Below are 144,179 nucleotides of genomic sequence, written 5' to 3' on the forward strand. Positions count from 1 at the left end.
TCTTAAACTTTGGAGACATGCCTCACTGCAGTCTCCCGAATCATAAATTCTGCCTCACAGGTTTTGAGGCAGCCACCTGGCAACCACCTTCTGGATGTATAACAGTTCACATCATACCAGAACTACACAGCCACTGCTGGATGGGTCAGAAGACTTCTGTACTTCTTTGCTGTTCAGTTTAAATAGCAGAGACGGCCCCAGAGTTGCATCAATCAAATTGGCAGCAGCTAAAAGAGCATTCCTCCTGCTCCACTGTAGCATTCTCAAGCTCTACCTCATCACTGTACTTATTACAACAAGGTGGTTTGAAATTCTACAAGAACACATCGTTTCAGATATGATCTTATGTGTAGAAGATATGGGTATTAACTTCAGCCTGCGGGTTTTGGTTTAAAGGGGCTGTGTGTCCCACTCGTGTCCTTATCCCCCAGAGGGGAGTTCCTCTCCATGAGATCCTCTATCATGTTACCACCCCTAGGGGACTATCGGTTTGCAGCTTCCCCTCCTTAGCCTCTTGTAAAGATGCTCCCCTCTGGGGAGAAATGGCACAATATGAAGGATCGTCACAGTACTCACTCTACTATGACCAGACATATGTCTGGGGGAGTAAACCATCCTTCCTGGTACCACAAAACATACCTCAGAAATGTAATATGATGGCTTTACCCAATTACCAGAAGGGAGTGATTATATAATGTTCAATGCTCCATTCTCATCTGCTCATGATCTAAACATCTAAAACATGAAACATGGGCTGCCCGAATATTAACCAGGTGCCCATTTTTCATGTTTTAGATTTTTAGTTCATGAGCAGATGAGAATGGAGCATTGCAAATTATTTAATCACTTCCTTCTGTGCTCACTAATTTAGTCTCTGTTTCCAAATGTTTAACCTATTATTGGTACATAATTGTGTTTGTATTGTGGCAGGGTCAGTGCCTCGACCCTATCTTCCACCCTAGACAAGCAGCCCACCAGCGTCCCCTGGGAAAATAGAAATAAAAAAGAAGTTAATTCTAACAATATGTACCGATATACATTCTGTTGTGTAATGTATACGATTTAGCTACCTATTTGTGGTCCCCTTTTGTGGATATATTCACCCAATTCCCTTCACACCTTCACTAGGAACCAAATGGGTTTCAGAGTTTTTCCCATTTTTAATTGCTCATTGCTACGTTCCACTAGCAGCACTTCTCTCTGCTTGACCAGAAGACGTTAAAAGAAAGCCTTAAAAGTTCCATTTTCCACAAAAATTCTCACTTGCGTATATATCAGCAGATAGGATGCAAATGCCAAAGCTATCTGTGTACCCTCAAAAAAGAGGCTGCCTACACCATCCTTGACTATGGTGCCTCGCCTATCTGTCTCATACCTCTCTGCTAGTAAAGCTAGTAATTTTGCTCGTTGATCCTATTTTCCACAAATCCTTTCCTGGCTTAACCAATTAAGATGTCTGACATCATCCAAAGAAAGAGATCAGTTTACATTTGTCCCTTTGCTCCCTCACTAACACCTCCTTGCCCTTTCCTTTTCCGGTCATATTATTGGATTCTCATAAAGTGAGCTTGCTATCACCCAGTTCCTCATTATTATCAAAATAGGACACTGTGACCTCCCTCCTTCATCTAGCACTTCCTGGTTTCCTAAGCCATATGAATTGAATCTCCATATGTCAGAGCGAATCGCTCTGATTCTGGTTAGCTTGACTGATTGTGGGGAATTATATGAAATCCCTCTTGTCAAATGTGAGATTTTCTTATGTCTAGATGTGTCATCCTTGGGGTGAAAAATGTAAGTCTATTTGGGAGAGCATTACAGTAGCCCCCAAAAGAAAATTGCATGCATTATCAAAAGGATGGAGGGCTCTGCAAACATCCAAAAGACCTAAGGATAAGGCCCAGTGTATAGTCTGATGGGTTCTGAATCGGTCCTTTTTCCACCACCCACCTTGTCCAAGGTGAGATTCAACACATCATTAAAGTCTCCAGTTACTATTTTCAGACTATCCACAGCTCTTACCAACACATTTCTAACTGTCGTAGTTAGGTGCAGTGGTCTCCTGCGAGCGTGACCACAAGGGTGCTGGCGTATGGAGTGTTGATGTGCTGGTGTTCTCAAAATGGCGGTTGGAAGCTTAGCCCGCCGGATGGGATGCCGGTCTGTTTCTTGCCCAGGACTTAGCTGTACCCTGAATAAAGATATATGTTATACTATATCTATGCCTGTAGTACTCATTGAACCCAGGGAACCATTGTTGTGTCACTGGTGATGAGGATTTGAGTCGCTGAGGAGGGGGCAATGGAACGTGCAAGGAAGCCGCCTTCCAGTCTTGTACCATCCGGCGGGGCTGCCAGCGACAGTGGGCACTTGAGGGCTGGAAATTGTCGCACGTCATGTGGGCTGGCTGGGTCACTATGACTGGGCGCTGAAGGTACATTGTACCTGTCAGCGCGGAGGCCAGTGTGGTACCCACTCTCTGGGTGAGCGCAACAACAAGGCAGTGTGTGCTGTATCCTGTCAGCGAGGCGGCTCACGGCGTCGGAGGAGGTGACAGCTGCCCATCAATCAACAGCTGGCGGGTATAGTTTCTGGACTCGGGGCTCACATTTAAGACCATTTTAGGTCTGTTCAACGGTTCTAGCAGTGTCGGGGGCGATATGGAGAGAAGCAAGTGTGTGCCGATAGACGGTGTCTTGGCGGAGTCCAGGAGCACCCCTTCTCCCAGCGTTTTGCTGCGTGCCACGTCCGCCTTTCCAAGGAGTTTGCAAGAGCGGGTGGGACAGTGTTAGTGTCTGGAACATGGTCATGGTTGCGTGGTGGTGCCAGAGGCTCAGGTGATCACACTTCTGCCACAGGCGGAGGTTGGGCCTCCACGTGACTGGTCTGCATGCTCCGTGGGGACTCTTAACTTGCAACGCGGTGCACCTCCTGAAGCTCTGTCATTTGTCCTGCATGGCGTCACTGAGGTAATGAGTGGTGCTGGGGCGCCATCCATGGGCACTGGGTATGCACCTACCGTATAGGAAAGAAGGCGGAAGATGAGGAAGAGGAGTCTAGGAGATCCTCAGGAAGGAACAGTTTACCCTCCACCTGTCAGGTGCAAGTGGGCGTGTTTGTCCGTGTGTGTCCTCTGCGACGTGGATCATGGTGCTCCCAGGAATTGTTGTGATGGTTGCTGGACAATTCTACTAAACTTGCAGGACTTCGACCCAGACCTTGTTAACTTTGTGGAGTGGATGGTCGAGCTTACCTTGGCAGAATTTTAGTAAAGTTTTGTTGTTTGAAGCCGGTGTGCGTGTTTAGTTGAGAGTATGTGGTGGCCTCGGGTTTTGTTTGCGTTGGGCCTGTGCTGTGTGTTTGCTAGGGAAAGTTTTCATGTTGTGGCCCTGTGTCTATTCGTGTTAGCATTTTGTGTTCTTGATGCATTTACAATGATCATTGCATTTTTACTTTGCAGGTGACAGTGGACTTGCGGGTGGGGGCAGGCAGAACTTTGTTTGTTCTTCATATTATGAATTTGACTTGGATTAGTGGGCGCAGGTCCCATGTTTTCTGTGACTCTCTCTCCCTTACCTTTTCTTGTGGGATCTGTGGGGGAGGGGCGGGGTTGCAAGTTCCAGATTCTGCTATTGTTTCCCATTTCCGGGTTGAGACATAGGGTTCTCTGTGTGGGGTTCTCTGTGTGGTCAACACATGGCAGTGTTGGTGGCTGAGCATGCATGAAGCAGTGTGCATGCAGGCCTGTCAGGGGGTGGGGGTTGGAGATCTCTAGTCTCGAGCTGTATTACAAACTGGTCTATTAAGAGTGTTTGGCAGGATGCCGGCCGGGTCTTGCCTGTGTCAACGTTTGGTGTTTCTACGGGTCGTTGATACTGGTGCCCATTTCGCATGTTTGCATGGGGTGAGTGGTGGGTTTGGGGTTATCCACTTTTGGGGTGCAGTTGAGGTGTGCACTTCTGGCAATGGCTTGGGGCCATAGTGGTATGGGGGTGGCCTAGGGCCACATGTGTGTGCGGGTTGTAGGGAGTTAGTTGGATATCCTTGTTCCTGTGTTCGGGGGGGGGGCTTACCAGCAGGTTTAGTTCTGTTGTGGGTTTATGGTTCGGTTGATTTTTCAGATCTTTCGGTTCTTCCTTGGGTCTGGCATTTCATCTTCGGAGCAGATTTCCGTCAGTTTAGTTGCTTGGGGTTGGTTGCCCTGGGGATGTATGTGGGTGTGCTGGGGGACCCATTGTGTTAGCGTGCATGGAGTTGCTCAGGTTGGAAGCCGGCTCGTGCTCAAGTGTGGCAGGCTTGAGGCCCTGGGGGGCAGCCTGGGGGGGAAGGAGGTAGTGCACTTAGGGTTTGGCAGGGTAGTTTGTGTTCTATGATCGGACAGGTGTGGCAGACCTATGTTCCATGGGGCAGCTTGGAACTGGTGGTAGTTTGTTTTTTTGGCATTTGGTTGGTTGAGGTGAGAAGGGTAAGAGGCAGGTTGATCAGGGAACAGAAGGGTAGGGTGCAGGTTGGTTAGGATTTCTTTTGTTTGGTTAGGAGTTGGTTTCTTGATCATTGATGTTATTATGGGTCAGCTTTTAGAGTTTTTGTGTCTGGTAGTAGTTTCTGGCCGCAGTTGAGTGTGGTATGTCGGCATCATTGCTTCGGGTTGTCGGATGTTTTGGGTGTTGTTGGTCATGGACGTGCTGGTCACATGTTCCATGGTGGGGTATTTGGGGAAGTTGGTTTCGGATTAGTTGGTGGGTGTATGTAGTGAGCCTAACGGGAGGAGAAGTATTGTAGTTAGGTGCAGTGGTCTTGTTCGAGCGTGACAGCGTGGGTGCTGGCGTATGGAGTGTTGATGTGATGGTGTTCTCAGAGTGGCGTTTGGAAGCTTAGCCCGCCGGATGGGACGCCGGTTTGTTCGTTGCCCATGACTTAGCTGTAACCTGAATAAAGATATATGTTACACTATAACTATGCCTGCGGTACTCATTGAACCCGGAACCACTGTTGTGTTACTAATCAGGGATGCCACTCAATATGCAGCAGACCTATCATGGATAACTAAGGAAGAATTTGAATATCTAAATTACTCAGAAAAAAGGACCCCTTCTTTTTACAGTCTTCCTAAGATCCACAAGGACCAAATACATTCACCGGGTAGGCCAATTGTATCTGGCTGTGGTTCCCTTTTGGAACCTCTGTGCAAGTTCATTGATCTATTTTTGCAACCGATCAGCCAACAAACAGATACATATTTGAAAGATACTACAGCAACCATAAAAATCTTTGAGAGAGAACCTTTTGATGGGGATCAGGACTTTTTAGTCACGATGGACATTACATCACTCTACACTAACATCCCTCAAGAAGAGGCAATAGAGATAGTCCACATTTTTCTTACCCATCAGGCGCCCCAACATAGGGTTCCAGCGGCTTTCATAGTCGAACTGATGACTATTGCACTACAAAGGAACTTCTTCATCTATTCAGGTCAGTTCTATCTACAAACAATGGGCACGGGTGTGGGAGCAGCATTTGCTCCCAGTCTTGCGATCTTGTTTATGGCTGCTTTTGAGGGGAGATATGTCTTCTCAGAAAACAACATCTATAAACCATACATTAGAAAATGATATTGGTATATTGAGGATGTGATTTTTCTTTGGAGGGGCAATATTGAGTCTCTACAGGAATTTTTTGTCTATTTAAATGGTCAACATAATACCATCAAATTTACAATTTTACATTCTAAATCGACAATCAATTTTCTGGATTTATGCATTCATGTTAAAGTAGGACATCTAGCTTGTTCTTTGCATAAAAAAACCACTGACAGAAACACCTTTTTACACTTTAAGAGCTTCCATCCCAGATCTTTCAAAGAGAATTTGCTGTTTAGTCAATTTCTCAGACTTCACAGAAATAGCACAGACTGCTGATTATTATACACATGCTAACAAACTTGCCAGCGACCTTAAAGAACGAGGCTACCTGAAAAAACTGGTATCTCACTCCCTTAAAAGAGCGAGATTTACCCCCCGGGAAAATTTGCGGGAGCCCAGCCTGAGGGAACAAAACCAGAATCGCATAACATGTGTTACAACCTATAGCACACGATCCTTTGCGATCAAGAAGAAGAAACCATTGTTTGGGTTTAAAAGATCGAGAAATTTGAGAGACAAACTGGTGCACTCAACGAGCCACGGCAAGCCTAACACAAGTCATAGAACCCTCAGACCATTGTTGGGTCATTATCCCTGTGGCAATTGCTGTGCTTGCAAATTCACAATGAAAATGTTCAATTTCAAAATCCAGGAAAGAACATGGGACATACGTTTCTTATCTAATTGCAAAACATCGAATGTAATATACTGTATCCAATGTCCATGTGGACTGAGGTATGTGGGCCAAACCACAAGACCAGTGCACACAAGGATCAATGAACATCGATCTAGGATTAGATGTAAGAACCACCAAGCACCAATGGTGTCCCATTTTGTTGCCTTTGCCCACACTCCTGATGACATCCAATGGTGGGTGTTAGATGTTGTGAAAAACAGCTCCAACCCGAAGAGAGCTTTGAATAACAAAGAATCCAGGTGGATCCATTGTTTGCAAACTCTTGACAAACTGAGAGGACTCAATGAAGAATCTCCCTCTTATGAATTCCCACAATGATCTTGGGTATATTTAATTTAGCTTTTTCTTTATGCTGCCAGTTATTCCTGAACGCTATGCTAATTTCATCACACCCATATAGGGCTTTGGTATTGCCCTTTCAGCAGATTGCTCCGCCCAACAAGGCTTCAGAATTTAATCTGTCCTTATGTGGTTTCACACAGCGCTTTCCTACTTTCACTGAATAGACGGCCATTTAGCCACATTTTTCAAGCCCACAAGACTCCTAGATTTAGATTAGCCTATATGGTAATTATGATAGCCTGACCACTTGAGGCTATTTGCTGTCTTCACCTCATCTACCTCTTCGGGTTGTGTTAACTTTGTAGATATTGACAGCAATTTTTTCTTCCTAAGCCAACTGAGGCACTAGCAAAACCTAGGAAACTTACTAACCGCCCCGGGCAGCAACTGTCACATACGAGGCATAGTCAACTCAAATGGACATTTGGTTGCTGAGTGCAGCCAAACAGCCATTGAGGGTCACTAGCATGCCAATACCTTGGTATATATTATCGAGACCACCTCCTTGCTAAATTTTAGATTCTGATGTTATCATTACCTAGAATCACTGGCTTCCTTTAATATAGAGAAACTACCTGTGGCAGGGTGAATTTCCCTAGTTGGCCACTACCAAAACAACGGCGCACTTCCCCAGACACGGATTGTGCAACCAGCTTTCAAACACTATGGTTACGTGGACTTTCTGCCACATGTTTTGCAGCTTTATGACCTAAAACAAACTATTCTCATGTTTTGGCACACTCTACTTATTGACAGGCTGCGCCATTTACATTGTCACACGGCAATGGTTTGGTCCTTGTGCAGTACGCTACAAAACGAGTTGATTCGTTTGGACAATCAGAGCGATTGCATGTGCCATACCCTTTGAAGACTTGCGTGCTTAATCCCAGCGGAGATAGCAACTCGCCTTTCGCCAACGGCTTGGTGAGTATGTGTCTGTTGCCTTAGAAGACATCAAAGTTTTTCCTACAATTGATGTCAGCGCTTCTGACATGCCACTCGTTTTGCTTTTTCTAGAGCCAACATGAAAAACACGGGGCCCCCTATGGCCACTATAGCCAGGTACTTGCCTTTATTTATATACTGTACCTCTTACATTAATATGATATATATACCCCCTAGACTCGTTGGAGACTAGAGAAAATATCCATACATTGTGGCTTGGTTTCTGTTTGTTTTTTCTCAGACACGTTGGAGTAGACACAGACTACACCTGGTGTAGTGTACTCTGGTGTCGTTCAGTGAGCGACACTTTTGCATTTGTACTTGGGGTTGCTGGACTTGAGCCCACAGCGCTTTAGCCAAAACCCCATTTGAGGTAAAGTATTGCCCTTGTACCTGGGGTACACTTTTGAGAACTGCTGCCCTTTCACCACTGAGGTGCCCATGCCTTCCATGTCTTATTCCATCTAGGCGATTTAGTTCTCATATGCTTTCCTACTGAAACCACAATGTGGCTTTTCCCTTAAATTATTCACGCTTTCATTTATTTTCATTTCTTCACTTTGTTACTTCGGATAAGGAGTAATTATCCTTCTTATTCTTTCTGAGCATGATTCTTTAGTGCATGTTGAACTATTATACACTGGGTTTGGGTGTGTATTCTTGCTCCCCCTCCCTAACCTCAGCAGCTGTATTAACTACCTCCTCTGATTTTGGTCACTCTTGAATCATTTATCTTCAATAACCCTGGGATAGGAATTGGAATGCTTTTAAATCTTGTTTAGCCATCGGAGGGTGGCTTTTTACTTTTAAATCCCTCTCCTATTTTTTGTCTCTGTCCCTAGGGGTTGATGTCTTACACATCTGACCTTTGGTCCTGAGGAAGGCGTTTTCTGTTTAGATCTTCATGCTGAAACGTATTTGATTCCATCAGGCCGACCTCCTTTGGCCCATAGAGGTGCTACCTGTGCCTACACTAGCAAGGCCAGACCCTATACGTAGACCTGAGCAGTACTGTAAGAAGCGATTGGCAAGTGCGAATACATGAATTAAAGTGACACTAGCCACTTGTTTTCAAACCCTACAAGGAACAATAATTGGACATTTTCCTTTTTTGGCACCCTTGAAAAATACAGATTTGTGGATTTCCACTACTGAAATAGGGTGGTAACTGAGTAATTTTAGAATATTTCTTTAACATAGGAGAAGAATTTAATTCCTGTGACACTCAGCGTCTTTACTGAAAAGAAAGTTTCTTCTTCATATTTCTAACCGTTTGTTTTTTCTAAATTTTCAGCTTTTTTCTATTGATGCATTTATTTTTGATTATAATTGTCCCGTATGGTGTATGATTTATTCAGATACTGTTGATCTTATTGTCATATGTTTTGAGCCCGATTCAAGAAAATAGTGTTTAACAGTTTGTGAAATAGCACTGACACTGAGGCTCTTGTGTAAAAGACTGTTTTATGTTCTTTATTAAATAATGAGAAATATTCTTGATGTATATGGTGAGATTTCATATCTAGTCAAGTGACAAAATCAAAGTGAATGATTTTGATAACATCAATTGCATTAATACATATATGTGATGTTAGTGTGCACAAATAGAGATTATTAGGACACCATCTGGAGCTAAGGAGTAATATACCCAGATAGCAGTGCTCTGGTTGTAAAATAGTTCTGTGCAACAATTTCCAATCTTTGTCTTTTCCTTCTTTTGTCAGAGAAAATGAGGTGTGTATAGGTAATACATATACCGTATCACCAGTTTATAACCTGTGGGGACATATTTTGTTGGTTTTGCTGTGTGTCACTAACCATGGTCATAAACTCCTGGGTAGCCCTAGGATGGATTATATTTGTTCAAAACAGCAATATGTTTAGCTCCTAATTTGCATGTTACATACAGCAGCTTGCCTAAATCATCTGAGTGGGAACTGAAAAAAGCCCAAGGCTATGATTTATTCATCAGTATGGCCAATCCCCATGTTATGTATTTTAGAGTATAACATTCTCGCTAAAAAGGAACAATTTGAACCCACCAAATGCATTTCTTGAATTATTCCGCGGTCAGTTTTATAATGACATAACAATTAGAACACAGGTCCCCTATTTATTTTATCTCCCACACAATTAATATTCCAGTACATTTATTTGAAACTAGAACCCTTCATTGAACTCATGAATCATATTGTCCCCCTGTGTATAACATTGCTAGATACTTCCATTTTGAGCAATTCTTCTCCCTTGGTGCATTAAAAAATGTTACAAAGCAGAATTGTCATTACTGTTACCCATCTGGGTTTACAGCGAGATGATCAATCCCATGTTGTTACTCTCTTCTCTCAAAGTACCTGGGGCCAAGGTACCATAGGTGTGCACTACCATTCTGTTAATAGAATCAGGATATGATGAATTGGTCCCCTTTGGTGACAAGGCTAAATGTCCATTTACATCACTGTGGCTACCAGGTGTCTCCTTGTATCTGGCTTGTGTTCATTAACCCCTCCACCCCTTCAGAACCATTATTTGCTAACTACTCCAATATATCTCTATGGAAGACAAAAAACAGCTTTGTTTACAGTAACAATCCATCTGGATGGGAAGAAAAGCCTATAACAGAGACCTCTGATCTGAGTTCTTTTTTGTCACAATGAAAGGACTGCTGTTGTTTCTGCACCTCCTTTCTTAACTCAGAGAGCATTCTGAGCCTCGGCCCACATATGCCCTCAATGGACCTTTACGCCTGGCAAGCTGGTGAATAGTATTTTGGTCCCTGTAGTTGGAAAGATGAGGCACTGTAACTCTCAAGGAGGCACCAGGGGTCAGTGGCTGAGCTGAAGCTCTATAATATATCTCTATAGAAAAAAAGGTTGTGAACTGCTTACCTCCAACTGATCTTTGCCAGGATTTCAAAGACAACTCAATGGGCTCTCTTTCCATATGTTCAGGCAGTCACACAATCTGAATATTGATGCAGAGGGGCTGATTTTACAGTTTGTGACTCTTGAGGATTTTGCAAAATGTATTTGAGCCCTGCCATTTGTGTTTTCAGAAAGTTATACACATCATCTAGTAGATAGATTCGTTTCTAAGCCTCTGTGTTCCTGTTAGACCTGTTACACATATCTGCCCTCAGGAGTGAATGTGGATTACAAGTTTCCCTATCTTTCCGAGAGCCTGGAGTACCTATAACCATGCAGCATTTGGGTAATTGTGCGCTTCTCATTGGGCTGACCATGAGACATTCCAGATGGGCTGCCATCCTCAGACCACCTGTTCCCTTGCAATATCTACAAGTTGTCTGTGCAAGTGTAATTGTCCATTTTATGCTTCAGCATGTCCTTTTTAGTCTTGCCCCTAGTTATGGTTGTTTTTGTTACATGCTAGATGTGGGTCAAGTTCACAGTTGTTGAATCAACGTAACATCATCCTCCAGCAAAAAGTTGCTACCATGTGGGAAGAAAACCACGTGAAACCCGGGAGCTTGTGGTGAAGCCTCCCTTATGTCTCCCCACCCCCAGTAACTTGTAAGAATGTACAGAGTGTCAGTCCAGTTATTCCAGTGGAGTGGTGCTCCACTCACAGGCAATCACCCCCTCATGTGAAGCCTATATAGTCATCCGCCAATAATGGGAGCTCAAATGGTGTATGGTGAAGTGAAATGCGCTGAATAACACCCCAGATGCTCCACTCCAGCACACCAGAGTTTGTGGTTGCAGTGCATAGAGGTGCCCTGCCCAAATATGTGCCCCTTTGGAACACATTCCAATCCTCTGGTAGGCCTCACTGCTAACGAATGGGAGAACCTGGAGCCTCTCCCTGCTTCATTCCTATATCACTACTGGCACAAATCAGGCACCCTGGACTGGTTCATGTTGCTACCCTACAAGCAGCAATGCATCCCTTCAGCTCCAAGTGGCACTGGCTAGATGTGTTCTGGAGGTTCATCCACTAGTGGCAGCTCTGACTCCATCTTCTTTGAGTGCACACCCTCCCACCATCCTTAGCTCCCATGGATTTCTACATTATGTCCCTGGGGGTACATTTCTGTTGGATAGGTATTCTATTACACCCAGTGCTCAGAGTCCAAAGCTGCAGGAAACTGGGAATGAAAAGTCCCCATGGCTGCATCCCCCTTGAGGGGGACCACTCCGAACATGTCAGTACTCCAGGTCCTTTTACTAAGGATACACTTGTGCCAAACCTCAGATACTTGAAGCCACCATGGTGACTGATACTCTGGATAAAGGGCCTTTCAGGAAGGCCTCCAATGTTTGACCTGTGCTGAGGAGTTTCTGAGCCACTTTCAGATCATGTTTCCCAGCTCACAACAAGCACCATGTCTAAAAAGGAAATCTGCATATGGGACCAGTGGACCAATCAAGATGTTTGTGAAGGATATGTAGGGATGCCACCAGAGCTCACACACTTTGCTGCTTCTCCATGCAGCTGCCAATCATGCCACCAGTTGTACAAATGATTAATACATTAAACATACAATTAATTTAAATTGAGAAAAAAGCAGCATAATCAATATGATTTTGCCGAAAATCAAAAATGGTTTTAAAAATGTAATGCTTTTTAAACCATTTGTTAAGATCTTCTAGCGATTTTAAAATTGATGGTAACTTCAGTACCATGATTTTGGTGCCTCTATGCCTCCACGCTGGTGGTTTTTCCTGATTCAATAGTACAAAAGGGGAATGTTCTGGGTCATAGAGTTTTCATCAACAATTCTAGTATAGGAATGACGTTGAACCCTTCATCTGGCAAATCACTATGTACATTTTAGAAAGTAGCATCATTTGGATTCAGAGTGAGAGCTTCATTGTAACTTCAGTTTAGAACAGGATTGTATACATTCAAAGGTCTACACAATCTCGGCTCAGAATTGGCTTGACTGCTGTTTGCTTTGGACTGTCATGGGGGTTACCTCTTCCAATACCTATAATATTTCCGGGCTTGGTAACATCTCCACAACAGATTGATCTGGATATGTCTGCTTTTTGAGTTTCCTGCTCAGCACATACTCTTCTACTGACCAGATGATAAATCTGCATCAGTATATAAAAGGTGTTCCTATGGAGATGTGCAGTCGCACCAGGAGCATTCCAAGTGCTAGATGGAATTACCAATAAATGATCTCAGACCCAAATAAATGGACAGACTCAAATAATATGGCAAAATACTACTTTATTATCAGCTCAAATAAAGTAGGGAAACCTGGTGGACAAACAAATTGCAGCATACTCACTTTCATGTACATTTTGATTACACAAAGGCTTTATACTTCGATGTATGTCAGCTATGAGGTCATCCTACGTGGCAAACTATAAAAATCGTAAAAAGCAATCGAAATGAGGGATTGTTTAAGGGAACATATATACTTATACAGTGTTTAAGTGTTTGTAACATCATTGGCTGCCCCTTATCTAGAAGGCATACCTTGAACTACCTCTCACTATGTATAAATCAGATCAATAGCAGAATAACAGCAGGGGATTGTTTTCTGCAACAATGTATGGTACACTACTTTACAGGCCCAGATGATTGGTTGTAATTCTCTCTCAACCTTGGACATTCGGCTCGATAGCAGCACATAAGCAAAACGAAAGCCAGGTGCGGGGAGCAATGTCAGACCACTGTCCACTTGGTCAATTAGCCTAACATCTCTCATCAGTTAGGCCCTAAACCAAGGCTATTTCTCTGTAGTTGGCCTTGCTGACTGTCCTCTTCCTTGGGACTGCAAAGACTTAAATAACATTAAATAAGTCATTAAATTAGACATTAAATAAAATGAATAATTACGTTTTTCCCTTTAAACTAAAAAATATGCTCATCAAAATGTGTGCAAGACTTTCAAATATGAACTTGGTTTCTGTCATACTGGGATGCTGAACTGGGTTTAAACTGCTGCAGTAAAATGAAGGCCTTTCACGGCAGAAATCAATTAAAATGGCATTTCAATTTTGCCTCCAAAGTGACAAGCTACAAAGCCAGCCTTTAAAATTTTTATTATGATGCCCTTTTTTAACCGGCGTATGCAAGGAACAACTTTGCAGTAACACTTCTATATGTTACAATTGTGTGCTTCTCAAGAGTTCATTTTAAAGTGAAATGTGAGTTAAAATGCAATTTTGACTAAGTGGGGGAAGGCCATGGGTTTTTCTTTGCTTGTGATTTCTTCAAATGTGAAACTAAATTTCTTCCTTGGTTGTCCTGGGAACCTATAGATGCCTGTAACTTAAATATACAACGAATAGGGGGCTTAGAGATCAAATTCACAGTGTGCACAAGATAAGTGCAGGTCTGCTCTCCAGTTGTATGACCCAGGTCACACAAGCTGCAATAAAACGTGTATTAGCTGGCCATTAGCCCTTTGAATGTGTAAACTAATCTCAGCACAGAACCCCTCTTGATGTCACAGCCAGAAACAGGGAGTTGCAAGGGTGGGGGCCAGCGTCAGTGAGTGGTTTTTGCTGCCCATTGTGTAAAAGGGGAGAAATGCATTTTATTGTGTAACTTGGACAGGGTACATCGCAAAATAGTCATTGTAAGCTTTTATTAAAGGTGAAAGTTAACCCTTTTCTCCACATACAAAAATGTTTTTTGTGGGATAAACTTAACAGAAGTTATAAAGGAAAATGAGATTTGGGCCTTCTCGTGATTCGCAGAGTTGTGAAAATTTGTAAAAACTTGACTATCATAATTCCTATGATGCCTGTAAAATGGCATAATTTTCCCAGATATAGTTCAGGAGTAAATGGAGAAAAACAGTAGCTCTGGACAGGAATGGCCTATCGACTTCTGAATAGTTGTATGTTATTTGCTGTGAATTGTAGTTTTAAAAAATATGTTCATAAATACGTTGAGATGTCAAAATTAAGGGTACTTGCATTGTAATGAGATTTTGAGTTCAAAAACCTGCCCCAGCCCACCTGTCAAGTGAGATGATGGAGGGCTCTCCTCCCCTGGTGTCCAAAAGCACTCCCACATTTTCTGGACCTATTAGCACACAGATGGGAGTGGGGTGCTGGAGCACTAACCAATCCCTTCTGTGGGAACCATGACACATGAGGATTGTCATTTGCACTATAACAAAGTCATCCCCCCTCAGAGCAGGACCTTTTCCACTAACCCCTGAGGTGATCGACTGCCGCAATCTGGAGGAACATCCCAGCACTAGCAGTGAGGTCTAATCTTGCAGAGCAGCCAGGAGACATAGTAGCTGACTTGGGACTCCTTGGAGGAAAGAGGAAATCCTTAACTGACCCCAGTGGCTGTCCCAGCAGTGGTGCTCTGATGCTCCCCGATGTCCGGTCCAGACCTCTCCTGTAAGTAGAACTAAACCACAAAAACTATAGAGTGTGTGGGCCTGGTATTCTTGTAGCATTGCATTAGATAATTTCCCCTTTCAAAATCCCCATTTGCTTGTATTTCAGTCATTTCCCCATTGAAGAATCCTTATTTGCCTCTGTAAATCCTTAGTGTATTTTTCTAAGCAAATCAATTAATTTCCCCATTTATTTCATGGGATTTGTATTGTAAGAATTCGAAACCAACTATCTTTTCCCAGTGTATTTTGAACTGGTATAGTCATATAGTGTTTCCCAAAAGAATTAATCCAATTGTGATCTGAGAAACAAATGTGTCCCTGTGTTTAAATTGTGCCCTGCTAAATAAATTTCCATCTGCAGCTGTATTTTCCCATTGCATCTGTCATCCTAACCCAAATCCGATTTTTCTCTTGTGAGCCACCCCCTTTCCCAGAGCTTGCCTGTCATTTAAGCATCAGTAAAAATGAATTCCCATTTGCGTTTTCTTTCCCATTGAAATGGTGTTCACCATCCCCAAAATCAATTTTCCCATTCTTTTCCTCTTTCCCCATGTTGAGGTAAAAGCGTATTTCCATTTGTCTTTTCTTTCCCATTGCCCATGTGTTGAATATCCTAAAACCGATTTTCCCCTTGTGTGCTGAGTAGGATTCTCTAAAAGCCTTGACTGTCTTTCTAAGTGTAAGTAAAACAAATTCCCTGTCTTTCTATTATTTCTTATAGCAGTTGTGAGAAATAATTAAGAACCCCATTCATCCATTGTGCTGTGCCAAACAAATGTGCCCCTTTCCTTTCTGTCTGCCATATTGTTTCTGTGGGCACCACCCCAAATCCGATTGTTCCCCTGTATTTCTACTCCCTGCCACTGCCTTCCATTCAAAGGAATCAAGTCCAATTGATGTTTGGGGGGGTGAGGGTAGCAGGGGGAGTGCTTAACTGTTGTGCTATCATTGTATGTTGCATTGTTCTTCTTCTGTTTTGTAATTAAAAAGGAAGGAGTTGTGGCAGTGTATCTTAACCTGGTCATGTTACACAAGTCATTACGTTTGTGTTGATGGCTGTTGTAATTTATGGTTCTAATTTGATATTAAATAATAACTTAATTGATATCGTACTGATACACAGTGGCCTGGTTCTTAGTCCATAGTGACACGGGGTGTTTGTGGAGGTTGGATACAAGACAGGTTGTAGGCCTTCTCAAAAAGATCCGTAGTATAAAAAAATCAAAGCGTTTTTATTGTGCACACACTCATTGTTGGGGAAGGAGATCCCTGGCTTGTGTGTGCCATGTAAAGAAGTGTGACAATATATATATGCATCATCAAACATTTGGAAGGACATGTTCTTGAGACTAAAGTGACCATGCATGGAGAACATGAAGGATTATGCCACTGTACTGTGAGGTTTAACACACAGACAGAATCTAAAGCTCTGTTCTTGGACTCCATTTATAAGGTTGAGCAAAGGGTAGGAAATGGGTTGGACAGAACAAAACTGAGCCGTGCACCTGCAAAGTTTGTCTTGCCAGTGGCATGGCAGGTAGCTCTCACTGGCACTGCAGGCTCCCCAGAGGCATCTCCCACCCATTGCAGCAGGCTACAGAAAGTGTGTGGAGCTGCAGGAATGTTTAACTTACTACGAGCTCCGTAAGAGTCCAAGCAAGCCCTCTGGATTCTGCATAAGATATCCAAAAGGGATACATGTCGTGGGATTTTCATACTTTTTTGTGAGTACTGAGACAATTGAAAAGCACAGCGAGCCCAATGGGCATTATTTGATCAGAAGGGTTTCATGGTGAATCACTACCACAGACATATTTCAAATGTAAAGTGTGTGCAAGAGATAGAGTGATGCTTGCCTTGGGTTGCTGCTCCGCCCATCAGCCCCACTCACCCCTTGACTCATGCACAAAGATGGGAGGCTTCCCATAGTACATTTTCCCCTTTCCCAGCACTGGTTGAGCATAATGCGTGTGCAAACATATACACCTTTAGAGATCACATTTAGAGAGCTAGCAACCCCTGGGTCCCTGCTTAGTGATCCTTTTAGGAGTTGGATTTAAATAATTTCTATAGAGCTGATGAACTCTTTAAGTTCAGTTTGCCTTCTTTGGGTGGCATGACAACCTAGTGTTTGTTCTTTATTTAATGCCAGGGGGGTACTCTATCCACATGCATAGTCTTCAGAGAGCGATGGAAGCCTGGTTTGCTCCAGAGCCCTTCAGGTTATTTTAGGACAACCTTCCTTCCTTTCAAAAAGCTATCACGGACTCTACAGGGACAAACAGCCTCATGACAGTAGAGGGTGAGATTACTTTGGAGACCCCTCCATCCTACACAGATGGGTCTATATCTGGTAACCTCAAGGAGTAACCTGTGGTCTGAAGTGTGGTGTAACCCATCTTTACATGGAGGAACACTGATTTCACCATTTTCAGCGTGAAAGTTTTCTCTCTGCATCTCTCCAACTCCTCTCACAGTTATTCTCTCTCCTGTTTATCACATCTCCAGGGACATCCTGTAATACCAGGTTCCAGAAAGATCTGAGGCTTGACCACCAACACATAGCAGCTCTGCGCACACGGCACTCACTAGCTAATGCAGTTAGACATGTAAAATCGCTGGGCACTATGACTCAGTGCAAAAAGAAAACACAAGAAAACACTAGTTTGACCCTCCTTTTCTACCACACCTGGGACGCTTGTTCAAATTTAATTTTCAAATTAAACTCCACACGCTTCTTGAGAGATCTTTCTAGAAAGAGATGCCAGGCCAAGTTCCCTTTTCAGGAACTTAGGCAAACCTAGTCTTTGCTGGACGGATCTCTGCTCAGGTGCAGCTCAGCTCCACTGAACCCAGAATTCCCTTCTTTGAAAGTCAGTAAGGAAAGTAAGCAATGACGGTTGGAAGCACGCAATGAACGAGGCACCTGCAAAGATGCTGTTGTGCTCTGTTTGTATTCGTCATGAATGGAAATCATGAATTTGCAAGGTTGTAAACGGTGTGTTTATTTAGAAATGCATCATTAATAAAGTTTGAGAAAACAGTGTGACATACTAAGCACCATGTCAAGACACGCATATTTGCTAAACGAGATATGATTAAAGTACAAATGCAGATAATGTGCATGCTTTGAAATCTAAACTATGAAAAGAGATTCGAAAGCTGCGTGAAATCACAAGGAAACTATTATAGTCGTGTCAACCCCGTCAATCTTCAAAGCAGAGCAAGGTAATTGTTCATAATTGTTAACAATAAGGTCTTTGGATAGAGGGAAAATGAGACCAAAACATGATTAAAAAATACGGAGCCAGAAGAGACAATATTGTGATAGACCGTGAGGGAAAACTTAAAATTCATATCTACAGTAAATGAAACGTTCATTCAAAGATATAATTAGTGACATTACCACCCACAACAAAACGGTGATAAAAAACGTAGGGGAGGTGGCATTACAGAGAAGAGCCATAGCCTCATTAGACAGATATCTCTTGCATACTCAAATAGCAAACAGCTACACCAAAGCCTGCCTTTGCATAGTAATGAGGGAATGTGTGGGTTTGCACTCATTTGCCCAGCTGCACTTTCGAGGTCAGTGAAAGAGCATTGCTGGTAGCAGAGACGCAATCTGCATGGGATGTGCAGTTAAAACGATCAATGGCTGCGGAATCTCACAGTGGGTAAAATCACAGAACATGTTATCATGCCATGTTCTTTTGAGAGAGGGGCACCGGCTACCTTTTTTGCATTTTTGTAAGGAACCTAGGGTTGGTCACACTAAGTTACCTGGGGGAACCCAGGCGTGGACCCCATGCTGACAGTGCTCAGAGAGGCACAGCTCCACCTCACTGATGAGGCCCAACAAGGCTGAAACACGTGTATGGGGTTGCTGTTGGTACTCTTGTTCAAAGCAGGTTTGCCTGTCATTTCGGTGCTGGACTGTCCTTGTGGGCGGGACAAAGACTGATATGCAAATGAATATTCCTCCTTTGTGAAAGTACAGTGAGCTAAAAGTGATGGCTGTCGACTCTCACAGTGGGTAAAACCACAGAATAGGTTATCATGCCATGTTCTTTCGAGAGAGGGGCGGATGCTACCTTTTTTGAAAGAAAAAAAATCTCATTCAATAGATCTTCTGTGGCATGAAAAATAGTACTTGCAGTCTGTAGAGCACAACGCTAGAAGCCCGGGGCACAAACGATCATGCACAAAAGAATACTGTGCTGTGCCCCAGGTTTTGGGCTACAATGCAAATAATACCCAGACTCACCATTAGTGGAAAAGGTTGCTTTAATGACCAATGCTTAGAAACTATGCTAACCTGCCCCTCATCCTTACAATTTAAACAAAATGTTAAACATGTAGACAAATGTCTTCTACACCCATCGCCACTGTTCAAATATTCCTTCCCCCGTCAACTTCCTACATCTTTCCAAATTTCACCCATGTCCTCTCTCCGAGCCACCATCCGTCTTTCTTCCCTACCTCTTCCCCTTTCTGGTACCCCCAGGCTAGCCTGTCCATCCAAACAGCACCAACCAGCCTCCTTACACGATAATAATCCTTGGGCTTTAACCAACAATCATTTAACCAACCGTGTCCCTGGCTACCTCTCTAATATCCCCAATTTCACCAATATCTTCAGACCCCCAACTCACCACCACTCTCATCTTCAATGAAATCCAGGCTGATCTACCACACCAGAAACAAAGAAACGCCACAGTACAAAAGCTCCCTTGCCCCCTGCCACCAAAAAATACTGTCTCTCCTTATGACTCCAATTACCTGCCCCGCTCACCCCCTCAAGGAAAACACTACCCTAAAGCCAAAGATAACAGGGTGGGCGGCAGGACAACAATGAACAGTGTTAACCGCCAACTGTTCCTGAACCTTCACCGGCACCCTTGGAGGCATTCCATCCCCAGTGCAGCTCGCTGGCCAGGTTGAGGACCCAAACCTCCCCGGGAGCATCATGTACTGGTGCTCCCCAGGGCTCCTATTTGGGCTAAACTTCACAAAACACCCAGACTCGCCTTTAGTGGAAAAGGCTGCTTTAATGTGACAGACTACGCTAACCAGGTCCCTCGGCCTTACAGACTAAACAAAATATTAAACATGTAGGGATACCCACTTCTCCCTCCCCAACCCCCATCTCCCCTTCACATATACCTTCCCATTTCAACTCTCCCATATCTTTCCAAACTTTATCCATGTCCTCTCCCCAAGCTACCGCTTCCCCTCTCTTGTAACCACCGGCTAGCCTGTCCTCCAAACAGCAATAACCATCCTCCTTACAGCAATAATAATCCTTCGGCTTCAACCAACTATAATTTAACCAACCGTGCCCGCAGCACTCAGAAAAACCCTCCCCAGAGGTGTTCTTTCTGTCCCACCCCGTGGCATCTTATTATTTACTCCTTTGATTAATTAATCAATCACCTTTTTTTAAACCCTCCCCACCCAGAAACCTGACACCCAAACATAAAATACCTGAAATGAAATAACCGTTCTTTTACTCCTCCTTCCCCAGTAATTTCCCCTCCATCACTTACCTCGAACCCACCCCTTCTAATAGCTCATTATGCCACTATATACATTATTATGCCCTTCCCTCTACCCGTTGATAGCATCCCTAGCCAAACCCATCCTTGAAGGTCAACCCCCCCTTACCTTCACATAAAAACCTATGTAACTTCATGTATGACAGTTGATCTATGACCACCATAGCCACCCTACCTCTATACACAATCATAATCGCCATCATCCCTTTCCGTCCCCGCTAACAAAGTTCACCTGGCAAAACCCTGTAACCAAACTGCACTTAAACCTTTAAACCACTTCATTAATAGACACCCTCAATAGATAACCAGTTCCTTATTCTCTTCTTCAGAACACCACCTCCTGCCGCATCTGTGAAAGAAAAGCCAAATGAAGCACCACAAGTAAAATGACTGAAATCACCTTACTGCACTCTGTTAATCCTCTTCTTCAATACCTAACGCTCATCAGTATAATCCTTTCACTCCCTACTCCTCGTTCTGCTTACAAAGTCCCACTCTGTCGAATTCCCCCCTCTGTAATGTAACCCCAATGAAAGACTCCCTTTTCCTGTGCCGCTCATGCTCTCACAAACCCCCTACCACATTTACCTGGTGTCCCTTTCTCCCACCCTCGACCAGATACAACCAGTACCTATTCTTAGTCTTCTGTGTCTGCACATTGTGCTCTTTATACCAGAGCACAGCACTGCCCCACCCTTTCCCCATTCATAAAACAAATACCTTCTTTCCCCTTTTTTTCTTTTTTTTTTAAACATCAACTTTAGTGTTCCACATATTCCCACAATTAAACCATTGTAAACCTGCTCCAGCACCCCTATGATGCACAGCGCCCCCCGGACTTGATGCCCTAAACCTTGTTCACCCCATTTCTTCCGACATCTCCTCCTTTCCCTGCTAATCCCCCTTCCACCATCTCCCTCTCCTCCGTTCGTCCCATCTAACCCACTCGCTCCCCCGCATAAACTCTTTCTCTGATCCATAATAGGCCCTTGCCAGTACCTTGTACCCTTTTAACAATTTCTTTTTCTTTTTTAGTGCCGCTCCCTCCTTTTCTTATTCCACATGCTCATTTACTCCTGTTTCTAATTAAGAGCCCAGGAACGTAATGTGTTGTCAATGTGCTAAGCACAATTGAAGACATCACCCCTCGCGCTACTCTTCCAGCAGTATGCTCTCCCTTTAATGACCCACAAATGTTGCCGCGACCATCCTCTGTATTTTCCCATATGCATCACTCCAACCATAACCTGTCTCCACTCTTCTCCCTTGCCAATCATTGTAATCCGTTGGGTATTACCCAAATTGACCTTTTACAATTGACCTTTTGCACAATTGACCTAATTATAGTGGTCCTAATTGACCTTCTGCACAATTGACCTTTATATTATTTTAGTTATTTTATGTATGTATTGGGTTGGTTTTGGATTATAAATAATATAAGGGGATTGGGTGGGGTGTTGCAGGGGGCTTTGGATTGGGTCAGGGTTTCCGGTGGGTTCCCCCCGCATATACGTTCTAATTGACCTTCTAAATGAGGTCAATTCTCCCAAGGTCAATTCTCCCAAGGTCAATTGTGAAAAGGTCAATTAGTTTACAACCATCCCTTGTAACCCCAGACGAATCCCAGCTGCATTTGCTTAGGGGCCAACATATTCAACAGAATCTCATGGCTAACTACCAACCAATCTACTCCTTCAGAGATACTCTCGTGTATTTACCCCAACAATACCAACTGATGCTCCGCTCCTTGCCAAGCACCCCTCAATATTGCTCCCCTACTGCACCAGGGGCCGTACCTGCACCCTCCATCCATGCAGTTCAAATCTATTTCCACACCTCATGCAGTAACTCCACCACCCTCCTCCTTTATCAATGCGCTCCCAAGTTCACCTTTATAAATACTTGTTCCCCCGCTCTTTTCCATGCACCCCAGCCTGCTGTCCCCCACCATTGCACCAGTGCCCATACCTGCTCCCTCTCTCCCTGCAGTGTAATTCTCTCTGTGCACTGCATGCTGTAACACTGCATTCCTCCTTCTTAGCCAATGTGCCCCCATGCTCATCCTTGCGAATGCTCCATGCGATCACTGTTCCCCCACTGCACCAGGGCCCCTCCTTAAAGACCAAAGACATATCGAGGCTTAGTACCACAAATGAAACATGCCAATCACGGGTTGAAAAGATACAAGTATCTTTTATTACTGTTCAAAGCAAGACAGATAGCTATCTGCCTCCCAACACCTTGCAGTGTGTACCAGCAGACACAGTGAGGGGTGAGAGTGCTGGACATATAAACACAGACATATTTATACAATTTTTGAAACATTGTCCAGCCTCTCTCCAAGCTAACTTACTGGCTAGAGTTTGTGCCCAGTTCATATGACAAACATTACAATATTATACAAGGAATAAAAACAGATTTGCATGTCCATGAAGTCACAATGATGCTGTTGTTCTCTGATCCACGGTAAGCCTTATTCCAAGAATTGCTACAATGCAGTTCATCCAGAACACATGATCTGAGTTTGTTTACCATTGTCTCTTTGTTTATATGAGGATGAGGCTGCTGAGGGCATACAACACTTGGATGGCAGTTCATTCGAGTTACAAGGTTTCTTTACATTGGTCAAACAATCTGCACTCAGTCAGCCTAATCAAAGGTCGTTCAAGCTCGATTGCAAGTTGAAAACACAGTCCACCATTTTAGAACATGGAAAAAGAGTTTGAAATCAAAATAGCGAACAATTCTTAAAATGGCAGCCACATCGATCGAAAGTCGGAACATCATGAATGCGGTTTTCTGTGTAATGCAAATGGGCGTAGGTCAATATTCATAACAAGGCGGTATTATGTGATTATGTTTTAACAAACCCTCCTTTTGGCCTAAGCCAAGAGCATTACTCAAACATTCACCTTACTCAAAACCCCACGCCTCAATGTCCGTACATCCCGAATCACATTCTTCAGAAATATCAATCGCCATGAGTTCCCTGACAGTGATATCCTTCATTACAAAAACATTAGCAGTTCGCTTGGGCGCATGTACCTTTGGTCCTAATGTACCCATACTTTGCGCACAATCTCCCCTAACATCGAACACATGGCAGGAAGACATTGTATGCAACAACAACAGAATAATAGAACACCAAGCTTGATACCTAGTATAGCTATATAAGCTGTCCACTCTGTGCCTACTGCCATACAAGCATATATCTTGCCTGTTGAACTTGCTGACATACTATCTATCCTGATGTTGGTAATGCCTTTACTATGCTAATATAATCACAAACGCCACTTGACAAGCTGTAGCAACGTAGCAACCTGCTCCATGCACACCTCTGTACTAAGTCTGCACATCTATTACGAGCGTCCTGACTTTAATCAACTGAGCCGACTACATATTTGAGCCCTAGTCGCTACCTATTCGCGGTTGCTTACCACCAAGTGATCGCACCATTTCAGCGCCTTATTTGCTTGCATTGCCTATGTCTGTTCTCATTGCCGCCCAGCCCATACCTTCGCATTGCATGACCACGGCACCGCTTTCATTTGCGGCTCTGTTCGCCTGTGCTTGCCTTGAAACTACTATGCTGTCAACCCCATGCTCGCTTTTGAAATAATTGAGCTCTTGCTCAGAACCGCAACTTGGACCCACTTGTTAGCTCCATGATATATGCTACTCTGCCTGCCTGATACGCTCATTGTGTATTCCCAATTTTGCTGCGCCACACTTTTATCTATGCCTGCATATTTTGCACCGCTCCGCGTAACACATGTCCACATGATCTAAGCTAATTCCAGGGTACCTCCCTTACTCTGCCGTGCCTTTCAACTTGACATTTACCTGATCTGCCAATACTTGCTGCCAACAATAGAATGTCTTCTCTGCCTGAATTGTTGCACCGTTACAATTAGATCATGCCTCTTGCATTCTGCATTGTTCCCTGCCTAACATGCTAATGTATATGCAAGCTTTGGTATTTGCTTTGCCTGTGTACCCTGATCTGATGCACCCCCATTGTTTGACTCTGAATAAGTAGACTTAACCTGTCTTAAACTCATTAGCCTGCATTGCTCGTACAGAGCACGCACTGCCTAGCCAAATAGTGCCTGTAACGCTTACCTATAACTGCCTCACAGACCCAGCAGCCCTTCCTCTCTAATCTCGGTAACATGCTACCACGCTGGTCCTCCCTAAGGTCACTGCTCTCCTCATTACAAGTACTACTCTCAGTGTGGTCAATTACCAGGTCATCACACCTACCACCTCCCGATTTAGCTGCACCTAGCTCCTTGCACACCTCATCCATGGCCACCTCTCACAGATCTCCTGATACCTACCAAAGTACTGCACCTCAATACCACAACATCTACCTCAATGATCCGGCCCTATGGCTTGACCATTTCGCCAAACAACCCTCACCTAACCAACCATTTCCTATCACTCTTAGAAACCTAAGATTAGGATCTAGACTTATGGGTAAGAAGGGACACCCCATGTACCTGAGTTCATACCTCAAAACTCATACGCACAGCCCGCCTCCACAAACGGCCACCTCACCCACACCCCATCACACTCAAACCATCACAGCTTCATCAAGCAACGTTGGTTTAATTAAAGCTGCCCTGATTAACGCAAGATCCCTAGCTGTGCACGCTCTGGACATTGCTGATCTTATCAAAACTCAGGAACTCGACTTCATCGCCATCACCGAGACCTGGCTGCACGCGGCTTCCGGCCCGGCACTCTCATTGGCCATCCCCACTGATTACTCCATCATCAGATGTGATCGCACCTCGAGAGGTGGAGGAATTGCTTTCATTGCTAGAAACTCATTAGGACTTAGAACCATCCCAAGTACTAAGGTGGAAACTGCAGAATTACTCTCTGTCAAGCTTGGACTCTCAGCTAACCAAATGGCTACCATCCACCTAATATACAGACCCCTGGTCCACCCACATCCTTTGTGGATGATATCTCTACGTTAGTACTCAACAATGCTAAATCCAACTCCCAAACCATCATTCTTGGCGACCTCAATCTAGGACACCAAGACCCTAATGATCCTGCGGCCCTCGACCTAGCTAATACCTTAACAGATTTAGGTTTCACTCACCACATACAGGAACCCACCCACATTAAAGGGCGATCCCTTGACTGGCTTAGTGACACCAATTGCAATATTAGCGTAATCTCCAACGCCCCTTGCTTGTGGTCTGACCACCATGTCATCACTTTCAGCATTGAAGCAGCCCCACCACCCAGGCCTTTGGTCGCCCCAGCCACCCTCACTAGAAATAAAAAGAACATTACGACAGAAAAAATACTCCCCTTATCCTTCCCACACTAAATAACGCTCCTGACACTTGCTCAGACCCCACCAACCTAGCCGACATGTATAACCAGTCACTGCTTGCAGCCATCAACTCTATCGCCCCGCTCAAACTGAGGAAACCCAAACAACGAGCACACCTTAACTCGTGGTTTACTCCCCAGCTTAGAGTGTTATGCAAAGAGAAACGCTCAGCAGAGACACGCTGGAGAAGTCACCACTCTGACGCCCACAAGGACAGTCTTCTGAAAGCCACCCTTAACTATAAAGAAGCTGTACTCCAGGCAAAAAAATATTCTTATAATAACCACATTATGTCAGCCCAGTCCAATACTAAGGAACTCTTTAATATCCTTAAGGAACTCGAGACACCTGCAGCCCCTCCTGACTCTTGCTCCAAAGACAACACTTGGTGCACCAATATTCAGTCAGCACTCCTGGGTAAAATTGCTACCCTCCAATCTAAAATCAGGGACAAACAGAAATCCCTACAGCTTGACCAATCACCGACCACACCTACACTTAATACACATTTAACCTATCCGCATAAACCTTTCTCCTTCTCCCCACTCACTACTCTCGAAGTAGAAAACATCATAAACAATTTAAAACCTTCCAATTGCCAAGGCGACCCCTGCCCAGCACCTATCATCAAAGAAGCATCTCATGAGCTAGCCCCGTTCATTACAGCATTCATAAATGCCTCTTTCAAGACGGGTATTGTCCCCGACAACCTAAAGGATGCATGGGTTATCCCACTCCTCAAAAAACCCTCCCTTGACCCTAATATCCCAACTAACTTCAGACCTATCCCTACGGTCCCATTCCTGCTCAAGATCCTGGACCGCGCAGCCTACCTGCAGATACAGGATTACTTCGAACTAAACAATCTCCTGGGCTTAAGACAATCAGGGTTCCGCCCTAAACATGGCACGGAGTCAGCTCTGATCGACTTGAAAACTCAGATGGAGTCACTGAAGGACAATGGGAAGCTAGCTCTTCTCCTTCTCCTCGATCTCTCTACGGCTTTTGATCTGGTCAATCACCAAATACTCTGCCAGCATCTCAAATCCGCAGCCCACTTCTCCGACTCTGCCAACGCCTGGATCCTGTCATTCCTGAGCAATAGATCCATGAGGGTCTTCTCACCGCTGGCATCAGCGGATCCCTCCCCCATTCACTGTGGCGTTCCTCAAGGCTCGTGTGTATCCCCTACGTTGTATAACGTATTCACCAAGCCCCTCTTCGATGTGCTTGACTATCTGGGTGTCTCCTACACTAACTACGCGGACGACACCCAGATACTCATCCCTATCACAGGAGACTACACAGCTGACACCAAAGCCCTTAACGATGTTTGCCTGGATGGCACAGCACAAACTCTGCCTTAACGATGATAAGACTGAGCTCTTACTTTTAGGATCAAATCATCGGCTCAACAAACTAGACCAAACCTACAAGTCCTTCATTATTGACGGCAATGACATTAAAGTCTCCAAAGATACTAAGACGCTAGGGGTCTATCTTGACTCCTCGCTTTCTCTGAACAGACAAATAAATGCAGTTAGGTCAGCTTCGGCCTATACCTGCAAACTTATCACTGCCTGTAGACCCTTCCTAAACTCCACCAACTGTATCACACTCGCCAGAACTCTTGTTATGGCCAAAATCGACTACTGTAGTGCTCTCTACCTAGGGACCAGTCAGTCTAACCTTAATAAATTGCAAACTGTATAAAATAATGCCTTAAGGGCAGCCTTAAACATCCCGAGACACTCTCATATCTCCTCCGTCAGATTGGATTTACGCTGGCTCCCGGTAAAACAGAGAATTGCCCTGAAAACCCTAGCTTTGACTCACAAATGTCTGAACAACAACGCCCCACCTTACCTGTCCACTCGCTTCTCACGCCACACCTCCACTCGACCTACCAGAGCAGCCCAAACTCAAAGCCTCATCGTGCCTAGATGCAAACTCCAAAAAGCTGGTGGGGTGAGCTTCCCCGTCCTGGCCTCCAAACTCTGGAACACCTTGCCCACACCTATCAGAATTGAACCATCATTCCACTCCTTCAAGAACAATGCTAAAACATGGTTGCTCTCCCATGTCTCATGAGACCTTGACACAGTCCAGACTCCATGTGGGGTACAGAACTGAATATACATTTTCTCTCTGCTCTGTCCCTGTATTATACACTGTTAATGGTACCCTTCGGTACATGTATATATGCTGTATATTTTTGTAACTCACTGTAACTACTGCTTTTTGTAACATGTTTAAGAGTATGTACATGTATATATGCTGTATATTTTTGTAACTTCTGTAACTACTGCTTTTTGTAACATGTTTAAGAGTATGCGCCCGGTTGGCCCTGGGCCTGGTTTTTTGCGCTTTATAAATAAAATAAAATCAAAAATCAAAAACCAAGAACTATCACTAAGACTGAAAAGAGCGTCCAGCCCTATGAACATAGAAAGTCCCAAAACCAAGCACTAAGATCCCAGTTTTCCTCAGGGACATGTACTTTGTACTCAAGGTATGCAGATTTTGTATTGCCTTTTATATAGTAGGGGAGGAGTCAGATACGAAAACACAGCAAGCAGAGCCCACCAATTTACATACCTCTCCACGCTCAGTTAGGATGACGTCTAACACCATCCTATTCTGAAGGGCCACCAAACTGATTGCTTTTTGTTCCAGCATCATGTTGTATAGTATATCGGTAGTCCTGTTGATGGTTTTCTCCAATACTCTCGCTAATCTCCTAATATCATTAGAGTTCATTATCTGTCACCAGAATGGTACAAAGGATTTTGCTACGTCACCCAAAACCTGCAAAGAAGTATAACCATTCTCGTCCCGCCTTGGACGAGCTCTAGAGACCTCAGAGGTGCTAGCCACATATACCCCTGGTAACAAGATACCCAAGTAACAAGTACCCTGCCAATCTCTAGGTAACCAAGGATAAGCTTCATTTCCATAGACACAATAAACAGGATCACCTACATACAAAGGTCTGTCCTCACTAGTTAGGTTTGCAATGTTGGTACAACCCACAAAAGTATGCATTGGCTGAGAACCACCCCTTTGTATAAAGAAGGAAACAGAGTTGGGGGTATGATTGATAGTGTAGGAAGGAGGCATGGCATTCGGGTTGCCTACAGGAGCCATCTTGAAATAAATTAGCAATTGGAAAGGTCTAGAAAGTCTATTGGAAGGCATAATAGAAGCAACACTGAGTTTGCTCCTATTCGCAAAAAGGCAACTTCCCAAAGGTGTCAGGACTCATCTTTCGAATTAATTCAGATTAGTCCCATCGACGTTCCCAGAAATACTGTCATTCCAACGACCAAGGAATAGTGCCCTCAGTGAGGCGTAGCATGCAGTAGACAAACCCAGGCCCCACGGGCTCAGGAAGAATCTCTGGGACACCCTTGGTGTCGATCAGAACCGACTTGCAGAGCAAAGAGTCCCCTTCTCTTCTCCTTCGTCATGTGACAGAGGAAAAGGCATCCTTTTGACGTGCGTTGTGTGTATCCAGTGTTTCTTGCCGTCTACTCGTACAGCGGTCTGTGTAGCTACAAAACTTGAAACGGTCCTCTCCAGCGTGGTGCGAGACAGGATGCTCTTTCAAAAACATTTGTAAGCACCCAGTCACTGGGTCGAAGTTGGTGACCTGGCCCCTTGTATTTTACTGGGAGGGCTTCTCGCACATGTTGATAAATCAAATACAAGTTTTGAGTTAACTGGTCACAGTATGCAGAATGGAGCAAATGTTCCACATCTTTCATTCGCTTGGGCTTGGGCATATTCCAAATATTGGCTGGCCTCCCCATTACTATTTCATAGGTGGACAGCCCAGTTTTTGTTTGTGGGGTTGTCCGCATAGACAATAGAGCTATTGGTAAGGCATCTGGCCATTTTAAGTTGCTACTAGCGCAAACTTTAGCCATCTTATTCTTCAATATACCATTATGGCGTTCTACAAGTCTGGCACTCTGAGCGTGTCTGGCTGAATGGAATTGTTTATTGATCTGTAATCCAACGCATATTTGCAGGATAACAGCAGCGATAAAATGTGGACCATTATCCGACCAAATGACCCTTGGCAACCCAAACCTAGGAAAATATTCCTTAAGCATGGTTTTCATCATCGTTATTGCTGTGGCATCTTTTACAGGGAATGCTTCAACCCATTTGCTAATGGCACACATGATTACCAGAACATTTTTGTAGTTTTGGCAGTGCTCCATTTTGATGAAGTAGAAATGTATTACCTCAAAGGGCACACAGGAGGGACCAAAACTACCGCTTGGTGTTGATGTACCGTTCCCCACATTATGCTGTAAGCATACCATGCAATTTTGGACCGAACGCTCAGCAGTTTTTGAGATGTTTACATTTACCCAGACAGGTTCGAGCAGTTTACACATTTTTCTAGCACATATATGAGTGGGACCATGAGCCATTGTAACCATAGCAGTGACATAAGCATCGGGTGGCATCCATCCTTTCTTGGCATTGTCTATCCAACAACCTTCATCATCTAAACTTGATAAACCCTCAACCCATTGCTTAAGCTCTTCTGGAGTGTCATCAGCTTGAATATTTTTTTATCAAATCAATTCCTTCATCTATTGTACAACTATTAGTGGCTTCTTTTGTTACATACATTTCTGAATACAAATCTGTTTGGCTATCCTGTCAGCAAAAGTGTTTCCTCTCCCCACCTTATCTGTTACTTTCTGGTGTGCGGTGCACTTCATTATTGCTAGCTGTCATGACCGCAGCCTCCAAGGAGTCAGGTTTAGCCCAACTGCCTCGGAAGCTGGGTCACAACTTCATTTCCAGGCACCCATCGGCTCCCATAGGGGCCTTATGGACCTTGTCCTGGCGCCAGTGGCGCCAGGCTCATAAGGGGACCCAGTCCCGGCACAGGACGTGCCGGGCTCATGATGTAAGGAATGGTGCTTGGGTGGACCTACCGGCTGCAGACCATGCTGCTCACTCACCTGCAGGATGAAATCCTCATCCATCCATGGCTGGAACTACTTTACCTTCTGGGTGTGGCCAGCACCACTCCCTGGGACTGGATACTGGAACTATTCTGGAAGCTGGGACTTCTTACCTGGGCGAGGCTGCTGTGGAAGGAGACACCTAAGCACTCCAGTAGGACTATTTAAACCACGCCCGATCAGAGCAACGTGCTTCGCGTTATTCTGCAATAGCAGCAGGACGCTCACCGTGTCAGCTCCAGAGAATCTTCAACTTCTGCATCCAGGGAAGAGAAATCCGTAATCTTACCTTCTGAAATACCATCTTCGTCTTCTGCAGCATCTGAGAAGGGAAAAGAACACCAGGTTAGCACGAGATAAAAACCAGCGCAGCACTTACCCAGTCCATCGGTGCATCTCAAGCCACGGGCTGCAGCTTTCCATTTTTCGGCACCCTGTGGAAGCAAGGACATTGGTTAGTAAACCACCGTGAAACTTTCCTTACCTGCGCTGCATTCTTCTCGCCTCCGCCGACGCTGCTACTCGCATCTGCAAAACAAAAGGACATCATTAAGAAATACAAAACTCCATCTATACGCACGTGTTTTGGGCAGCTCTCATCTTTCTCACTCCTCGGCGCATTCCTCGACATCTATTTTTTTTACCCAGCTGCTTCTGCAACCTGAAAAAAGAGAAGAGACATTAAGAAGTGCTTTTAACTTCGAATTGACATTTTCTACTTACTTGCCTGCAATACCTTCGCCATTCCATCGCTCTCCGGACCTCCATATTCAAGCAACCGCCGTTCGTGCTGCTAACGACGGCCTAGCTCCAAATCTTCATCCTCTGCAACCAAGAGGCTGGACAATTAACCAGTGAAGTAACTGGCTTCGGCGCCCCTGCACAGACGCAGGATGGAGAGCTCCGCTTTCACCTACATAAGGTGAGCACATTTAGCCTACGAACTACTTGGGGAGTACCAGGAAGGGGAGTCAGCTTGCCCAGTCAGGCTTATATATCCTTATTAACCCCTTGCTCTCATAATTGCAGACACCTCACCCTTCAGATCAAGATCTCAGTGAGGAAAGGGCCTTTCCAGGGTGGCATTCGAGGCCTGCGCGTGACCCTAGAAGACTCCGAGAACCCCCAGCCCAGACCTGCGCCTCCGAGGGATTCAGGTGAGCGTTACACTAGTTGAGTAGGAAGTGCAAGTGCTGAGAGTAGCTGAAATATCAAAGTGCCATGTTGACTCTTAGTTCTGTGTGAGGTCAAGAAACCTCTCTCTGCCCATATTCTACCAAAGGTGTGAACCGCCCCCAAAGACATAGGGGGTCATTCCGAGTCCGGCGTTAAGGGAAAATCGAGGCCGGTAAAGGAATAACGACTTCCTTTACTGTTACGGGCCATTCTGACCCGCCACACTGTTATTTATGCCACCGTAAACTACGATTGCGTAAATAGCGGACCAGTGTCGCGCGTCGACACACCATCGCGGAAATAACGGGAAGGCGTAAACCATCTCCGATTCCAAGCAAAGCGAACACGGAAATAACGACCTCCACAAGGGCGCAAAGTACCTTACCGCCATGGCGTTAATACCGGCATCGTGGGGAAGGTGTTAACAACCCTGATCAGTGTTTGGAAGAGGAACAGGTGCACCCAATCAGCACAGGTGGAGGCAATAGAGTCTGGCACAGCACAAAAGGAGCACACCCACACACCACACCCCCTCCCACACCAAGATGATACCAATTGTAGCAGCATTCCTGGAGCTGGAGGCCCTGCTTGCAAGGCAGCAACTACGACAACAGCAACAACAGCAACCACAGCAACCACAGCCCCCACCACAGAGGATACACAGGAGGAGAAGGAGGTTGAGACAGGGCCAGCATGCCCTACCGGTGCAGCCACCATTACCACGCCGGCAGCCCCCAATTCCCTGCATCAGAGCCACCCCCTTCAACCTCACACCAGAGCAGATCCACACCCTGTACCGGCTTGACTGGGACTCCATAACCACCATAGTGGCCCTGATACATACTGACATAGTGAGCCTCATAGAAATCAGCACTGCCATCCCCCCTCTACTAAAGGTAGTGTCCGTGCTCCACTTCCTTGCCACAGGCACCTACCAGCATACAGTGGGCCACATGCATGGCATTTCACAGCCAATATTTTCCCGGATACTCAACCAAGTGCTGGATGCCCTCCTCAAGCACAGAAGGGACTACATATGCCTCCCCCGGACTCCACAGGAGATATATGATACCAAAGCTGCCTTCCATGCACTTGCAGGCATGCCAAATTGCATAGGTGCCCTCGACTGCACCCACGTAGAATTGGTGGTTCCTCATGCAATGGAGGTGCCGCATCGCAACCGCAAGCAATATCACTCCATCAACGTCCAGATGGTGTGCAATGCCAGTAAAGCCATCACACAATGCAATGCTCGGTACCCCGGATCAACTCATGACTCCTTGGTCCTGCGGAACTCAACACTACCACGCTACATGGGCCGACATGCCGGACAACGTACCTGGCTGCTTGGTGAGTAACCATGATGGGCCATGGCAGTGCATTGGGGCTCTGAGTAGGTTGTCAGCATACCCCACTGCGAAAGGGGGTGGGGGGATGCATACTCCACCCGGGAGGGAAAGGGGGGGATGCATACTCCACCCGGGAGGGAAAGGGGGGGGATGCATACTCCACCCGGGAGGGAAAGGGGGGGGTGCATACTCCACCCGGGAGGGAAAGGGGGGGGATGCATACTCCACCCGGGAGGGAATGACAATGCTATTGTACGTTGTGCACCTCACAGAACACTGTGCCCCATGACAAGTGGCACGCCACATTACCACCTAACCACACAGTAGTGAATACGAGCCAACACCTAATGGTACCTGACAAACAGTTACCCTGGCCAAAGACCACGACACATGCACCACACATCGGTGGACCTTACACACCGTAAGGCCATCGTGCACCATGCAGTGCAATAGCACCATGTCGCTGACTCATGCATCTCAACACAAAGGACAGTCATCCATGGGAGTGCATAGAGGTTAGTCTGACAGGGATCCTACTGCGTGTGACTGGTTCGGCACCTCCATATGATAGCTGCCAATCACCATGATAGGGATCAGTGCTGAATGAAGGGTATGCTACCAACTACTACCAACACACCCTTACAGCAGGTCTCTTGCAAGTCATCAATTAATGCAGTCCAACACTGCTGCATGCATTAACGATGCACATGCAACAAGACATGAGTGCGCACCATGACCCATCAGGGAGAAGCTACCCCCTCCATCATTCCATTGGCCGGACCAGTAATGGGTTGACTGTATCCAGGGACATGTGTGCATGGCCAGTCATCACCCGCTGCAATGTAAGACTAGCACAGTTACCCACCATGAATGTACTAACACTTACCTTCATTCCACTTTCATGCAGTTGATGCTGGCTAGCCTTTGAAACTGTGGCTCATGACCCCGGTCCGCAACCCCCAAAACAGGCACGAGGAGGACTATAATAGATCTCATACCCGTACACAGGTGGTCATAGAGCAGGCCTTCGGCCTTCTGAAGGCACGATTCCGTTGCCTCAGCCGGTCAGGTGGGGCCCTCATCTACAGCCACGAGAAGGTGTCCAAGATCACCATGGCATGTGTAATGCTGCACAACATGTGCATCCGTCGGAACGTGCCACTGCCCCCTGACGTGGGACTGCTGCCACCAGATGAGGAGGAGGAGGAGAGGGAGGAAGGAATGGCAGAACAGCAACATGGTGCCGATGCACGGGAGGGACGTTCCGTGCGACAAGCATTGATCGAGCAATATTTCTGAATCACAAGTCAGCTGAGGGTGTGAGGATGACAGGGCATTGGGCACTGGGTGTGGGGATACATGTACTACATGCACTGTGAGACATTAAAAGGCACATGCACAATAATGAATGTCCACTCTGTATTGTAGGATAGACCAAACTGTGTATTGTATGATGATGTCCAAATGTGTACAACAGATCCTTCACCCTCAACCCCCTTACCCTCCCTCCCAACTCCCACACACACCCTCACCCACCTCCCCCTCCCCCCCAACTCCCACACACACCCTCAACCCCCTCACCTTCCCCCCCAACTCCCACACACACCCTAAACCCCCTCACCCTCTCCCCCAACTCCCACACACACCCTCAACCCCCTCACCCTCCCCCCACAACAACCCCACAATGTTCCCATCAGTGCAGCATTGGCCACATGTGTGTGGCTGCACGGTCAATGGGCACTGCCAGAGCCTGGGGCATCCCTTCCATTCCGGCGCATCGTGCGCAGTGACCTACGGACCGGGCTGGTCTGCGTGGAGGAGCTCTGGGAGGGTGGCTCCTCCTGCTGGGGCTGTGGTCTGGGGGGTGCTGCCTCCAGGGCATCAGCAATCCTGCCAAGCATCTCACAGATGCGGTTTGTGCTGGTACTGATGATCTCGCCCAGGGCCTGAAGGTCATTATGTAGCACCGACCCTGATTCCCGGTTGTCCCGGAGAAACTCCTCTATCATGGCCGTGAGGTGCTGCCAGCGCACTGTTTCTGCAGCCGATGTGGGCGATGTGGTTGGCAGGCTCCGTGTTGTTGTGCCTGCAGGACTTTCAGGACTTCCTGCAGGGGAAGTGGGCTCATGACAGACAGGTGTATCCCCTTCGCCTGTGAGCCCTGGGCCGTCACTCGACCCAGGGTCACTATGGGCAACTTGGCTGTACGAGGGAGTGTCTGGGCTCTGTACATAGTCATTGGGCTCCTCCACGTTGTCGATGGTGTTTGGTGATGTGCTGCCTGGCACATCGAGGATGCACATGGTAGCATTCTCCCCTGACGCACTCGATTCCTCATGAGTTGCGTGGGGCATGTGTCCCGCAGAACTGCAGGCATGTCCAGGGCCGCGGATGGGGGTTGTGTACCCTCCATGGGGGTCGCTGGGGCAGGTGGTGTGGCATGTGCCTTCTTCCTGCTTGCAGGTGTGTGCTGTCCCCTGCCTGTGCCCCGGGAGGTACTTGTCCGGGGGCCTTCCTGGTCCTCACTTTCATGACCGGTGCCTGTGGGGGGCAAGAGAGAGACAGCATGAGCAATGATCTGGGGGTCAGAATTACTTCCAGACAATGGTATTACGATGGGATAGCAGCGTTTTGGTGACATTTGGGTGCTGAGTGGGACTGTGATCTTTGCTTGGATGGGAAAAGCATACTGTCGGCAGGGTCACTCATGTTGGCGGAGTACTGTGGTGACTGACATTGACCAGCTTTTTGTGTGGCATGCCAAATATGGGTGTCAGCCTTGCACCTGACATCATCCTGGGTCCCAGTTGATACGGCATCATTGGAGGTGGGGGGGGGGGTTTACCCAAACATGATGTGACTGCTTGACCAGCCCTTGGCGATGACTTGCATTAGGGATGCATGTACTGTTTACACTCATGGCACTCACCTGCGTCAGCTGATGAAGGATCACCGCAATCCATATCGCCAACGCCTTCGATGGCTTCTGTGCCCATCATCTCTGCACATGTTTCCTCCCAGGGCATCATTTTTATGGGTGAGGCTGGGCCTCCTCCTGTCTCTAGGGCCAGATTGCGGTTTGCTGAGAGGATGGCCCGCACCCTCAGACGGAGGTCATCCCAGCGTTTGCGGCAATGCGCCGTGCTGTTTCCGACAGCGCTCACCCTCTGCGAGTCCAGCTCCCATTTCTCCTTCTTCCTGAGGATGGTGGGCCTGCGCATGTCACTGCAGAAAACAATCTCAGCATGTTCATGCAGAGTATCAACGAGTACCTGGAGCTCATCCTGGGAGAATTTCTCCTTCCTGATGCGCACAGCACCCTTTTTCAATGCTTTTGGCATGATGCTGGTCTCTGGAGTCTATTTTGCCTATCACAATATGCCCACGAGTCCTGTATGGGGAGGATTGCAATGGATTGTGATTTTAAAGATGGCCGCCATGATGCTTCCCATTCCTGTTCGATGACGTAATTTCCGTTTGCGGTTTTTACCGGTGCCCGTAATTTACGGTCATCGTTAATTACGGGCACCGCTATTTACGCACTAGGTGGAGGGCGATGGTGTTAGTTACGTCTCGGTTGTTGTCGGTAAGGGGTTTGACGCGCCCTTTACCGGTATGGCGCTAGGGGGTTTACCGGCATGGCGGAAAGCTTGTGCCCGCGAGGTCGGAATATGGTGCTAATTACGCCCTGCTACCAACGCGGATACGGTATTTCCGCCATGCCGGTAAAGTCAGTGATTTAACGCGAACCTCGGAATGAGGCCCATACTGGCTGTCTGTAAATATATTTATTCTAAGCCCTTCGGAAAGTTCACAAGCTTGAGTGCGATAATCTCTGCAGCCTGCGCAGTTATGCAAAATTCTTTTGGTTTCCACAATAGTGCTTAATGTAGTAATGGCATAAGTAACAGTGGATGTACCATCCGGAAGTTTGAAGCAGGAGCCATCGCAAAACAGCTCCCCTTGTGGATTTTTCAAAGGTGTGTCATTTAAATCAATTCTGCCTTTGGTTTCTTGCTCAGTGGTATAGAGGCAGTCATGTGACATCTTGTCACTGCAAGCAATGTCTTGCAGAAGAGGCAATAGTTCGGCCGATTTAATATGCTACATCTCTTAATTTGTATGTGCAGTGCAAATAAAATCAACTCGTATCTTGTTAATCGTGCTGAAGTAAGATGTTGTGTTTGCGTTCTGTTCAATAGAACATCTACGGAGTGGGGTCCCATCACTGTTAAAGAGTGACCTAAAACCATACCCTCACTTTGTTTTACGGACGCAACAGCAGCAACGACAGCTCTCAAGCATCTCGGCAAAGCGCATGCAATAGGATCAAGAGTGGAGGAAAAATAACCGCACTGTTTATTCTTCCCCCATGTTCCTGCGTTAACACAGCCAAAGCACATATATCACATTCATGCACATACAACACAAAGGCCTTGTCATAATTTGATGTGCCCAAAACTGGTGCTGAACACAACGCAGCCTTGAGCAGATCAAAATCTTTCTGGTGGTCCAAGTTCTACGGCAATGGCAAAGACATGCCCTTCTTTGTCAATGCCAACATTGGTTTTATCATTAATGAGAATTTTGGGATCCACTGTCTACAGTACAAAGTCATGCCTATCAAGGCTCTGACCTCTTGCTGTGTATTTGGAACTGACATGCTAGAGATGCTTTTTATCCATTCAGGTGTCTGTCTTCTTCCCTCCTTTGACAGGAGATCGCCTAAATAGGCAACCTCCTGTCAACAATATTGAAAGTTTTTCAAAGCAGCCTTATGCCCATGCTCTGCTAGATGGATAAGCAGCAACACAATGCCCTCCTTGCAAGCAACTTCTGAATCTGCAGCTAAAAGAAGATTGTCAACATATTGCAATAATGGCCAAGTGGGAGGCAACTCAAGTGTATTGAGCTGCTCCTTGAAAGCCTTACTGTAAATGATTGTACTCTCTGTGTACCCTTGTGGCACACAAGTGAATGTAAACGAGCGCCCCCCTAGGGTGAACGCAAACAAGTATCTATTATCAACATGTACAGGAATGCTAAAGAAGGCATTCTTAAGATCCACAACACTGAAATGAGTAGCAGAAGCTGGAATCATTGTTAATATTGTAGTCACATCAGGCGCAATCGGAAATTGTGGAGCAACAATCTTATTGATAGCACGTAAATCAATAATGAAACGGAAAGGAATCACATTATCCCCTTTCTCGTACACCGGTAAAATCGGGCTATTGCACAAACTTCCTGCAATTTCCTCAATCACTCTGCGATGAACAAAATCAGAAACTATACTTTTTAAAGCTTGCTCAACATCAACTGACATCTTATATCGTGGAATATGTGGCAACTTAACACCTAGCTCCAACACAATTTTAACAGGTTCATTTGCAAAATGCCAACATCATTGTCGTCAACTGCCCACAAACATCCCATAACTTTATCCAATTCAGTCGGTAAAGGCCTTGTCAGAAATTGTGAAGCAGAAGATTGCTGGGGTGAAATCGTCAAATTTACTCCATCCGAAGAACAATGCATTAATTCCTTCAACAGATTCAACCCCAACAAATTCTCACCACAATTTCTCATTAGAAGAAATGGACATTGATCCGTGAATGGCCCCAGTGAAATCGGTACCGGCTGAGAAACTGGACAAACCATTGGTTCGCCGGAAAACCCTACAGACATGTTATTCTGCCCTGACAGTGGAATATCTGGAACCCACAAGTGATCAATGGAACACTTGTGTGCTCCTGTATCTATCAAACTTGCTTCCTATTCCCCACATTCATTTATACGTAGGGCTGTTTCTGATAGATGGGCATAGGCAACGGTTGCAGATTCTGCTTCAGGCTTTCTTAACGGAACAATATATCATCAAATACGTGATCCTCAGAAAGATAGGCAGTTGAAGGATTATCAAAAATCTTCCTATTATTAACAATATGTTGCTTACTATCTTTTGAGAATGACTGTGGATTCTGGGCAACCTGACTTATACCAGGACCCCCTACTCCTGGGCAGCCTCTGGATCATCTACCCATGGTACCATATGTATTATTCGATCGCTGCTGAAGGATCGGGTATTGTGCTTGCCAATGATCTTCTCGTCTGCAATAAGCACATTGGTTCATGTGTACAGGTCCCATCTGCACATTACTCTGTGGAACAAACTGACCTCTAAACTGTGTACTTCCACCGCTGGTTCCTCTAACTATCTGTTGCAACAATACTTTGGTTTTCAAGTCTCCCTTCTTCTTTTCTATCCTCTCTTTTTCACTATTGACTCTATTTTCGTAATACTGAGCCATATGCAATACTTTGGACTGTGATTTAGCTTGCCAGGCGATTTATGAGGTCATAATTTGTGATTGGATATCAGGCAACAATCCACACACAAATTTGTCCACAAACAACCTTTTCCCTGACTTGATGCTTAAATCTTGACCGCTAAAATCTGAAGATAGATGTTTGAACCGTTTAAAAAATCTGGTAGCACCTTCAGATTTCCCTTGCGTACAAGCACTGAACTTGTCCCAAACTATTCTTCTCTCTGGAACTAGAGTCTTTAATTTGGTAACTAATCTGTCTGGCAGTGTCAGTATCACCTGTGGCGGTCACCAGCTTTCCTTTCTCCCTCTAACCATACCAAGTTAACCCATGTGTCACCCAGCCCTGCCTGATCATCTACAGTTCTAATCTGTTTCCATAAATCAGCAGGTAGGATCACAGGGAACAATAAGTAAATATCACCCAGAGTGAAAACTGACGAATGCAAGACAGATTCTATTTCTTTATAAAACCCTGTTGGATTTTTCCTAATATCTGTAATCGACTGTCTAATAGTATTCAGTGTGCCTGCTACGGCATCAACTGGAATTTCCACTTCAGGAACAAATGTCGGAGGAACCTCTTTCATTGGCAATTGGGAAGTAGGCAACTCCGAACGTTTGTTAATCAATAGAGCTAAATCAAGGGACAAAGTAGTCAAAGCAGTGTCAGGTGAAAATGCTCTCTTATAAATAATCATCAAATCTGTGGGGCAACAAATCTTTTTCTTCAAACACTCATCCTGCAGGTACTCTACCATTGCCTGTAACACTTTATTTTGCATTTCTGGAGTATACTGACTAAACATATCATATACTTCTATGGGAGATATCGACACATCCGAAATCCATCTAAGCGCATCCTTTGTGCAAATTTGTGTCTCTTCACTCGTTGACTTTTAAGAAGGAAGAAACTGTTTCCGCACAGAGCGTCCAATCACCATCTGTTTCATCATTCTGTAACCGATCTAACTCCCTTTTAAACTCAAAAACCCTCTCAACATGCTCATGTACTTTCTCTGCAGTGTCCCTTGAGTAAGCTAAGACATTCAAATCCCTCAACTCTTGTGGGACATCCATGTCCATTAAATCATTCCACATTTCAGCCAAGTGCATTCCCATCCCCTCAATCAAGACATTCAGTTTGGGAATACTTTCTAGCTCAAAGATTGCAGCTAACACAGCTGATTTTTCACCTTCCTCTATACATTTATTAGCCCATGTGTACAATTCTCTCTTTTTAGCTTTAGAGACTGTACTACGAGTCACTATCTTTGATTCAGCACTCGCCCCTTCAATTGTTTCAAGTAGAGCAGAACCACATGGAAAAGAAAGTTCAGACAAATTTCGCACCACCGGTAGTGCAGACGCTACCACTGGCGATAAAGACAAAACTACGGGAACAGCAATTGTCGGTAAGGGTGGAGATACAGAAGGGGGAGCAAAAACAGGAAGAGGAGCAACAACTGGAGGAGGAGCTACAACAAGAGGAACAGACTTAACAGCGGGAGGAGGAAAAACAACTGGAAGAGACACATAGCGAGGAGGTGCAGTAGATACAGTTCTACGCTAATTTAAAAGCTAATCAATTAGTTTTTCTGAGGCATGAAAGTCCTTAGACCGATATATTTTCTGTACACCAAATTGGAAAGCCCTATCCATATTTCTAGCAGACTCCGACTGTTTCTGTTGATCATACAATAATGCTTTCTCGGAGTTAGACATGTGACGAAGTGCATGCTTATCTTTAATCTTAAGTTGCTGCATAGCTTCCTTTTTCCAATTCTGAATTACATCAAATGCTGCAGGCCTAGCCTTTTTCTTTAACAATATAGACTCTATACAAGCAATCTTAACACTACCATGAACTGGCCACTGAAATTCAAAAGCATGTCTAGTTTGTCTGTGCCAAATATCGTTGAATACTATACTACCAATGCTGTACTTACAGTACATAGTACATGCCGGCGACCCCTCCTGTGGTGCCGGTCGGCCAAATTCCAAAGATTGTCTGTCCCCATGGAATAAACCCTGAAACAGGCAAACAATTTCCCAGGCATATCAGCTCACTGGTGTTACCTGGCGTTGTTCGTACTCATGAGAACAAATCTGCAACCAAATATCAGGATATTTAGGAACCGGCTCACGACTCACCAGATTACAAAGGTCTAAGGAGGTGCAATCAGATTACAAAGGATGACCCTCGTGGTTGGCGATTTCAGCAAAATAGCCCGCCTCGATATGGGGATCCTCGTCAAGATGCCCTCTCGGACCGCATGCTCACCGTTCAGGGATCGGATTGTGCAGTACTGTCGAGGTGTCACGTCTCATACAAAGGGACCCCTTTTTCTCACTCTCCAATCCCAGTTCGATAGCCGCACCTTCTCTTCTGCGAGGTGACATCAATCTTGAGGGTCGCTATTCGGGCACCATCTGAAAGACCAAATAAATATCGAGGCTTACTACCACAAATGCCAATCATACAAGTATCTTTTATTACTGTACAGTTTCAAAGCAAAACAGATAGCTATCTGGCTCCCAACACCTCACCATGTGTACCAGCAGACACAGTGAGGGGTGAGAGTGCTGGACATCTAAACACAGACATAATTATACCATTTTTGAAACATTGTCCAGCCTCTCTCCAAGCTAATAAGTCACTGGCTAGAGATTGTGCCCAGTTCATATGACAAACATTACAATATTATTCAAGGAATTAAACAGATTTGCATGTCCATAAAGTCACAATGATGCTGTTGTTCTCTGATCCACGGTAAGCCTTATTCCAAGAATTGCTACAATGTAGTTCATCCAGAACACATGATCTGAGTTTGTTTACCATTGTCTCTTTGTTTATATGAGGATGAGGCTTCTGAGCGCAGACAACACTTGGATGGCAGTTCATTCGAGTTACAAGGTTTCTTTACATTGGTCAAACAGTCTGCTCTCAGTCAGCCTAATCATTATCAGAACTCAAAGGTCGTTCAGGCTCGATTGCAAGTTGAAAACACAGTCCACCATTTTAGAACATGGAACAAGAGTTTGAAATCAAAATAGCGAACGATTCTTAAAATGGCGGCGACATCGATCGAAAGTCGGAACATTATGAATGCGGTTTTCTGTGTAATGCGAATGGGCGTAGGTCAATATTCATAACAAGGCGGTATTATGTGATTATGTTTTAACAAACCCTCCTTTTGGCCTTAGCCAAGAGCATTACTCAAACATTCACCTTACTCAAAACCCCACGCCTCAATGTCCGTACATCCCGGATCACATTCTTCAGAAATATCAATCGCCATGAGTTCCCTGACAGTGATAGCCTTCATTACAAAAACATTAGCAGTTCGCTTGGGCGCATGTACCTTTGGTCCTAATGTACCCATACTTTGCACACAATCTCCCCTAACATCGAACACATGGCAGGAAGACATTGTATGAAACAACAACAGAATAATAGAACACCAAGAACTATCACTAAGACTGAAAAGAGCGTCCAGCCCTATGAACATAGAAAGTCCCAAAACCAAGCACTAAGATCCCAGTTCATCTGACAAACATTGCAATATTATACAAGGAATTAAACAGGTGTGCATGTCCATGAAGTCACAATGATGCTGTTGGTTCTCTGAAGCCTTATTCCAAGAATCACTACAATGCAGTTCAGCCAAAACACACGATCTGAGTTTGTTTTCCATTGTCTATTTGTTTATACGAGGATGAGGCTTGTGAGCGCAGACAACACTTGCATGGCAGTTCATTCGAGTTACAAGGTTTCTTTACATTGGTCAAACAGTCTGCTCTCGGTCAGCCTAATCATTAACAGAACTCAAAGGTCGTCCGGCTCGTCTGCAAGTTGAAAACACAGTCCACCATTTTAGAACATGAAACAAGAGTTTGAAATCAAAATGGCGGATGATTCTTAAAATGGCAGTAACATTGATCGAAAGTCGGATTATTAGGAATGCGGTTTTCTATGTATTGCGAATGGGCTCAGGTCAATATTCATAACAAGGCGGTATTATGTGATTATGTTTTAACACTATGTGCACCCTCTGTCCATGTAGTTCAACCTACACATCCTACTACTGAATGTAGCACAACTGGCCTCCCCATAGCCGGTGTGCCACTCTCTTTCCACCCCTTCACCAGAGAGCACACCCTCTGGTATAGCCCCCTTTGCATCCCACCATTTTTTTTCTCCCACTAAAGATCCTTAAACCCTTGCAGCATCTCCATCCCTGTGTCAAGAAATGTATAACTCCACACATACTTGAGTCATCGACAACTGTGACTGCAGAGTCCCCCCAACAAAATCTGTCCTTAATCCCCTGACCTACTACACCAGACTCCAACTGAGTGCCACCCCTTTGCCCCCACCACCACCAGTGCACCAGGGGCCTCCTTATGCCATGTGTCCATGCACTTCCCTTTGCACTCCCTGGTAACTCATTGTTACCGAGCCATGTTGCTACAGCCCTGCTCTATTATCCCTCCTTAGCTGTCCTCTATGCCCTTTTACACCCCACATCTGACCCCCATGTACTTCCCCTTCCTGGGTGTCACCCCCTCACTCTTTTCAACCCTTCGTTGCCACATGACCTCTTTGTCACGTGCTAGCATCACCTCTTCCATAAGTTGCCCTATTGAACATCCTTTAATCCTTTTTTTTTACATTAATGCATTTATTCCCCTTCGACAACCATACCAAAAACTCCCCTTCATAACCTATACCCCTTCATTCCTTCCCCTCCCATACCCTCCTTCCAACACTGAGTGCTCTTCTGCACCCCTCATCTGTTGTCTCAAATATGCCCTCCCATTGGTACTCCTCACAAAGCTTGTCCCCTCCCATTCACCTTTCCTTCTCCATATCAAACCTTACCCAGTTAAATGACATTCTCTGCATCCCTGAACAACCGAGTGCCCCATTAATCTAAACTTCTTTGTTGACCTGTATTCACCCATCTTAACTGTCACCCACCCAAACTTTCATTTAAGCCAAATAGATATGACAAAACATATTACTTTGTTGTCGTTCACCCAACCCAACAACTTCCTGTCACGATATGTATCTATCCCCCAATATTCTTTCTTTGTTGTTGCCCCTTCCACCAGAGCACCACTACCCCTCCTGCTGCAATCCATCCCCCCGAAAATAGCTGGCTGCCCTCTGCCTCCTGTCCGGCACCAGCCCTGTACCGAGTGGAGTGACCATTGACTGGGCCAGAAAAAAGGCATGGGCTGGGCTTCCAGTGTTGATGAGCTCCTGAACCACAAGGCCCAGAAGGACCCTATAAGCACAATACGCCCCTGCCGCTCCTTGCTATATTTTGGGCCTGAACGCACTACCTCATGCCACTCAACATTAGAGCAGGCCACCCCCTATTTCACCCTAAATACTGCATGTTTCTCTCACCCACTTACCAGTCTCGGTTGTCCCCTCTTCCTTTTTAAATTTATTATTTATTTTTCTTTATTCTTTCCTTTATTTATTATATGTATATTTTGTGCACCCTTTAACCACTACGTACACCTCCAACATCACCTTTGCATCACACAACCTTAACCTTCCCCTTTCCCAAACACCAATGCACCTTGAGATCTGTCTTTGCTCACATCCTCGTCCACTGGAGCCCCTTCCCACCATTTCCTCTGTGCCACTCCTTGTCACCCTTTCATTCTCTGTCCAAACTCACTGCTGTGAAAGAAGGGAAGAACCTGTTCTCCACACCTTTGTAGCGTGGGGCACACACCCCCATCATCGCTGCACCACCCGTGCGGGGGCATCCAAACTCTCTCCCCACTCTCTGCGGACCCCATCACCAATGCACCACTGCTGGGGGAGCCATCAAAATCTCTTCCCACTCTCTGTAGGTGACTGCGTTCCAGCCATCTCCATACACTGTGATATCCAGCCCAAGGATATCCTGTTCCACTTCTGCTCCTGCTGTAGTGGGGACTGCCTTAGCCCCTCCCCAGCTGCTGCTCCTGGGATGATTGCATTCCGCCAACTCCCTTCACCCTTTTTGGAGAATCTTCAGGCCATACTGTGCCCTCCGACTCCACCCCCAAAGGTGACCCTGTTGTCCTCCTTGGGTGGTGCCCACCCCAGCATACCCCACACATTGATCCCTACACCCACTCCCCCTACTTACTCTGGCCCTCAACCCTTCTAAACTACCTGCTGGCTGCGACCCTACATATGCCTCATGGAAACCTAGCACCCATCCCAAAACCTGAGGGAGGGTGAGGGAGGGTGGTTTCCCTGATCCCCTACTGGACAAACCATGTCAAACAAACACCTGACAGGGAACAGGAGTGTCCCCTTGCTTAACAGCAAGCATGTGAGGGAAAGGAATAATGCCCAATTCTCATCAATAAGCCAATGGTGGAGGGGATCGGAAAACTGACACTGATCCTTGCCATACCTGTAAAACAAGTAGCCCAACCTTACGTAAATGCACCTCTTTCTTTTTCTTTTTCTTTTATTATGATCCCTTCGTGTGGCATTTATGGACCTCCACATGGCCTTTGATTCCATATCCAGACAGAACCTGTGGAAAAAATTAACAACATGGAAATGTCAGGCTGGAATATTGGAACCAATCAAACTGTTGTATTCTAACACTTCGATAACAATTTGACTAACAAAAAATGGCATTACCACGCCATCCATTGAGACAACCAACAGACTAAAACAAGGATGCCCATTGACAGCTACTCTGTATACTTTTTACACTGCAGATTTCGAAGACTACATGAAAAATTGTGCCTTAAACCTGTCCAAGATAAATGTGATTCCTGTTCCAGATATGGTCTATGCGGACAACATCATTTTATTAGACAAAACACTGTCTGGACTACAGAAAAGCCTACAACTTCTGGAAGAAAACATGAAAGTTAATGAACTACACATCAATAGCACTAAAACAAAAGTGATGTCCTTGACAAAACAACCCTTCAAGAAGACTAAACCGCTGAACATGATGATTGATGGGAATCGACTAGATGAAGTTACGACATTCAAATACCTGGGCATCACAATAAACCAATCAAAAGTGGAAAGGCAATGGATTACCAAGCTGTTAAGAAAAATGCAGGCATAAGCCAGACAAGGATGTGTCCTCCACTGAAAATTGGCAAATTCTGCTTCAAACCAATACTTTCATATTACAGACAAAAAGTAACTCCAACAGTAACTTATGGAAGTGAAGCAATTCCATATGAACAAACCACCAACTGGACGAGATTGGAAGCTATATTTTGGCATAAAATCCTGAGATTACCACCTTCTTATACAATGGCCCGAATACGCCATGAAATAGCCACACAGTAAATAACTTCAATAGTTAAGTGGAAACAACTGGACATCCTGCGCAAATTGCTGTCTGATGAAAAAATACCAGCAATAGAAATATTAAGAGATAAGCCGACCACAATGAACACCTCTGTATTGCAAGCATGGTAGAAAGACCTACTTCGGCTACTCATAACTGAGGACATATCAGTGGAAATGCTCATACAGGGACCACAACATGCCATGAAAAAAATGATGGAGAATGATTGGAGAAAGACCTGCACCATCAAAAAAACATATTCAAGGAACTTACAATGTCCGACTGACATACGTGCCATCAATGAGACACCAAAATACCTAATATATTTTCCTGATCCAACAATCCGTGCAACATACATGACGATGAGACTAAACATCCTGCCTACTAGAGACTATTTAGCCATGTCCCAGACAACAGCGGCCTCTGCGGGACATTGCCGCTTCTGCAAAAATCAGGAGACATTGGAAACATTATTCCATCTACAAATGATATGTCCGAACTCATGGAAAAGAGATTGACTTTTGGCTCACACTTGAACATCTCATCAAAGCAAATGGATGCTGAAACACAATGGACACTCATCATGAACGGACAAGAAAACAAACTTATATTTACAGTTGTCCAATTTTTGCAGAACATTCTAGAACTAGCTAACAGACCTGCTAGAAATGGTATAATGATAAATAGCCACACTAACACATGATAAGCAGAAAACATAGCCAGCAAGAGACAAAGAGTTGAATTACGCAATCCTCTAGTTTCGATAAATGAAAGGTTTATAATAAAAAATACCATTTTAATAATAAAAAAAAAAAAATATATATATATATACAATCCCTCATCCCCCAAATGCTGGCACCATGTTAAAAATTGCACACCACCCCCATAACCCCTGCAGGATGTCCTTTGCCATGCCCCAACACAATGACATTCCCTCCTGTTCTCCGGCCCTCCCGATGAAACGGCACCTGACTGCTCTCTCCAACAACCTTTTACATGAAACTGCCGCCCTTTTCCTGCTGGTAACTGGCATGATTTACAGCCGAGCAGGAGCGTACGGCAGTGTCAACACATAAACCAGGGGGATAAAACAGCATGCAAGGGGGCCCCTTTCACCACTTCCACCACCCTTCCTGAAGTGGCACTCAATTTCCTGCAACGAGCTGCAAAGTGGAATACTCATACTACAAGCGTGTGGTAGCACATGTGCTCGCCAGCAATCTGGCCCCGCTGACAACGGGAGGCCGTACCTTTGTTTCAACACCCCTCACCCGACAGCAAAGTAATTTCAGCCACAAGGCGGGGCAGCCATCTCCCTGTCATGCAACGCATTCCTCCTCCCCACGACGATTACACCTGCACAACCTATTTTATTATTATTTAAAAACCAGCTCTGAAACTAGACGACCGCTGAAATACTCCCTGTCCTACCCCCACTAGGACCCCTCCAGTGTGCCCCCAACGCCGCATAACACCACAGCAGCGGGCCGGCGAAGGTCCAGGCAACACTCAACAGCACAAACTGCCATAACTGCGTACTGCAGAAGCAACAGAGGAGCAAGGAGCTGGAGGCTGCACCCCACAACATGTAAGTGGGGGACAGAGCGGGAGTTGCCATGAGGGTACCACGTAACAGGCGGATGTTCAGCAGGGGGTCCCCGACAGGGACAGAGAGAGAGTTGTGCACAAAATAACAGCCTTTTGTGCTGCAATCACGAGGGAAACCTGTTGTGCACGGCCATTAGACATAGAACCGAAAAATATATATTTAAATATCCCTATTTATACCACTGAATTTGATTAATATAAATGAGAGATGGAACAGCTTTGAAACATTGTCAGCATTTGTGAGTTAAATTGGTGTTATCAGTGACAACCAGAAAAGTATGGGTTTCTGCGCCTGTATGAATGTGTATCCAACATATTCATAATGCTCGATGATTGACGCATTAACACTAGGGCTAATTGTGCTTGCAGTGGTGCAAGGTTTATGTATTACCACTGTGTTTTTTGGAAGCACTAAGACCATTTTAAGGGTACAATTTGACCGACATGGCAAATGAGGTCGAGGGAGATAGAGTAATCTGCACAACATATTACAAATAAGTCAATTTGGAAAGACCAACTCTAGAGTTTAAAGTCAGAAAATCTGCAAATAGAAAACATTTCCTCCCTAGACCTGTGCATTGTGCCATTAGAGAAGACCACATGTGTGTCCAGGCATTGACAATGCAATACAAAGTAAAATGTGTGTCCTATCCACTTTCATGAAAACATTTTTCCTGAAAGGTCACCTTCCCTGAATACCGCCTGTTGGAATGAGCATTCATTAAAAGTGGGCAGAACATGCAGTGGCAGCGGCAACTGAGGAGATAAGGAGTAGGCACGGCGGGGGTCCAGTGGGGGCTTGGGGTTATGCTGGGTAGAGAGTGGGGTGGGGAAGAGGAAGTTGGAGGAGGGGCTATGGTGGAAGGGGTCAGAGGGTAAGATGGGAGACCAGGGATTTCTGGGTGTTCCCCGCATTTGACGAGGGAGTCGGATGCAGAGGCAAAAATGGACTGCGGGGAAAAAATATGGATCCAAATATTGTACAACATTACAAAATGTGTATGTAGCCCATGGCTAACAAAGGGGCCGGCTAGTAAGAACTACATACGTGCTGCCTAAGGGAAAGCCTAGAAATAAAGACAAAGACACCAGGGCTCAATACCAGGTATTATTAAATGTGTTGTGTATGTGTTTTATGCCACCATGTGGCTGAATGGAATGTTAATTAAGAAAGAGTGAAGAAAGGATGACCAGAAGAACGGGCTGTGGAGGAGATAAAATAATCCAAAGAGGATTAGAAAAAAGAAAAGAGTTTGAAAAACAATTTAGAGAAAGGGAAATGAGGAGCTACAGGAGAAGGGCAGCAGAAAAAGAGAACAAATGGGATAGAAAACACAAAGAAAAACTCCCTGAGGGGCTGCATTTAGCATCCCGAGCCCCCTGCACTTTGGCACAAAGACATAGCCATGGGCTCAGGCTATGTGGCAGGGGCAGCCTGTGTTTCTACAGAGCCATATCAGCATTTGACCCGCCCAGGGCTTTGACGGGACGGGCTCAGAACAGTAAAGAGGCTGAGCAGTGAGTGTGGAGATGCCCGGGCCAAATAGCAACTGCCAAGCCAGGCCGTGTGAAGAGGGTTCCGAACTAGGCAGACCGACCGTGCCACCGAGTTGGCCTAACACCTGGCTGGGGAGGTGTGCCCTTTATCGAAGTCCTCTTGGGCCACTTCTGCCAGGCGGTCCAGGAGGGGAAGATCTGGAAGCCCGCTCCTCCCTTGAAGGGAGACCTGTGAAGAGAGGGATGCTGAAAGTCCTGGGCTGCCTCGTCATGGCATCCCGGTTGAGGCAAAGACTCGGGCTGCTGAGAGGAGGGAGGCTGGGTAAAGCTCCATCAGTACGCCCTCTGATTCTCTGCTACGCCATGCTGAGGCGGCGGGCCAGGAAGAAAATCAGGCTTCGGGCACAGTGGTGAACACTGTGGCATCCTTGTTGCTATGCGGATGCTGCCCAACCTTAAGTTGGTGCCAGGTGTGGTAGTGAAAGCGGCAACATCACCACGCCAATGGGGACACTGCCTGAAGTAGATGCCATCCCCATCATTATTTGTGTATGGTTTAAAAGAAGCAGACTCATAATGATACCCTGGTTTGGTAGAAGGGCTCAAGTCTAATTAGCTCTGAGACAAAAACATACTCATAATTTTGAAACATTTCAAGCAGAGAGTTGCCAGGCTTCTACCACATATAGAAGGACCACCCTCTGAAGTGCAGGTTGAATAGGGAGCTTAGGTTACATTTTCACATTATGGATGGCTTATAAATGTCCTTTTGCTAGTCTTCTCCTATTTAAGGCACCACACTGGCTCAGCGTCTAGCAAGTCTAGCATGACATGACATGGAATACATAATAACCTTTTTGATATCAAGTTGCCAGGCTTTTTCAATTTCATCATACTAGTTTGATCGCTCCATTCCTTACTTCCTGTTTTCAAAAGTATTCACCTTTAAACACAGTCTATCATTGACTATGCCACTCATGAGTCAGGCTTGGCAGCCGTAAATAAACATTCTGGTGTTTGACCTAGAGCACACCATATCGGAATGCACAGGCAAATAAACCATTAAACCTCCACGTTTGCCTCGGCTTAATCTTGAGAACTTCATGCACTCATCACTACATGGTCGGCTAATTTACAATTCTCGAAATCTGGCTTGTAAACACACTCAATTATGACAACACTTTAGGGCATGGCCGCCGCCTCTGTTTTGCATAATTTTGGTGCAGTGCAACTAGCATGATGTTAATATACCCAGGATATCACAAATCACCCCAGCCCCACTGCATCACTCCCTTCCTTTGCTGGTAGCTTTCATTCACCACTTTTCTATTCCCTTTTCTTCTCTTGATTATTTGTTTCCTCCAGCAGACCCTGGAACTGGCACAGTATGCCGCTCCATGGACAAGCCTAGGTCCTCCAAAACATCTATTGTATTGATTTACCAGAGTCTAAAAGCTTATTAAAATAACATAATATACAACGGAACTAAAACATGGTTATATTACTATTTACACAGTGTCGAAGTATACGAAAAGAAGTACTGAAACTATGTTCCCTGCTGGCCAGCCCCTGTTCCCCACAAACCCCCTCACCACGACTCTCGCTCGTGCAATACAAACACCCAAACAAACAAGCCTGCTGTTCAAGGGAACGTTCAGTGCAGTGCACTGAAGTGCAGATTGCAACTTCTTCCTACACTTTGATTTGAAAACAAAACCATCCCATAACGTTTTCTTTTTAAAATAAAAGTATAGGAACAGTAAAACTTAATTAAAAAAGTAGTGGGGCACTGCTCTTAATCGCTCCCGCTCACTTAGACCACTGTATATACCACACTAGATTTGACTAGGAGAGACATGTTTGTTGGTCGTGTATGCAGGTAGTTCCGGACCTAGGACATTACTGTAGCTTTTGTTACAGGACATTAGACAATGTATGCTGTGCCGGCCTTTCCCATGATCAGTATAGAAATGCTTGTAGACACCTTTGTATGTATAGATCCCAACTAAGCAATCTCAAAATGGATCTCCTGTGATGACACCAAGGATGCAAGGGCTCTACCTGATGTACAGACTGTACAGTAAGCAAATATTTCAACGCTAAAGGTTTTGGTGTGTAACCTGTGCCTTCACAGATGGCTTGAACCACAACTCCCATGACCCCTCACGATTTATCATGCTGGTTGGTGTCAATGGTAACTGTAGTCAAACATTTCTAGAGAGTTGAAGGTTGTAGATTTATCACTAGAGTAGTGCCAAGAGAGCCCCTTCAATTTCTAAGGCATGGTTTTGATGATTTCAGGTATGCTCTTCTAGTGTGTAAATGCTATGCTGCAGTGAGATGACCCTGATTAGAAACATGTTCTGCTATGCAGCAATCATAATTTACCACTGGGAATGACCATGGAAATGTTGTGGTTTGATGAAACAGAAGCTTTGTGTTCGAGATCTCAGATTACCATAAATACAGACTGTGTAGTTTTCAACACTTCGTGTTGCATTGTTCATGGTAGCAAAGACTCATTTACACACTGTAGCATAGACATGTTCAAAATGTAATGTTGCATTGAATGTAAATAGAAATGTCTTGCCTTCGCCCACAGCACCAGCTTTATCCAAACTCAAATGTTCTCACTGGGACTTACTGCCAACAGGCATCCTGGAGTCATTGGCAATTAGAATAAATTCCATGTCTTTGAGAGACAGGCTCGAAGCTGTGCAGTAATGCTAAAAACTGCTTTGTTGGGACACCAACGTGAAAGTGCCGGAGTGGAGTGGCGAAATCTAATCCCACACAATAACCCACTCATTAGGGCCATCTTAAGGGGCACATATAAAGTAAATGGCAGTAAAGTGGGTTAAAGTCAGGTGTGCATAAACCAGTTTCTGTAAGTGCAGACAGTTTAGTTTTCAGTTTTAGTTTAGTTTATTTATTTGTAAAGCACAGCCAGGCCCGAGGGCAACCGGGCGCATATTCTTGCATACACAGTTACAATACATTACAGTAAGGTCAGTGTCAAGAGGTTCAAGCTCCGCAGTTACAGGGAGATGCGGGAGAGCAGAATTCTCGTAACAGAGATGGCAAAGCGAGAGGATTCACTTGTGAAGCTGTGGATTGGGTCGAGGTAGAAAAAGGGAAGAGCAAAAAGGGCATGCAGCCTCCTCAGCTATGCTTTAATTAAGCATAACATCCAAGAACAGAGCTAAATGTGTTGCTGGCTAGGTTTGGGGTGGGGTACATGGTAAGTGAGCAATATAGTGTACCATAATATGCAGTGCTGGGTAGTGATTCTCACATTGTAGCTGAGTGCAATGTCACTGTGTAGCAGAGTATATCGTGCTTATGGTGATGGGTACTGTACATGTATGCTTCTCCAGACATGAATATCACAGTGCTCGTAGTGAAGTAAGGAGAGTTTATGCCTCAGGTTGAAAGGAGCTGGTTCAATTGCCACTACCACCAGTGTCTTTTGGAATTGTCCTTTTTGACATTTATTTTGGTGATTTTGTTTTGATGTCCTAAGGAAATCTGAATACAAATAAAATATTCTCCACAGTAAAGGCACATGAAAAACGCAGGTGTCAGATCACATCCTGGCATACAATTGCTTGAAGGGAGTCTACAATGAATGATGCACACGCCCACTTGATGAACCTCACACCAGGTTCCTTCCTCGGTCCACAGTCTACCAAGGGTACACGGGTAGATGTACAACCCTGACTACGTTTGCCTCCGCTTACAAGGAGTGTGGCTGTGGTCAGGGCTTTTGCATAGTGGAGCACGCCCCAGCTGAATTTCAAGAAGCTAGATAGGGTGGGATGATAAACGGCAACTCAGAATGCTGTTCATGATCAATCTTGAAGATAGAGCGGGGCCAAACCAGCCAGGACCTGTGCCTGATGTTGCCAATTTGGATAATTACAAAGTAATATGTTAAGAACTCACTGAGCAGCAATGTAGACTGCTGGTCCTAACACGAGGCATGCTGAAATAAGGTTGTATTGCAAATAATAAAGCCTCATGTTAAATTTCCATTAAATATTTCCCATTTTCTGGCCTACAGGTGGCAATGTTTTATGATCCTACACATTGATGGTTGGTGCTCTTATATATAAAGCAATAGATTGCCAAGAGAATTGCTGTGAAAGAGGCTGGACACTCCATGAGGGAGCTGAGTCCATTGGCAGCTAGATGGGGAGCTTGGAAAGCATCAATCCGTGAAATGATCATGGGAATACACATGGGAACGACCCACTCTGTGAGTTATGAGCTGAAATGTAAGTACTCAAAGCCTCATGAGTTAATGCAAGAACATCAATGCAGGAGGAATGACAATGCCTCAATGACTGTGGGAAACAGAGGGCACATTAGTTGAGAGGACCAAGAAAAATGCCTGGAGCTGAGGACAATGTCAGCCAGATAGCGACAAGGAGACTCTCGAGCAGGAGTGGGTGAAAATCCCACCGAGCTGGAATTGGCATAATTTGACAACACTTCTTGTTTGTCAGCTGGGTGAATAACCACCTTTTGTTTTGCAATGTTTGTGTTTTTTTGTGGTTAAAATTCTGCTTTTTGATGAAATTATGCTTTTTGTGTAGTCCAAAGTACATACAAAAATGAAATTTCAGCACAAAAAAATGTAACGGCTGAAACATTCTTTCTCCACCCACAATTTCATTTTTTAAAACGAAATTTCAACTAACGAAATTTCAGATGGGAAAAGGCCCCAAACTGCTAATTCGGCTGCATGGGCAGAATTGGCAGATTGGCTGAAATTCGTCAGGAATCCGCCAGTTTTCCTGTAGGACAGGATTAGCCATGTTCTCCCAGCCCTAGCCTCTAGATTCCATAGAAGACTTCAACCTGAGGAAGATTAGAAGAAGAGACTCTCAACATCCAAAAGCCAGAATCCATTACTTCTAACTGGTGTTATTGCTCAGCAGATCCACAAGACATTCAAGCAAGCATGGATTTTAAAGACATCAGTGTATCCCCATGAAAAGGGCTGTGGCCATAAAGCCTCTCTCTGCATTGGCAAACCACAGATTGGGAAAGTCGAGCCAGTGCCTGCCAGGTCCTCACTGATGAAACAGAGCACAATTGATCTTACACTCAGACTCCAGGCAACCTGATGAAATTCTGCCTTTCACCGTCAAACTGCTAATCTTGCACCTTTTGCCAGCCTTCTTGAAAACACCACCACTGTCATCTAGAGAAATCGATTCCACAGACCTTCCCATCTGTCAGGCACTGCCTTGGTAACATTGAGCTGACTGTAACACATCAAACCACAACATACTGTCATAAACCCTGACTCCAGGTTCTCAAGAAAATGAAAACTGACTTAGTGAACAGGTAGATTAGATGTACGGCCCATACACAAGGTACCCTGACCACTAAGCCTTCACTTTAGCCTTAGTACCCGGTTAAGGCTTATTTATATTTCCTTGACCTAAAGAAAGATCGGAAAGACTATTTCTTTATGTTATTCCATTTTGTAGATATTTGACATGTTTCCTGCATTGCAACTCCCAGCTATCCAGTCTACTTAGTGCATATGTTCAGTACATCTACACTTTGACTGTCCCTTGTTTCAGTCGGATCTTAGTGTTTATAGTGGGCACTATGCTCAATAAAGAGTGTTATGTTTTGCTCAATAAGCTTGCTAGAACATTTGTTTAGTTTAAGAACTTACTGCACTGTGATTGTTTGGCTTACTCTGCTGATGTCACCGCTCTCGACAATGTAGACTGCCCTGAACCAATGCTTCACAAGAAAAGAAGATAACTATCAACTTTTGTCTGATTCAAAATTATCATTGAAACACATCTGAACCAACACATCTGACACAGAATTTCAACCCCCCCCCCGCCCTCTCCAATGGGATTCTGTCACAATTTCATAAAAGGATTTTCATAATTCATCTGCATGATGGACTGCCACCAAATCACAAAAGAGAAAGAGCAAGGACTAATCTATTTACAGAAAGCCACAGTCAGAGTGGGAAAAACGTGTGTTCCGCTGCCCTTCAAAGTGAATGCACATGCCGTTCCAACTTCATGCATCCAGGAATTCATCAGACTTTTGTTTTATTTCTGCATTGAAAGCTTGAATGAAAAATGACTCTATCAAACAACAGCCTATGTGTTCCATAAAAGGAAGAACCATCATGCACACACCGTCAACTAAGTCAGGATCCGCAGAACAACAAACCCAAAAAGTTGTATGAATATATGTAATATTAATACATGTATACAACAGTTTAAGCAGCATTCGAGTGTCTTTTCATTTGCATAGGGTGAGCTGGTTGAAGTGGAAATTTGTCATATGACCTAAGCCCTGCTAACCTGTCAATCAGCGGTAATGTTTTGGTGCCTTCTTGGTTTGCCGCCCTTTATTTCCCCATATTTAAGCAGCCTTCCAACCTCTTTGCTTTTGCAGTTGGTGAGCTGCTGCAAGTGGACATAGGTAAAAAGATTTGATTACATGTATTATGTGGGTGTTTCATTTGTCTGCGTTTTAGACTAATCCAACCAGCCTCATGGTGTTAATAAAGAAAAAGGAAAGAACACAGGACCAGATAACCCCTGCCCAAGAATAGGCTGGGCAGTCGATAAAAGAATCCAAAGAGGAGTAGAAAAGAGAAGTGAGTTTGAAAAACAGAAGACAGAGAAAAGAGGAGTCACAGGAGAAGGAAAGACGGGAGCAGTAAAAGAAAACCGAGCATGCAGAAAACACAAAGAAAATAACTCAGGGGGGAACTGCCTTTAGTTCCCTGCTCTCCTCCATTGCCATGTGAGATGGGCAACTCAACGTGATAACTATCAGGATGTGTGTCAGGGGCAGCCTCTGTGCCTACAGGACCATGGAGGCAGCTGGCACACTTGGGGGCCTCACTGGATGTGCCCAGAAGAGTGAAGAGCCTGGGCAGTGAGTGTGGTGCTGCCCAGGCCAAATAGGATCTGCCCAGTCCAGGCCACGTGAGAGGTGGCCCAAACAAGGCAGCCCGGCCTTGCCCCTGTGTTGGCCTGTCTCTTGGCTGGCGAGGTGGGCCCTTTATGTAAGTTCTCCCGGACCACATCTGCCAGGCAGCCCGGCAGGTGATGATTCAGAAGCCTTGAGTGCGGAGCTGTGAAGCTTGTCATGCATAAAGTCCTTGGCTGCCTCGTCATGGCAGCCTGGGTGAAGAAAAGTCCTGGGAAGCTGCAAGAAGGGAGCTTGGGCCAGAAGAGCATCAGGCTGTGGGTGCGGCATTGAACACTGTGGCATCCCTGTTGCTATGGGGACACTTTCTGACCTTAAGATGGTGCCGGGGTGTGGTGGTGAAAGTGGTAGCATCCCCACACCAATGGGGATGCCACCTGAAGTAGACATGGTGCTGCAGCGGTTACGTGGGCGGCAACACCGCCAATGGGGCCAACCAGAACAGCGTGCAGTTGCCAGAGGGACTTGTGTTGAAGGGAGGACCACTGCGTGGACAGGGGAACACCCAAAGAAATTGGAAATGGCACAGGACATGTGTTGAAGAGGGTGGCCCACACCTGGTGGATGGACCACCGATAAGAAAGAACAGGGGGCCAGATCCCACACATTCAACCCATCTAGCCACCAGAGACAGCCCAAAGACAGCCCTATATGGTACTGAAACGGGGTAAGTGACTGCTGCAATCACTCCCATTGTGACATAATGTATATTCTAAGTTATATATTTTGTATATCACTATCTGTGTCTTGTATATTTATGTATATTTATGTGTAGAGAAAGGTTGAAAGGTTATGTAAAGTAGTATATATAGAGATAGAATGAATGTTATGTAGTTTAAATGGTAAGTAGTGGGACAATAAAGTGGGGAAATTAGTAGAGAGAAAGACTGTTAATAGGAGTATAGGAAATAGAGAAGCGTGGAGGTACCCTGGTATTAAGTAGCGAGAATACATTTCAGCCTGCACAAGGCCGTCTATGGAGGTTGGACCACTCAAAGGGGCCATCCTCTGGCCTCAAGCTCCATCTGGGTGGCACCTGGAGTTTGGGAAGGGGTCAGACTCACCCTAAGGGCCCTTGAGAACCCTCCAAGCAAGAGTCGGATGATGGAAAAGATCCCCATTTAGGTCAAACTCACGTGAGGGGAATTTTAGGAAGGGGAATGGAACTTAGTTTAACAGTGAATACAAGTTAGTTTTTTAAATAAAAAGGAGACCCTGTTGGGATCCCTTTAAAATTCACCTTGATATCCGTGTCCATTAATAAGATGATGTAAACATCCAGTTTCAGTGTTGCAAAGGAGGGGTGTACATATCAGTTGCACAAGTAAAGTGGTGATGTTGAGAGGGACGTGGTAGGTGACATTGGGAGCGGGATATCATTGAATGCTGTCCCATGGGGGTAGCAGTGAAGGGTGGGTGATTTGGGTGTAGTAATGGGTAGTTGTATAGTGTGGGTAATGGGTGGGGGAGTAGGTTGCCTTAGTGGGTTTTGTGGTAGGGGGCTTTTGAGCAATATGTGAACAATAGAGAAGCAATTTTCCTGTAGGCCCATGTTATTGAGGCATTTTCCATAGACAGCTTCTAATAAAAGGGCAGCAGGCATTTTGTGAAAGCAGTATGTATTTCTTGCACATTCAGGAGAACAGTGCACAGAAATGTTGCAAGTCTAAGGGTTTGCAGGGTAATGCAGTCCCATCGAAGGCTCTGTAAGAGATACTTTCAAAGCCAATGAGCTAGGCCCCTGGGTGCACGAGAAGAGTTGGTGGAGAAGAAAACCCTAAAATACAGGTAATTAAAATCCAGCCACAGTGTGGTATAATTTTTTTCAGACTACACTTGTTAGCAATGTGTGAGAAGGAGGGCCAGAGTGCTCCCAATCAGAGAAGAGAGGATTCAGTGACCCTAGGGTGCCTCATTGTACAGTGTCCTCACTGATGTCTGCAGTGCACGTCATTGGTCAGACTCAGTGTGAATGTCTCGCACCTTTTCATCTCAAGTTGTTTTGTCCAATCTGTAGTTAGAAGTTCATCTATTTGTATATTGGGCATTGCCAACCAATGGCAGACGTGTTGTTTGACTGATCAGCACAATCACATAATTTTTGGGGTGGTGTGGGAAGGTGCGTGACATCATGAGGGATATAAATGTGATGTTGGCCAAAAAAAAGTTTACCCAATCAGGGTCACTTAATATTTACATTGTTATAGTAAACTGATGTAGTTCCAACAATCAGCTCCTGTAACCTGCCCTGAGAATGTAACTAATATGTTGTATGATGATTCTGTTATTCAGGTATAAAATGTTAGCTGCAGTTAGGGGCATTGACAGCTCCTTTCGTTCAGTTCAGTTCTAAGGGACTGTCTGAACCATGCCTCCCAGCTGTTTTAGGTCCAATAAATCCACACTACCTCTTACTACATTCAAGAATTCAGGGTGTAGCCCAGCTTTCGCTAACAGCAATTTTATTTTCTGGTGCAGCGCTACTCCTGAACCAGACCTAAATATGAGGTCTGGAATGCTGCTAAAAAGACTGCAAGTACTATGCAAGATTTTTTAATGTTGTTGCTATTCTCTGTAAATGGAGAACTAGCCTTATTAGCATACTAGTAGTGAGTAGGATCAGTGCTCACTTTTCCATCACAACAGACTAGCCAGGACAAGTGATCAAATGTCATGCCCTTCACTCATGCTCTTCCCGCCACAGTTAAGAACATGACACTGCTGCTGGGTGAGATAACCTCTTAGAAGTAAGAGACCATACCACTGCCACACCCAGAATGCTGCAGCTGTAAAGACAAACCAGGGTTAAGCCTGCAAATGCCAAGATATTCTGATTTCTGAGGATCACCATAACATGTTAGCCCCATTCGCCTGAGTGCCTCTGAACCTATGAGCCATATGTGCATGTTCTGTTAACTTTGTGTTGTTAGGTATGTCTCTACCAGTTGGGAATATTCGCATTAAACAGCATTTCAGTGGGCTGTGGTGCAGAATATCAACACTCTCCAGTCAAAATGCTGACGTTGTAAGACTGTCATGGTAGTATGCCCGATTGGTACCAGATCATAAAGGACCTGTAGAACAAGCCTCGGGTAATCCTTGACTCTAAAGATATGTTACGTTATGTTATGTTATTTGGCATTTGTATTGCGCTCTATATATCATTGGTATGACCTCAAAGCGCTGGTAGGTTGAACGCCCTCGGGGGCCGCAGTCCAGGTCAGAATAGCGAGTAGAGAGAGATGGTTTTGTCAGGTGCGTAGGTGCACCAGTTATGTGTGCAGCAGGTAGAATTGCCTGGTGGAAGCTGCATCCTAGCATTAGGTGTGGTGGTGGAGATATCAGTTGAATGTGTGCAGTCAGGTGGGTGGAAACCGAGACTGGTTTCTGGCTGCGTTAGGCCTGTAGGATGCTTATGTGGGCAGCTAGGCCTGTCTGTCACGGGATATAGCTGCATTTTTTCAGAGTGCTGAGGTGTTCATTGGTAGTGTTCTTATGTGAGTAGCTAGGCCAAATTTATCGAGGGGTATAGCTGTACTCTAATTGAGTGATGGTGTAGAGCAGAGAGCGAGCGTACTGATATGATATAATGGTTCATGCATAAAGCACCTAAGCATGGTGCGCTTTGAAGCAAGTGGTGAGGTACGGATCGTGGAAGACATGTGAGAAATGGTACATGAGGATCGGGAGGGCTGGGTACACACGTGGTAGGGATAGACAGCAAGCATGCAGGGCCCGGGGTACGGACAGGACGGGGGTCGGAGGAATACAGAGCGACATCATGGGGATTGGGAAGGCATGGTACTCAGTGATACATGTGGGGCACACAACAGGATCATGGGGACTAGATGGGCGGGTGACGCAGAGGAATATATGGGTGTATTACAGGATCAGGAGGGCAGGTGTACACAGCGACAAACGTGCACAAAGGGGCATACAGAGACAGAGGACTGGGGTTATAGTGACAGAACGGAGCGACTAGTGGGATACATAATGGCGTGGGGAAGGGTGCATGGAACATAGCGACACACGGGCACAGTGGGGCATACAGCAGGAGGCTACAGGGGAGAGGCCTACAGACACAGAGGGTTGGGCTTACAATAACAGGACAGAGGGGTTCGAGGGATACATAACAATGAGGGGAGGGGGCCAGTGGTGCTTGATGGGGAATCGTGAGGACTAGAGGGGAGGGTATTACAGAGGGATACATAGCAAGAACATGGGAGTGGGGTAGAGTATACAGCAGCGCACAGGGCACACAGCAGCATCACAAGACCAGATGTGTTTGTTGAGGGGACTAGATGGTGGAACAGGGTTAAAAAGAATATACGGGTAGTAAGTGGGCAGGAGACACATGGAGAGTATGGGACAAAAGGGATGGGGGGTTAAGGAGACATCATGGGGATTAGATGGTTGGACAGACAGAGAAAACCCGGGGAACAGAGAGGTGCATGTCGACAGCGCTTATGACAGTGCAATGTTGTTAGGTTGCACAGAGTCGCTAGTGATAGCAATCTCACCATAGTCAGGGTGGGTGGGCAGTGACAGCGTGGGGGATAAAGGGATGTGAGACAGTGAGGCACAGGAATGAAGATATCGGGCATGGCTGAATCAATGTTCGTGTTCATTGAAGACATGGTTGGGTGACATAGTATTTTATTCTATCGGTGTCTTGGAAATGCAGTCGATTCTAAAAATTGAGGATGGATTGAGGTTGGTGTTATGGAAAGAGCCATGCTTTTAGTACTTTGCGGAATGTCATGTAGTCTTGGGTGCGTCGAATATGTGTGGGAAGCGAGGAGGCCAAGACTGAGAAAGTGGATCCACTGATCCTGACGAGTTAGTGGCAGAGATCACTAAAAGGAGGGCAGTGCTTATTCTTAGGGTGCGTGGAGGGAGGTAAGGTTTTAGCTTTTCTTGCAGGTATAAGGGGCCGGTCTTGTGCACTGCATGTTGAGTGATGCACCAGGTCTTGAAAGTGGCTCTACGTCTGATTGGGAGCCAGTGGAGGGTTCGAAGAGTGGGAGAGGTGTGGTCTCTTGGACCCAGGGCGGGGAGCAGTTTAGCAGTGGCGTTTTGTGCTTTTTAGAGTGTGCTAAGATGGTATGCTGGGACTCCTAGGTAAAGGGAGTTGGCATAGTCCAGTCTTGACAGTACAATCGACATAACAGTGGCAAGTCTGTTCAGGAAGGCGAGGTAGGGGAAGATGCGTCTGAGAAGTTTGAGATGGTAGTGGCAGCATTTAGACACATTGTTGATTTGTCAGGAGAGGGTTAAGCCAGAGTCCATAGTGCAGCCTAGGTTTTTTACTGTGATGGAGGGGGTGGGGGGTTGGCTCAGGGAAGGGGGCCAAGGGAGAGGATGGGGTAGAAGCGTTGAGTTGCCGCACACCATGATTTCGGCTTTTGTCGGGTTTAAGAGGAGGTGGTTTATTGTCATCCATCGGACAATATCTAGGAGACAGGCTTCATGGTCGGGCTGGGGGGTGGTATCTGAATTGTGGATTTTAAGGATGATTTGGGTATCATCGGTGTAATTGCAGCATGAGATGTTGTGGAGGCAGATGATTCCATATAGAGGTTGAATAGGAGGGCAGATAGGCATGCCCCTTGCGGTACCCCTGTATTAACCTAGTGAGCTGCTGAAACAAAAGGGGAGAGGAGGGTTATTTGTTTCCTGTTGCTGAGGAAGGAGGCAATCCACTTTAGAGCGGTGCCACGGATTCCAAAGTCAAGGAGTATTGAGTGGTTAATCGTACCAAAGGCTGCAGCGAGGTCAAGGAGAATTAGTGCAGTGCATCCTTCACAGTCTGCAGTGACTTTAAGATCATCCCAGATTGAAGACAGCGTGGTTTTGGTTACATGCCGTGGTCTGAAACCTGATTGTGCTTGGTCAAAGAGGTTGTTAGATTCAACAAAAGCATTTAGCTGGGAGTTCGCTGTTCGGTCGATGGGTTTTGCAAGGAATCTGGTGTTCGAGAAGGGTCTGTAGTATTTCGGGTTGAGGGGGTTGAGGGATGGCTTTTTAAGAAGAGGCTTGACATGTGCAATTTTGAAGGCATCAGGGAAGATATGTCATGACTCGCTCCCTTCGCTCCCATTCCCACCACTTGGGGGCATGATTTGGGGTTTATTCCCTACTGACTTTTCCTCCAAACCTTATGCTACAGCGCTGTGATGAATTGGGAGTGCTAAAACCTTATTTTCCAAGCTACTTCCCTTCCGGATCCAATCCAGGTTTTTGGCAGCCAGCATGCTTCTTTAATCAAATGACTATGCTTCCCAGAATGCCTGGCCACTGCTTCATCTCCACCCTTGCAGAACAAGGTTGGGTGGAGGATAGGCAACACCTGTGGCTGCAGGTGCACAAAGCAGCACACCTGAGGCGTGTGCTTGTTAAGCAGCTTTAAAAGCCGCAGTTTGCTTCAGTCTAGCGCTGGTCATTGATGCAGTGTTCCTGTTTGTGACTGGTCCCTTGTTCTTGGCTTTGTGCCTAGTTCCAAGTTTCTATTCCTTGTTCCTTAACCCTGGATTTCGAATGTATGTGCTTAATTGATTTCTGCTTCCTAGATTCCCTTTCTATATTCCTCTGTTTACAGGCAGCTTTTCTCAGTGCTTTCCCTTTTGGTGCAACCCAGTTTGCCTGTGTTCTATTTTTCTTTGACTTTGTCCTTTGCTGCTGTAAACCTTGATGCTTTAGTCTTTCCTCTTCATAGATTTAGCTTCCTGCCTTTTTCCTTGGAAGGGTGGGGGAAGTTTGCCTTTGTAATTTCGTTTTCCCTGTTCCTGCTACGATCTATTCCATGTTTTCCCTTGCACTTCTACATTTATTTCCCATTGATTATTAGGTGTGGTGTGCTGTTGTAGCTAGCTCCTGTGTGGATGCCTATGTTTTCCTCACTATTCTATAATCACTATTCCTACTTGCCCCTTGTCTTGAGTCTTATGTATTTAGTTATCCTCCCATTGATGTTATAGCCTTTCTGGGTCCCTGTTGATCAACAGGGTTTGTGGGCTTGCTGACATTCAAGTGGTATTTCTCGTCCTTGTGAGTACTGTTTTTAAGTTCTCTTATTCAATACCATCAAGAGTGTTAGCTCACAGATCCTGTCGTTGCTTGCCCTCTACGTGGGCTTAGCGCTGTCAGTACCTGCAACAGCAATTGTGGGTAAGGAGCTTGCCGACTTTCCTTGCAGTCATAAGGAGTTTCTAGGTGCTTACCCCACATCCCTCTTCATATATTTGTATTGTTGTCACACTCTATTTGCACTCCTGGGTTTTAGTATACACAAGTCTTGGTTACTGTGTGCACGTTGTTTGATTCAAAGCTATTCACTGTGTGATTTTGTGCACATTTCCCTTGCCATATTCACTGCCTTTGTCCTTACCTGACAGAATGACCAGACCACTATTCCCATTGAATATGGCAAGTTTAAGAAAGAAAGGCAGCAAGGCCTCTAACAAGTTTGTACAGAAAGACTCCCCTACATTTACCTGTGACAATCAAATCACTAGTCCTGACATAAATTAAATCCTTGTCACGAATGGGCATTTACATGCAGAGTATTTTTCCCACAGGGTGGCCCATCTTACATTGCCTGATCCTAGTTCTGTCTTTTATTCTAATCCAGATTCTATGTCAGAACAAGCCTTAGCAGCAGAAAACAACACACTGTTAGACTTATTACCTCTCATAATTGATGGCAAACGTATTTTGGTGGCCTAAGGCCAACAGTCTCATGTACGAAATGATAGAAATACAGGTTTCCAAGTTTTACCAATGAACGGCCATTTTGATGTAACAAGGATCGCCATTTTGTTTTCTAACAATTGCTCATTGCTTACTGTTCAAATTGCTCACCAGCACATTTTCTGCTTACACTGCTCGACTGTTAACATTGTTGTCTGAACATGAAAGGACAAGGCCGCAAGGCCGCGAGGCTAATAAGAATTTGTTGAAACACAACGTAGGCAGCTCCGGGGAGGAATGCCCGGTTCCCTCCCGAATGTAGCCTTGAAGCAGAGCCGCATGGCATTTAATCTACTCACAGCTGCCAGCCAGTCTCGTTATATGGTAGAATATGTTAGAATAAAGCAGCAAAAAGCTTGAATCATGCTCTTGTTACGGCCCCCCTTTTCCAAGCCCTGTAGAGCGTGTCGGGTCCCAGGACACGAATAGCATCTCAAAGATAGCAAGATCTGGAATGTGGCTCTTCCCCCATATGTAGCTCGCTTATGAGAACAGAAGCACTCTGTTCTGTTCAACAAAGAAAAGATGTCTCTGCACTTGCAAGGTTGCATATTGTTACTAGAATAGATATTTGAGGGTGTCATATTCGTCGGAAGTGTCCATCATCAAACCGAGTTCAAAGAAACCCAATAAAGGGGGGTGTTAAACATGTCACAGCTGGTTGTATGATATGCATTTTGTATATATGTAACTGATGTACGTAATTCGCTCTCTTGCGTCCCTCAAGGTCTAGAGATACACGTCGCGGGGCGTGAGACCAAGTTGGTCAACTGAGACTATTTGCTTTGCAATAAACCCTAGCTTTGGGAATACAACCTCGTGTCTGGCGTATCTATCGTGTGTGGTGACTTGCCTTGTTTCCATAATGCGAGGGACCCCTGGGGGCCCCTTTCAAGATGGTGCCCGAATAGGGACCCACCCCCACTTGTTCCATCGTGTATGTTGCAATTGAGTAAAGGCGGAGAACGACGAGGACGGGACGATCGAGCCGGGATCAAGAGGTGTTCGGGGCGCCCTGTAGAAGTGATAAGAGATTCCTTTGCAGATCTGCACATATCTGATCACTGATCGATGTAACTGGCTAGAGAACAAGGAGGCGAGGGTCCCGAAATGAGGCAGAAGCCAAGAAATGCAGACACAATGTCATTGGTTGCGTCAGTATACAGACGAATCGTGTCCTGGTGGACACATTGATTTATCAGGTGAGTCATACCCCGATTCAAAGTAATCCTGATATTGGGTGAGAGTTCACTTTGCAAAATCAAATGCCCTAGGTTAGGTTGATTAACCAGGGAGAAGGTTGAAACATTCCTCGGGTATTGTCCAACCTAGCAGGGTTTTTCTGCTGTGGTAGACAATTTTTGGAAGATGCCCAAATTGCACCACCTCAGGGAACGCCGGCGTATGAGATGTATGTGAAGTATGGTGTGGGAGCGATAATATTCTGTGAGACTTGGCATAGGCAAACCAGAAAGCAACAAGACCATCAGTGGCTGATAAATGGTAGTTTTGAGATAGCGAGAAAGGATCATTTGGAAAGGATGTTGATAAGAAAGAAAGCGCATCCAGCAGCATTTGATATCGTTAAGGACTGGATAAGGGAAGCAATGCTCCAATTTAGAAGCAGAGCGAAGCATGCGCCCAGGCATAAATTGAAAAGTGAAGTAGTGGAAGAAAAGGAGATGGAGGAGTGGACTGAGAGTGTAAGGAGGTCAGGTAGACGTGACCAGTTGAATATAGAAAAAATATACCCACAACGAGAATTGAACATAGCACATGAAGTGATGGAAAACATATTGATCCATACAAAACAAGGCCCAAGATCAGAAGCGAGGCCAAGCACGTCAGTAACTATTGCTCAAGCCCCTCCTGTAGCTCAAACTCTCCCTCCTGTAGCTCAAGCCCTCCCACAGCCACAGACCATTCACCTAACACTAACTATTAGCCAACCAGGCCCACAGCAGACACTCCCCTTTCCTATTGTCTCATCCGCACCTCCCGCCTTAGATACAGACTCGGTACCGTCCGTCCCTCCAGGGGTTGAAGTTGAAACCACTGGGGCGAGAGGCAGGACTGAACAAAGTGGATGCACGAGGGTAACTCGCAGTGCGATCAGCAAAAAAAGGAAGGTGGAATTGCAGCAACAGGCAGAAATGTATATAGACGGGAATGATGGGACGGCAGCATTGGCTTCAATGTATGACTTCTGAAGAAATAACGAAAGACAGGTAGTGTTGGAATGCATGGGTGAATATTTGGTGGAGAGATGGAAACAGTTAATTGGGAAATTAACACTGCAGCGATTGTTAGACTTAAATGCATTAGCACATTGTAGACAAAGAGATGAAGAAGTGAGGGAACATGTGTATGGACTTTTTGAGCTTAAAAATGAATTGGATAATGATTATGCTGAAATGTTTACTGCACCTGGGTACAGGGGTAAGGATATCGGGAGAGATAGGAAGGAAGTGCTAGGGCCACATAATCAACAGCAACAGTTACCATCGCCGGGGCGAAAGGCGATGGTGGACGAATTATTGTTATTAAAACAGGTGGGGGAAGACTTGAAAGAATGCATACTAAAAACAAGGGTGTTACTGCAGCAAGTAGCAGGACATAATAGAGGGAGAGGGAATGTACAAGGGAGGAGTAACTTGAATATGCATGGGGGGCCTTTGGGACCAAATCAGTGTGCATACTGTAAGGAGTAAGGACACTGGCGAGCGCAATGTCCACATTTACAGAAGAGAAATGGACCTGGTCAGAAAAGACAGCACAGAGGGCACCAAGGAGCGAATGGACCAAATAGGAATAGTATGCAGCAGCACCACAATAATGAAGGTAATCAAAACCAAGCCCAAAACCAAAGTGTTTCTAACCAGGGTCAGGGTCAGCAAAACCAACAGTATGGGAATCAGAGTGGGGGAAATAGAGGAAAGAATGGGAACATTTTCAATACGCAGCCAAATACGTATTACAGTAATAGTAGTGACTACACATCGGATGATGTGTTATTTCCCCAATAGGACAGCCCAGGGCAAGGGTCGGAACCAGTGTCTATTCCCGTGAATCAGAGAGGACCCTACGTAGAAATGGGAGTTGGGAATAAGGAGCACTGCTTCCTTGTAGATACAGGAGCGCAAAAGTGTTCAATAGACCATCACTTGGTTCCGGATATACCACTGTCAGGTCAAAAGAATGTTTCCATAGGGTTCGCAGATACACCAGTCATAAACCCAGTGTCCCAACCAGTCCCAGTTACTATAGGACCATTTACTGAACATTGTCCCTTTCTCCTAACAGAAAATTGTGGGGAGAACTTGTTGGGATTGAACTTGTTGAAAAAGCTAGGTGCGACTATACATTGTAGGTCAGACGGGATGTTTCTAACGATTTGGCCATAAAATGCCCCTGTGTCAGAATTCATGTCTGAAACCTTGCCAGGAGAGTTAAGAGAAGTGCCAACCTGTATATGGGCGATGCATGACAACGATGTAGGATGCTTAAAGATAGAACCAGTGAGGATCATTTTGAAAGAAGGAGCTACACTGCCTAGAATTCCCCAGCATAAAATTTCGGCAAACGGAAAGAAAGGATTGAAAAGTATTGTTTCAGATTTCATGAAATTAGGGGTAATTGAAGAAATTACAGGCAGTACATGTAACAGCCTGATTCCTCCATTGTTTAAGAAAGGAGGCAATGAAGTACCATATCGTTTCATAATTGATTTGCGCGTGCTAATCAAAGTAGTAGATCCACAATTTCCTTTGGTCCCAGGCGTCACTACAATATTGACAATGATACCTGCCTCAGCAGAATACTTTAGCGTAATTGACCTAAAAAACGCTTTCTTTAGCATTCCGGTGGACAAGGACAGTAGATATTTGTTCACGTTCACATTAGGGGGACGATCATTTACATTCACGCGCATTCCACAAGGATATACGGAAAGTCTGAGTATTTACAGTATAGCATTAAAAGAGCAGCTAGACATGCTAGAATTACCAGTGTGGTGTGTATTATTGCAATACATAGATGATCTGTTGATCGCTGCTGATACAGAAGAGATTTGTAAAAAGAGCACCGTATTACTACTGTCACACCTAGCGGCACATGGCCATAAAGCTAGTTTGAAGAAGTTTCAATATAATCGAAAGGAGGTATCTTATTTGGGCTACCTACTTTCGAAAGAATGGAGAAGGCTAACGCCAGAACGCATAGAAAGTATTTCTTGTATGCCTATTCCAAAGACACAGAAAGGAGTCAGAGCCATAATAGGCATGGCCTCTTATTGCCAGCAGTGGATCGGTAATTTTGAGTTAATTGTGAAACCAATGGTGCTATTAACTAAAGAGGATGCGGTGATGCCTTTGCAGTGGAATGAAGAATGTCAGAGAGCGTTTGATCAATTGAAAACTGTATTGCGTTCTGCTCCAGTTCTGGGCATGCCAAATTATGAAAAGGTTTTTAGATTATTTGTGTGTGAGAATGAAGGATGTGCATTAGCTGTTTTGACACAGCAACAAGGTGGAAGAAATAGGCTGTGCGCCTATTTCTCTTCTGCGCTGGACCTTGTAGCGCGCGCACTACCATGATGTTTGCGATCTGTCGTGGCAGCTGCTGCATTGGTGAAACAAACGGAAGGGATGGTATTGGGGCATACTTTAATTTTGATGGTGCCACATGCCATAGATGTCCGATTAAATAGGACACAGACGCAACACCTCACCTCTGCTAGACTGACAAGATATGAGATTATCTTGACGTGCCCCATATCCAAATTATGAGGTGTAGTGCTTTCAATACTGCAGAATTAATGCCACTGCCCATAAAAGACATTGGTGACAACGGAGCACCACCCCATGATTGCTTAATGGTCACTGAGGAAGAAACTAAGGGGAGAGTTGATTTAAGTGACATCCCACAAAAGGAGCCAGATGAAGAGTTATTTTGTGACGGCTCTTGTTTTAAACTACCTGATGGCACGACAACTGCCGCTTACGCTATCACTACCCTGGAGAGCGTTGTAGAAAGCAAAAGAATTCCCTACAACTCGGCACAAGCCGCAGAAATAAAAGCATTGGCCAGAGCCTGTGAGATTTCTGAAAATGTTAACGTAAATATCTATACTGATAGTCAGTATGCTTTTGGGGTGGTTCATAACTTTGGTGAACTCTGAGCTGAGAGGGGTTTCTTGACATTGCATGGGGCCAGAATTCAACATGGCCCTTTGATTGTACGATTGCTGTCTGCACTCATATTTCCAAAGCGCCTAGCAATAGTGAAATGCGAGGCACATAACATGCAAAGTGGGAGAGGGAAACGCATTTGCAGACAGAATTGCGAAACAAACTGTCATTGATTTGAATAATAAAATGATGACAGTCCAGACTGAGGAAGTACCCTGTATGATAGAAGATGGAATCGCCACTGTTAAAGAGATGCAGAAAATGAAGCCTGAAAAGATTGCCAAAAAGAGGGAAGGGCAAAGAGTGCCCAAACGTTGCCCAGCAGAACCTACATCACTGTTGGCCGACACGAAATCTGCATTGCAAATAACGACAGATACTAATCATGTACCCCTTTGGCGCCCACCAGCACTTGCCATTGCGCCAGAGCCAAAGACCGAATACGCATCACTGTCACGGCGCACACCAGCATCTGCCATTGCGCCGCAGGCTGAGTCTGAGCCTGGATCTGGAAGTGCACCGGCACTGTTCACGGATCACACAAAACCAGGAGTGAGGCGATATGATTTGCAGCATCGAAAGACAGAGTGATCCACAGTTCTTTGGTGTTTATGCTAACCTCTGGTTCCGCTCATGGACGGAGAAGGAACTAGAGGTGTAGAGGAGAGAAGCTTGAGAATTGTGCAAATCGGACAATTCAAGACTCGCGGCTCCTCGGTGCGATAATAAAAAGTACATGTGTCCTGAACCAGAGCGGACAAGCTGGGTGCACATGGTACAAAGGCAATAGAGAACTGTTCAGAAATCCTCTGAGCAGTATGAGAGAGGATAAGTGATCTTGCTTAGAACGAATAAGCAAACCAGACTGCAAAGGGCTGGCAGACTAAACTGTTGACAATTCCTTTGAACTTAATGACATCCGGACAAGTACAACGAAGAGAGATATCCACGACGAATTTTGTCACGAAGAAGAAGGACGGTGAGAAAAATGTCGGGACCGGTTTCAGCCTCCTCCTGCACCACTGCTGAGAATGAGTTAGTTATAAAGACTGTAAACTTAGGGAAAATGCATGGTAAAAAAAAATTGTATGCTGGCTTTGACAATAATCATGTGCTTCATGAGTGTGGTAGCACCAATAACGACAGCCTTGGTGTTATGTTATGTGCCGTCTATACACCCATTGGGAATGTTTTTACCAATAGTTAATATATCCACTACTGAAAGCCCGGTTCAGTTGATTACTTATACCTTGTCCCCAATGGAAGAGAGACACAGAGAAGGGTATGGGAACAATACGCTATTACTCATCATGAATATGACGCATACAATTCTAAAGAAAAATAATTGCTGGGTATGCGCCCATTTACCGCAGAATGCAGGGAAAGGAATAGGTTGGTATGTACAACCATTACCATTAAGCTCTGCATGCAGTGCATCTTTAAGTGTGATGTTTTATGGGAAGTGGAATAAGAGTAGTATGGGTCAATTAGACAGAACAAACATGATGACGTTTCATGTAAGAACAGATGGGAACAAAGATGAAATTCCCCCTTCTTACACAGTGAATTACAACCCGAGAACTGTCCCTTTTTGTCTAAAAAAGAAAGGCTCCTATTCAGATGGAACATTTACTGGATGGATGAATACAGCGGTACTAAAATGGGAAATAGAACCAGTAAATGTGGGAGATCCAGTCTATTTTATATGTGGAGAAAAAACATATCCTTGGTTGCCCAGAAACTGGGGAGGTACATGTTACCTAGGTCTACAGTTCCCGGGAGTGTTCCTCTTAGAAACAGCAGACATGGCCAAGCTATCCAGATCTAGAACCCGAAGGAGTAGCGAAGGTGTTTTGATAGCGAAGGATGTAGCAAAATCATTCATTCCATTCTTGTCCCAGATAGTGAACTCTTATGACATAAGGCAGCTGTCCAGAATAGTAAAAGATACCATAAACTCAAAGACAGATATACTATTTAACATGACGTTGGAAGAAAAAGGAATTAGGTTAATGACGCTGCAAAATAGAATGGCTCTCGATGTAATCCTGGTTGATCGAGGGAGAATTTGCAAGATTGTGGGATCAGCGTGCTGCTTATTCGTAGATGACTATTTCCCTATGATTATTTGAAGCAATAAAAAAAATGCATGTCCTAAGCTCCGAACTCCCTACTGAAGAAGGGGGCTGGGGAATAGAGTCCTGGTTTTGGGGAATACTGCGTTCTTGGGGATGGAAGTTGATTGCGATATTAGTAGTAGTGTTTGGAATATTGATAACGTGCTGTTGTTGCATACACTGCCTACCGATAGTTTGCACTGAGATAACTGAGGGATGTACTAAGGGATGTATGCATATGATAACAAAAAGAAAACACACTTATGGCCGGGATGACAGAGACACAAATGAAATGAAAACAGTGAAAGAGTTAATGGCTATAGATATTAATGACGATGATGATGCTTATAATAGCATGCAAAATTCAGACATGAATACTTCAGACTTATCGTCATCAGAGGAGGATACAATAAATTAATTAGAAGTTCGGCATACGGCCAAAGGAGGGTTTGTTGGTCTAGAAAAATGGATACCTCTCATAATTGACGGCAAACGTATTTTGGTGGCAGAAGGCCAAACGTCTCATGTACGAAACAATAGGAATACAGGTTTCCGAGTTTTACCAATGAACAGCCATTTTGATGTAACAAGGATCGCCATTTTGTTTTCTAACAATTGCTCATTGCTTACTGTTCAAATTGCTCACCAGCACATTTTCTGCTTACACTGCTCGACTGTTAACATTGTTGTCTGAACATGAAAGGACAAGGCCGCAAGGCCGCGAGGCTAATAAGAATTTGTTGAAACACAACGTAGGCAGCTCTGGGGAGGAATGCCCGGTTCCCTCCCGAATGTAGCCTTGAAGCAGAGCCGCAGGGCATTTAATCTACTCACAGCTGCCAGCCAGTCTCGTTATATGGTAAAATATGTTAGAATAAAGCAGCAAAGGCTTGAATTATGCTCTTCTTACGGCCCCCCTTTTCCGAGCCCTGTAGAGTGTGTCGGCTCCCAGGACACGAATAGCAGCTCAAAGATAGCAAGATCTGGAATGTGGCTCTTCCCCCATATGTAGCTCGCTTATGAGAACCGAAGCACTCTGTTCTGTTCAACAAAGAAAAGATGTCTCTGCACTTGCAAGGTTGCATATTGTTACTAGAATAGATATTTGAGGGTGTCATATTCGTCGGAAGTGTCCATCATCAAACCGAGTTCAAAGAAACCCAATAAAGGGGGGTGTTAAACATGTCACAGCTGATTTTATGATATGCATTTTGTATATATGTAACTGATGTACGTAATTCGCTCCCTTGCGTCCCTCGAGGTCTAGAGATACACGTCACGGGGCGTGAGACCGAGTTGGCCGACTGAGACTATTTGCTTTGCAATAAACCATAGCTTTCGGAATACAACCTTGTGTCTGCCGTATCTATCATGTGTGGTGACTTGCCTTGTTTCCATAACGCGAGGGACCCCTAGGGGCCCCTTTCGGAGGGGTTCCTTGCATAACTCCTGTTTTCTACCCTCAGTCTATAGCATACTCCTCTGCACAAGTACATACTGCAGTCCCTAATGCCAAGAGGCCTGATGTCAATAGTTTGCTTAAGGGAAACACAGACCAAGTTGGTAAGAGAAAGTATAAATCACAGAACCTGCAAGCAGTAGATGACACTGTACAATCGGTGCACCTCCAGATTGCTAGTGCAGGATCCAGCCCTGATGCCACCAGGCCTCCCCCTGTGACTACTGATAGTGATGTACAATTAATGCAGGGCATGCTAAAAGCTAAGCTTGAGGAGTTAAGACAAGAATTAATTTCTTTACAAGAGGAGAATGAAACCTTACAGTCTTTTCTGAATACACCTCAAACTTTATCCTTTGATGTTGATGAAGTGAATACTGAGTGCAGAGACTTTAGTAAACCATGATACTTGTCAATATGTGAGATCTATTGGGAGTGAAAATCTTTTTTCTAACACATTGCTTAATCAGGGCACAGGTTCTAACAATTGTCCTGCCGTTTGTCAGGGATTGCCGTTATCTGAAGATTTACAAGCCACTCCTTTACCTAAGATTTCCAGTGTAGCAGCTTGTCATAACCATGAGCTTGCACACATACAAGCTTCTGATTTCCAAACACAATCCAAAATGGAAATGGTGGCATACACAGAATCAGTCACTAAAGTAGGCTTAGGCTCTGCTCTTGATCCAGCTGCTGAGACTGAAGTAGATGTTCAAGATGATGTGGAAAACGATGCTACCTCTGTGTTCACACTTCCTTCTGCCAATTTTGGTCACAAAGAACAGTCAGAGACAGTACAGATTTCATGTCCTGATGGACTGATTCCACAGTATACAGAACCCAAAACCTGGCAGGCAATTCCTGAACTGTTGATTGTTAATCTGCCACTTCCAGAAGCTAAAACAGAGGAATGGACAATTGATGAAATCCTGATTAACAGAGACTTTACTATGGTGATTCCTCTAGTTGATTTTGACTTCTACAAAGGAAGGGACTCTGTGTCATCCACTAAGGAAAGGGACTGCAAGGGTACAGCTCAGTCTTTGTTTACTGGTGCCAAGGAGTCTACTGCCTTAAAGGTGCCTTCCATTACTGAGCCACAAATGTGTCTGTCGACTTCTGAGACTTCAGTCTGTCCTCCTACAACCATTGACTCTTCTATTATCCAGTCCACAGCTCTGCAATCATCATCTTTGGCACACATGTCTTCAATCAATGAACCACTGCCATGTCTGCCATTCACCCAAAAGCCTCCACCATGCACGTGGTCAGTCCCAAAGACCTTGACATGTTTGTCTTCAGCTACCGAGATGGCTCCAGCTTGCATGCCTTCAGCCTCAAAGTTTCCTCTGGCATTCATGTCTTCTGCTACACTAACTCATCCAGCAGTTCATCCTTCAGCCATAGAGCCTCTAGTAGTCCATCCTAAGTGCATGTCTTCAGTCCCAGAGCCTACTGCTAGTTTGGCTTCAGTTCATGAGACACCTGTATCCTGCTTAGCCTCGCTGCCAATATCAGAGGTATACCTGTCTACACCGTCAGATCCTAATGCAGTTTCTTCTGCTCCAGAGATTCCTCCTGAATCCCAACCATTTATTACCGATGAACGTCCAGCCTGCCCTTCTTATGCTTCAGGGGGATCACCAGAATGCCTGCTTTTTACATAAGACAATTCTACCAACTGCTTGACTTTAGCATCAGAGCCTCCCGAATATGCAGCATCAGAGTTTGAGACTTTTCCCAGCTCTCACTTCAGAGACATCAAGCAGGACGACAGTTTGGGAGAGCCTTACAGCGAGGCCACTGGGCTTGCCTGGAGTATTACGAGAGGGAGACAGACACCATCCGCCACGGGCCAGTCACCGAACAGGTAGCTGACTGGGAAAGCGGGCTGGGCGGTTCGTATCCGGGGCCCAGTCCGGATCAGCCGCTTGTCAGCTCTTTTGGTGCCGGACCACACATGAGTCAGATGGAGAGGACGGGCACGGCCCCCAGCAGCAGCACTTCCTCATTGGTCAGCAGCCCACGGGTGGGGCATTGTACGGTAGTTCCATGCAGCTACAGGTGCCTAGACACAATGGAATGGGAGCATTGCCCCAGGCGGGCCTGTCTGTGCCACAGTCCACCATCCCCGTGAGTCAAGCTCAGCACTTTGTGTACTCTCAACCCCATGGGAAACACCAGTCCTTAACACAGTCAGATTACGTGCAAGATAGGACTGCTTCTCAGCTCCAGGGACCTGTCCAGCAAATGGCTGTCAGATTGCCCTTGTACCAAGTGATGGGCCAGAACCACTCACCTGGGTGTGCACCGGGTGTGGTGCTGACCGGCGTATTACCTGCAGGACTTGTGCAACAGAATTCCGCCAAGTAGCACCAGTTGGGAGCTAGTAGCCAAAGGAAGGGAATGACTGCTGAAGTTCAAAATGTGCCTGTTATTGCTCCTGCTGCGAGTGTGCCTGATGTACCAAGTTCTGCATCTATCACTCCTATCGGTATGCCAAACGTCCCTGCTGTTGTATCCCACGTGCAACAAAGTGGCAACGCGACTGTCACCAGGAGTACCAGCCTCATACAACCCATTGGACTTCTAGGCCTCAAAGGCGTAGAACATGTGCAGTCAAACCTTAGTCACTTTCAACCACAAGCCTTTTCCCAGATGGATGACAGAAGAAAATCCAAACCTCTACCTCAGCCGCCACCTTCTTTAATTGCTGAACATAAACATTTCCTGAAGTGAGGGCGAGGCAGAGGTGAAGGGGGGAGCCAGATGGTTTCCTAGCAGAGAGAAGGTCAAGAAACTCATCTCTGGATGAGTTGAAGGTGGGTGGAGCAGAGATCGGTGCAGGCGGAGGTGCAGGGGTTGTAGGGTTACTTTGGTGTTAGGTGGGGGATTGGAGGGATAGTTTGTTATTAAGGGTTGTCTTGCTGTCAAGAGCGGTGGTGTAGAAGTGTAGCGATAGTGAGTCACAGCAGAGTGATTGTGATGGGGCAGATTGGGTAGAGGAGCATGTGGGTTTGACAAATTCAGAGATGATTTTATGGAGTTCCTTGCTGTTGTTCCCACAGTTGAGAATTTGTTTGTTGTAGTAGGCTTTTTTGGCATTCAGGATTTTGGCTTTGTAGTTACGGTGGTGCAAGGCGAAAGTGGATCTGCTGAGATCTGTTTTTGATGCTTGTCATTTGTGTTCCAGAAGTTTATTTTGTTTTTTGATGCTTTGACACCAGTGGTATGGTCCAGTTGAATTAACCCAACTACTAGGCACCAATTCAACACTTGTGCAACTATGTTCCTATAATAACCAAGGGACCATCTGCCTCATTCTGTTGTTATTCCGCTGATCGAGCTTCTTCTGCTCTAATTTTGATGTTGGTAGATAGTTCCTTACAAGTGATCCATAAAGAAAAGTATTGCAAGTGATATGACAACCCCGAGCGATGGAGTAGCGGGAAAGCGCAAGCCCAGATTCTGTTTTTGACAACCATGTTGACCGAGCCCAGCATCATGGCCCTCCTTCTCTCTCATAAGCAGACAGTGGCTGGGTTGCTGAGCTAGCCCTGAACTCTGCGTAGAAAACATATTTTCTTTGAGCTTCAGGGTGGATCCTTCCATCGTGTATGAAGAGTATGAGTCCCAAAGAGGTCCCAGAATTACAAGCACCCCATGTGATACCTTAACACTAAATGTTAAGCACTTGTGAACACTTGCATTTGGGATGGTGGCGTTTTAGCACTACTTTGACTGTAATATAAAAATGTGTCATTTAACAAGACAAACGTATTTAAGACATACTCCTACCTGGTCTGCGTTTTTTTCTAATGTGTGAATCTGTATCTTAAACCCACACTTCACTCAAGTACAGAGAGCTCAACCTAGATTGCCTGACCACTTTGAACAAAAGGTGAGCTTAGCGTCCAGAACTTACACATACATGTGTGCTTATTTTTCTAACAGTGCCTTGCTCACAAACTCCAGCCTGGGAAACATCATGACAACAAGCCACAGGATAAAACATAAATGTCACATGTACTTGACAGGTAATTATGAGCTGGTGACAAAGCACCCACACCACCTGTTCTGTCACAAGACATCACAAGGAAATGTTGCATAGAAATGAATCACACTGCACTTATTGAACGCTCAATATGGCGTGACTCAGTGTGGAGGAGTCCTGTAAAGTATCTGCTGAATCAAATGATATCTCATAAAATCAAACTACACGGTCTAAAGAATTCCTGCAAAGTGTTAATTTGACAATCCAGGAAACTTTTTGCAAAAGTTGGAGGCTATCTGGCCTATTAACAAGGGTAATAGAGTCTGGCAAGACACTCTCAGAATATTGTGTCTTGTTTGATACACCATTAGAGGGTCATTAACACAAACAAGGAGAACAGTAATGCAATATTGAAATTAGCATGGTAAAATTCACATTTTTGTGAAAAGAGGTCTTGAGTAAGCATGCATACATCTGCATAAGGATGTCATCCAAAGAAGGTGATGTTCCTGTGACAGCATGACACCTCTGAGGTGCATGCTCCAGAAGGTGAAGTCAAGGTAAAACATCTGTTTTCTGCACATGCTCTGTTGTTAGAATGTGGTTCCAGTGGTTAAACCCAGTCTAGCTTCTGGGCCATGATGTAACTAAACCACTGACATCGTGGATACACATATTGTTCTGCTGTGCATATTGCAAAGGCACGTCGTCAAATGGATGGCAACATGGCAACCTGCAAACAAAGTTGGATGCAGCCTAATGTGCTCATCAAAGACTATGAAGAGGGGTCTCCCAATAATGTCCACATAAAAAGCAGTTGCATTAGGAAGACACTTGGATGTAATGCTGAGGACTATTTTAACGTTTTCAGTATCAAAAAGAGAAAAATGGCAGTGATCAAGTGCAGTATCTGAGCTCATGAACTGAAATATCGTCTGACACCTGATGCACCCCTTTGCTCCGGTGCTATACCCGTGGTCTTGCCGAGTAACCTCTGCTTGATTTTCCTTTCCCATCGCCAATACGACTAACGTGAAAGTCAAGGCGCCACCCCACTCACTGCACCTTGTGGTGGCAAGCAGAAACTCTGCTGCCCATGCGCAGAGTGTTGCCCTAGCCCCGTGCCCAGTGACACCAAATAAGTAGAATTGTGTCAGAGGTCAATGCATTATGTGGCTCACGGTTTGGATAGTCTAGGGGAAAATTGAAGTGAAGATATTTAATTCCATTTCCTCTTCAATTACCATATTTGAATCCTTGTTCTCTGCTATACCTACGTATCTCACTCGCGTGGTGTTGGATTGGCAAAGTGGAATTGGCCTTGGTCTCCAATAGAGCAGTCACGCGAGCAGGGTCCGAGAACCAATCTCCCCAATGTTTTGGGGGAATTGGCCTTTTTGGTACAAAACTACCACATTACAAAAAACAGACAATAAACAACAATTTCTTTATTAAAATGTGGAACTAATCTCGTGGCTTGGATGGGCAAAAGAAAAAGGTGATTGGTAGCTAACATTCCACATTCTATGTTGCTTTCCATGTTTTGAATGCCCTTGTCATTCAATCATATTTGTGTCTTTGTGTGCATTTGTAAAGTCAAAGTTTAACCCATAACAAGCATGGATGGGAATGCACATGCATTTCACCCCTTGAGATGATCATTGTGTCAGAGGAAATGCAGTTTATTGGTGGCCTGCCTGAGACAAAAGCTCTCCCTTGCTAGACAACCAACACTGTGAAGATAAAGCCCGCCAGTAAACGCATACATGACAAAGTTCTGCCCTATGTGAGGGAGAGGAGGCAGTGCATTTCATTGCATGGCAGCCTTCTCACCTGATGAAGACCTAGCACACCCCAGTACATGCATGCATCTGCAATGGACATAAACCTTCACAATTATTTTGTATTTGCTGTAACATGATTATGTTATGTGGTAGGCTTACCCGATCATATTTTCACTGTGATCTGCCCTGCTTTGAAATGCTGTGCTCCATTATGTTTGGTATCACACAATAACTGTTACGCTTACCTTGTCTCTGTGGAAGCACCTGGAGCCTCGGGGAATGTTTCACCTGGGGCGTGGGGTCCTTGGGAAATTCTGTCTATGGAACTGCAACTGATGTGAAAGAACAGGTATTAGCTTATGCCCTCTTAGGTCCTTCCCCTCCTCCCTGGGTCTCCTGGTTCTGTTTCCCTTTTAGGGGTCTGCTCACCTGAGCTTTATTGACGGTGGGCTCTCCGTCCTGCTTCCACATGCAGGGGAGCCAGTTGTTCATGCAATTAGTTGATGCACTTTGTTACTTCACTGCGGTTCAAGCCCAGACCGGCTGCGACTTGAACATGAATTAAACGTCTCTCTGCTTTGATTGCTGCAATGTGAGCTGTTTATTGCTCCCAAGTGCAGGCTATGTCTATATAGAGTTGACTCGCTGCTGCTTGCGGTATGCGCACGTGAAGATATGCGATTTGCTGATTACGGCACTCGCTGTGTGTTTCCTTAGTTCAGGAGGGCTGTGTGTCTCTGTAACACAGCAGTACAATCTGTTGGCTGCGGCGCTTGCCGTGTGACTCCTTCATTCAGAAGACTGCATGGTGGGTTTTGCTGGCCACTGCTCTTGCCTTATTCCTCTCCCAGTTCAGATAAGTATATACAGTTTGTATAGTTTGGGTAAGTATGAACGGTTGTGCAGTTCTGGTAAGTACGCAAGGTTTTTTCAGTTCGGGTAAGTACCAGGGATCACTTTTCTCAGAGGGTGGACTCAGTCCCCCCCCCCCCCCAGCTAAAATGAGAAACAACATTGAATCCCCTCTTTGAATTTATGCTGAATGCAAGGATCGAACCATAGTCGTCAGGTTTGTAGGCCGGACTCTCCACCACTGCACTATATAACCTGATGAACAGTGGGCAAACACCTAAAGGTGAAATTTACCATTTCGGTACTGCAAGTTCCAGGGAAAACATTTGCCGTGTTTCTTGGAGTTTAAAACATGCAGACCTTTTAACGTTTTTAAAAATGCTATTAGAAAAAATATTCTCTCTTGGTTTTGTGTGTGTGTTGAGTTTATGAAAGGCAAATGCCATTCGTCCTGCGCAATTTGGGTGGTTATGGAAAGCCAATTTAATGAAATGTGCATATTTCATGTTAATATGCTAATTTCTGATGACGTCGCATCCCAGTGCATTTGTTGATGAGTCCCCCCAATTAAATTTTTAGGACTTGACCCCTGGTAAGTATGCAAGGTTCTTACATCCTTATGTGTGCTAAGTTCAGTGGGTAACTTGCCTTGCTAATACATTGTCTGTCTTCTTCCTTCATGCATCGCGCGAGAAGCAGGAGCTGTGGTGCGATGTCCTGGATTGCAGGGATGAAGATCGACCAGGAGCTGGGCTGCAAATCAGCTGTGAGCATGCCCGAAGCTACCGCATTGCAGTGTGTAGCAGTGGAGACACGTGAGCCGGCGGAATTGAAATGCACAGAAGGCCGAGCCTTGCGACTTCAAAGGGGGGTAAAGAATATAGTTTCTGGATCCGTTGCTCAGATGTTCACCCCTTGATGCAGTGTTTCTTCTTTACAGGTTTGGAGCGGAATCACCACCAGTAAACGTCATGGTGCCTGGAAGGGCAGAATCACGAGAAGCACGGCTGGCTGTCTGGGTGTAGCTTATATAGCCAGCCACACCCAGCAACAGGACAGCTTCTGATGGTGCAGCTCTTTGGCCCGATACACTGCCATCTTGGGAGAACCAGGAAGCCTTTAGCCCCCTCACTTTACCACAAGGGCAATGTGATAGGGGCCAAATGTGCCAGGAACTCACCCAGCTTGCCTTTCCCTTAGTCTTCTGGGCTTTTGGTCTGACAGGACCATGATATGTGGTGTCTGTGTGTGGGGATACCTAAGTGGTCATGACAATAACAGAAATAATTATCAAATCCAAAGCAGGGAAAACAATCACAACATCCCATGGCCAACAGAACTCGGAACTGCCCCGACTCCATCAACGATAGTAAAAAACCTTGAAGGACAGTTATCTAACACTTGAGCCACAAGTAAACACAATAATCATGAAATGTTTCGTCCACCTACATGCGCTAAAAAAGGATCCTGCTATTCCTTTCTTTCAGCCATAAAAAACTCGCCATCAAGGCACTCATCATGTCCAGAGTAGACTACACCTACAGCCTATACCTAGGATTGCCAGAACAAATATTAAAGAAACGTCAATGAATCCAAAATGCTGCCACCAGACCCCCTAGTCAAACTATCACAAAGAGAACACATTATGCCAGCGCTGAAAATGCTTCACTGGTTATCAATTAAAGAGTGAATAAAGTTCAAAACAATGTGCATAACACACAGAATATTTCACGGCCAAGGAGGCAGAGTTCCTAAATGAGAAGATAACCGTTTACCAATACGCAAGACCACTTAGATCAAGCAATGACATTCGCTTAGAACCAAAACCATACAATAAAGGAAATTCAGAGGATCATATTTCTCTACCCTGGCAGCAATACCAAAAAACAAACGCAACACAAGGGATCATTTGGAATTCAGGAAACTACTGAAAATGTGGCTTTATGCTCCAGAACCAGAATCAAATGACTAGGAAGCATGCACCCAACGGGAAACAAGAACCTTAAGGAGTAACCCATGGCCCTAACTTAATCTTCCCTAACCGGAGGGTAGGGGGAGGACACCCTAACAACTCATGTCCACATAGGAAACTTAGGTAGGTAAGGACCCCCCAAGGGATGGGCAGGGAGTGACCAGAACCCTCTACCACAATCATCACCAACCCAGGTGAAGGAACACTCCAGCATAAGCTAGGTGGACATACCATTACAGTTTGGAAGTGACAGCACTCCTCTCCAGATTTGTCCTTATTCAAATCAATATTCTTTGTCTGGTGATTTATGTCCATACCATATACCAATGCTGGAATCACTTTGCTTTTATAAAATGGGATCAGTGGCAACATTGAGAATCGTCCATACTTTGAGTTCACATGCTTCATCTTACTGACGTAAATATTTGCCTGTCTCTCAAAGTCAGTCCTGAGTACTCCTCTATTAGCATAGGCTCTCTGTTTGAACTCCAAATAGGTAAGTTCCTCTACAGTTATAAAACGAGAGTCACCTATTCTCCAGGTCTATCTAGTGTTTTTTTGCCTGTTCTAGTAAAACGCATCACCTTAGTTTTGTTTGCATTAATGCGTAGTTCATTTGAATGGTGAACATTGTAAAGGCATCTATTCGTTTTTGGAGACAAATTTGTGTGTGATTCAGAAGGATTACATCGTCGGCATAGGCAAGCCAACACATCTTTGGAGCCCCTACTCTAGGAGAAATAAAAGCAGCTTGTTCCAGATATTTGCCCCTATCTGATAGGTTGAATAATCAAAGCGCCAGTTCGCATCCCTGCCTCAATCCCTTAGAGGTGGGAATGCCCTTTTTGATGATGCTCTGCAGATTCAATCTTATGCATATTTTTGCACCTCTATGTATTTCCATCATCACTTCTAGAAGGCACACCAGAAGTTGACATTCTCTTAATTTATGCCACAGTTTCATCCATTTCAGTGTCAAAGGCCATAGAAATGGCTATACATGTTATGACTAGAGGGGGGCATCTTTTTCCCAGGCTGTTTAAATGATCCATCAAATAAACATTCAGAATTGTCCGCACCCCTTTTATAAAGCCAGTTTGGCATCTAGAAAGCAGCTTGTTATCAGAAGCCCATTTTTTTTTTTATTTTTCTTAAAGTTAACCTGGCAACAATTTTGCTATGCACATCCAGGAGCGCAATTGGCCTGTAGTTGGCTGGAGATTCTTTATCTATGTTTTCTTTTTAAATAAATTGGAACTATATTTGCTAATTTCCAACTATCAGGAATTGCTTTCTTTTCTAGAATATTGTCAAAGTTGTTGTACAGGATGGTTGACCAGTTTTTAAATACAATATTACTAAGTCTGTTTGGACCCAACACTTTGTAGGTATAACTCTTTTTAATGATAGTAATACTATCCTTTATTTGGACATTTATTTTCCAGAATGTGTCAGTTTCCAATCCATCAGTTAATAACCCTTGCTGGTCATACAAATCAAAATACTATTTTTTTATTTTTTTTTATTTGTAACATTTAGTTTAATTCAAGCTTTTGTCACAACAGATTTCTTGTCATTTCATTCAAACAACAACTTCCTTAGCATTTCACTACTATTTATGCCAGGCTTTTTCAAATTCATTGTACTGGTTTGACCACTCTATTCCCTTACTTCATGTTCCAAAAGCCTTCACCGTTAGACACAGTCTATCATTGAATATTACACTCACGGCTCAGGCTTGGCAGCCAGAAATGACATTCTGGAGTTTGACCTGGGGCACACCATATCGAGATGCACTGGCAAATAAGTACCAAACTTCCAGGCGTGCCTGAGCTTACTATTGAGACCCTCATGCATTATCACTGCACTGTGTACTAACAATTCTCTAAATCTAGCTTGGAAACACAACCCAACTATCACAACACTTTAGGACATGCCTGCCACTTCTGTTTTGTATAAGTATGGTCCAGCTAGCAGGATGTTAATACACCCAGGCTATCACAAATCATCCAAAGCCCCACTGCATCACTCCCTTCTTTGGCTGGTAGTATCTATTCCCGACTCTGCTATTCCCTTATCTTCCCCTTGATCATGTATTTAAGTGCATGAGAGGAGACTGTCAGCACCATCCTACACATGGCTGGCCTGGAAGCAATTGCAATGGCAGAGGTTGGAGGAACCAAGCAAACAGACCCCAGTAAGCAGACTACTGTCCATTTCTCAAAGACTCAAATCATATGAAGGGAAACCAAACATTTCATGAAATCGTTGTGATCTTTTGGTAGTCAACGTAAGGCACATTGTTGACAAACAATTAAGTCGTCCCAGCTATCAGGGCCGTAGGTATGTCACACCGAGGGAAGGGGACCTATCTCAAGAAATATCAAGCATGAACATCACCAACCTTTCATTAATAAGAACATAATTTCCCTATAGTGTCTGCTAGGTCACTGGTCCCTCCCTCACCACCATAGCATGTCACCCCACACACGTGTGCATAAAACATGATGAACTCTGATGTCCACTTCTGAATGAAATTGTGCCAAACAGCCTTATTCTGGGTGAGTCTCTTCATTTCATGCTTCAAAAACATTCCTATCAGACATACAGTATCCAGCTACACATGCACACTAGCAGCAAGGCCTGCATAAGATGGATCCCTTACCATCAGGGTTCACACAATGACTAGTACCACCAGAACTTTGAGCCCACAATAGCACATGCACCTCTCACCATCACTGTCACTTGCCCCAGACCCAGGAGATGGCACTGTGTGCAGGCAGTTGACTGGACGCCTAACTGCTGTTCATTGTTTTATCAACTTTTAATTGTTATCTCCTTGTACTTGACGGCTGGAAGGTGCCTGGCTTCCTGTTGAGACACGCTGCTCTGCGTTCTGTTTTCACTGTCGACTCCCCCTCAGTGGGAGGGGTTTGGCTAGTGTGGTATCTGCATGTGTAAGGAGAGGCTGGCTGGAAGCGCAGCAGATGAGCAAAGCGGATGAGAACCTTGTGTGCTGAAGTCGCACCTAAGTCAAGCCTATCTGTGCTCATCTGTGTTCAGACTGCGGCTTGCCCCCCATCTAATATGTCTTGCAATATATCCCTCTGTGCCTTATTGACTATAGCGTGTGATTCTACTATTTTTCTACCAGGATTTAGTATGGCCCCGCTGAGTATGACACATGGGTGTGGAGCGGAGGTCTCTCCTCTGACTTTTTTTGCTCTCAGGTAGCCCATGCCCAGGATTGCTATAATCTTATAGATGATCATGAACTGGATTTGCTTTGCATCTCCAAAACCTGGCTCCGTGATCATTCTGATCCTTCTGTCATATGAGCTCTGCCTCTAGGCTATGACATTCTGCGTTGTGACCGCCTTTCCACTCATCCTGGGGTGGGTGTGTATTGCAATGATTTTCAAAACTTCTTTTAAAGTTACTCCCATAGTGACTGAATGTAGTGTTGAAATGGAATGTGTACTTGTCCGTATTCAAATATCTGCATCTACCACTGTTTGTGTTCTGCATGTCTATCGGCCTCCTGGGCTTGATCAGGTGGTCTGCCAGGACTTTCCAGTCTTTGTGTCCGAACACTAGCAGAAATACCCCAATCTACCCATTGCTGGAGTCTTTAATATCCCAGCTAAAAAGCCTAGCAAGCTTATGCTATCTCACTTTCTGTTGGATTTAGGTCTACTCCACCTTTCCACCTATCAGACTCATAGGCTGGGCAATATCCTTGATTTTATCTTTGACCTGGCAACTATCATCTCTGTCTTTCTGGCCTTTCCGGTTCTTTAGTCCGACCATCATGTTGTTCCATTTTCAGTGTTGTTAGAGACCATTCCCTCATAGTGATTGGGACAACCATTTACGAAGTGAAGTTGGCATTCTGCCTCTCACCAGGACTTAGCAACTCATATTGTTTCTCACTGTGCTTTGTCTGACTCTTGTAATTTGACCACTTGGTCTGCTGCATTTACCAAGGCAGCTGACTCTATTGCTCCTATTACATTCCATATTAAAAACTTGTCCATCTGAACCTTGGTATACTGATGACCTTAAGTCTCTTAGGCTATCTCGCAGGCAAGCAGAAAGAAAATGAAGAATTAGCTTTAGGCTAGTTGACAAAGTTCTCCTTCACCAAGCCACAGTTGTTAACCTTTCTGTTAAGCAACTCTACTTTGCAATGAAGGTAGATCCTGCTTTTGTTCAACCTGAGGTATTATTTAGCCTTGTCTAGTCATTGTCCTCATCTGTCTCATTCAAATATTATTTCGCCTCAGGATCTTTGTGACTCGTCAATTCTTTTTAGTGATATGATATGATAGGTTATTTAATAACATGTTTAATACCCAGAGGTTTCTAAGCGTGGACCCCGGGATCGAAACCTGTGTCGCTCTGTGTCCTCTTGCTTCCAAGGTGAGCACGTTGCCCTTGGGCTATCCTCCCAAGATGGGAGGATGTTAAGATCGCTACCATTCGGAGCAAGATCATTGGGTCTTGCTCTCATCTCTCTATGTCCACCACACCCTCTTTGAAGACCACTCCGAACTTGGACTGGTGCACTTTTCCAGCCTTTTCTTTCTCAGACATTCTGTCAGCTATTAATAAACTCAAATATGCCTCCCCTTTGGATCCTATTCCTCTATATAGTATCAAAAATATTTTGGTTGATATTATTTCTGAGTTCACAGCAGCAGTGAATGACTCTTTTCCCTCAGGCCTCATCCCCAATGAGCTGAAGCATGCGCTGGTGATTCCTCTATTTAAAAAAAAAAAAAAAAAAACTCTTTGGATCCTGCAATTCTGTGCAATTTCCGTCCTATTTCACTTCTCTTTTTTTCTATGAAATTGCTTGAATCTTCTTTATTTAATCCTTTTCAATATAGCTTTTGCCCCCGTCGGGGTACTGAATCTGTTCTTGTATAAGTGGTGGATGATCTGGCCCATTTGGCTGACCAGGGTGGCATGGGTGCGCTGCTTTTAATAGATATTTCTTTCAGCAGTGTTTGACCTAATGGACCATCCCACCCTGTTTGCCTGATTATCTTCTGCAGGCCTTTCTGGCCAGGTGCTTACTGCGTTCTCTTCTTTTCTTTTGGGTCGCACACAATCTATTTTTCTCTCCCCCTTCCCCTCCAAACTAGCATCTCTGTCTTTTTGAGTCCCACAAGGCTCTGCTGTGTCACCTATCCCGTTCAATATCTACAGCCAGCCACTTCTGGGTCTCATCCGTTCCCACGGCTTCCTCTGCTATTCCTATGCCAATGACACACAAATTATTTATGCCAGATCTGTCGCGTCCTGCTATCGCTGTCCGGTTAGGGTTTGCTTGGAGGGTCTGGGTGGATGGATGACCAGGAACTGGCTGAAACTGAATGGTGAGAAGCCAGAGGTGGTGGTTGTTGGATCAGCTTCCCCCTCTGTGTTTTGGACCTCAGGCTTTTGGACAGCTTGCTTCGGACCCTGCCCAGTGCTGACTACAGTGGAAGATGTATGTTAAGTTGGCCACCTTAAATCAAGAACTCTTCGTAAGGTCTTGCCTTACATTCCCTCTCAATCCCATGCTCCTGTTTTCTCTGCTCTAGTTATGAGTGGTGTCGACTACTGTAATTCCCCCGGCCTGGCTCATCCTGCCTACTTGATTAGTTGACTCCAGCTATTGCAGAATATGGCGTTAGTGCTCTGCTTCATCCTCCTTTTGGTTAAGGCTCCCTTTCTACGTCAGCTGCATTGGCTTCCTGTCGAAAAGTGTGTGGTGTTTAAATCTCTATGTATTGTCCACAGAGCTTTTTACAAACTGGGAGCTGAATATCTCCAGAACAAATTTTGTGCCTACGTTCCCCCCAGAACACTTTGCTCTCAATCCGTTTTCCCTTGCTGCAGCGAGGGCTTGAAACTCCTTCCTTTTTTCTCTTCATACAACGATAATCATTTTTCCTTTCACTGCTCTCTGAAGACTCTTCTTTAAATCAGATTTGACCTTCTCCTTAACGGTCACTTTTGCTTTCTAGCTCCAAGATGCCCTTGGGAGACCTTTGCATTCCGAAAACATAACATAACACTTGCAATGCAGGTTTCACTGTGATAGACTTGCATGCACATTGCATGTAGGCTCACTTGCACAGAATGCATGGGAGGCAAATCCCCACTTTGGTCCTGCTATGGACATTCATGGAATGGCATGGACGGTTTGCTCCTCTCCCTTCAGTCTCCACTGGGACCCGACCCCAGTGCTACCCTGATTGCGTTGCTAGCACAGCACACTGTGCCTGCACCAGTGTACACTCTGCAGTGCCTGTTGTGCATTGGTGTTCACTTTCACATTCACATCTGATGTGTGTGGGCAATGGTGGGTAATGGTGCATGGCAGTGGTATTGGATGTGACTGTGGATCACACACAGTTGTGGTGTGTCCATGGGTGTGATGCATTCTGGTTCTGGTAGTGCATTGCATGTGCCTCTCCATCTCAGCTCAGATTGGGACAAAGTTTCCAAATGTTGTCTCGTGTGGTTGATGTTAGTCGTGGCAACTCACTTGTGCATGCCAATTAATTATGGCCCTGCATTGGCATGGTGGCTGTGGGACATGCATTGGTGCCAGACAACACCTCCTCCCGCCCTTGGCCTGGTACCCATTCATCGATGTGTGTGTGTTGATGCTTTCCCTCACCCAATAGCCAGGTCTGCTGTCCCCCATACCATGCCATGTATGCCGGCAGGGTGCTGTCTAGCAGGACCATGTAGTTGTGGGTTGATCTCAGGAAGAAGGGGCAGCAGTGGGTGATTGTTAGGTCTGCATCACAGATGACCTGTGTATTTTGGTACAGCTCACTGTTCCTGTACACCTCTTCTGTGGCATTGAAATGTGCTTGTGTGGTTGGAAGGGCAATGTGCTGGGACACATGGTACAGGAAGGCATCCAGGACCTGCACCAGCACTCTTGAAAATGTAGGCTGCGAAATGCCATGCAGCTTGCTGATTGAATGCTAAAATGTGCCTGTGGCAAGGAAGTGCAGCACTGACACCAGTTTCAACAGCGGTGGTATGGCTGTCCGGATTCCTATGCTGCTCTGAATATCGTCCTGGCTGAGCTCCACTAGTTCCAGGAAGGTATCTTTGTTTAGACGCTACAGGTTATGGATCTGCTCATTAATCAGGGCCTAGGGTGTAGCCTTTTTGCAGGGTACTGGTACATGCCAACCTGGTCGCCACTTGCATGGCATTGTTCATCATCCTTCTTCTCCTCTTCCTTCTCATCCTCCTTCTCCTTCTCCTCCTCCTCCTCCTCCTCCCACTCCTCCTCTTGATCCTCCTCCACTGCCTGCCCTCCTGTTGCCACTGATGCAGTTCCTGCTCATACAGCTGCACTCCAGCATGCAGCACCTACAGGTCCATTGCTACTACTATGAGTGGCAGCATGGTTTTATTGGTCAGTGTGTGTGATGCTTTTCAGCAGTTCCAGTGCTCATTGTGTGCACCTCAGTGCATTGGGTGCACCTGTGGCCTGTTCTTCGCCACCTGGGCCTCTTCACCGCCTGCTCCGTGGTGCTGGTGTTTCCGGTACGGATGTGCCAGTAGGCATTTTTGTGCAGGTGTTTCTGGAAAAACCACTATCGTAACGCTGCTTTTTTTCCATTGTAAGGAACTCATGGTGGCAACAAGTAAAACAGACACAAGTGATCACAGTTCAAGGGTATTTTTTGAACAATGAATGCTGAATGTAGGTTGGAAAAACGCCTAATCTAAACCTAAATCTAAGATGGGAGTAAGTGTAAACCATCAAATGAAAATAAGGCAGTCCTAGTGGAATTGTGTCAAATAAAAAGGCGTATACTAAGAAATGTATTGCCAAACCTTACAACAAATACAATAAAGGGGCTGGGATAGTTCTCAAGAAAAGAAAGACGTGTTCTCAAATAATATGTCAGGTTGCGGTAGCTTGGGTCTCCCTTCCCCATGTTTTGAGCACCAGGTAAGGTGAGATCTTGGTGCACATCACACTATTGAGCTTTCCCAGCACGAGATGACAGTTCAACTTTCAACTATCAGGACTGCTGATGTTCAAGTCTCGTTTCAGTTGAAAGTCTCTGACCTTCGATCACCTGATGTCTCTTCAAAATAATTAATCAAAAGTTCCTTTAACCAAATGAAAGTTCTTTAGGGTGATATTGATTCAACCTTGGCTCCCCCTCTTCCAGGCGCTGACCCCCTTCATATCGTATTCCACCATTATATATATCAGTTCTTTTCTGACATGAGGTTTTGGATGATAGCTTCACGCCCTGCATCTTCCTCAGTCGGGCTTGGACCCCTCTTGACTGCCAATATGTGGTTAGGGCTTCACCGCTGGATCACCCTGAGTCGGGCTTTGACCCTTCTTTTCTCTTTAGCAGGATTCACTTCCCTTGTTTTCTTAATGTCTTTTTAAACAGTTCATAGTGGACATCCCTCAGTCGGGTTCACGTTTGTCAACATCCTGTTTCTCTGGACTTTAGACTTTGCCCCTCTCGTCAGGATCCCTCGATCGCGTTCACTCCTGCTAACTTCACATTCACTACTGCCTGCAGGATTCACCTCTCTTTCTTTCATACAGTTTGTAGATCAAGTCTTTTGATTGTACATGGATTTTGCTTGACCCTCAGTATGATCACTTTGACCTACTTCGCTGGCCCTCCTATGGCCTGCTGGTACCTGTAGTTTCTCTCACATGGAGATCGACCAGAGACTTTTGAGTTAGCACCCATGTGGTGCTTGTTTCCATCTGCAGCTGGTCTCCCCTTACCACTTTTCAGTTCTTTCACAGTTCCTCGAACTTGGTTTAAACTTGCCACTTTTTTCCAATTAAAGCAGCCCGGTTCTTATCAGTTCTCCCCTCGACTCACCAGCTGTGATGAACCGCTTGGCTCTCCTCTTCATTGAAGTCAAGGCCGGTTCCACGGTCGCGGGGAACTTACCTCGCTCCTGCTTATCCGCATAGGCTTGCCCTGGCCCTGGGTACCGTTGAAACCTGCTGCAAGACACTTGTGCTATTGTCTGCGGTCGTAGGCTCTCTTCCACAAAGGTTCCATAGGACCTGCCACATAAAGGGCAATGTCACTTCTCTCCTCGCCACCCTCTTGAGTCCTGGCACCCTTCTTATTCTCTTGAACTGTTGTGCATGATTAGCCGTCTCATCGTGCTGTCTGCTGTGCTCACCTTGCTTGCCTTGTGCCCTTTTGCTCACCTTTTATGCCTGTAGGGAAAAGGATTGGGTTGGGACATGTCAGGTACACAGTTTTATACAACCATTGTTTGTGGTGTGCGCAAGCATTTGTGTTGGAAAAGGGGAAGGTTTGAGTGTCAGAGCATCCTACAGAGTCGGAAGGGAAAGAGGTGTTATATAGAATCATATCCTTCTTATTTGAGTTTTGGGTGACCTCGGAAGGGTAGGTTTTGGAGGGTTTGTGGGAATTGTAGTTATTGGGTACATTCGATTGGGGATTCGAAAAGTGATAATCCGAGGGATAAGATTGGTAGGGTGTGTGAAGCAAATGGGAGTAACTGGGATCGTGAAATTAATGGAGGGGATTGTGGGAACCGTAGTGTTTTGTCTGAGTAAACTGGGTGTTCGGGACCAAATAACCAAAGTAATGTGGAAAAGGATGCCTGGGGTTGTTTCGGTGGAATGCAGGAAACAGGGATTCTGGGGTGGATAATTCTTGGACACAAATGGTATTGAGATTTTAGGGGATTGGCTATATACAGAGGGATCAGTGGATTTGGGTAAGAGAGATTAAATGGGAGGAAGGGGGACAGATGTGGCACAGCCCATAAAGGACTCAGAGATCTCAGTCTCCTTGTCTTCTTCTCTGGTAACATACCACTTCTCCCTTTGGGCATTCTCTTAAGCATAACCCCGGATCTCCTACCCAGCTGATCTTTCTCCACTCGTCTGCCTTCCAGGTCGGGATAAGAGAGGGTCCGCCCTTTCTTGACCAACTGAATAAGGGGCCCTTGAGGTTTGCTAGGGAAAATACCCTCAGGTTTCTCACACTGTTGTGTCACTGTTTCCAACACATCTTACGGTAGGTCCCGTTGTAACCGCTGACTGTGCTACCAGCAATGGTGGCACAGTGTGCAGTATTACCAGTGTTTTCTCTCATAGTACTGCAGTCCAGAAAAAGTGCCCGTAATTGGAATTACTGGCACTTTATTTCCAGACCGCCACACTTGTTATGACTCCCCTTAGGTTACTTTTTCTAGGAGAAACCATTTCCAGTCTTCCACTTTATGTTGATATTTTGCAAAATGAGACACAAGTAGTGCTATTAACACACAATGGGCCTCATTAGGACCCAGGCGGTAAGGGGTTTACGGCGGCGTAAACAGCGCCGACCCTTACCGCCTGATTCCGAGGTCCCTTAGCGCCATGGAGGTTTTAGCACCTGCTTTTAGCAGGTGTTAAAATCCATGGCGCTAAGGGACCCTGTTGTTAATTACGCCACCGTAATTTACGGTGGCGTAATTAACGCCTTCCCCACTCCCATTATGCCCTATTGGGCAAAAATGGGAATGGGGAAGGGTAAATGGGTTAATGGGGACTTACCGCCCCACTCACCTCGGAATGGGGCGGTAAGTCCGCCAACCACACGTAGTTTACGCCATGGTGGTAAAGGTACGACCCAGGCGGTAACTTACCGCCTAGGTCGTAATGAGGCCCAATTTCTAATTGTGAATTTATGTTCATTTATTCTTGAGTGCACTGGTGTTTGAGTTTTTCCTATTTAACACTTATTGCATGGGTACAAAATAATATAGGTAACATTGTAGGATTTACAATTATTGTGACCTTTAAGATGCCATACTTTATTTTCATGAATGAATTCACTGACCTTCATTGTGAATTGACAGACTGATAAGTTCACACACCAATAATGGCCTGTTATTGGTTCTAGTCCTAATGGGATGCATATGTCATAATGTTGTGCATCATGAGTCTGCAAACCATGTTCTATGGAATATTTCAGATTCTTGCCTTTTTGAAAGGTGAACAATGGTTTTGGTAAGTCAGGTAAATGTACTTGTATATGTGCCAATTCTGTAAAATCAGGTTCCGGCCCATCTTACTATGTGGACAGAAAATAGTAATGCAAACTAATGTGTTAGATTGAGAGCATTTCTCTTCTTATAGAAGGCTTTCTGTCTCATAAAATTGAGGTCTCGTGAGCAATCTTTTTAACATTTGCATGGGATCTCCTCTTCTCAATAGTTTACACATAATATCTGTTTCATAATATAAATCCAGGTGCTTCAATACATTTCAATCGTAGCATTGCTACCCATATTTGATGTTGTTGTTGTCATACTTTCTGGCATTAGTGCTATCCGACCTCAATAACCAAATAAATACATTTTAAAAATCTGATATCATGTGCAATTTCATCTTCCCCTCAAAAACAGATTAAAGTGAATATTCTTCATCTGATTTACAGGATGTTGACTCTCAAATTGCAAGATGGTAATCCTATATGTCTGTTTAGGATATAATATAATATAACTGCAAGTTGACCCTGATCTACTTTAATGAAAAGGTCGCAAAAGCAATTTATTTTTGGCTGCATATAGCTGCAAATTTGAGATTCAAATTCAAAGTATTAATACATGCTAAAATTGGTTTACCTGTGTGACGTTGTAATGCCATATAATGACAGTCATCTATATAACAGCCATACAATTTAATAGATGTCAAAAATATGTTAGCCTCCATCCAGATATGTCATTTCATGAATAGGTTCATGAATAGGTTGGCTAAACTAGGGGCAAAAGGAGCCTTCATTGATGTCCCTTTAATTTGCTGGAAATCCATGCCTTATAAGACAAAACAGCTGTGCTGCAGTGACACTGCCACCAAATCAATTATAAATTGTATAGGTACTTGATGAGGAGTAGGTCTAGAATCTTGCAAAACAGGTATAACCTCTCTTTGTGGGATATTAGCGTGTTTGATGATCAGTGAGTAAACCCACAAGTCTCTGTAACTTGTTTTACTAGGTTACATGTATTTCTGTTCTTGGATTGAAATTTGGATTCCTTTTTGTTGCACAACAGCATACATAATGGTCCACGCATACACTCTCTAACATAAGGGATGTAGAACGCATCAGGAAATGAGAAGCATTAAAATAATCATAACCCTAGAAGAAATGTTGGTTCTCTCATAAAAAAATAAAAATAGTGATCAATAGAAGTATATGAACTCAAAAATAGGTTTGTGTTTTTCTATTCCAGTGTGTCACAGTGAGGTCTTGTCACAGGTCACCTGTACATTAAGGAAATGTTGTTGCTCCCTGCTTCTGTACATCACTTACAATGATGCTTGGGTTGCCACCAATGTTACATGCATGCAGTGCAGTGCTGTGATAATGTTAGATAAGTGACCAGCTGTATAGAAGCATGCCTTTGTTGCATTTACCTGTAGCCATGTGGTGGGCAGGGAGATGTGTTGGGGTGCATGCTGCATGAGCTCATCCAGCACCTGGTCAAGAACAATGGAAAACATGGGCTGTGTATGCCATGCAGCATGCCCACATTTTGATGGAAGGTGTGTGTGACAAGAAATTGGAGCACTGACACAGGCTTCAGAAGCGGTGGTATTGCTGCTATTATGTTAATCCTGCTTACCAGATAATTCTGTATCAGACTATATAGCTCTTTTTTTGGTTTCCCTTTTGAGGTGGCATAGTGTTATTAAATTCCCATAAGTTAGTGCCTGGCCTGGGGAATGGACTCTCTCCTGGTATGGCACCTCCTTCACCTTTCTGCTGCTTGTGCACTGTGGTGCTGCTGTGCATGCCTCTGACTTCATGGTATGCATTTGCTAGTAGAAGCATGTTGGTGAGAAGTGTGTTTGTGGAGGTTGTGACCCGTACATACCATTTCAGAGTCAATTGTGTGCACCTGTGGCTTAATTTCCATCAACTCTTTTCATTTACCTTCACACTTTGTGTTTTTGGTGGAATTTCTGCTCATTTTTGGTGGTGTTTCAGCAGTATTGTTTTGTTCATGGTGCTAATTCCACCAGCTGAAGCGAAAGATGCCAGCATCCAGTGCTAAATCTGCCAGGGCTAATTTCACCAGCAGAATGAGCACCCATTTTCATGAACCCTTAATTCGGCTAGGTAATACATGTGGCAGTAATTGCATTACTGCCACATTTTGACAATTACCACCCAACTCGTAAAGAGGGCCAATGCCATCATTTCCCAATAAAAGTTCTGTTAACTGTTTTTCTATGCAGCTACTCAGTGAGGAAACTGTGTACCAAATCCACAAGCATTTATCCTCAAGAGTCAGCCAGTACAGACACAAGAGGGTTAAAGGAAGGCCTGGGTTTCAAAGACAAAGGGCCTCATTACGACCCTGGCGCTAAGTGAAAAACGATGGCGGTAAATGCTTACCGCCATCGTTTTCCGCCAGGTCCGATCATGACTCCTGACCGTAAACTACGATGCCAATAGCGGCATCGTAGTTAACGCTGCCGCTAACTGCGCTAAGGGTGCGCGCACGCGACCGCCCACACGGTACTTAGCGCCATGGCGGAAAGGCACGCAAATGCCGACCCAAGCGGACATGCACCTAACGCCATCACCGAGGCCGCTAAGTACCTTACCGCCATGGTGCAAATAACGCCATCGCGAACCAACCGTAAAGGGCCAATTCAAGTGAATGCAGCTGCCACAGGTGCACAGAAACAGCACAGGTGAAGGCAATACAGACTCAGGGGAGTACAAAAAGAGCACACCCCACCCCTACCCACACCCAGTCACACTCCACAATGATGCCAATACGACTAGCAATGTTGGGGCTGGAGGACCTGATAGCAATGCATGTGCTACTACAACAGCAACAACAACAGGCAGCACAGAGGAGACGCAGGAGGAGAAGGAGGGCAAGGCAGGCCCAGCAAGCCCCACCAGCACAGCCAGTGCCACCACGCAGGCAGCCCCCAATCCCACGCATCAGAGCCAATCCAAACAACCTCACTGCTGAGCAGATCCACACCCTGTACCGTTTGGACCGGGACACCATCACCGCCATCGTAGACATGACACACGACGACATCGTCAGCATGATAGAAAGTCCAACCGCCATCCCCCCCCTACTGAAGGTAGTGGCTGTACTCCACTTCCTGGCCACAGGCACCTACCAGCACACAGTGGGGCACCTGCATGGCATTTCACAACCATTATTCTCACGAACACTCATCCAAGTGCTCGATGCCCTCCTCAAGCACACAGACGACCACATCTCATTACCACGGACTGCCCAGGAGATTGCAAACACCAAAGTGGGTTTCCATGCACTAGCCAGCATACCCGGTTGCATTGGTGCCATCGACTGCACCCATGTGGAATTGGTGGTTCCACTTGCCATGGAGGTACCGTACCGCAACCGGAAACAGTTCCACTCTATCAACGTGCAAATGGTCTGTGACTCCAACAAGATCATCACACATTGTTGTGCCCGATTCCCCGGATCAACCCATGATTCACTGGTCCTGAGGAACTCCACAATACCACGCTACATGGAGCGACATGCAGGCCCAAGATCCTGGCTACTCGGTGAGTGCAATGTCATGGAAGTGGGCATGGGAATGACGTACCAGTGCATACTCCACCTGGCAGAAAGGGGGGGGGGATGATGCATACTCCACCTGGCAGAAAGGGGGGGGGATGATGCATACTCCACCTGGCAGAAAGGGGGGGGGGATGATGCATACTCCACCTGGCAGAAAGGGGGGGGGGGATGATGCATACTCCACCGGGCAGAAAGGGGGGGGGGGATGATGCATACTCCACCTGGCAGAAAGGGGGGGGGGATGATGCATACTCCACCTGGCTGTGAGTAACACAGAGAACGGATACAGAGGAAGGCCACTCACAATGCACAAAACCCCTCTGCATACATAGGGTGATGGCATGCAAAACAGGCCATGGCAGCAATGAGCATATACTGGTTGCATAGTGTGAATCAATTAGTGCATGTAGAAGTGAGCCAAGGTAACAGTTCCATGCCAGCCATGGTGGAACATCATGTTCCTGATCAGACAACATGACTGACACATACATTCTCGCCTACATACAGGTGATGCAGCCTACCCCCTGAAGAGGTGGCTCCTCACGCCAGTCCGGAACCCGCAGAACCAGCACGAGGAGGACTTCAACCGTGCACATACACGTACTCGTGTGGTCATAGAGCAGACATTCGGCCACCTGAAGGCACGGTTCCGAAGCCTCAGCAGGTCTGGTGGGGCACTCCTGTATGGCCATGAGAAGGTGGCAAAGATCGTCATGGCATGTGTCATGCTGCACAATATGTGCGTCAGACGGAATGTGCCCCTGCCCCCTGACGCAGAACTGCAACCACCTGACGATGAGGATGAGGATGAGGAGGGTGGAGATGGGGCGCCACCACATGGAGGAGGCGATGCACAGGAGGGGCGTGCCATGCGCCAAAGTATCATCAACCACTGCTTCTAGCACACACGGCTGGTGTTCATGGCATGGAGACTGCACTTGGGGCACTGTGTGTCTCTGGGACATGCACACTGTGGACTGTACACCAATAAAGCACACATACGCAATGAAAATGTCCACACATTTCCTTTTTTTGAAAGAAAAAAGTGTATTGGAACTATGAACTGTCGTGTCACACCCCCTCCCACCTCCCCCCTGCACACCCCAACACACCCCCTCCCACCTCCCACCTCCCCCCTGCACACCCCAACACACCCCCTCCCACCTCCCACCTCCCCCCTGCACACCCCAACACACCCCCTCCCACCTCCCACCTCCCCCCTGCACACCCCAACACACCCCCTCCCACCTCCCACCTCCCCCCTGCACACCCCAACACACCCCCTCCCACCTCCCACCTCCCCACTGCACACCCCAACACACCCCCTCCCACCTCCCACCTCCCCCCTGCACACCCCAACACACCCCCTCCCACCTCCCACCTCCCCCCTGCACACCCCAACACACCCCATGTAGCTGTCAACAGATGCCTGTGACAGTGTCCACAGGCCTTCACAAGCCCCCTCTCCCGGCACCCGGGGCACCCCTGGCTGTGGAGTGCAGGTTGCGTCCGGAACGGCGCACGGGGCTGCTCTGCGCAGAACTGGCAGTGGAGGATGTCCCTGGCTGCTCCTGTTCATGCACGTCCTGTCGTGTGTGGGTGAGGCCAGTGACCGCACGACGCAAGGCCGCAAGTTCTGTACAGATGTCCCTGGACATGGCCTGCATGGCATCCCTCAGGGTGGCAGTGCTCTGCGCCACTTCCGCCCTTAGTGTCTCCGTGGCCTGTTCAATGCTAAACCTAGCCCCCACACATTCCGCGGCATGCTCATCCAGCATTGCGGACAGTTGATGCTGCCGTTGAGTGATGTCCTCGAGGGACGGCTGGCCGTGCTGGCCCATGGCCAGTGCAGGTGGAGTGATGATGGGGCTGGTCCCCTCCTGTGGAGTGTGGACAGGGCATGGGGTGGAAGGCCACTCCTCTGCCTCAGTGTGCCCCTGTGTGTCGCCCTCATGGGGGCTGGCGTCTGAGAAACAGGGGGAATGTAGTTGGTCAGTGGGGCTTCTGACCTCCTGCTCCATGTCCGAGTCAGAACATGCAGCTGTTGCAGCTGTCTCCCCGATGTTGCTGCTGGCCGCTGACCCCCTGCCTTCTGTGGCAGGCAATGTCGGTGGAGGTGGAGCAGCTGCTGCTGGCCTGCTGCCAACAGGGGTGCTTGCCGGTGGGACCTCCGGTATGCCTGCAGTGGGACCTGCTTGTCGTGGGGTCTGCCTCACTGCAGCTGAGGTTGAGGGTGCAGGGAGGTTGTTGTTGGACTTCGCCCTCTTCGGCGCAGGGGTGTCCTGGTCCTCTGGGTGTGATTCTGTGCCTGTGGTGGAGCAAAGGTGGGAGGGCGTTATTGATGGGTATACAGACTTTTGAATGACAATGGTTGACATTATTTTGGCCAGTGGATGAGGCAGATTTCAGGCAGTGCCATGCAGGTTGTCTCCTTTTGGTGTGGTATGTGGATGCAGGTATGCGGGTGCCAGCAGTGTATGCAGGGTGGTGCTCGCATGTGGCTATGGGCAGTATTGATTTGTGTTGCATTTACACTCTAGGGCAACCTTGTGCTACACATGATTGGACTGCTGTGACTATGGCATGTCTTGTATGAGGCACCTACCTTCATCGCCTGATGTCGGGGCTCCCCTTTCCATCCCTCCAACGCCTTCGATGGATTCCATGCCGATGGTGGTAGCACAGATCTCCTCCCACGGTTGGAGTTTCAGGGGGGATTCCGACCCTCCACCGGTTCCCTGGGCAAGGTTGCGGATTGCCGAGATGACGGCTCTGACCCGTATGCGCAGGTCATCCCAGCGCTTCCGGCACTGCTGTGGGGTGCGGGGTACGGTCCCCACCGCGCTGACGCGCTCAGCCACCAGGGCCCAGATGGCCTTCTTCTTCCCGATTGCTGTCCTGGTCATTTCAGGGGAGAAAACAACACCTGCGTTGTCCTGCAGGGTCTCCGCTAGCATGCAGAGTTCCTCCCGGCTGAATCGCTCCTGGCGCTGGTGGTCACATGCCTTTTTCACGGATTTTGGCATTTTCGGGAACTTGGATGGGTGGGTGTTTGGTTGGGACAGGTGTCAGGGTTGGGTCTGGTGTTGTTTGGTAGGATGGCGATGGATTGTGTTTTTAAAGATGGCCGACGGGCTGCTTCCCGTTCCGGCGCGATGACGCTATTTCCGGTTTGGCCTTTTACGGCCGCCGCTAATTACGGTGGCCGTAAATTACGGTGGCCGCTACTTACGCTGGCGGAAGGGCACCTTGCTCGCTTAGCAATGCCGATAGGGGCCTTTTCCGCCATGGCGTTATTTGCATTACCGCCATGGCGTAATGCTCGTGCGCGATGGGTCGTGATGTGGCGCTCTTTACGCCATCGTCCCACGGCGTAAACGCTCATTACGCCATGGCGGTAATGACGGGCGATTACCGCCAGGGTCGTAATGAGGCCCAAACACTAGGAACGAGTAATGGTTCCTTAGCTTCTCAAGGTATTTCCATGGGAGCATTGATCTTGGTAATCTATACTGACCATCTGACGGAAATAAGTGGAGAGATCGATCCGCAACTGTCCCACAACTCTTCCCCATAAGTAAACAATGGGTCTGTCTATGAGCCTACTTGGCGAACACTTGTAAAATAGAAGCATATCAGGATAACAACATTACAACATACATCAAGAATATGGTCTGCAGTTTTACATACACTTGATGACGATCAGCTTTTTCAAACAATAGGAAATGGCATGCCCTGATGAAGATTGATGTTCGAAACATGTGTTGACATATGATGAAAATAAATAAAGGAATTAAGAAAAACACAATAATTGAATCAGCTTCTTTTAAATAAATAATTTAGCACAATACTTTCATGCAGAATATATACATTGTTGTATTTGTTCTGAAGGGAAGCAAATCAAACACTTTCAGTAGTAGTGTGGTACGTATTCATCCTAAAGATACTTTGTTTACACAGGCATGTCATTATGAAGGCACTGGAGAGAAGCGTTTTTTCCTTTGTAGTGATACTGCATCTCCAAAATCCAACAGGAAGTCTGCTTCAAGATTACAATTGGTTCATAGAATAACTTCTAGTCTAATAGTAAAGATATGTTTTTTCACAATGAGTTGCGTAAGTAGCTGTGTGATACCATTCACAATATTTTCCTGAGAAGTTGTGTTAGTTATTTCGAATCATACATCTTATGAACAATTAAATGGAAGATATTTTAGGTCTACCTGGATGCTTTGACATTTTGACATTTTCTAAAATGTAAATTATATATTTTACAGCCTTAAAAGTACATATTTGATCATGATAAAGTAATATGTGCAATGTGGAGCATTAGTTAACCCTGGTTCTTCTGTATCATTATGTAAACATAGCAACTAAATGGCAGCACCCATTTCCCACCTTAACACATTCATGACACAATTAACATTATTCACATCACTGACTCATTCTTACAACTAAGGATCACAATTCTGAAATAAATAGCTTCTATTTGTTGGCTTTAGTGTCTTATCTGACTAACATTTATATAGCGCATCATTCACCCAAGGGCATTATGGCACTGTGGAAAGCCAGGATTGCTACCTGAGGGAAATCAGCTAAACAGAAGAGTCTTTAGAAGGTGGCAGAAGGAAAGATGATCTTTAGTGGCACTAAGTGACTGTGGAAGTGAGTTCCACAGCTGAGCTGCGACGACAGAAAAAACACAACCACCCACACGGGTGAGCCGCACCTGAGGGACTAGAATAGTGAGAGAGTCTTGGAAATACAAGGGGTGAATAGGCACATAGAGTCAGAATTTGAGCTGTAAATATGGTGGCACTGTGCCATAGAAAGCCTGGTGTACTATGCACATGGCTCTCTCGAAGCCAGTGCAAACATCTCAGAACAGGAGACATGTGCATGCAAAAGGAAGACTGGGTTACCAGCCCAGCTGCAGCATTTTGCAGCAGCTGGAGGTGGTGCATTAGGTACAGTGGCTGAGCTAAATTGAGGGAATTGCATTAATCCATTTAGTGACAAAATACACTGAACCTAGGGTACATAAATGTATCACTCGGATACATAAAGGTTAACCTAGGATAAATAAAGGTTAACCACTTTCTGAGGTTTGCAGAAGTATTTAATTAAAGTGGTCTGCTTTTGGGGCTGCCACCAAGTTGTTTCTCCACTGCCCATACCCGAGGAGGAGCTACAGCCTGCTGTATCCTGATACCATATAACGGCTGGCACAACGCAGCACGGTTTGCGGAAGTGGTTAACAAAAGTGGTCTGCTTGGGGCCAGAACCGCTGGAAGGGGCCTCATAGTTTTGACTTTGCTGTATTTCCTGCTTACCAACTCCTCTTCAAACTAAGGTAAGCTGAAGTACGGTTATTTTATTAAGCTATAGTCCCTTTATATACATATAAGTACAGGGCGCTTGTGGTGGTGAGGCCCCCACGATGCCGGGTAATGCGCAAAACCATTCAAAATCTCACGCAACACGCATACAAAAGCCATATGGTTTGAGATCAGAAAAGACATTGGCTAACCCTGTGACAGTGGGTAGCCTACCCATCACAGAACCAGGAAGAAGCCCGGACAATACAAACCTACAGAAAACCAGATGGGTTTGCCCAACTGCCCATTGTTGGTGAGTCCACGAGAACATCCCAGCTGGAGTATGAGTAATTATGTACACAACATTTACAATCATTACTTATAGATGTTGTGTTACGCCTTGCAGGGGAGTGCTTTGAAAAGCTCCAGAACTATTGTGAGTCAGGAGGCTCCGGCCATGATCGTAGTTGGGGTTGATATGGATGTGAGTCAAGAGGCCTTGGCGCTCTTGGAGATGGGGGCAATAAGGACACATTACTTCAATCTGCTGTTCAACAGAGACTACAGGCTAGTCCTAACTTGTTATTCGATATATGATTTTGCCCCATCGGTATCTAGCAATAATCATAGTTTGCACGATAATTTAGAAGGTGGGCCTTGCTATGTTGTTCTCCAATTTGCTGAAAAAGGAACCTGCTGCTGTTCGTGGCAATTCCCAGGCTGCTTCCATTAATTCAGACATTCCTCTTCAGCCCTCTGATGGGGTCCAAATTGTCAACTCAGAGACACATAACATTAATGAGATGGAAGTAAAGTCCTTCCCGCAAACAGCAACGGATGGCAAAGAGGCTCCAGAATAGGGTGCTTAAGATAAAAAAGGCCTGCCACATTCAGACAGACATTCCTGAAATACAGCCCCTTAATTCTACTGACAGATCTGATGTCAATACAAAGTCCATAAAGTTACAGAAATGAGCAACAGGCAGCAAGAGGAGATCGGCCCAGCTGGTTAATAAAGGAGGTTTGCCCGAAACAGAGAGACCCCACTACACAGCCTGTCCCTATGAACAGAGAAAGCAGAAAGCCACCTGCTTCGTTGGTGTTATCTAATTTAGAATAAAGCCACATGAATTCCTCATTCTCACATTGTGATCAACAGCATACTTTGTCCACTGCAGACTTGGACGCAAAACTCTTTAACCATAGGTCCGGTAACAGAACAAGGGGAATCGGAAATTAAATCGTTCAGCCCTTATGACTCTAACAAAGTTCCTTCACTGAGGCTCCTGAACTCGGGAGACTTTGACTTTATAGAACCCTTCCCCTCCCTACCTGGAATGGTGACAAAGATCCATTGCTGCTTACGTGAGACTGCTTTGTTGATCTGGCAACATCGGCATCTCCAAAATAACTGGGATTTGTGCTTGACATAAAGTTGTCCAGGGCTGAGCAGCCAACATACTGTCCACAATGTAAAAGATCATAATTGGGCAATAAAGCCCCTATTGTAAATATTGTACCAGACCCAGGAACGAAGTTTGATGATGCCAAAGGGGGACAGGGGGTGGTTACAGAGAGTTCTACCTTACACCAGGAACCATCAGTGAATTTTTTCAGTCTTAAATTGGAATACCAGGGGGTTTGCTCATTGGCTTCACAAATACCCAGGGATATTCTAACATACCATGACATATTTGCACTACATGAGACTTGGTTCACGTTTAGCATCCAGAGAGAGGGAGACATTTTTTACCAAGCAGAGGCTACCCAGGGGAGTTTGGAACCACTCTGTGTGAGGGCTTCTGATTGGCGTTAGAAACTACCTCAATCCTAACCTGTCTTTACACGTTCTTTTGGTGATAATATCCTGGCAGTGGAGACCTGCAGTTTAGTGGGTGAAGAATTGCAATGCATGCTGATTGTTAATATCTATTATCCTCTGGGTATGAGCGTCACTGAAGAAAACGCTTGATAACCTTGATCAAATGTTGTTGCAGTGGGGGGAACTTGCAGTTACCAATTCTGTAATTATATGTGGGGACTGGAATGCTAGATGTGTGGATAGGTCAGAAGGTGTGATGTACAAAAATGTTGTTCAATATAGCGATGTAACCCTCACAAGGTCAAATACTAGGGGAAAACAGTGGTTCTGCTACCTGCAGGAATGGAGTCTGACCTTGCTTAATGGTCAGATGACAGGAGATCACCCAGGTGATCCGACGTGGTCTGTTGGGGGTGAAAAAAGCCACTCTGGACTATTTTAGCAGTAATAACTTCCTTTTAGAGAAGGTGACTTCCCTCAAAGTAAATCCTAATTAATTTAGTGACCACACTATGATGACATTGGTCCTGGACAAGAACACCAGAGAAATTGGTAATCATATGTGTTGTGACCTCATGCCAAACCATGTGGGAAATCGTGTAAGCTGGACCCAGATGAAAATAGGGAAACTATGTGCTATGGTCTTTCAACAAGGCCGCTTTGACTGGAGAAGTTCTCAAAGGCAAAAGTGTCAATAAAATAGAAGAATGGCTTTCCCAGATATCACACACAACAGGGGCATGTAGTAGAAAACCCATAGTGGCCAGCAATACACGGTCCAGTAATATCTTCGATATAAAGATAGGTGATCACAAGCACGACAATTGTATTACCATCCATTCTTTATTAGTACAAGATAAACATCTAGGCTTCTCGTTGGTAGTGCTTGACGAAATCAAAAGAATAAAAAAAGAATATCGGTCTTGGCCAAAGCATCATCGGTCCATGATCCAAAGGTCAGAGTGGCAGCGGTTTGTTCAAGTCTTCAAGAGCTAAAACATCAGTGAAATATGGAAAATACAGGTCACAGCTCATGGTGTGAGGTCATAAATCCTATATCAGGAGATGATTGGAGTTCATACATCTCATCTAAACATTTATCCTGTAGCCCCTCGAGCAATTGCCAGGACAGCAGCGGCTTGGCTGTTAAGCATGAGTTTGAAGATTTTAGTGGCTGCCATAAAAAAGACATCAAGAGCTCAAGGCCCTAATGGCTTGGCCAATGTGGTCCTTAAGAGTGACAACTGGGCACACATCTTCCTTTTCTTGTTCGCTCAAATGTATAGAGAAAGAAGGGTACCAACCTCCTAGCAGAAGTCTGTTCATATACCCCTCCATAAGAAAGGAGAGCGGACAAACGTTAATGACTACAGATTGCTTTCCATGCTGGGCGTTACTGGTAAACTCTTTGCCACATTCATACTGAAAGAGTTACAAAAATGGGTAGACACAAACATCATACCCCAGCCTTTTCATACTGGTTTCAGACCAGGTTCAGGTACCGTTCATAACATCAGAGCCCTGGATACTCTGATACAGACTATTTGTAGCAAGAGACACACAACATTGTATGTTGCATTTGTGGACTTCAAATTCGCATTTGACCAAGTGTTTAGGGACAGTTTGTGGTCTAAACTTTAGTAATTGGGGTGTCTGATTCTCCACAGTGACAACTGGGCAAGGGTGAGGTTGGACAACGAAGGAATGGTTACAACCGTAAAATGGATAAAAAGGGGAGTCAAACAAGGTTGTGTTTTGGTGCTTTTGTTGTTTAACCTGTACTTAGCCGACCTTCTATCATGCTATCATGTTGTATGCTGACGACTCGGTCATGCTTGAACGTACTTTGACCGGCATGAGGAATATGCTTAATGGACTTGCACATTATACATGCCAGTATGACCTAGCTAAACCTGGATAAGACTAACATCATGGTGATATCAAGGAAGAAAGTCAACGAGGTTAGGATGTATACCCTGCTTCGTACAATCAATTTTGTTCAGTCTTATCCTTACCTGGGTTTGGTGTTAAGTGTAGTGCCTGATTACAAGCATATAATCAACAACAAAAGTAGAAGGGCAAAACAACTCACTTACCAGGTATGTAAGTTTGCCAGCGATCCTGCTGGATTGTCAACAGCAGGCAGTACCTCTGTATGGCAGTACTTTATGGTCTAGGGGCCCTTGCCATGCAGGATTACTCATGGTTAAACAAAATATAGGGGTTCTACTAGCGTACAGTCCTGTGAATGAGTCCCTCGTGTCCAATTGAATATATAGATTTGGAACTCGGGCTGACCTCCTTAAGGGAATGGCGCATCAGGCCAGAGGCTGTTTGTATATAAAAGCCAGATCTAGTACTGTATGTCATTTTTGACCGATGTGGGCAAATTGTTTGATGGGGAAGCTGTACATAGGGGCAGTAACTACAAGACCCCAAATCAAGCCACTTTCTCTGAAATCAATTAGACTCCAAACTTCATTAGAGGAACTCCTTATACAGATCTTAAAAAAGGCTTTTCAGAGGCGACTTAATAGATGGGATTGGTGTAATACCAACTCCCATCTCTCAAAGCTAAAAGGATATGAGGCAGTGTCCCACTTGGTCCATCACTACAGGAGGACACAGCCTTGTTTGTTACTGTGCTCTGATCCAGCAGTGAGACAATTTATATTGCAACTTCATAGTAACCAACTGCCAGTAATGGCTGTACATGGCCGCAGATGCGAATAGCTGCTGAGGCCCGTTTCCGTCGTATTTGTAAAATGCCAGAAAAGACTGAAAATGCTAGGCATGTCCTGACTCAGTGTACAGGAATGGGACCCACATATATGTGCAATTTTTCAAGCCTGCTTCATAGGTACGAGGTAATTGTAACAGTCTTTTGGGACTATTGTCTCAACACAGACTCTGTTTCTCTGCAAATTTCCCTATACCCGGTCTGACTTCAAGTGACAAAGCTGATGCCTCATCGGGCTGTTATTTCAGGCCAAGATACCCATAAATGATATCTATTTAAAAAACATATAGGCTTAAACATAATGTATGTATGAACTGACTGTTTGGAATTAATTGGAACCGTTTGAAACGATTTACATTGCTTATTGTAAATTTAACAGCTCTATTTTTGGGTGTATACCAAGCTGATATTTGTATTTGTGCAAAGTTCAACTTGAACTAATCACGTGAATGTTATTATTATAAAGGTAACTTTTACACCATTTCAATGTATGAAAACATTAAGAAGAGGGTAGTCCCTTTATGTTCATTGAGATATTAAAGAAACAAAACTGTGGTACCCATTGTCGAAGTTATTAAATGCATGACAAGATTACCACTAACCATTACTCAGTATTATAACTTATAGCACAATTATGAAATCATTAGGTTGCATCAATTGGCTTAGATGTCAATTTATTGTGGCTGACCATCTATGGCCACTGCTAACACACACCTCTTTTCCTTCATGAAGAATGCTTTTCTACATGAAACATTGCACTTTGCAGGCAAGAATCAATTGACTATACATTGGGTAGAAGATTTTCCAAACTAGACTAGTATAGTAAATCTGCTGGTTGTTGGTTTCATTTTGTAGAATTAAAGAAATTGTGTGACTTACTATAAAGAAGAAGAAATACTAAGACACCAAGCACCTTAAGCAGAACTATACTAAACTATACTTAGAAGAGACTATAATCTAAAGCCATTACAATGAGTAACAAATGTATGATTTCACATGGTTACATTACAATGACATATAAATAAGTAAAGGTACAATTTCAGTACAGAGAATAAAACATTGTTAATGTAGTTTAAGGATTGCATAGTTGAAAAGGCTTACTATTGAACAGTATGTAAGCTACTTAAGCTAGTGACAATTAGTGTAATTGGAGATTAGAGAGGAAAACGTGTACCAACAATTAACTAGCATGGATATTACCTTCACAATGTTGCAGTGGGAGTTTTCAGTGCTAACGTGATTAATTTAAATCTGAACAGCTAATACATGTCATCTATTTTTGACTCAAAATATTAATTCTTTCTATTTATTCCTTCTACAGGTTTGACTATCTTAGCTACAGGTGTGACACATACAGTCCCTGATGGTTGTTTTAAGCATTTTAAGAACAAAATAAAAAGATTAAGACATATCTAAGAATTATTTCTGTTCAATTCAAAGGTAATTGTGACTTGCCTTTAATCATGATTGGCATGTGTACCTAATTTATCATTTTTGTGTTTTTCCCTGCTTGTCTTTATCTTTGGCAAAAGCATTTTGATTTTTTTGTCTAGCATTGGCACATGTACATGTAAGAGACAAACATGGTATGCTATGCTATAAGACCTATTTGTATTTCGCACAACTGAGTACATAGGCACCCTTGGAAAGACCTGGGTGTCTTAAACATGTGCACATACAGGTTTGGTTCTGTTATAGTCTTTCACAAATTATTAATTGTTTTTATAGCTGATAATATGTTCTTAGAGTGAGATAACATAGTACATTTACGTATAATACAATGCAAATGTTGGGAAATCACCTAAATAAATAACCTGATGAATAATGAATACTATGCTATCTGTGACATTCAGACAAACAAGTCACAACAGTGCAAACCAAATAGTAAAATGAAATATTTGTCTAGTCAGTTTGTAGAGGGCAGCCAACTGCCCCTGCGGGAAATCCCGCCCCCCTTCCACCTTTTTGTCAGAAGCCAGAAATCATGCAATGCTTGACACCAGTGATTGTGAGTATTCCTCGTCGAATCTTCGAGAAAAGGTATACACTAAGAAAACCCTACCAGAAATGTCCCCGAAGAAAGGACAATCTCTTGGAGGAGATCCCAGAAGGAAAATGAAAATGAGAGAAAGAGAAGTTGGTGATGTCACAAGAAACAAGCGTTATGCTCTGAGAAGACTGGCTGACAAAGAGAATGTATGGCCCTTATGGAAACTGATGACGAAGTAAAGAATCAAGTAAACTTTCATATGCGAGATGAAAATTGCACATGTGAAGAGCATTTCAGAAAATGCAAACTGTTTAATAACTGTACAGATGCAGCAACGCAAGTAGACTAAGTGATCATAGAAGCTAGCTATACGTATTGAATAGATTGCAAGTGGTTCTGCCATTATATAGAAGCTGGACATCAGTGTCAGAAATTTAGTAAGTTTAAGCCCATGAAGAAGAAGGCTGAAGCTGTTTCGCAGCAAACAAGCAGCTGGGAGCATGGAAGAATCGAGAAGGGCTGTCTGGCATGGTGCTAAGGCTAAAGTTTCCAAAACTAGTTATTTATTCTTGAAGAACAGTGAATGTGAGGCGCTGAATCATACCTTGTTAAGGTGCAAGGAAAGAACACCATGAGTGCCAAGTTTATTCATTTAATACAATTAAATGCTGCAAAATGGGCCAAATGGTGGACTCCTGTCATGTGAGCCAAGGATAAAAATAGAATTTTGGCATGCAGTCCACATCTATGATAGCATGTGTTCACACTCCCTTGTTCAAAGACAATCTTCATGGCAGTAGGCATGGGTGATGAGAGATGTTGGGCTAATTGGGTGGGGAGGTATAGTCAAGTCCACCTCCTGACACCTGGGTTATGAGCTTACATGCTGCTAGTGAGACAAATGTTCCAGAAGGCTATGAGCATGCCAACCAATTGTAGAAGGCCATATAACGAAGGGCCTTATAGTTTGATAGCCAAAGATGTACTGTGTATCTAATAACTGTTGAGGATGACTTGCACTAGGGGTTGGCATGAGTTGTCCACCTTACTATAGAGACCCAATCACAACCCAACCTTTTATAGAAAGTAAACCTAGATGTTACCCTTGAGCGTATCAGAACCCCCGTAGGTTTTGCTTATTTGCCACTTAGTATGATGTCACGTATGACGAATTCTTACTATAAAAGTATTGTTATTCATGAAATGCTTGGAGAGAATGCTGTGTGATGTCATTTGATGTCCGTTGTAGCTCCCTGTTTTTGGCAATTGAAATTAAAACAGTAAACTTTGCCATCTTCCTGAGTTGGTTCGATTATTTGTTGTAACAAGTTACTTTGCATCCCATCTACTGCATGACATGCTACCCGCCAAGGGCCATGAGCTCACGCGGTAGCCGAGAATGGTTCTATCCCATCGATTAAGTTAAGGTCCAGAGTTTGGGACGATCGGACATCCTCCGCTATCTATCCGGAAAATTGCAGGGTTTCCTGTCGAGAGCGTTCGAATAGCAATCTTGCAATATGAACCGAGACGGTGGGCAGGGTCCCTCTTTGACGAAATCCCTTCCTGGTTTCCATGGGCGCTCTGCGGACGGAAGGCGAAAGTGGTCGGTTGGAGGAGGAGATGGTACTTAGGGTCTTGAGTTAACAACAACCAAATGGTGAGTAGACTGAGGGGAATGGCAAACTAAGTGGAAAGAGTTGTGATAATTTAAATGTTGTATGAAGATAGAGATAGCGTCTAGAAGCCTGACCCGAGGGAGTCTAGAAGAAGTAATCTCACACTCCAGCTGGAGTCACTAAGCTACGTGAGAACAGGTTCACATAAGGGGGTGATTTAAACTCTGTGACAGAGTATTTGAATAGGGGCGAAGAGAGAAAATGGTGATCACAGAGAATTTTTAGTAAATGTGTAAAGTTGACTAGTCTGTCTTTGTTATGTGCTGAGTTAAAGTGTCAACGAGTGACAAAGGTTGTGAAGGAATTGAAATGAGGTTAAAAGGACTATCTAGGGAAGTGGTTGGTACCAATCCAGAGATAACTAGAGATAATTGAAAAAATAGAGGCATGAGCAGCGGTTGTTGGAGCGCGCTCATATTTGTTGTTTTAAGAATATTGAAAAGTGGCAAAAGTATTTTATAAACTCTGGTAAGTATTGTCAGCCAATTGAGGCTCCTCACAATGGGAGACACTCCTCTGATGCATTTATGTAAGACATTGCCAAAGTGCATGCCCAAGCCCAAACATTATAATGTGGAATGGGTGAAAGGCAATACAGATAAGATGTTCATGCCATGGCCACAAGGGGCATCACTGTCAAAAGCAGTATTGCAACACATGGCCGCATACTGCTGTGTACACAGGGAAAAATTTGGAGAAAAGATTAGCAATCGTAGAGCTTGGAAGATGTACCAGGAAGAAACAGAAGATCGCCACCTTAGGAGTGGCTGCTTAATCAGTGTAAGGAGGAAGGGGTGGAGCCCTCAGCTCTCCTTACCTTGCCCAAAGTGAAATCACTAATGCGGAAGAAGTAGGATTGTATCCTTTTAAAGGAATTGCAAGCAATGATGGGGTATATTAATCAGATATACGAACTACCCGCTTATAGCAATGACAATAGTCCAGAGGAGAGTAAGAGAAAAGAGGCGATGTTTAAGATCATACAGAATAAAGAAGAGAAGTGTTAGCGATCAAATGTATCGACAGAGTTAGAACGAGAGATTAAGAGATAGAAAGCGGAGAAGGACAAAGCTGACAAGTTAATGCTCGTGCAGAACGAATGGCTGAGAGGACAGATGTTACTCAAGTTAGATGGGAAAAGTATTGAGGAAGTAAGGCAAAGAGCGGAGAAGGACAAACAAGATAGAAAAGACAGGGAATAAGAAAAGAGGTTGGAGGAAGACAAGACCAAAAGAAAGAGCAAGGAGCAATGAGAACAGATGTATCAGAAAGAGCAAGAGTAAAAAGAGGAGTGGGCAGAGGAGCAAAGAAAGTACAACAATAGGCAGAGACCAATAGAAGATAGGGATAGAAAAGAAAGGAAGAGAGAGGAGGAAGAAGCACAACAATTAAGGTACACAATGATACAGAGATGAAGAGAAGAGGAAGAAAGGAGAGCAGGAGAGAGGAGAGAAGAATGGAGACAAGAGGAGGAAAGAATTAGAAGGCAAGAAAGCAAAGAGAATTAGATGAAGAATTAGAACACAGTAGGAGACAACAGGATTTTGACATTAGCCTCTTTCCAAATGCGCCACTAGGGCCAAGCCCAGCAATATGATGGGACAGAATAGAAGAGCTCCTTCCATTAAAGGGAGCAACGCCGGGGCCATCTAGAGTAGCATTAGAAGAAGAGAGCTTTGATATAGGAAGTATCAGAGACAGGATTGATAAAGCCTATCGAGAATTAAAGGAAGGTAGCAAATCTGGAAGCCAAAGTAAAGGAGATTAATCCCTAGTATTCCAATCACAAGGCAAAGGAGAAAATCTGTTTAGCCTCGATTACATAGCAAGCAGATTGAACTTAGATAAGCGTGAAGGGGACGAGAGTCACACTAGTTGGGGACTAGACATGGCAGATGAGGAGACGGAGCGCGTGTGCCCCCGATGGAAACCTGCAGAGGGACAAAGAAGTAAGATGGTCCAATATAGAGCAACCTAAGGATAGGACGCCAGATCCTATAGAATATCCATAGCGTCCCAAAGGATGATCATATGGTGAGGAGGAAGAATCACCGCCATATGTGAGCAGGTTAAGGACATTACCGACAAGGAGAAAGTCAGGGACAATTGTCCCTGCCATGAATAGGCAGACGATGGGAGTTGATTGCGGATTAGGGTTTACACAGTTTACCTTATTGGAAAAAGGGGGAGAAAGACCAGAGTGTATTTCATGGCCGCAGATGGATAAGGATCATTTAAGGTGCAAACTCCTGAGTTTGACGTCAGGTGCTGGGAAATGGAAATATGAGTTAGAGAAAATGACAGGAGGAAACACATTGGCCATAAGGAACATTAAGTGTCTCTGGGCAGCTATTCCTGGGGAAAGAGCTGATGACATATGGAGGCGAGCAGGCAATTCAAGTGTGACAGCACAAACACAGTGCACGATGGACCTCCATTTAATAATTGCATAGCAGATGTTTGGAGGGCTCTCAGGGGGCAGTATCCTGACACATCAGATATGGGTGCAATTATGACACGTAAGATGAAGGAAGATGAAGGACCTATTGCTTACATTCAGGATATTCAAGAGCGTTGGCAACTTGAAACGCAGGAACCATGCGGAAAAACAGTGTGTTATTTTACCACATTTTATGTCAGAGGTTGCCCTAGCAAGTACAGAGGCAAATGAAGAAATATGTGGGAATGGAGGCGTAGCCGTGGGCTGACATACAGTAGATGATAGTGTATCACTGTCAGCTATTACAGGAGAAAAAGAAGAAGACAGGTGAGGCTAGGAAAATTGAGGAAGCCAAGTTAGTTCAGAAATAATTGTCAACATTGTCCATGGAAGGGCGGCATTGACAAGCAGAGAAGGATTGGGAGTGCAGCAAGCAGTGATTGCATCACAGGTGAATAATCAGCGCCTGATGGACCAAGGAGGGAATAAGTTCATGCCACGAGGCAGACGTATGGGCTATAGAGGAAGGGGTGGATTCCAAAACAATCAAGGTGGGTTTCAAAATACAAAGAATGAGAATCAGAATGCACAAGGAAGATTCAACCAAGGGGGATTAGTATATGCATATGTGGAAGTCGAGAGAATGTAGAGAATGGCCAATTCTCAAGAGGGGGGGACAACCTATCCTCCACCATATAGCACACAAACTAGGGAAGGGTTTGCCCAAGATCAGACAGTGTATCAGACACAAGTGCTGTAAATGCAACAGACACAGCAACCAGAGCAAATGCAAATGAATCCACCACAAGAGCAGTCAAAACACACCCCCATACAGACACAACAGTATGCACACACAGGACAATTACTGACACCTAGAATAGGAGGTGCCACAGTGGTAGGAGGGAATCCTTTCACAGGTACGGGGGTATGCATATATCCACAATAGGACAGCTCACAGGGTGACTTGATGTGTTCAGCACTATCAGTGACACCGGAACCCCAAGAGGAACCAATGGTTAATGTGACGATAGGAGGCAAATCTTTTTCTTTTCTAGTAGACAATGGAGCTACTCCTTAATGTAGATGAGATGGAAAATATCAAATGTCAGGAATTGCCATGAATGCTCAAGGGTTCTCTCGAGCTAGGAGTCAAGTTCCTTTTACTGACACATTACCAGTCAGTCTTTATAGGAGAGTTTGATATGTCTGTCCCATTGTTGTATTCACAAAATACACCAGTTAACATATTAGGAAGAGATTTGATGACAAAATTTAACATGACAATTTCATATATTGATGATGCGATAGTCTGTTCCTCTCCTCGAATACACTACTTAAATGTGAGAAAATGTATATGGACATTCACAAGGAAATTGGCTGTGAGAGGCGTTCCAGTAGAGCCAGCGGTTTTTGTGTCTGGGGTGACCATTCTACTGACATGGCTTCCTGGCTTAGTGGGAAAGACTGTGAGGATACCTGACAAATTCTTATTCAGACCACAGATACCTATGGACGAAGAGGGGGGGGTAGACTATCCCTCTAAAGTTAGAAGCAGCCATAGTGTGAAGGGAAATGCTAATGCTCAAAGGAACGGATGATGAGGGTAGACCATGAAGGACAGTAATAGCTCCCAAAGAAGGGTTCAGGTTGACTGACATCACTGATGATGATATGTTTAGAGAAGGCCCAACAGATACCGGAGTAGTGTTCTTTATGAGCATCACATAATGGGTAAGAATAGAGAAGAGGGAAATCCCACAGCAAATGGCTATAGTGTGGCAGCGTCCAGCATTTTTTTAAGAGGACTTGGAGAAGGTGCCAGGCGTCCTACGTACTACAGGCCCTTATGACGTAGGATTATTAAATGGATTAGGGGAAGTCAAAATAAAGCTGAAGCCAGGAGCAATTTTACCTCGAGCAAGACAGTACCCCATGTCTCGAGCGGATGATGAGGGTATATTCAAGATCATTTCAGCACTGATGAAACAAGGTATCCTGGTACCATCAGAATCATGGTGCAACACTGCAGTGTATCCTATCAAAAAATGAAAGGGAGGATCATGGAGATTCATACAATACATGAGACCCATTAACCAGATTGTAGAGCCAGAGTTTCCATTAGTTCCTAACCTGGCGATGATACTATGCAGTATCCCAGTGGCAGCACAATATTTCACTGTGATTGATTTGAAAAATGTGTTTTTCTCAATCCCGTTGCACAAGGACTCACAAGACTTGACTTCATTTACATTCCACCAGACTCATCTGAAACACACTATGCTACCTCAAGGGAACTTTGAGTCTCCATCAATCTTTAACAGAATCCTACAGATGGACTTAGGCAATGTTGATTTGAAGAGTGCAGTGATGCAGTACATATACTTTTATGTTGTAGTGCTACAGAGGATGTGTTCAGACAAGACTCAATTCAGTTGATGAATATCTTAGCACATAAAGGATACAAGGTAGACAAGGAGAAGCTACAGTATTGTCAAGAAGAGGTGTTATACATAGGACAGTTGATTTTACATAATGGAAAAAGGTGACACCTCAAAGGGCTGAGGCGATTATGAAAGCTGCAAAACCGCACTTGATGAAACAGATGCAACCGTTTTTGGGACTATGCAATTATGTTAGAGCCTGGGTGTTTGACTTTAGTTCGTACCCAAGACCCCTTTTGCAGGCTTTAAAGAAAGCACAGGTGTAAAAAGAAAAATAATTGAATGGACTGTAGGAAATGGTGGAAGGGTTTGAGGAGTTGAAAAAAGCAATTTGCACGGCCCACGTTTTGGGAATTCCCATTTATGCTGAGGAATTTTATTTATTTTCGCACACAAATGAGACAGTCATGACTGCAGTGCCTTCACAGAGGTCTACATTGGGGTACAAGCCTCTAGCGTATCACAGTGGGATTTTAGGTCCAGTTATGAAAGGACACTTTCCTTGCGAACAGTCATTGGCAGTCACAGTGTTCACAATTGAGAAGCCTACAAGTATCATCATGGGCTGTTCTATGATGCTCTTCGTGGAGCATGCTCTGTTTGCCATTTTAGAGAAACCCAAAGGTACGTTGACATCCCAGAGAGCTTCCGCCTATGAAGTAGTGATTTTGAACCCAACAATCAAAATTGTCAGATGTAAAATAGTGAATCCTGCCACATTTGTAGCTGAGCAAGTAACAGAAGGCAATCAAGTGCATGACTGCTAATTATGTTGAGTTGTATGATGATATTTCTTGTGTGAAAGAAAATACTTTTTCATTAAGAGAAACTCTCTTTATTGATGATTTTTTGAAAATGTATCAGACGAGAGGGGAAATACATTCTTGCACAGCTGTAGTAAGGCATAGATTGAAATGGGAATTTGAAGTTGTAGAAAGTGCCAGCCTACTGTCTCACTTTTCAGTGCCAGCAGCAGAATTAGTAGCGCTTATTGTCGTGCTCGAGAAACACAATGGGCAGGTAGTGACAGTGTACAGTGACTCTGCCTATGTGATGTCAACTGTACACGCAGGGATAGCATGGTGGAAAAGGAGGGGCTACATCTGAGCAGATGGCACTCCAGTGCAGCACGCATCTTTATTGAACAGGTTTATTAAGGCACTACAACTCCCAGTAGCCATAGCAGTCAAAAAATGCGCTGCTCACACTAAGCGAACAGATTTTATTTCTTGTGGGAATGAAGCTTCAGTCGCAGTAGCCAAAAGGGTTACATATTCCCCAGATATCTCAAGTTTTGACACGCCAAATGTCAAGGAGAAAGTAGCCATGATTATGGTAATGCGAGAAAGGTTTAATCATTTGCCATAGATCCAATTTATGGAGATTCAAGGCAGTGCACCGCAGGAAGAGCAGGAATTATGGAAGCGAAGGGGGTGTTCTTTATCCCCACAGAAGCATTATGGTGACAGGATAGCACTGGAAAGCCAGTAATGCCAGTAGCATTGTTAAAAATAGTGCTTGAGCAGCTGCATTACTGGGTGCATGTAACTAGGGAGAGTCTTACTGCAACGATTGTGGAAGACTGATTTGTTCCGAATTTGCTAGAACATGTTGCATTCTTTGTCGTGAATTGCATCGTGTGTCCGAAGTTTACAGCTGGGCATACACTGAAAATGATTACAGTAATACCTCGACCAAATGGTCCTTTTCAGCATTTACACATTGATTATGTTGATATGCTGCAGGTGTGTAATGTTTATATATATCTTATGGCGGTGGTGTGTCCATTCTCTAGGTGGGTTGAGGCAGGTCAGTGTACACACCCTGGTGCCAATTGCGCAGCAAGGTTTTTAGTATGTGAAGTCTTTCCAAGATGGGGTGTGTGTGAAGTGCTGAGATCCAACAATGGGACACATTTTGTTAATGAAATGTTCGAACAGATAGGACTATTACTGAGTATTAAACACACATTTTCTTCTGCTTATCACCTGCAACCAAACAGGATATGTGAGAGACTCAACGGCCTCCTTAAGGAAAGGATTGCCAAGATCAAACTAACTTTGAAGAAGGGATGGCTATATTGCCTGCCCTTAGCTTTGTCTGCCCTACGTAATCAGCCTGGTTCAGACCAAAACCTCACACCCCATGAATGCCTCTTACACCTCCATCGAGGAGTAGAAGTGATGCCAAGAGTACAGAAAAACTGTTAGGTGATGAGCTGTATAAATATTTGACATGTATGACCTCTAGCATCTCTCTCATTTCAGATCAACTCAAGCGTCAGGGGGTCAGCCTCAGAACACACATGAAGACCATTCAGCAACTGGATCATGTCAACTATTATCAGCACCTAAATTGTTTCTTGTTGACACTGTTGTAATTAAAGATTTCACTCGAAAGTGGCATGAGCCATGATTCAATGGCCCTTTTGCATTGAAAATATAACTCCCTCAGCAGTAAAAGTCCAAGGCAGACGAGCTCTGCTTCACTTGAACGATGTAAAATTGTTTAACGGCGAGACAGCCCTCCTACTCTTGCCAATCCAGAAGCATGAAAAGAAGAAGAATTTCAGCATGTGCAGACTCGATCAATGACAAAGATGAAGGATAATAAAGCAACCAACTATAAATGCAGATTTTGCATTTGGTCTAGACCTCAGTCGGACACTCCCTATAGATATTATAGCGGGAGCGCAAACCCTTGCTGCAAGCCTTAGGAATCTTTTGGAAATTAACTTTTGAAAAATATTGATGTGTCACAATTATGCCTGAACGTGACTTTGAGTTCAAAGATTGGAAACGAGAGCAATATCCGGATTAATTTCTCACTGCATACCTGTTTGGTTGAATCTATGGTGCTCACAGACAGGGCTGTATAGAGGCGTATATTTTCTGTTTTTGTATTTATCCTTCAAGCTTATCCTGCTCTTGTCAGAAAAGACGTTGATGTCTGCACTTTTTTTGCAGGATCCTAAGAATGGCCCTGTAATCAGAATACTGCTCATAGCTATAATAGAGGAGATATTGCAGTTGGTGGAATTAAAGTGTGTTTTCCTTAAATGATCATAGTAGAAATGAGACATGTTGAAACTAGTACATTGTTAGAGAATTAGCAAACTGACTAATCCCAGGATGGAGAGAGAGGTGGATGTCCATGGTATTGTGCATACTATACGCCTGTACAATTACTCTTTTTGTCTTTCTGTTTCTCTTGTTTCACACTATTTATCACATTAGTCCAAATAAGGCAGATGTCCCTTTGTTTCTCCCCACTATGAAAACCAGTTTTGATTCACTTTGTGGTCAGTACACAAACCTTGCATATGGGAAAATTAGAAGAAATGCATTGAAAGATAATGAAGGGATACATTCTTATCTAGATAATGCAGCACACTTGGGTAATAACATGAGAAAGGTGGAAGAGAGAACATCTAAGGAGAGTTGCTACATGTGCTCTCCAATACCTTTTGTGAACCATTAAAATATTCATAGCAACAGAAGTATCAGTGAAAAAAGCATATTACCTGACACATCTCACACTTTCCCTGACAAGAGGACAGTTCCAAGGTAGAACACCATCCATACTGTGGGTGAATAAAGCGACATCTCAAAGATAAGAAAATTATGTGCAAGATTTAAAGGCAAGAGAGGAACCAGACACAAAGCATCAAATCATAAAATATGAGCAGTCTGGAATTAATAGAGCATGAAGCCAGATTGAAGAACACAAGATTCTGCAATGCAAAGATAAGAAGGGGAAGGAAATACAAGAATGCTGGGAAAGAGGTCAACGTTAAATCAAAGGAAAAGTGCTTACTCACGAAAGATGGGTTGATGGACTAGTTGTGTGCAAAGCAGCAGCATTAACCGGACAGTGGGAAGAAGTTGTGGCAAATGCAGAAAAATAATGCAAAGATCAATGGCCGAAGATTGCAAGATTGTTAACATGGGTCGACGATAAGAGAGGACCATTGCAGATACTACCCCTGAAGCATATGTCCTTATGTTTCTGAAATAAAGGTACGAGGAAAGTTGGAGAGAATCGCCAGTGTGGCCGAAATTCTGATGTGCCAGGCATGAAGGAAGGAACAGTTGTCCTGATGGATCATTTTTAGGCTTGTGGATCCAGAGCCTACATGAAGCTGCCCAGCCTTTGGGGAGGTATGTGTTCCTTGGTGCTCATCTATGTTCCACCATTAGTGTTTCCTCAGAGTGACCTGAACATTGATGAATTTTCAAATGCAGATGCCCATTTAAGAAGGAAAAGATCACTCAAATTTCTCAATCGAACAACGAGAGAACATTATTTATCGGCAAAATCAATAGAAACCTTTTATCATATTCCATATCAGCACAGGTTGTTTAGCCAGACTGCTGCAATATTTAAGACTATCTTCATGCCTGGGATCCAGATGATGGCTAATGAAAAATGGTTGCAGATTACCAGAAGGGAGCTTCTGCAGACCATTAACACCACCATAAAGGTATTGAATGCTATCAGGGAAGAATTGAGGGCCATAAGGATTATGACCCTACAGAACAGATATGTTATTGATATGATCATAGTAATGGATGAAGGAGTTTGTACCAAATTCGGGCCATCATGTTGCGCGTTCCTACCTTCTCACAATGCTGATAATGAGACCTTCACAGAGGCCATATCATTGCTGACAAACCTGCACAACAATATGGAAGATGAGACAGAAGAAATTACAGATGGTGGATGGTTTGCATATATCTTTTCATGGTTCCACAGTGGATGCGAACATCTTCAAGTTTCTTGGACCAGTATTAGGGAAGGTGTTTGGATTCTGTGTGATCAGGATAATAATTACACAGTGCAAGAAGACAGCAAAGAAGGAAGTAGGAATGAAGATCATGATCGATGTCGAATCAGGGTTTGGACCCAAGGAGTTGCCAGATGAAGATATCAGAAAATACAGAGAGGCCAGCATCATAGCACCTGAGGGAATGAGGTTCCGGCACAATGCTGATAATGAGACCTTCACAGAGGCCATATCATTGCTGACAAACCTGCACAACAATATGGAAGACGAGACAGAAGAAATTACAGATGATGGATGGTTTGCATATACCTTTTCATGGTTCCACAGTGGATGAGAACATCTTCAAGTTTCTTGGACCAGTATTAGTGAAGGTGTTTGGATTCTGTGTGATCATGATAATAATTACACAGTGCAAGAAGACAGCAAAGAAGGCAGTAGGAATGAAGATCATGATCAATGTCGAATCAGGGTTTGCACCAAAGGAGTTGCCAGATGAAGATATCAGAAAATACAGAAAGGCCAGCATCATAGCACCTGAGGGAATGAAGTTCCTGTATCTGAAGAATCACAAGAAATATTTAGGACGATGAGTCTATTGTAATCCGAATGTACAGTGCACCTACATGACTTGGAGTGTGGATGACCATATAAAATCAGCCGTATTAATGCCGATCTGGACCCTGAAGAAGCACTCCTTCAAGAGAAGAAATCAGAATGTGGTGATAAGTGAAGGTGTGGTCAATGAATCAACCAGAGGGGGGAGTGTAGAGGAGCAGCAAACTGCCCCTGCAGGAAGTCCCGCCCCCTTTCACCTATATCCTGGAAGCCAGAAATTGTGCCATGCTTGAAACCAGCGATTGTGACTATTCCGCATTGAATCTTTGATAAAAGGTATCCACCAAGAAAACCCCATCAGATGTATTCCTGAAAAGATCACAATCTCTTGGAGGAGATCACCAAAGGAATATGAAAATGAGAGAAAGAGAAGTTGGTGACGTCACAAGAAACAAGCGTGACGCACTGAGAAGACTGGCTGACAAAGAGAATCTACAGACCTTATAAAAACTGATGACGTAGTAAAGAATTGAGGAAACTTTCATATGCGAGATGAAGATTGCACATGTGAAGAGCACTGCAGAAAATGCAAGCTATTCAATAACTGTACAGATGCAGCAATGCAAGTAGACTAATTGATCATAGAAGCTAGATATACATAGCGAATAGACTGCAGGCAGTGCCGTCAATATAGAAACTGGATATCGGTGTCACAAATTTAGTAAGTTCAACTCCATGAAGAAAAAGGCTGAAGCTGTGTCGCCGCAAACAAGTAGCTGGGACCATGGAAGAATCGAGAAGGGCTCTCTGGCCTAGTATCAAGGCTGTAGTTGGCAAGAACTGGTTATCTATCCTTAAAGAACAGTGAACGTGAGACGCTGAATCATCCCTTGTTAAGGTGCAAGGAAAGAACACCATGAGTGCCAGGTTTATTCATTTAATATAATTACATGCTGCAAAATGGGCCGAATTGTGGTCTCTTGTCACGTGAGCCAAAGATGAAAATAGAAGTTGGGCATGCAGTCGAGAACTATGATAGTGTGTGCTCACACTCCTGTGTATTCTCAGAGGCAAAAATACTTTGCAAGGCCAAGTTCAAAGACAATCTTCATGGCAGAAGGCATGGGTGATGAGAGATGGTGGGCTAATTGGGTGGGGAGGTACAGTCAAGTCCACCTCCTGACACATGGGTTAGGGGCTTACATGCTGCTAGTGAGCCGAAAGTTCCAGAAGGGCACAAGTGTGCCAACGAATTGTTGAAGGCCATATAATGAAGGGCATTATAATTTGATAGCCAATGATGTACTGTGTATCTAATAACTGTAACAGTCCTAGAATATAAGGGCCCCAACAGAGGAGATACAATTCCTATTTCTAGTTTTAAAAAAAAATCCTATTTCACAGGAGCTCACCTACAGAGGCAGTGCTGGCATTATTGGGCAAAGTCCAAGAAAAGTATGCTTCTGCATTGGCGGGTTTTGCCTAATCAGAAAAGGCCACTATGAGTGTGTACAAGCAATAACAATGCTGGCCTTATTCAAAAAAGTCATCATGAGTGTGCACCTATCACATCAGTGCTGTCCATATTGGATAATGCCACCATGAGTGTTCATCTACAGATAAAAGTACTGCTATTAATAGACCAAAACACATGTGTACTTATAGTGATAGTACTGGAATTACTAAGCATAATTAATACAGTTTCTGCACTTGACTTACTGGAAAAACCAAACAGTGACTTCCTACAGTAAACATACTGGCATTATTTGGCAAAGCCAAAATTAGCGTGTACTTACAGTGTCAGTGGATGCATATATATTGGCACAGGCAGAATAAAAACAACGTATTTACATACATTATTGGTCAAGGACAACACAATTGTTTACATACAGTTGTAGTTTTGGCATTATTTGGCACCATCATCATGAGTGTGTTGCTGCAATTTAAATAGTGCATGCAATTGCAACAGTAGTAGGAACAAGGTTTCATACAGTGGCAATGCTGGAAATGTTATGCAAAGGAGATACAAGTGTACTTTTACAAAGGCAGATGTGTCCTTATTAGGTGCAGTCAACCTGTTGGTTCTTTCAGTGGCAATACATGCACGTACTGGCACAGACAGAACAACCAATTCTTCTAAAAGTAGCAATACTGACAATTTTGTGCATGCACAACTTGGGCGTGTTCTTACATTGGTAATACTAGCATATATTGAGGGCAGTGGCATCCTGAAATGCATCCAAAAATTCCATTTTGTGCTGTTGGTGACCTGACATCTTTTCGACATTTTCATGTATTAGCCTAGAGAATGAACCGTATATTGCATGGCTTTTCATTTTGTACAAAAAGTCTGTTGGAATATGTATGTTTTAGTTCAATATTTTAAACATATTTCTCAGGGGGAGAACCCTGATGAATCCCTTGATAAGTCACTCATGCTCACTCCTTGGAAATATGAATGGTCCTCCTTTGAAAAATGCCATCACCCACCACTGGCTTCAGCAGTGTAGAATGCCTTAGTGCTAGCTTGAAGGAGCATGTGAAGACTGCAGGGAATGGTGGACGGTGATCTTGCAGCATGGCCCACAGGCTCCAGTGACTAGAGATGGAGAAGTGTGGGTGTTAAATAGTAGTTTCCTGCATTGACATCTTCATTGTGAGGGAGCAATACCTTATTAGAAAGATAATGCTATGGTGCAATACACAGTCATTAGAGATGGCACATGCATGATATAGGTGCCTAATTTATCATAAGCCAATCACTATCAAGCAAGTTTTCAGTGACGGAAGAGGAGATGATGAGCTGCTGTCTGTTCGCATTGCAATGGATCAGTGAATAGTGGAAAATAAAATCTAAGCTATGCTCTAATGTTCTGAATTCTAAAAGATCTTCTGTGTAGGGTGCATCTTGGCTGTCTCCCATGGCCTCATTGGCACAAATGACTTAAGAATCTCCACCAGCTATTGTTTGTTAAAAGAGAACATGGAAGCTTTAAACTCTCTGAGCTGGCTTATCTACCATACAAACGCAGTGTGACTTAGGATCAGAACTGACCCGCACAACGCTATACTTGTGAAAATTATGTGAAGAAGACAAAATGCAAGTTTATGATCTGATGCCTGGATCTAGTATCACTTCTAAATTACCTTAGTGATTGGTTGAAAATCGCAAGAACATGTTTCTGAAAGCTCACTTTGATGGGCCAATATCCTTTAATGCACATATTGTGTGCATATGTCACCTCTAGAAGAAAGTTGTAATTTCCTATCTTTACCGGCCAACTGAATGTTACTGACGAAATGGCCCAATTTCCTTGTGGACACATAGATTATGCACTATGTTCTGCATTAAGTTTAGCTATTGAAACATATGATGACAAATAATCTAGATAATCACACTCCAAAAATGATTATAAAACACTATCAGGATTGTCTGCACCCTAAAGAGAACTGCTTGAAATGTAAATGTGCTGCAGCAAAGAATACCCCTTCCACAAAGGCCGTCTGATAGTCTATCACAGTATTTCTCAATCAAAATTTACAAAAATAGCAGGATATTTCACTATATGATAGATATGTTTCCTATTGAACGTTCATTTCTAGACAAACTACAGAATCACCTACTGCATACAAAATCTTGCTGTTTGTTGGAGCAACAATACATCCATTTGCCAGTCGTTGATAAGCCACCATCCACACCAGGAGACATTAGTACATGTGTGAGGTGCAAATTAAGTGCTACACAAGCTAGTTAACAGATTTAGAACTGTTTGAGCTACTCATTATTCACTAGACAGGTGGTACCTGTAGAATTTAAATTGGATTTCATTACTTCTCTGCATAAAACATGTCAGATAGACTTTTCCAACATACATTTTTATTCCTATACCAAACCTGGAACACAAAGAAAGGGACACTTACATGCTAGTGCACCACTCCTAAATTAGATAAAATAACATTAAGTATTTGGCAAATGCCAAGGCTAAAGTTTAGCGATGTCCAATGATTGATAGAAAATGGAACATCAAGATTGCTTCAGCACAATTGCACATACACAATATAAAGAGTGGTATATCTTGCATGAAAAATCAAGTTACCATTTGACATGACTTGTATCTCTTTACTTGCGCCATTTGAAATGGTTGACAGAATGAATGAATGTCCTAAAACCATTACATCATACAATAAAGATGCATTAATTTCTTAATTCACTATGAAACAGCCAACATGTGATTTGAGCCCCTGGGGTCGTTTTCAAGGCTGATAATAGTAGGATTATTACAGAAGTTAAAACAAAACTTGGATAAATAATGCAATGAATCCAGGTTAAGAAATAAATGTATGCGACATAATCAAAGGGGACGATAACCCGTTCAATCAAATGTAGAGCCATAAGGTTGAATTAGGAGAGAGAAGAGAGGATGGAAAATAAATAAGCTTATTCAATCTTGTTAAATTAAAACCTTCAATTATATGTGTGAGAAGATCAGTGACAATCAATAACCTGAATGTAATGTTTCTATGTGGAAATGTCACCAAGTAAATGTCACCAGCTAGGCGTATTTTCTTTTCCTAATCCCTAAAAATTCTTCCACAACATATTCTAGGAATGCTATTATTTACTGTTTTAAACTTCCAATCTAGAATATCTGGGGAAAGTGCTTGATTTCCTTCAGGGTGCAAATTTGGTTAAATGTCACCCAATGGCGATCTTTTCATTGGCAACAATATCACTGGACACCAATGAAACTTCTTACCCAAAGTGCAGATGAATTCTTTTGGAAAATGAATGTTGATCAGTGATGCAGTGATAGCTTAAAGATTTAGATTAATAGTGGTTCCTCATATGGGGGAGTCTAAAATTACATAAAATTAAGATCATCATTGTGTGGTTTACCTGATATTGTAACAGTAGCAGATTGTTGAAATCTAATAAAATGGCTTCATTGTGGAGGTGATCTAAAAAAAAAAAATCAAACCTAAAAAAGAATAAAGAAAAGGGTCTACCTTGTGGGATGGCTCGCTCATTTTACCTCTAATAGTATCAAATTGATGCATTCATCCTTGGTGCCATTGGGCTGATTGTGTTCTGCGTGTTCTCACATGTACCATTTTGAAATAGTCCATATTTAAGAGTGAGATGTGTCAGCTGCGATGCATGTGATGTCATTGTATGCGGGGCGTAGTTTCGACATAAACAACAGAATTATTAGGTGCACAATTATAATATTGAAAACAATTGAAGTGGATAGGGATATTAGAAAAAAAGAGAGTATTTTCTCTAAGCAAATAGTCTACTAACTATTAATATCATATATATGAAATATAACTGAAAATGTATTCCTGAAGTAAGCGATAGCCCAACTCAAAATAAATGTTAACATGTATAATAAAATATATGTGTGGAAAAATCATCCTTGAGTTAATCATAATAACTTGGATGATTTGGCTAGTGAATCTAGATAAGAGTCACTGGTGATAAATATTATGCTGGTGCTATTCAGAGTCTAGCTTAATTGCCTGTGTGGATCTGCTGTGGTTAAGTGTGGTTAGTAGGACCTGCACCTATATTTGAAGGCACCAGAGAATATATATGCGTTGCATGTGCACAAAATATAATGTTTATCTTGATTGGTATTCATATTGATTTTAGGACATTGATCAAACTATAAGTGAATACCAAGAATCAGGTTGATGATGTTCATTGAGTCTTCTCTAATTGTCCAGATTCAGCAAGACATTTTATGGCCGTCAAAAAACATAATTGAAATAGCCTGAACTGAATTTCACAAGAAAACATAAATTTCATGCTCGATTTTGAGTCCTTCAAATACAGTGCAAATTTCACAAATATAAATTGCCTCAAATGCAATTCTCTATTTCCTCCTCTTTAGTCACATTTCATGGTCTGTAGTCCCACAAATCTGACAATTGTCTTGTCCTCTTGTTGATGGAATTATTACCAATGTGCTGCAAGAGGAAGATTGGTGTCTTGGCTTCCCATCATATTTATATGTTCTCGTATCCGGATCTGTTGTTCACATATAGTGCTTCTGATATAACTCGTGTTGCACACACAAATGATCTGTCTCAACACCAGGGTACCCTGACCTAATTAAGAAGAGTAGGGCCAAATGCCATAACAAATACAAAATGACCTTCATTTTATACTAGAGTATGTATATAATTTGAATGAGGATTTGAACAACTTATTGAGCTGAGTCCCAAATCTCATGGTTATTCTTCAAAGAGGGTCGGGCTGCCAAGCCCAACATAAAATAAAATAAAATAAAAACAAAACATGATTTGATCAAACATAAACATGTATCAAAAATAGAAATAAAGCAGTTACTTAACAAACAGGACAATAAAATCTGTTGAAAAAACACATCTGATACATATTGAATCTTCAAGTGGCAAAACATACATCCATTTAAATCCCAATAAAGGTGTAAATACATACCTGTGTGCAAAACAAATGAAGGAAAAGCAGTACACTGATGTGAGTATTAATATCCCCTAGAAAATCACAATTTGATGATGGATCCCCTAAACGGGAGAACAACTCATTCACATAAATGACAGATGCGCATAACAGTATAAAAAGGCCTAGGAGGGTGAAAACACAACAATGGATGAACAGGCCACTAGTACAGGACTCTAGTATACAATTAAGGAGATTTTGTGTTTGTTATGGCACACACACATGATGCCGTAAATTACAAATCTGATCAGACAGTTGATAAGTTATACGATAGTGAAGTTGCCAAAATTGTTCACCTGTAGATATTTGCATTGTATAGCATATTGACACATGGAACACATGCCACATATAAAGAAGCCCGCAGTGTGATGTTTATCAAGCCAGGCACCAAGGGACTGTGTGATATTACTCATATTTGATGGGCATAGAATAGATTTCAGTGCAGGAAATCGTGTGTAATTAAAAATCTGCATTTCTCCAACATAGTGTTTCATGTCATTATCCAACATGAGTGTGTGCCAGTGTTTTGTAAGAAAAGTGTGTACAATAAGATGCTTTCTGTGTTAGATTGGGTGATAACCCTCACTATTTCCTTATACATATAGTATTGCCTATTCTTGAGCGTCAGCAAATCTTTTCTAACAAGGGACAATGTTTTTTTCTTTTTCTGAGCTGCTTTAAGTTTTCCAGTGTTGTATCCTTTTTCTTGAAATCGTTTAGGTTGAACATATACATTATTTCTTGAATGATTGGATATCACTATAGTTTCTTAGAGTACAAATGTATTCATCAATTGGAATATTGTCAATAACACTTTTACAGTGATAACTTGTTACAAAAAGTGTCAAATTGACTTCAGCTCGTTTTAGAAATGTGATCATTTGTAATCTGCTACCATCCCTTTGTATGTGGATATCCAAAAAGTCAATCATGGAACAGTGTTTGATACTGGTTAGTTTTATCCCGAAATCGTTAGAGTTGCAATAGAGATCAAAATCATGCAGATCATCCTTTGAACCAATGCCGAATCATGAATGTATTATATGTAACAATGGCAGGCAATAACATGTTCAGAAGAACTCTGATTTATATGTCCATGCTCATGATGACCCATGAAGAGGTTTGCCAATGCTGGGGCATAGCTGCCCCGCCTGGTGATACCTTGAGCCTGTGGGTAGTATCTGTCATTGAAAATAAAGACATTGTTCTTCAAAATAAATGTAGGCATATCCTTCATCATTTGCACATGCACCAGATAAGAGGCTAAAGTATTGGCAACAGTAAAATGAATGGCGTCTAGGGCTTAAATATGTACAATCGATGTATACAGTTCTTTCACATCAAGAGTTACTAATATGAAGTCAGTGTTGCCATATTATTTTGTCAAAAAATGTGGAGAATAAGCATAGTGTCCTTATGTAAAATGGTAACTTGATAACTTTGGATTGGATTACTACGTCAATATACTTTGAAAATGTTTCATCCCATCCCACTCACTATAGGTCTTCCTCAGGTAGGTTGTTTCATTGCTTGTGTGTTTTATGAAGTAAATAAATGTTGGGAATCCTAAGATGGTCAACAGTCAGATAAAGTTTTTCATTACCAGTTAGCATGTCTTTCCTGTACCGTTCATTGATCAAGTTCTTGGTTTTTATAATAATCTTTTTAGTTGGACTGGATGAACGTTGTTTGTAAGTGTGTTTTGGCAATTTTGATGTAATCTGTTTTATGACAATATTTCCCCCTTCATCAGCTTTCATGATTAGAATTGTGTCATTAAATTTCAATGCTTTTTGAGCCTGTCTCTCTCCAGGTGGTAAAAATTATTTCTCACATTTAGCATGAGGTTGATATATTTGTCTGAGAGTTTGTGTATGTCAAGGGTCACAGCTCTATGGAAGGCATCAATTGCATTGTCAGACGGTAGTATTGGAGTCAATTTGGATATATTCTTTAGTTCAGGGATGTCCAGGGTGTCAGAGAAGACATTCAAGTCTTGTAATAACTGTTATTCATTAATTGATTCCTGTTCATGTAGTGACATTAATAGCTGGGCATTTCTAATGTCATCTATTGTAAAAGTACTCACCAGCAGGGTTGATTCAGGGGGTCATATTTGATGGTTGTTTATGTAAGAATTAATTTTTTTATTTGAGTTTGAGTGCATCTATTTGTATATCAGTCTGATGGATATATGTTATATCTCCCACACATGTGACACATATATTTTCTGGTGCCTATCCACACCAGATACAAATAGGCAATTAACATGAACTCTGAATAGCAGCAGCATAACATTTAGTATGAGCCACGCTTACCTAGATGCACTAGCCTATCATCCAAGTTAATATTGTTAACATTATCTAGGATGATTCTTACACACATATATTGTATTATACTTGTTCACTTATATTCACCTAATCTAGGATGATTCTTACATACACATATATACATATATTGATGCAATAAGCCCCGAGAGGGTGGGCCATTACCACATAGGGTAATGCACCTGGGGCCCATAGTTAACGAAGGCCACGGGGGCATTAACGTAGGCAGAAATGGCGCGCTGTCTCAGGGCTTATTGCCATTAGTATCTGGCCCGTTAGACTGGGGTACTAATGTTTTTTTTTTTTGTTTTTTTTTTTTTTTATTGTGTTTGGTTTAAAAATAAGGATTAAAACATCCAGCACAATAACAATTTAACAATGAGTTAAAAACATACATGAGATTTGTAAGGATAATATTTCCATACCGCAGTTTGTGCTTAGTACATCAAATTCAAATTCTTATATCGAAAGTGTAGTAAATTCATTTAGTTTTACTTCAATAATTGACAATAATTCTAGCAATTTCAAATTAAATGACAAACTATTACTGCACATACAACGGTTCCAAAGTGCTTCCATACTAGTGTCTGTTTGGAACTGAGCCTTTAAATTGAACATTTTTTTACGGGATGATGAGAAGAAGGGACAAGCGATGACCATATGTTTAAGTGTTTCATCTGCTTCCAAAGCTTCACAAAAACGGCATAGAGTGGAAAAGCCGGTCTGAGATGATGTATTCCAATTTTTTGTTTTGGATAGAGTTCGAAATTGATTCAAACAAAAACGAATTAGAAGTTTTCTGCCAACCGCAGAAGGAAATTGAGTCAAATAAAATGCACGATCACCTCACTTTCTACGAAAATGGTTGTATTCAGAATACGATGGGTAAGTTCCCATTTTATCTGTAAGCTTACACCAAAAGTAGAGTTCATATTTTTTTTTTTGAGCAGGAAGCAGCAAAGTCATACTTTCGGGGGTTTCATCAATAGCATTTAAAATTGCATTTAATTTGTTTGTGAATACTTTGAGTGAGTGAATACTTGAATTTTCAAGTAATTTATTCAAATTAACATATAAGGAGTTTGCCGGAGGGTCCAGCATTTTATTATAGTTTTTGATATTTCGCCAATTTCTTTTTACAGATAGAGGCAACAGATTGATTTTGTGGCAAATAAAAACATTTGGTATGGACTGAGCTAAACCGAGGGCAGACTTCCACATTTTTCCCTGTATTGTATCAAGAAAATAATCAATTTCATATAAACATATATCCAAAGGGTATAATAAGCAGGGTTCAACTTTGAGTAAGTAAAAATGAATAAGAGGTAATAAAGAAAATAAACAATATTTATGGAAAATGATTTTCATCTGAGCGGCTAAGGTTTTGGCTTTATTGTTAAGAAATGTTTGCCACATGCTTAAAGAATAAGAATCCATCAGTGGATAGCCCAAATAGCGGGTGGATGAGGTGTAGCAAAGTTCGACTCCTTGCAAGAGCCATGAAAATTTGTTTGCTTTGCATCGCCCATCATAGAAGGTAAGAATTGAAAATTTAGCTGGATTAACTGTGAGATTCAGATTGTGAGCGAATTTAGCAAATAGATCGAGTTTATTCTGAAGGCCAAACGGGGTGCGATCAAAAAAGAGAAGATCGTCTGCAAAACCGATCCAATCAAGCCTAAGTGCACCCAACTTAGCTGGAAATACATGCTGATCTTTCCAAAGAGAGTCAATCCCATATAGATATAAGTTGAATAGGACTGCCGCCTTATTGCATCCTTGCTTAACGCCAATTTCGGTGCTGATTGAATTGGTTAGGGCACCATTACGATTTAAGCGAATTCGATAAGAGGTCTTGAGGTGCAACAGGGCGATCAGTGCAACCAAAGAATAAGGGATTCCCATTTCGATCAGTTTGGCCCAGAGAATTTCTCAAATTACGCTGTCAAATGCAGCTGTCAGATCCAGACTGGCCATATACACAGGCCCCATGTGTGCATTTTTCGTCTGTGCATAGAGATGCGCGAGAATTGTTGCATTCAAAGGACAGCCAATGAACTTTCTAAAACCCACCTGGAATATTGAGAGCAAGTTATTACGTGTGATGTACATTTGAAGCTCCTGCAGGAGTAAAAGAGAGAAGATTTTGGATGAAGCATCAGTAAGTGCAATGGGGCGATAATTGCATGGCAATTCAGGGGGGCCTTTTTTATAAATAGGTATTATGTGTGCTGAGTGCCATGTTGAAGGAATTTCTCCGGTTTGTAAAATCAAATCAAACCGGATCGTTAAGATGTATGCCCAAAAAAGGGGATCCGATTTATAAACACACGGAGGGAGCCCATCTGGACCTGGTGCTTTTGAGTTGTTAAGTTTATTGATTACACCAATGATGTCATTAACCGTCCATCCAGTTCTTGTATTACGAATGAACATTGGATAATAGTTTTTGACAAAAGAAAAACGGTCGGGCAATTTAAATTTTTGTGTTATAAAGTTAGTCCACGCATCAGCAGAAATTACGCATTGCGGATCAGATTGTTGGCCTGATTTTAAAGAGCGTAGTAATGGCCAAGATTGCCTTGTATTATATTTTAATAGGTGATACATCATATTTTGATTATCAGCAATGTACATGGAAATTCTCAGAAATTTAATTCTGTTTCTGTAGACTTGTTTTATTCGATTTAGCGCAATTGACCTGCAAAGGGAGGGAGACATAGATTTCATGATCTCCCTGATTTTTTTGTACTTCTCTTTTTTTGAGTCAGCAACCAACTTATTGAATTTATGTATGTGGTTTGCATTAGATTCGGTTGTGGAGCATTTAGACAAGGCAATTTTTGTTAGGTGGAATTGAATACGTTTCATATTAAGCTCTTCAACTTTACATAAAGAGAAATAACAATCACGGAGGTCAGTAGAGATGAGCGGATCCGCCGCAATCATTTGCAACAGTTTGCAACACACTTTCGGATTCCATCGTATAGATAATAGATGTCGATCAGATTCAAGTAAAGTTAAGCTAGGCATAGCGTCAAAACGAGCAGTAGGTAGTTGAATAGGTAGGGAAATTGACATATGATCCCCAAGTTCAGGGTCAGACATAATAACCGGTTTGATAGAAGAATATAAACATGTTGATACAAAGAAAAAATCAATCAGAGATTTAGAGTTACCCCTATGCCAAGAAAAGTTAAATGGATTTAGTAATACAGGAGCTGGTTGAATGTCCCATTCAAAAAAAAAATCAAGCCAAGTTTGTCCATTTCGTACAGAATTAAGAGAATGGCTAGGAACCAGATTCCTTTTGCTTAATGATAAATCATAACATAGTGCATTAAAATCACCACCAACAATTATTTTGAGAGCTGAATTTCGTGCAAAAGCTGCTACTAATAGCGAATTCATTTCATCAATAATAATATCAAGAGGGGAAGACGATTTATTCCAATAAATGCAAACCAACAGTAGTGCATCTTTAGACGGATTTACAGCTGTTAATTCAACAGCCATGATGCTTTGAGTGCAACATATATATTTAGCAACACATTTGGTTAAAGTATTAATTAGAATAGCAATTCCTCCTGATGGCCGGCCCATAGGACCCTGCGAGGCCGCATGTGAGAAAACATAAAAACCCTCAATTGAGAATGGAAAGCGGCACATTGTTTCCTGTAAAAAGACAACATCTGGCTGAGGACGATTCTTTTTGTTGGTCCATGACCGGAAGTTGTTAAGACCGCAGGAATTCCAGGACACAATCAAGAAATCCCCCAAGCTAGGATCGTCCTAGTACTCCAGAGTTGGAGCTAGGTGCGACTGCGGTAATACCTGCAGATTGTATTCCCTTGAGAGCAGATACAATTGCCATCAATTGTGTAAGGGTACTCGCATCGAGGTCCAAAGCTACCCCTTGATCTTTTAATACAGAAGGGGTTTGAACTGCAGGAATCGGGGTATTGACGAAGCTTTCTGCGTCGTCAATATTAGAAAATAATGTAGGTACTAGACCTATGGAAAGTAGATCCGCCTTTTGTTCCCAGATCAATTTTAAGATTAGTGGAGAATTGTATCTGCAAATCATTTTATTGTTGTTTACAGATGCAAGTGTAATCCAGTCAATATCGTTGGATCTGATCAATCTCAAGGCCGGTACAGCTTGCAAAGTTGAGATAAAGTAAGACCGGTTAAGCCTTGCCTTACCATGAAATTCAACATTGCTCTCTCATCCCATAACGACAGTCCCTTTTAGTTCATCAGCTGTGTTAATCATGGCTGTTACCTTTTTGCTCTCAGGTGATGGGGAACTGTTCGCAATTGGAGGGATAGGTGTTAAATTCTCACTTTGCCTTTCCCGACTTGAGTTTTCAATCAGTGGATCAATCTCTTTTTTTTCCCCAGGCTTCCAATATTGCTGCTCGGATTTTCAGCCGAATTGGACACAGCCACTTTTGGCATATGTGTCGGTGAGTTTCGCTGATTTTTTGACATTGCATCATTGCATGCACCTTGAATGAATCTATCAGTTTTTTTTATGGCTAGCAGAGGATAAAAGTTAGAGAGCGTGGCTTGTTTTACAGTCAAATGCGGCTCTTCGAGTGTGAACATCGAGGAGGGCAATTATGTTTCCTCACAATGAGTTACTTTTCATTTGCAATTTTTTTTTTTCGGCGATTGTTTGCACATTTGTTTGTTGCATTTTGGGCGAGCCTCTTTTACACATGCATCAGGTAAATTAGGAATAAGTGGCTGTGGTATAGAAAGATTGAGCACCGCTTTGGATTCCGCATTTAGCTGATTCAAGTCAATAGTAGCCTCCCCGCCTGACAGATCACATATTTCTTTTATGTTTGTATTATGACGATCTGGTTTAGGAGCACTCTGATTCTTAGATTTTTTTTTTCTACTTTTTGTTTAAGTCTTTTATCGACCCTTTTCTTTTTTCAGCTCTCTGTTGTGCTCTTTTTTGTTTTCTAGTAAGGACCATTGGGAGAACTTCACCAGACGATAATGATGCAATTGAGTTGTCACATGCCAAATCTAGATCGATCACATTGTCCGAGAGCGCAAGTAAATCAGTAAGTGCAGAAGGACTATCTGGAAAAGAGAGCTTAGGACATTCAACTGTATTTTGGACCATGTCGTTGTTTGATTTAGTAACTAGTAATAAAGTTGACTGAATTTCCTTGAAGGCAAACAATAATTTCTCAATGTTAGCCGCATTTGTTTCCACTAATTGTTCCATCTTACATTTCTGAAACCCTGATGGAGATTACAAAGGCATTGGGGGATCAGCTACGATTTCGGCATATGTTTTTGTCTGAGTACCTTTGTCACTGCAGATGTTAGGAGTAGTGTGATTAGAACTCAGAAGAGAGATTGTATTGCATGCGAATAACAGGCCTTCAATCTTATTTATTTTAGAAGATATTTCCGTATTTTGCAAATGAAGAAACCTGACTTCTTCGTGCGTTCATGACCTTTATCAAGTAAATTCAGTATACGCGTAATGATAGGAAACGCTTTTTTTTCTTCCCAGCTGCGAGAGGCGCTGCGTTTCGCAACCTAAAAATAAAAGTTACAAAAAGTCATTAAAAAATGGACACCACCGAAAGAAAACGTATTCCGTTTTCTCTTTCCTTGGTGGCCATAGTAAACAAAGAAAATGGCCACCATGGAAAGGGAGAAGAGACTACACATAATCCCTTCTTCCTTTCCATGGCAGCCATTCACTTACATTGAAACAAAAGTAAACAGTAGAAATGGCCACCATTGAACAGGGAGAAGGGACTACGTGTGGTCCCTTCTCCCTTTCCATGGTGGCTTTAAAAAAAAAAGGTAGGTAGGTTTGAAAACAACAGTCTACCCAGGGCGCGATGCACATAAGTGCATCCACAGGATTACACTGGGGTATGACTTGGAAAGAGCCAATCCACATGAGGTGTATCCCATGGATTCACAGCACATGGTACTAATTTATTATACATTTTCATTTATATTTGATATATATATATATGAAATTCAATGAAAAATATTGTTAAAGGGGACATTATGGTTAAGTTGCACTAATAAAAACCTATCAAATTCAGTGAAAAAACTTTGTTAAAGGAATGTTATGGTTACAAATAAAATGAAAAACCATTGAAATTTGCCAGTTATGGTAAGCTAAGCAACCATAACTCACGCCACAACCGTGCACTGCTGAAACTAACGCCCAGGACATAAAAGATGACATGACAAATATTGTTGATGACATCATTGATGACATCAAATATCAAATTAATTCTGATGAAAAGTCGGTAGAAGGGGTTGTGTGTACACGTGCATTGTCTGGACATGTCCAGTTGCACATGGTGCACTTTGATTCATCTGCAGAGAGCACGCCTGTTCTACTGACACCCACACGCATGCACAATGTGATTACCACTCAATTGGGGGGCCGTTGATGGCAGTCAGGGTCGCAGACATTCCCTGACCTGATCATGTGTCCACACTCCACAGGCAGTTTAAAAGTGCATTTTCCGTCAATCTACAGTGTTCCAAACTAAAACCTTTTCACAGCCCCCAGACCCATTCTTGGTTGATCTGGAACTTTTTCAACTTTCAAGGCCTATCAGCACGACTGTCCGTGGATGGGTCCTCAGAAGGGACCTGCTCATTACTTTTCCTCATTCTCAATCTGGCTATCCAGGAGAGAGCACCAGGACAGAGCTGCTGTGGAGATTACCTGCAATCCTGTATCAATGGTATCTGCTATGGCCATTCCTCCTCCCCAACCACCACCACCACCATCACCTTATGAATGGCATAAACATGGGAACAGGCACAGTGACACAGTGATACAGATGATGAAGATCAAGAGGAAGTTGAAGATGAGGTGGAGGAAGTCCCTTTCTCCAGTACCGCATTGAGTCCTGTTTGTGGCGAGTTTTTACCACCGTTGGAAATGTGCTGAAGGCTCATGCAGCCAAGGTTCGATGCACTGAGTTCAACATTGTAATTAGTTGTGGAAAGCCAGGGCTGTATTCCTACAGCACCACCTCCACCAAGTTCAACCACCGGGGTGCTCTGAGGGAGGTGGTAACTTTCTCAGGGAAGAGTAGGTTAATGTCCTCTACCCCATCTTCTTCAACTGCTCCTGTTAAAAGAAAGGACACTACTTTGAGGCAGAGGATCTCAGCCAAAGCCTCACAGGCCATAACAAACACCATTGACCCTTACCTTTTGAGGGTCACAGTACTGTGTATGTACTGTGATGCACCGATCTGCAGGGGGGAGAAGTTTCAGAGTGCTTTCAAGGCCACAGTCAATGAGCATGAGAAACACTGCCCCTTACCTTAAATTGAAGGCCCGCCCAACAACTTCCTCTATCTACCTGCCCATCCCTCTCTGTGCTTGGTGCCCCTTCCTTCTCCTCCCTCCCTTACCTCCCACACCTAACCTTACACCTCATGAAAAAAAGCAAAAACTAAATGCAAAATCAAACAAAAATGGTTCTTTTAGGAGCCACCTTTCACAGTTACAATATAGAAGTGAGAAAAAAAAGTCACAGGCCCCTTTGCAGCCTCCAGGCTTGGGGTGGGGGCATGCAAATCATTTTAATTGTTTTTCATGCAAAAATGGTGGCTCTTAAAATAATCTTTTTTTTTCTTTTTGACTTTTAAATATTGTTTTGATTATTTTGTTTTATATACTGAACTAACCAAGATTCTACACAAAGTTTTCCAGAAAGATCTGGTTGCCCACATCATTTAGATGCACTCCATAGCGCCAGAAAATGTCTTCAACATAAAATGTAAGGTTCTCATAATAAAAAACCGTCATGCCAACATCTCGCAAAAAAGCACAGATTGCTTTATTCACGTTGTGTCTTGCTCTTTCCATTTGCAGACAAAATAAATTCAAACGCATCCATATTTGTCTCTGAGCAATCCAGATATTTTTTAAAAGAATTTTGAAACACTTCCATCAACTTCCCAAATGTCTGCTCCATTTCAAACTGCAATGAAATTTGCGTAATGTACTGTTCCCTCCGCAATGAAGAATAATGATGTCCATAGACCTTCAGCCAATGAATCTAAGAGTCCCCCAAAATCCATACACTCTGCCTGCTCAAAGACATAGCCGTAGTCATTTTCAGCGCTCTCAAAATGCCTGCAAACAAAACTTCTGCTACCCTCTCTTCCTGTAAACCTTACCCAGTAAACCTGATTGGTTAATCCCCACAGTCCCCTTTGCATGCCATGCATTTTTACAAGACCCGGATGTGCACATTGTATCTGCGGACTACCACATTGTCCGCGGACATCGCGGCCACTCAATTTCAGTTATTTAATCTTTAGTGGTGGCCAATGTTCCCTCTAATAATTTTGCTCTATGTGCGGAACTGGTAGGCTGTTGTGCGCATATTATTTTCCATGTGCGCAACTGACTAATGAGGTACGCCACTTTATGAGCATGTGTATTTAGTGAACTACCATCATAGAAGAGAGCTTGAAAAGGGATTTCCTCTTCCCAGCCACTGCAATTCTTGACAAATCTTACAACACTTTTTCCAAACACAAAGGCTAAAATAAAATATAGTGTATGTGATTATAAAGATAACTCATCAACCAGGCCAAGACATCAACATCTGCCACAGTACCTCGTAAACATTTTAAGCCACTGGAGAATCACTCACGTGTACTACAAAACACAAATATCTCTTGTCCTAACTGATGTCGCTGTGAAGAATTTCAGACAGAAAACATTTGCTGATGTATTAATAGCAATTAAAAGAAATGTTTCGAAAAAAACATGCTCATAGGAGTTCAAGCGCCACTTTAATGAAGTAATTCAAGGGCCAGGAGAACATGCTTCTAATAATTTGTATAAGGATGATAATTACATCACAATAACTGCACCTCAGAATATGATGATGAAAAATTCCTGTTCCTCTGCTTACTATCCACATTACGTTCTCATGTGTGTAGTTATAACACAAGCCTACAGCTAAGAGACATATGCACCATCAAATTTTACTCCCTAAAAATGAAAATGTGCCTAACAAAAATGAGAAACAATGAACAAACTGTTGTTTCAACCCACAAAGCTCCACTTATATTTTTTCGAATTAGTGACCAGTAAAGCACTAGCATAGGAAGGAGCTCTAATATTAATGCCCGATCTCAAGAGGAATTTTAAGGGGAAGAACATCTTTTAATAAACAGAAAGTATCCCTATTGGCAAAGCTAATTGCCTTTATACTCCCTGAAAAATCATTTGATTCCAAGTAGGGAGCAAAATCTAATTAGACCCCTGACATAGGAAGTCAAATTACAGGACACATAATAAAGTCTATTGTTTTGCCCACCCTTCCGCACCATAGCCTAGATAAAATTAAACAAGAGCCTTACTGAGGTTTATTATGGAGCCCTGCTGAAAAAAATAACATATATATATATATGCCTTTTAGCGATACAACTGATTGAGTGCCTTCTTCAGTAACTATGGATGCCTCTTCTGTAATTCTTTATCAGTTAAATACGATTGGGGGGATGCTAGAGACGATACACACAGAATACATGGTTACATTGAAAAGCCCTCCACAGCTGAGCATAGAAAGAAAAAGAAGGTGCTGTTGTCTAGATGGGTGCTAGACTTTCCTATCCTTTTTTTATTTATTTTTTATTTGTTTATGGTTTTTATAAAGAAAATCTTTACAAAAGAGAAAAATATAATATCACTTGTTTACCAAAGTTAGATACAACTAAAGTATAAAAACAGTGTGAACCACCAAGGGTGACTAAAAAGGATAAACCAACCTCATCATTCATGCTTACTAAGCAACCTATGCCTACAGTTCACTAATATAGAACATTTTTCCAGAACCTTTTCTATTGCCACAGTGAGCATGATTTCTTGATCAGAGATAAGTCTATCCCAAAATGAGTCCTGTGTTAAACTCTCCTCTCTAGTAACAAATCTCCCAAGCAGCTGTAATCCTGTGTCCCATGTGCCTTCGCACTCCAAAAACAGGTGTCTGAGTGATTGTAAATTCGGAGAGTCACAATGCCTGCAGAGCTTTTTTGCTTTGTCACCCTGATTTCTTTGGGCCAAGATTTCCCCCGTATGAGCTATATTTAGTCTCAACCTAAGAAAATTATTTCTTATATTTCGATCAGGAAATTTTTGGAGGTAACGTGGAAGAGTACCAGATTTTCTCTCTACTTTCAACAAGAGATTTGGTGGATTAAGATTCCTGACTCCATCAATCATTCGGATCCAGTCACACATTTCAAGTAGTTTTTTGACCTTCATGGGATTTTGAATGAGCGTTTCTGTAGTTAGGTCCAACCTGAGCAAGCTACCTCCCACTTTTCCCTCTAGGTCAAGAAGTTGTTTCGACTTTGCCTTTTTAAGGTGTTCATTTACATCAAAATAAAGAGTAGTCACTCTTGCTGTTGTTATGTCACGATAAAGGGACAAGAGTTTCCAGTCCGCTCGACAGGTCAGGGAAATCAGACCCATTTCGAGTCTCAGACTGACAAGAGGGGTACATAATGGAAGATGTAGTGTTGTTTCCCATAAACGTCCCTCGATTTTGTTCCAATCATAGTTCCAAAGCAAAGGTTTTGCTTCCAGGCCATAAAGGAGAACTGGGACTGCTTTACCTATGTAGAATTTGATGAGTGGTGATATTGAATATTTACAACATTTTCCATTCAAATTCTTCATCTGAGCAGTAATTTTAGAGGTCTTTTCAAGTATAACCGGTATCACCTTACTTAGGGCTGGGGAAGCTAAGATTTCATAACCCAAATAGGAGAGCTCGTCAACCCGAGGAATTTCCTTACCATCCAAGGTCCAATTCCTAAAGGGCAGATTTTTCTTAGAGTGTTAAAATATAAGTATTTTGGATTTTGATGAATTGATTATAAGACCATTTAGCTTAGCATATTCACTTAATTTGAGCAGGAGCCGCTGTAGACCGATTGCTGAACCATCCAACAAGACGAGGTCATCTGCATAGGCCAACCAATGTATTTTTCTGCCATTTATCTTAGGGCATGCCATTGATGCTGGAGCGAGGAAATCTCTGAGGTCTGACAAAAATAAGTTGAAAAATAAAGGGGCACCTAAACACACTTGCCGAACTCCCTTAAGTACCTGTATTACCTCCGAAAGATTGCCAACGTCATCCGGCCTCACCCTAATGGTAGTGTTCTTATGTAGCTCTATGAGCATGGCCAATAGGGGTGCTGGGATCCCCCAGCTATAGAGCTTCTGCCAGAGGAGGGACCTCTCCACTAGATTGAATGCTTTGGACAGGTCAACCCAGGCCCCAAATAGCAGAATGCCCTCCTTCTCATTGGATCTTTCACTGAGTAGGTTCAAGATGAATCCATTTAAGCTGGTGGAAAGTCCTTTCCTGAAGCCCGTTTGATGCTGGGAGAGGATCTGTTTTGAGTCCACCCACGATGTTCTTTCAACAGTAGTCGCATGAAGAGTTTGCTATCTATATCCAGGAGGGTGATAGGTTAATAGCTTGCTGGGCTTAACCTATCGCCCCCCTTAAAGAATGGAATAATTAATGCACTCCTCCATGAGGGAGTATAGATCCTGTTCTTAAGGATTTCTTGAAAAAGATGGTATAGCAGCTTTGCCCACAGTTTGGGCTGATTTTTTAATAGCTGATAAGTAAGTCCATTAGGCCCAGCCGCCTTTGACGTGGAGGAAGAAACAATAAGCTCCTCAATATCTTGTTCATTAAATGTCAGTGCCCAGCTAGTAGAAGGCCCGATGAACTCTCTGAATCCCTGATGTTCAAAATCTTTGGACAGATATTCCACCCATTTGTGCTCTGGAACCAAGTTAGATAAGGAACTGTTGTAGCCAGTCTCCAGTTGGTTTAATGCTGCCCAGAAGTTTTTACATTTGTTAACATTAAGGAGATAAAGCATTCTCTCCCCATCTTCTTGCAGTTTTTGATGTTTGTGATTCTTTTTCCAATTTCTATAGGATTGTTTAACCTTCTTGAGTTTTTGCATACAATCAAAGGGGTCCTCCACTCCATTTGTCCTTATGTAATGGAGTGTTTGTCGCAGGATTCTCTTCTGTTTGTGTGTTTCTTCATCAAAGTGATGGATATGTATTTGTTTCCCTGTGGCCTTTACCTCACTTGGAAGACAGATTGACCACACAAAGTTCCCGAATTTCTCTGGGTGAAATTCCTCAATCCACACTGGAGATGGGACTGCTTCGAGAAGTTTGTTCAGCTTTTTCCCTCCATGTTTATATTTAACCACACTCAATTTGCCCTTTGAGCCTTCAAGTTCCCGGGAACTAAGCTGATTAGGAGCTTTCTGTATTTCCGAACCCCAGAGTTCCAAACTTGCTTGGTCACTGCCTCCTTCCCAATTAAGTGTGAGGCTAGGGCAGCGAATTGTGAGACCCGATGTTGCAAAAATATAATCTAGTGTAGATTGAGAGGACCCCTGACACCATGTTGGATCTCCTGTTTCCACACCCCTTTTTTTCTCATATATCCCTTCCAGATCCCAGGATGAAAGGAAGTCCCACCAATATTTTCCCTTCCGTAATAAACTCGGATTAGATTGTTCAGCCCTCACATTCCCTGGGTTGATATGGTCTATCTCTACTTTAGAGGCTTGTATGCCTACCACGTTATTGTACAGTCGTACAATTTCTTTGATGCTTGAGTTTTTAAGTACTATTAAGAGTCCTCCTGCCGGTCTCCCTTTCAGTTTTTACAAAGCCCCGAGGTTTAAGATTGTGAAACCCTCTGTCTCGATGGGGTTAACGAGACAGGTGTCATGGAATATCAAAATATCATTATTTTGCAACAGATCCTTTTTTAGTTTCTTTTTCTTTAAAAAGCTGGGACCTCTTGTGTTCCAAGAGACTAGTCTTAAACCCTTTTGTCTAAAGACTATTTTGCTCCTACCCGAGTTTCAAAAGGATTTGTGAAATGATCTCAGGGAGGTTCGTTATGAAGTTCTCATTTAGCTTAGGCCCGGATATCATACTCCGTGGTGGCTCTTTCAATGTTCCAGCCACTACTGCAGAGTTGGATGCATCCTCCAGTCCTGTTTGTATATTTGGAGTGATTTCTAGACCTGTCTTCCTCTTCTGACTCATACACCAACAGGCCTGCTCTGGCCAACTCATTTTTATTACTAAAAAGGGCATGTTGGGCTCTTCTTGAGTTTAGACCAACCTCAACATATAATTTGTCATCAGTTGCCGGATATTTAACATATTCTATGTCTTCTGAAGCAAAGAGAAACAGATTGTAATTTTGCTTAATTTCCAACAGCAAAACTGATCTGCAAAGTGATGTATACCTATTTGGTCTCTCAAGTCTTAGCCAAACCTTTGGGATTGTAAAGCTTGCTATTTCTAAATCTGTTTTCCTTACAGTTGTAGTATGATAGAATCCATCAGGCTCCTTTCTTTCTCCACTCTGTGGATGAGGCTCTAGGTTTCTAGATTTTCCCAAGCCATTCCGACAGTCAACTTCGTATAGTGCAGACCTAATTGGCACTTCATCAAGAATAAGGGGTGGCTGGGAGGGTACAGATGTTAATATTGGAATTACTGGTTTCGCAACTGGTTTTAAGAAGATAGGAGCCAATTTGATGTTAATGTTTGAAATTTTTTGTAAGTCCACACAACTGATTTTATCTTTTTCTTCTCTTTGAGCCTTATTTTTTAAAAATATTGGGGCTAGCTTAATATTTGTATGGCCCACTTTTGGATTTTGATTGTTAGAAACCACAGTCACAGAAGATGTAGGTTCAGTTTGCATACCCATATTTGAGGTTTGTACTTTGATGCCGCTAGATCCCTCACAAATTCTTGCAGGTACCTTTTTTTCCATTTCTTTCCATTTTTACCAGGAGCCCCTTTGCTGGTACTTGGTTCGATTGGTTTTGTACTCTGAGAAGGTTCTATAACTGAAGATGTTGCAACAGAAAAATCTAATGATTTCTCCTCAATTGGTATTGGCAATTTTTTCAGGAATGAGTTTGTTCCTGATTTTTTGGTGGCTGATTTTTTTTTATTTTTAGATTTTTTCAAAGTTTTTTCCAGCTGTGGATATAGATGGATGTCCTTAACACTACCCCTCTTTTTCTGTTTTGCCGCTTTCTTCTCTTGGGGTTTTGGAGGATCCCAGGACTCAAATTTGTTTCCCTGGTCGACCACTCATGAAGGTTTTTAGCATTTGCTTTTAGTGGACTCTCCAAGATCTCTTCTATTCCTTCAATGTCTACATTTGCAAGTCTTCTAAATTCTTCTAAGACTGAATCTGACAGCGGAGTATCATCAAAACAATCAAAAGGACCCTCTACGATCTGTATCTGACTCTGGATTTTAAGGTTTTGAATTTCCACAGGGAGATTTTTTAAAAGTTCTTGTGTTATAACATTAGCCTTTGCCTCCTCCTTTAATAAGATATGAATTTGGGCGATGTCCAGTCCTTGTTTCACTCCCTCTATTTGTGAGTCTTTTATGGTCGGAATCAGAATTGTATTCATGATGTTATTCAACGCCGTCATTGTAGATTCATTCTTTGAGACTTCATTTGAAGTTTCCAACAGAAGACCTGCTTGGGTTTGTACTTCTGTTTTTAGAAGTTCAAACACTGAAACCAGGGAATTAAGAACGAAACTCAGGGCTGCCAGCATACTTTCATTA

This window comes from Ambystoma mexicanum, chromosome 2q (assembly GCF_040938575.1).
Source record: "Ambystoma mexicanum isolate Mex_15411 chromosome 2q, UKY_AmexF1_1, whole genome shotgun sequence".
NCBI lineage: Eukaryota > Metazoa > Chordata > Amphibia > Caudata > Ambystomatidae > Ambystoma > Ambystoma mexicanum.